Here is a 140,696-nt window from a genome sequence, read left to right as displayed (position 1 = left end):
TGCGGGGGGGGGGAGTGCGGGGGGGGGGAAGTGCGGGGGGGGAGAGTGCGGGGGGGGGGAGAGTGCGGGGGGGGAGAGTGCGGGGGGGGAGAGTGCGGGGGGGAGAGTGCGGGGGGGAGAGTGCGGGGGGGGGAGAGTGCGGGGGGGGGAGAGTGCGGGGGGGGAGAGTGCGGGGGGGGAGAGTGCGGGGGGGGGGAGAGTGCGGGGGGGGAGAGTGCGGGGGGGGGAGAGTGCGGGGGGGGGGGAGAGTGCGGGGGGGGGGAGAGTGCGGGGGGGGGAGAGTGCGGGGGGGGGAGAGTGCGGGGGGGGGGAGAGTGCGGGGGGGGGGAGAGTGCGGGGGGGGGGAGAGTGCGGGGGGGGGAGAGTGCGGGGGGGGGAAGTGCGGGGGGGGAGAGTGCGGGGGGGGGAAGTGGGGGGGGGAAGTGGGGGGGGAAGTGGGGGGGGGAAGTGGGGGGGGGAAGTGGGGGGGGGGAGAGTGCGGGGGGGGAGAGTGCGGGGGGGGAGAGTGCGGGGGGGGAGAGTGCGGGGGGGGAGAGTGCGGGGGGGGGGAGAGTGCGGGGGGGGGAGAGTGCGGGGGGGGGGAGAGTGCGGGGGGGGGGGAGAGTGCGGGGGGGGGGAGAGTGCGGGGGGGGAGAGAGTGCGGGGGGGGGGAGAGTGCGGGGGGGGGGAGAGTGCGGGGGGGGGGAGAGTGCGGGGGGGGGAGAGTGCGGGGGGGGGGAGAGTGCGGGGGGGGAGAGTGCGGGGGGGAGAGTGCGGGGGGGGAAGTGGGGAGGGGGGAAGTGGGGGGGGGGGAAGTGGGGGGGGGGGAAGTGGGGGGGGGGAAGTGGGGGGGGGAAGTGGGGGGGGGAGAGTGCGGGGGGGGAGAGTGCGGGGGGGGGAGAGTGCGGGGGGGGAGAGTGCGGGGGGGGGAGAGTGCGGGGGGGGAGAGTGCGGGGGGGGAAGTGGGGGGGGGGGAAGTGGGGGGGGGAGAAGTGGGGGGGGGGAAGTGGGGGGGGGGGGAAGTGGGGGGGGGAAGTGGGGGGGGGGGAAGTGGGGGGGGGGGGAGTGGGGAGGGAGAGTGGGGGGGGGGAGAGTGGGGGGGGGGGGAGAGTGGGGGGGGGAGAGAGTGGGGGGGGGAGAGTGGGGGAGAGAGTGGGGGGGGGATGGGGGGAGAGAGTGGGGGGGGGATGGGGGAGAGAGTGGGGGGGGGATGGGGGGAGAGAGTGGGGGGGGGATGGGGGGAGAGAGTGGGGGGGGGATGGGGGGGATGGGGGGAGAGTGGGGGGGGATGGGGGGAGAGTGGGGGGGGATGGGGGGAGAGTGGGGGGGGATGGGGGGAGAGTGGGGGGGGATGGGGGAGAGAGTGGGGGGGATGGGGAGAGAGTGGGGGGGATGGGGGAGGGAGAGTGGGGGGGATGGGGGGGGGAGAGTGGGGGGGAAGGGGGGGGAGAGTGGGGGGGAAGGGGGGGGATGGGGGGGAGAGTGGGGGGGATGGGGGGGAGAGTGGGGGGGAGAGTGGGGGGGAGAGTGGGGGGGAGAGTGGGGGGGAGAGTGGGGGGGAGAGTGGGGGGGAGAGTGGGGGGATGGGGGAGAGTGGGGGCAATGGCAGGGGGGGGATGGGGGAGGGTTGGGGGGGGGGAGAGGGGGGGGAGAGTGGGGGGGGAGAGTGGGGGGGGAGAGTGGGGGGGGAGAGTGGGGGGGGAGAGTGGGGGGGGAGAGTGGGGGGGAGAGTGGGGGGGAGAGAGTGGGGGGGAGAGAGTGGGGGGGAGAGAGTGGGGGGGGAGAGAGTGGGGGGGGGAGAGTGGGGGGGGAGAGTGGGGGGGGGAGAGTGGGGGGGGAGAGTGGGGGGGGGAGAGTGGGGGGGGGGAGAGTGGGGGGGGGGAGAGTGGGGGGGGGGAGAGTGGGGGGGGGGAGAGTGGGGGGGGGGGGAGAGTGGGGGGGGGGAGAGTGGGGGGGGGGAGAGTGGGGGGGGGGAGAGTGGGGGGGGGAGAGTGGGGGGGGAGAGTGGGGGGGGGAGAGTGGGGGGGGGGAGAGTGGGGGGGGGGAGAGTGGGGGGGGGTGGAGAGTGGGGGGGGGAGAGTGGGGGGGGGAGAGTGGGGGGGGAGAGTGGGGGGGAGAGTGGGGGGGGGAGAGTGGGGGGGGAGAGTGGGGGGGGGGAGAGTGGGGGGGAGAGGGGGATGGGGGAGAGGGGGATGGGGGAGAGGGGGATGGGGGTGAGGGGGATGGGGGAGAGGGGGATGGGGGAGAGGGGGATGGGGATGGGGGAGGGGGGAGGGGGATGGGGGAGGGGGGAGGGGGGAGGGGGAGCGGGGAGGGGGAGGGGGAGGGGGAGGGGGAGGGGGAGGGGGGAGGGGATGGGGAGAAAATCGGGGAGGGGATGGGGGGGAAAATCGGGGGGGGAAATCGGGGAGGGGATGGGGGGGAAAATCGGGGAGGGCATGGGGGGGAAAATCGGGGAGCGCATGGGGGGGGGAAATCGGGGGGGGGGAAATCGGGAGGGGATGGGGGGGAAAATCGGGGAGGGCATGGGGGGGAAAATCGGGGAGGGCATGGGGGGGGAAAATCGGGGAGGGCATGGGGGGGGAAAATCGGGGAGGGCATGGGGGGGGAAAATCGGGGAGGGCATGGGGGGGGGAAAAATCGGGGAGGGCATGGGGGGGGGGAAATCGGGAGGGCATGGGGGGTGAAATCGGGGAGGGCATGGGGGGGGAAAATCGGGGAGGGCATGGGGGGGGAAAATCGGGGAGGGCATGGGGGGGGGAAAATCGGGGAGGGCATGGGGGGGGGAAAATCGGGGAGGGCATGGGGGGGGAAAATCGGGGAGGGCATGGGGGGGGGAAATCGGGGAGGGCATGGGGGGGGGAAATCGGGAGGGCATGGGGGGGGAAATCGGGGAGGGCATGGGGGGGGGAAATCGGGGAGGGGATGGGGGGGGAAATCGGGGAGGGGATGGGGGGGGGAAATCGGGGAGGGGATGGGGGGGGAAATCGGGGAGGGGAGGGGGGGGAAATCGGGGAGGGATGGGGGGGGAATCGGGGAGGGGATGGGGGGGGGAATCGGGGAGGGGATGGGGGGGGAAATCGGGGAGGGGATGGGGGGGGAATCGGGGAGGGGATGGGGGGGAAATTGTGGGGGGGAAATCGGGGAGGGGATGGGGGGGAAATTGTGGGGGGGGAAATCGGGGAGGGGAGGGGGGAAATCGGGGAGGGGAGGGGGGGAAATCGGGGAGGGGAGGGGGGGAAATCGGGGAGGGGATGGGGGGGGAATCGGGGAGGGGATGGGGGGGGGAATCGGGAGGGGATGGGGGGGGAATCGGGGAGGGGATGGGGGGGAAATTGTGGGGGGGGAAATCGGGGAGGGGGTGGGGGGGGAAATCGGGGAGGGGGTGGGGGGGAAATCGGGGAGGGGATGGGGGGAAATTGTGGGGGGGGAAATCGGGGAGGGGAGGGGGGGAAATCGGGGAGGGGAGGGGGGGAAATCGGGGAGGGATGGGGGGGAAATTGTGGGGGGGAAATCGGGGAGGGAGGGGGGAAATCGGGGAGGGAGGGGGGGAAATCGGGGAGGGGAGGGGGGGAAATCGGGGAGGGGAGGGGGAAAGAAATCGGGGAGGGGATGGGGGGAGGGGATGGGGGGAGGGAAATCGGGGAGGGGATGGGGGGAGGGAAATCGGGGAGGGGATGGGGGAGGGGATGGGGGAGGGGATGGGGAGGGGATGGGGGAGGGGATGGGGGAGGGGATGGGGGAAATCGGGGAGGGATCGGGGAGGGGATCGGGGAGGGGATCGGGGAGGGGATCGGGGAGGGGATCGGGGAGGGGATCGGGGAGGGGAGGGATGGGGGGGGGAGGAGGGATGGGGGGGGGAGGAGGGATGGGGGGGGGAGGAGGATGGGGGGGGAGGAGGGATGGGGGGGGGGAGGAGGGATGGGGGGGGAGGAGGGATGGGGGGGGAGGAGGGATGGGGGGGGAGGAGGGATGGGTGGAGGGGTTGTTGGTGAATGGGGTGAGAGGGGTGTTGGTGAATGGGGGGGTTGGTGAATGGGGGGAGGGGGGGTTGGTGAATGGGGGGAGGGGGGGTTGGTGAATGGGGGGGGTTGGCGAGTGGGGGGGGTTGGCGAGTGGGGGGGGTTGGCGAGTGGGGGGGGGGTTGGCGAGTGGGGGGGGGGGTTGGCGAGGGGGGGGGGGTTGGCGAGTGGGGGGGGGGTTGGCGAGTGGGGGGGGGTGGTTGGCGAGTGGGGGGGGGTTGGTGAGTGGGGGGGGTTGGGTGAGTGGGGGGGGGGGGGTTGGTGAGTGGGGGGGGGGTTGGTGAGTGGGGGGGGGTGGTGAGTGGGGGGGGGATTGGTGAGTGGGGGGGGGTGGTGAGTGGGGGGGGGATTGGTGAGTGGGGGGGATTGGTGAGTGGGGGGGGGGTTGGTGAGTGGGGGGGTTGGTGAGTGGGGGGGTTGGTGAGTGGGGGGGGGGATTGGTGAGTGGGGGGGGTTGGTGAGTGGGGGGGGGGTTTGGTGAGTGGGGGGGGGGTTGGTGAGTGGGGGGGGATTGGTGAGTGGGGGGGGTTGGTGAGTGGGGGGGGGGGTTGGTGAGTGGGGGGGGGGTTGGTGAGTGGGGGGGTGGGATTGGTGAGTGGGGGGGGTTGGTGAGTGGGGGGGGGTTGGTGAGTGGGGGGGGGTTGGTGAGTGGGGGGGGATTGGTGAGTGGGGGGTTGGTGAGTGGGGGGGTTTGGTGAGTGGGGGGGGGGGTGCAGTATGTGAGAGGTCCCGCTCCCCCCGCACTCACTGTCCATTCCGGGGAACGGGAGAGGCTGCGCCCCCAGCTGCTGCTCCACCGCGATCTCCAGCTCGAACCTGATGTGCTCCACATTGAAATGAGCTCCTGCATCCTCCCGCCACCTGAGCCGGGCCCGAGGCTTCACAACAACTACTACTACAACCAGCGCCGGATTCCGGACGGGAGGCCCGAGCACCGGGTACGGTATCCGCTCAGCCCCCTGCTCCAAACAACGAGCCGGCCGCCGCATCAAGAGGCGACCCGTCGCCAGTCACAGCGCCCCCGACTGTACTGGAGGAGCGGGCAGCCGTTCCTATACTGAACAGCGAGCGTCTCCTCGTCTTCACTTTGTAGCCCCCGTGGATTGTCAGGGTTTGCATTTGCCTAGCACCTTTCACCACCTCAAGCGGTTCCAAATCCATCTACAGCTAATGAAGTGTGTTTGATGTGTAGGTCATGTTATCATCTTGGAAATATTTGGCCTTCAGACTCTAACACATTGCACTTTAATTCAGAAATAATGGGAACTGCAGATGCTGGAGAATCTAAGATAACAAAGTGTGAAGCTGGATGAACACAGCAGGCCAAGCAGCATCTCAGGAGCACAAAAGCTTTTGTGCTCTGAGATGCTGCTTGGCCTGCTGTGGTCATCCAGCTTCCCACTTTCATTCAGAGCGGGACTGCTGGGATCTGGAGTAAGAAGCCATTTGTTGTTAAGGGTGGAATAATGACACCCCCCCCCCCCCCGCTCACCTACTTCAGTGTCAACACACACAGTTTTCTTCTCACAGGCTCCTGGGCTGCTGCTACCTGAGTGATTTGCCAGAAATGCTTCCTTCTCCGTCACTCAGCTATTCTCTATCTCACATATACTTTTAAAAGTGTGATTCTCCTCTTTCTGCTTCGTGTGTCTCATCTTAATAGCAGGTCTACAATTATCGGTATCCCTTGCTTTATATTCAAGCACTTTACAGGTAATTCTGATTAATTTTCAATATATTTGTGCCTTACAATTGAAAGGTAGCCATCTCCCCTTCAGACTCTATTTGTTTAATGAAGGCAGTGTCATGCCTTCAGTCAGTTAACTACATGTAAGAAATGTCCAGTAACATAAGTAAGCACAGAACCCAGACTCTCAGAATAGTTGCATGTAGTTTAGAGTTAACATTTGTGATAACTGTGTTACATGTCCACCAAGGCATTATTGAATATATAGATATCATAATATATCTCTATGCATCCTTGTACATTCCATTAGAATCTTTGAAGTCGCCATTGAAGTGCCAAAGCATTTTATTCTTCTTATCCCTTCAGTGTCCAACGCAAGGAAAGATTTGGCGGCCTGTTGTTCTTTGTCAGTTATCCACTGATCCATAAAGTAAATATTTGATTCTTTACACAAGTGAATTTCTGACAAAGTCAGTGGATTGCTAGTCTATGGTGAAATTTTTGTATTTTCTTTTTGTAGCCTAATGCTCTCTAAAATGCCAGTATGAAGATCTGTAGTGCTGTTGTTAGCTTGTTTCCTCTTTTCTCTATTTTTAAATGTTACCCCCTTTTAAAGATGCAAGCTCGTGCTTGTAAGTGGCCTCTGCACAAAAAAATGTAGTAGTGATAATGGTTATTTGTTATTCTCATGCTGTTTCAGGAAAATAGTGGAACTGCCTGGTATTAGAACACAGGTCCTGTAACATTTTTCTGTACTTTGTTACAAAATTAATTTCTTCGATCAGGAAGGCTGTCCTTCCACATTTTTAAATTGCATATTTTTAAAAATCAGAGCTGTCCTGGGCTTCTGGTAAATTGATGTTTTGTTTTAAATATTGGAGTGTCGAGCACCTTATACCAGTTTGTTTTAAAGAGCAGAGTACTCACTACACTTCATTACAGGTTGTAGACATTAATTTTACACCTATTACTCTAGTCTTGATTGTAGTTGCAACTTCAGCTCTAATCTCAGTCAGATTGATGGAATACTGTCAGGTAAAAGACGTTTCAGAATTGTTACGTTACTATAATCTTTTCAGGCCTTTAGCATCCACTTAGTGCAACTAACTCACCTTCACCACTAGCTTTTAATACCCATTTACCACCATCATGATGTGCTTTGTGGGTTTCTTTATATATTCGCCCACATTACAATAGACTTAGGCTCCTTTTGAGATAGATATCTAAAGGTTATTTACAACACTAACCAGTTACACAGAGCTGACTAACTAAAGATATGATACTGAACCTTTTGTACAGACAGACTGAAGCTGGGACAGGTACCTTATATCAGAACGCCACATTTCCTCATAGGATACAGGCCTGTGTTTAGGTTCTATGCCATAACAAAATACCCTGTGTAAATATATGCTATTTGTTGCAGTGGGAATAATGTTGCCAAACAACTTAGCAATAAATTACATGTATATAACGCTTTTACCAACCAGATATGAGGCACATGCAACTGCAGAAGAAGCAATGGGGAACCCATAAACTTGGTCAAACAAAAGGGATTTGATGGGAATTCCAAGGAATAGAATGTGGGAAAGCTGCCTTCCTAATATGCAGTCTTACCTTTGCACACACTCCATGACATATGCTGTTGTGTTTTATAAATGGTATTTCTAAAGCAGACTCCAGGCATTGAAGTCTGTGGGGGGGGGGGGGGTTAGTTCGCTTGCTCGATACTCTATTGCACTGGTCTTGGAGCGAGCCTCCCACTGATTGACATTGATTACGACCAATCACATTGAGGCTTCTTGGCGAGAATGGCCCATTCGCGTCTCCAGTCTCTGTATTTTGGCCAATGGCGACATTTGTGGGCGGGGACTCTCCCGACCGGAAGCACATGGGGACAACTGGAAAGGTTCGGTTTCGAGGAGAAATGTTTATTAAAATTCTCAAGTGGGTTTAGGTTCTCTGCTCTAGGGATGATGTATGGTGGGTATCTCATCCTGTGCTATTATATTTAACCACTAGTTCTCTGCACATACTGACTATGTCAATGTAGAAAGTGCTGGAGAAGCTTAGCAGGTCTGGCAGTGTTTGGGAAATTGATTGATTTATTGTTGTCACATGTACTGAAATACAGTGAAAAGTGTTGCTTTGCGTGCTGTACAGACATATTGTACCATACAAGGTGCATCAGGATAGCAGAACAAAGTACACGATACAGTGTTACAGCTGCAGAGAAGGTGCACAAAGAGATCGGAATTAACCTTAAAGAGGTTTGTTCAAAAGCCTGATAATTGTGGGGAAGAAGCTTTTCTTGAATATATTTGTATGCATGTTTAAACTTCTTTGTCTTCTGGTTTGAGTGATGAATTGAGCAATGTTCACAACTCTCTGTAGTTTTTTGTGGTCTTGGGAAAAGCTGTTGCAATGCCATGCGGTGATACATCCAGATTGGATGCTTTGTATGATGCATCTGTCAAAATTGATAAGAGTCCTTATTAGCCACACTGAAATTCCTTAGCCTCCTGAGGAAGTAGCGATGGTGCTGTGCTTTCCTGACCGTCGTGTTGATGTGGATGAACTAGGAAATATTGTTGGTGATCGTCACTCCCAGGAGTCTGATGTTCTTGACCATCTACACCTCAGTACAATGATGCAGACAGCAGTGTGCCCTCCACTCCGCTTCCTGAAGTCAATGCTCAGCTCCTCTGTTTTGCTGACATTGATGGAGAGATTGCTGTACTTACACTGTGAGGCTAAGCACCCAATCTCTTTGCTGTATTCTGTGTCATGATTGTTTGAGACCTGACCTACAATGATGGTGTTGTCAGCAAACTTATAGTGTTGGGTTCCAATTTGGCCACACAGCTGTGAGTGTATGAGAAGAATAGTAGGGTACTGAGTACACAACCTTAAGGGGCTGGTGTTGAGGATTACGGTGGAGGAGGTGTCGTCACCTGTTCTTATTGATTGCAGTTTATGGGTCAGGACGTCAAGGATCCAGTTACAGCATGGGGAGCCGAGATTGAGGCGTGGAGTTAATATTGTGCAAAGAATCTTGTTTGGAACTGAGGGTGGCCATAAAAATGATGGCTTTATGCTACAGACAAAGGAGAGGATGAAACAGATGGTGAGATTGCCCACTCCAACGACAAAGGGCGTTTTCATAGTGGTGAAGGTGAGACGTTTGGGAACATGAAGGACTGAAGGCAGTAAAGGAAGGATCTAGATCCTTTTCTTTTAACATTTACACGCTTTGTTGCTATTTGCATCCTCACCATCGTTTCGCTCACTCTGCCTCCCCTTTGTCAAATAGCATTAAAACAAGTCACGGGCCAGCCCTCTTCGGTTACTCAATTACTCATGCCACATTTGTCTGTCAGATCTGCTGTATTCCTGCGGTACTTTGTTTTTATTTCAGATCTCCATCCTTAGGATATTGTTTTTGTTAAATTTCATCATCTGCCATGGTGGAATATGAACACACATGCCCAGAACATTCATTGGGAGTTTTAGATTACATAGTTCCATGACATTATCACACCAAAGAGTCACACAGCATGAAAACAGACCTGTCGGTCCAATCAGTCCATGCCAACCATGTTTTTACACTATAGCCTCACACTTGGCCCATATCCCTCTCAACCTTTCTGTACCTGCATCTCCTACTTTCTCTGGCAGTTCATTCCACACACAAACCACATTCTGCAAAAAAGAAAATTGCCCCCATATCCTTTTTAAATCTTTCTCCTCCCACCTTAAAAGTATGCCCCTAGTTTTGAACCCCTCCACCCTGGGGAAAAGACCTTTGTTATTCACCTTACCTATGCTCCTCATGATTTTATAAACCTCTGTAAGGTCATCCCTCAACCTCTTATGCTCCAGTGAAAAAAGTCTCATCCTTTCCAGTCTATATTTATATGTCAAACTCTCCAGTCCCAGCAACATCCTGGTAAATCTTTTCTGAACTGTCTCCAGTTTAATAATATCCTTCCTAGAGCACAGAGACCAGAACTTCATACAGTACTCCAGAAGAGGCCTATCCACTGCCCTGTATAACTTCAACATGATGTTCCAACTCCTCTAAGCAATGAAGGCAAGTCTGAACCACCCTGTCTACCTGTGACGCATATTTCAAAGAATTATGTACTTGAAACCCGACGTCTCTTTGTTCTACAACACTACCCGTGCCCTACCATTAATTGTATAAGTCCTGCCCAAATTTGTATTACCAAAATACAATACTTCACATTTATCCAAATTAAACTACATCTGCTCCTCACATTTGATCTTGATCTCTATGTAATCTTAGAAACTTTCTTCACAGCAAACTGCCTTCCTACCTCCTAAATGGCCTTCTCCTTTATATATTATATAGGGTTGTCTACTGCTTGCTGTTATCCTAAAGGTTAGATGATTGCAGACTTTATACGAACACAGCAAGAGCAATCCTAAAGCAAAGACCCACTGGAGACAGTGCAAAGAAGATTTATGGGAATCATACCAGAAATGTCTGGATGTATGTGTCAGAAAAAGTTTAAAAGGATAGATCTTACATGAAAATAAAAAGGTTGGGGGTGACATGTTTAAACATATGAGAGGTTTTGATAAGGGCGAACACGTAAAATGTTTACACTTTTTGTGAACGGTGTAACTATAGGCTATCAGTAAAGATAGTCTTTGAGAAATGCAGTGGGGAATTCAAAAGAAACTTCTTTGCCCAAAAAAGTGTTTGAAATGAATAGTATTTAAGGAGGGCCAGTAAAGTGTAAGAGGTGGAAAGGAGTAAATACCTTAGCCTCTGGAGACCTGAAATAAAAACAAAAATTGCTGGAAATACTCAGCAGGCCCAGAAGTATATGGAACAAGAAACCAGAAGTAACATTTTTGGTAAATGAAACTTTATCAAAATAGGACCATAGAATGCCTAGCATGCTGAAAGAGGCCATTTGGCCCATCGAGTCTGCACCACCTCTTGGAAGAGCATCCCACCCAGACCCATCCCATCGCTGTAACCCAGCGTGGGGTATTACCCCATGAATTAAGCCACCTAACTTGCATATCCCTGGACACTGTGGGCAATTTAGCATGGCCAGTCCACCCAACCTGAACATCTTTGGACTATGGGAGGAAATCAGAGCAGCCAGAGGAGGAAGGAAGCGTGAAGAATTTAGCAGAGGGAGGGCTGCTCTGGGTCAGGAATGTGGCATAAGAAAGCTTATCAGCCCTGAAGCAAAACTTTTAAAACCGAAATCAGTGCAGCAAAAAGGGCAAAAGGCACCTCATCTCCATAATCCTCATCATGCTGAAGTTACAGAGAGGTGTCTCCTGGCAGAGATCATCTCCATTTTTAAAATATTGCTATAAAGATATTTGTATATACAGGGGGAAATATCACCTCTGTGTTTTGCACTTCACAGATGCTGCATGAGTATTTTCAGCTTTAACTTGTGTATTCGTTGATCTCTGCTGCTGTGATCTGTGTTACCAAAATGTTTGATTATGTTATCCCTGATTTTTCACGCTGCACCTCAACATCTATGATTACAAGCAGCCTTCACACGGTGAATTCAATTTTATTAATCTTGTGTAAAAGTTCGTGTCTAACACAGATTTTCTTTTTAAACTTAGCACTCCGTTCTGCAGAACCTTGAGGGAAGCTAGAAAGACTTTGTAAAACATGGCCTGGCCTTGGTTTTTACCCCTTCAGCATTCCCGGCCATACCTTGCCATGAGATTTTGCTCTTCCCTGTGCTCACACCTGGCCCCATTCAGACGTTTGAGCGCTTTTATGAGGAGTAGCCCTGTGAGAGCTGTGTCTCCTCGAAATGTGACTCACCCCAGGAATTTGCTATTCTGGAATCATGGATGGACAGGTTTGCCCAGGATGGTCAGCGATGGCCAGAGCTGCGACACAGAAGACGGGCAGATTCCAGCCTCACCCGGCCAGGGCTCATCAGTTCCCTCACCTGGGAGTGAAACTGACTTGGAAGGATTTGGAGGGAAGGGCAGAATCTACTCTTCCAGGAGATTTTTCCGCAAAAGCTCTCCAGAGCTGCAGGATTCCAGACACCGTGACACCGAGGATCAGGATGAGGAGGAAACTGAACGCCTTGAAGTGAGACGCAAGCCACGGCGAAAGAACACGACGTACTGGTACTTTCTGCAGTGCAAGAAACTCATCAAGGAAGATAAGGTCTGGAGCTTAGTTAAACGGTCTTAGAAAATGTAAAGCTTTACAGCACAGAAGGGGATCATTTAGCCCATCTGATCTATGCCAGGTCTAAAGCAATACAGTCAGTCCCACTGCATCCCCCCATAGCTCTGTAGGATTATTTCCCTTAAGTGCTTGTCCGATTCCTTTCTGAAATCATCAATCAGCTGTGCGTCCACCACTCTTTTCAACAGTGTGTGCTAGGTCAGCACCACTCCCTGTGTAAACAAAAAACTTTCTCACCACCGCCCCCCCCCCTTCTCACCCCAAAAACCTCTTGTCCAAAACTTCATTTATGTTTTCTCTTTGACTTTGCATGATCAGCTAGTGGCAACAGCATTTTCCGTCAGTGTACCTATTCAACATAATGTCATCATTCCTCCCAAAACTCTCCCCAAGCTGTTTTTTCTCCCCAAGAAGAACAATCTCATCTTTTCTAACTTAATCTTGAATCTAAAATTCATAATTTCTGGGACCATTGTTGTACTTTATTTCTGCGTTCTCTCAACGACAAGGACCCTCACATCCTTGGGGTGACATAGTGGCTCAGTGGATAACACTGCTGTCTTACAGTACCAGGGACCTAGGTTCGGTTCCACTCTCAACTGTCTGTGTGGAGTTTATATATTCTTCCTGTGTCTGCGTGGGTTTCCTCTGGGTGCTCCAGTTTTCTCCCACAGTCCAAAGATGTGAAGATTAGCGTGGATTGGCCATTGGAAATGCAGGGTTACAGGGATAGAGTTGAGGGGAGGGCAGTGGATATGGGTGGGATGCTGTTTGGATGCTGACTCGATGAGCCAAATGGTGTGTTTCCACACTGTAGGGATTCTGTGATCCTTCCCAAAGTGTGGGACCAAAAGCAAATATGAAACAAGAGGGAACAATCTGTTTCAGTCAATTGCAGGCTCTGGTTTACACAGAACAGAGTGTGCTTAATAGTGACTGGAACAGACCCTTTTACACTCTTTCATCAGCACTGCCTCGAGTCTAGCTAATTTTCTCTAAACTGTCCACTCCCCTCCTGCAAAAGACATCTCAGTTTTGCATTCTCAACAGCACAACCACTTTGGATCGTTCTGTACTGATAAGAAAATCATTTGTGACTCCCAATAAAGACTATTGATATTCGCCCAAATTAATGTGCGTATGTGATATTGACCAAGGAAATAAGACCATAAAGTGAGATCAGAAGGAAGCTTTGGTTGATTTTTCTTTAAGGGACAGTTCCATAAATTAGAGGAACCTTTGATTTTTTTTTAAGAATTCTAGTTGAATATGTGCCAGGAGTGTAATGAATGGATTGGATTCTGATTAGTTGGAGGCTATGTGGGCGAACAGGTTATTGCAGACTCCACTGTCATTGGAATAGTGGTGGGCCTTCAGCAAAGGTCAATCCTTTCAGAACGTGGGGTTTTGCAATCTGCAGCACTGAGTAAAATAAACATTCAGCACTGAACCCCCAAACAGGTATAGGATTATCAGCCACTGTACAGTGTCTGGTTCAGCCTAGAGAGAGAACTTGAGCTCTCCAAATTGCGAATTAAGGAAACCAGAAATACTGGAATTAAAACTACTTTGCAGATGTAGGATTTATGACTCGTGTATAACATTTAGGAATAGAAATGCACTGATGCAGTTTAACATAGTCATCACTCCCACCCCACTTACCAACCGCATCCCTATATCCCTTCTTATCCGGTGGTTTATTCGTTACACTGTGTGCTTCATTGGATTCCCCAAATACTTTGGTCCAAAAGCTCATTATCCTTGTGTTTGAAGTGTTTGGTTTAAACTTCCTTTTCATTTTGTTTTACAAGTTTGAACAGTTAATCCAGGTCAATTCTGCCAGTCCGCTCTCTGATTGAACACTGCTGTTTGATCAGCTCAGTGTACATTCTATCCCTGAGCACATCCAATTTCTGCCATATTTTCTTATCAACAATACTCCCAAGATATGGTGCCATCCTTATTGGGCTATATTATGCCCTTTCAAGCAGAGAACTACCCTAGTCTTGTGACCAGAATTGCACACAGTAATCAGAATGTGGGGATGAGTCTAATAATTTACACATTATCAGAATCTCCTCAGCCAATGGGCCTGTATAGTTACTATTGCTGAGGTGTTGGATTGAATGCTGAATCGTTTTCATGGTTAGCACGTTGATGATTGTTCCAACACTTACTCCTTGTGTCTTTCTCACACCAGTGGCATTTTTCTTTCTAGTTAGCTGAGGCGCTGCACATGTTTGAGACTCAAATGGTGAAAGAGGAGCGGCTGATCCCAGAGGAGTATAATTACACAGTGCTAATAGGGGGCTGTGGACGAGTGGGCTACTTGAAAAAAGCCTTTCAGCTCTACAATGACGTGAGTACTGGAGACTGTATGTTGCTTTTCCGATCAGGGATTTGTGAAATCCATTTCTGGGTGAGAAGGGGATTTGATTCCAGATCAGACTGTGGCCTGTGAGTCTGAGCACAGGCAAGACAGCCGCCTGATGCTCAGGTTACTTCATCCTATTCACGCTTATTTACCATGACCTAGTGGTATTATTACTGGACTATTAATCCTGAGACCCTGCTAATGTCCTGGAGACCCAGGTTGGAATGCTGCCACGGCAGATGGTGGAATTTGAATTTAATTTTTAAAAAATCTGGAAATAAGAGTCTAATGATGACCATTGTCGCTTATTGGAAGAACCCATCTGGTTTACCAATGTCCTTCAGGGAAGGAAATTACCATCTTTACCTACATGTGACTCCAGATCCACAACAATGTGGTTGATTCTTAAACTACCCTCAGGGCCATTCGGGAAGGGCAGTAAATGGTGGCCTAGCCAAATCCCATGAACATTCTATGTTCTCTGAATTTAAAAAGAAGTGCTTTGGTGGAATTTTTCCACACCCAGTGGTTTGGACAGAGCTGTTCTTAAACTGCCAAATAGTTGGTGGAGAATCCTCCATTACATGAGGCTCTTGTGAAAAAGTGGCCTTGACACCATGTGCTATCACGCAAACTACTCAGTTTTAGAATTCTAGAACAATCTCTTCGTGTTTGTTTGGTTGTGCTGCTGCGAAAGACCTTGGACATTTTTTAGCAGCAGGATTAAAAGTGCCAGTCATTGTTAAAAAAATAATGAATCACGTTCTTCTCATTGCAGATGAAGAAGAGAGCTGTGACTCCTTCTGAAGCCACCTACACTGCTCTGTTCAATGCTTGTGCAGAAACACCATGGAAGGAGTCTGGTCTGCAGTTTGCTACAAAGCTCCGGGAAGAGTTAACCAGCAAGAATATCCACCTTAACCTGATTGCATACCATGCCATGTTGAAGGCATTCGCTGTCTGCTCGGATCTAAAGGCCTGTTTTGATGTACTTCGAGTAAGTACTTGCATGGGGAGCTGACACTTGAGGGGCTTCGGGATCTGCTGGATTCTCCTGATCTCTGTACGCTGAGATCCTGCACGTTGTCTGCTCACTGGCCTGGACAAGACAGCTCAGTGGAAGCAACCAATATAGACATTTTTTTAAATTCATTCACGGGATGAGGGTGTCAATGGCTGGGCCAGCATTTAGTGCCCATCCCTAATTGCCCAGAGGGCATTTAAGAGTCAACCACATTGCTGTGGGTCTGAAATCACATGTAGGCCGGACCAGGTAAGGATGGCAGTTTCCTTTCCTAAAGGACATAAGTGAACCAGGTGGGGTTTTTCCTGACAATTGAAAATGTATTCACGGTCATCATTAGACTCTTAATTCCAGGTTTATTTTTATTGAATTCAATTCAGATTCCATCAACTGCTGGAGCAGGATTCAAACATTATCTAACAGCGCAGTAATAATGCCACTAGACCATCACATCCCCACAGTGTGTTACACTCTTAGCCTCTATAGAGATGTTACCGAACCTGCTGAGTTTGTTTCTCCAGCTTCCACTCTCTCAGTTTAGATTTTTCTAGAATCCACAGATTTCTGACTTGTGATATAAAATCTTGAGGGGATTGACAGGGTAAATCTGTCTAGTGGGGCGTTTAGAATTTAGGATAAGGGATTTGCCATTAAAGACAGAGAGCTGAAACTTCTGCTCTCGGAGTGTGTTTTATCTTTGGCATTCTCTTTCCCAGTTAGAAATGGTGGGGGTTTAATACATTTAATACATTCAAGGCTTAATTATAATGATATCTGATCTCCAGTGATGTCATGAGTTATGGGGGACAGAGAAGAAAGTGGAGATAGACCACAGTCAGATTAGCAATGATGTTTTGGACTGGTGGAGCAGGTGTGAGAGGACATAAGTAAGAATAAAGGTAAAGTCGCTAGAGCCATACCAGGCCATAGGGTTGCTCCCTTAAGAGAGACTGGCATGTTTGTGTGTGTGTGTGACCTTACAAAGGTTTGTAAAATCATGATGGGCATGGATAGGATAAATGGCCAAGGTCTTTCCCTCAGGGTGGGGGAGTCCAAAACGAAAGGGCCTAAGTTTCAGATAAGAGGGGAAAGATTTAAAAGGGATCCAAGAGACAACTTTCTCATGCAGCATACGGTGCATGTATGGAATCAGCTGTCAGAGCAAGTGGTGGAGGCTGGTACAATTACAACATTTAAACGGCATTCAGATAGCTACATGAATAGGAAGGATTTAGAGGGATATGGGCCAAATGCTGTCAAATAGGACAAGATTAATTTAAGATATTTGGTTGACATGGACAAGTTGGACCAAAGCGTCTGTTTCCATACTGTACAAGCTTGTGACTGGTAGTGGATTAACTTGAGGGTCTCCACACCACAGGTGAGGGGACAGGTTGAGGAGGAATGTCATTCCAACCACCCACCCCCCCCCCCCCACCACATGCATAGGAATAAGGTAGAAAATAGGTGATATTAAGTTGCACAAGGTATCGGTTTGGCTGCGAATGGCATGCAGTTAGGAATCAGAGCCATGGAAAGAGTATCATGAAGCTTCAGTCGAGTGATATCAGGACAGAGTATTGAAATGAGAAAGAACAGTACATAAAACTGGGTTAGTAACAGATCTCACAGAGTTGTTGCCTTTCTTACAAAAGCTGCCTCTTCTCTTTATTTTTCAGGAAATAGTTCATAGTGGTCATAAGCTGAACGTGGAAACATTCAGCACTTTAATGATTGGTTGCATCAAGGACACGGAAAATGGTTTTAGATATTTGCTACAGGTAATCAAAGTGTCATTTCCTCTATGTTCTCTCCCACCCCACATCCTTCACGTTTCCTGGACAACTGGGTAGCCACCAGAGACAATGTTTACTCTGATTTCCTCTCCTCCACATCTGGGTTCCCTCTCTCTCACTGAACTCAGAAGAGTCAGAGCATAGCATTTTATAAGGAGGAGGGCAGAGCTTACTGACAATTGTCTTTGTGGGGAGCTGAGTTGTAATCTCTCCAGATAATATAATGATCGATGATATATTGACATTTCCTTCCTATTGCACAGCGATATACTGAGCTGGTGAGTCAGCATGTAGCAATGGGCTGTCACAGACCTCTGCTCACCTTCTTGTATTGAGGTGCTCTTTAAGGATACTTTTCTCATCTTGTATTTTTTTCTTGTTTTCAAAAGCTAACTTGTGTGAAGTAACGGCGACTGTACTTAATGTGCTGTGTAGACTCCTCAAAAGGTTAGAGAACGTAGGGAGCCAAAGTATGAGCATGTTTCCCGGAATGAGTACTAACGGAAAAAGACCAGGATTTTCAGATGGCAGAGAAGATGTCAGAGCTAGATAAAACGTAGCATGTAGGAGGAACAATTAAAAGAAATAATTGAAATGACGCGGTAACTTGCACAACCGGGACCCTGAAAGTGCTCTACAGTCAATTAGATACTTTTGAGGATAGGTTGATATTCTAAATGCATATGAACCTATGAACCAGGAGGAGGATAGGCCATTCAGCCCTTTGAACCTGTTCTGCCTTTCAAGCCTGATCTGATTGTAAGCTCAAATCCTACCCCACTAATCTTTAAGCCCCCGCTTAATCAGAATCTACCTGCCACTGTGTTAACAATATTAAAGGACTCTGCTTTCATCAGCTTTTCCAGAAAAAAAGTTTACTTGTAATTACATCAGGCAATTTACAATCAGCAAGGCTCCCCAGAGCAGATTGTCTGTTCTGGTGGAAGGTTTCCTGCGAATCAGGAATACTGGAAGAACCTCTGCTCTTGAAATAATGCCAAGGGATCATCTTAAGCCAACAGTAGAAGGGAGAAAGAGCATTATTACTGTTGCCGTGAAACAGAGCAGCTACAATAGTTCTGTGATCCTGCAGCACAAAACTGAAATGTCACGCTGGAATGTATGTTCAAATTGGGGTGGATTTCCATTCTTCACACTCTTGGCATTACCACACTGTCACAGGTGAAACCAAAACCAGTCATAACTTCTGAAACACTGAGGGTGAAACTTTGCTTAGTGGGTCAATCATGTAACTCAGCACATTTTTTTTGTTTGTTTGTTCGTTCATCGAATGTAGGTATTGCTGCTGGGCACCACTTACAGCCAAAACCTAATTGCTCAGAAGGTGGTTAAGAGACAACAACATTGCTTTGGGTCTGGAGTCATATGTAGGCCAGACTAGATAGGACAGCAATTTCCTTCCTGAAAAGGTGTGAGTTACTAGATTTTTTTTGTGGCCATCAACAATGGTTTCATTATTAGACTTTAAAATTCCAGATTTTTACTGAATTCAAATTTCACTGTCAGCTGTGGCGGAATGTGAATCCACGTCCCCTGAACATGACTTGAACCTCTGGATTATAAATCCACCCACAACACTCATCCATTACCTCCGCGAGGATCGGTTACTTAAGAGTCTTTGAGACGTACAGCATAGAAACAGATCCTTCAGCCTAACTCATCCGTGCTGAACAGATATCCTAAATTAATCTAATCTCATTTGCCAGCATTTGGCCCATACCCCTCTAAATCGTTCCTATTGATTTGTCCATCCACATGCCTTTTAAATGTTGTAATTGTACCAGACTGCACCACTTTCTCTGGCAGCTCATTCCATACGCGCACCACCCTCTGTGCGAAGAATTTGCCCTTTAGGTCCCTTTTATACATTTCCTCCTCACCTTAAAAAAAACACAAAGATTTTGCTGCATTTCTACTCTGTTCTCTGTTATTAGTTAGGTTGATGATTTTAGATATTGTGGACGTCACATGTTCAGAGAATCTCTTTAAATGTTGAATTGATTTTCTTTCTCTCTGCCTTCCTTGCAGATTTGGCGAGAGATGTTGAAACTGGGCATGAAGCCCGATGTCAAGAGCTACAACTTGCTGCTGCGAGCCACGAGGGACTGTGGTCTTGGGGACCCAGTGATGGCCTCACGATTGCTGTTGGCCGACGAGGGTGAAGTTTGGCAGCTGAACCAGCATCAAAGAGTTCGGAGAGTCAAAGGCCGAAAGGAGGCGAGAAGCAGCAAAAACACAATGACTCCGGTGGTTGGTTTATTGGAAGAGCAGCTGTTTGGACTGGCTTCTGACCAACCAGCCAGCTCTAGAGTCTCTGAACCAAAGGCTGAGCTCAGTGACGAAACTTTACCAAAACTGATGGAAACACAAAATCTACTGTCCAGTGACGGGCAAGAGAAAGAGCTAGTGTCACAAGGAGTGCACTCTGTGGAACTAGTTCCCAGAAACCAAATACTTCCAATTGATTCAGACTCCAGCGAGCTTCCTGAAACTGCGCATCTACCTAACCTACTCGATGTTCAGGTCGACAAGAAGAATATCGTTTCCTTAGGAGCGGTAACTACACCACCTGACAGACTGGCACTGATTGGCTATCTGAGTGGTTTTCTAAATAAGATGAAGAAAGATAGTGTGTCTCCAGACATTAAAACCTTCACACTTTTGGCTGAAGTGGTGGAACCAAACAGCCAATCTGAGACCTCCTTGCTAGCCCTCATGGAAGAGCAAGGTGTGAGGCCAGACATTTCATTTTTTAACACCTTCATTCGAAAAAAGAGCAAGCTGGGTGACCTGGAAGGAGCTAAGGTAAGTGACAGTGTCCAATGCCTCACTTGATCAGACTGTCTATATTTTACGTTCTCTGCATTAAAAAAAAGGCAAGTGACGTTTCATCGAATTTTCATACACACTGTCAGATTTTAATGCAATGATTAGTAAGGCCACTTTTAGATTACTGCTTACAGTTCTGGTCACCCTTCTGTAGGAAAGGTGGTGTTAAACTTGAAAGGGTTCAGAAAAGATTTACAAGGCCATTTCCAGGTTTGGAGGGTTTGAGCTATAGGGAGAGGCTGAATAGGCTGGGGCTATTATCTCTGGAGCGTTGGAGGCTGAGGGGTGACTTTATGGAGGTTTATAAAATCATGAAGGGCATGGAGAGGGTGAATAGTGAAGGTCTTTTTCCCAGGGTAGGGGAGTCCAAAACTATGTGGCATAGGTTTAAGGTGAGAGGGGAAAGATTTCAAAAGGACCTGAGGAGTAACTTTTTCATTCAGAGGGTGGTGTCTGTATGGAATGAGCTGCCAGAGGAAGTGATGAGGACTGGTACAATCACAACATTTAAAAGGCATCTGGATGGGTACATGAATAGGAAGGGTTTAGAGGGATTTGGGCCAAATGCTGGCAAATGGGACTAGGTCAGATTGGGATGTCTGGTTGGCCCAGATGAGTTGGACCAAAGCGTCTGTGTCCGTGCTGTATGACTCTAAAACATGGAGGGAAATTCCAGTAACTCCTAGTTTCTCTCATAAATGATTGAATCAGAAAAGCGTATCTGGGTGTTTCAGTAAATAATGCATATCACCATATGCTCCTTTCACTGCAGACAGAAAGCTCTGTGGAATCTGAACGTCAGTGAGACAGTAGATTAGCCCTGCCCAGAGGGCTGTTTTTTGGGTCCATTGAAATCCTCTTCTGGAAATTATTGTATGACCTATTTATTTTTAGAGACGATTAGCTGCATTATGTTGTACAGCCTTGCGATTTTTTTTTAAATTCTAAGAGGTAGAAAAGTGAAAGCAGTTTGGAGAAACGGGAGATTGTCCACAAATCTGGAGTAACTCATTCCTTTAAAGATTATGGGGTAAGGTTAATCTGATTTACAGAAACTAAACTTAAGATCCTGGCACCAACATTCACTGACTCACTGATCCACTGGGTTATTGATATTTGCTGTGGGATCTTCCTATTTGTACTGTTTTGAAAACACGTTATAACGTGTGGCTCTGGCTTTCACCACCTTCAGTAATACACAAACCTGGATGAAGTACTCAATTTTGTGCCATAGAGTCATTAGCACGAAAACAGACCCTTTGGTCCAACCAGCCCATGCCAAACATAATCCCAAATGCTAAGTATATCAAATGAGGGAGTGGCAGTTTCATCATCAAACATCTCCAGGGGAGTTACATTTTGTTATGGACACAGTCCAACTCCCTCTGCTCTATCCACCCAGTACATGTTTGCCCCATCTTGGAGGAGCAGCCTGTACTACATACACTCTTTGTTCATGCCCGTAGCCATTCCTGGATCCAAATTTAAAATCCCAATTAACACAGAAGTGGGCACAGTTCTATGTTGTGGAGTGGTTCCTGCCTGAAACAGAATTGAAAATGGTCAAAATCCATTTCACCCAAGACTGTTAGAGGAAGCAGGGTCAGGCTGGCCTTGTGCAAATCCAGATCCCAGTGCGCAGCTTCACTTAACCCAGTAACATTAGTCTCTCTCAGTTTCCAGTAGGTTGCTAACAGAGCAATGAAAGAAAGACTAATGTTTTTATAACATCTTTCGATCTCTCACAATCTCCGGACATCCTGAAGTGCAGCAGAGCCAAAACGCAGCTATGTTGTTGAAGTGTAGACACCACTTTACTGTGGGGAACCTGGCAACCAGTCTGTGTGCAGCAAGTTGCCGTGAACAGTATTATCTTTGATATCTGTTGACGAAGGGATAAGTATTGACTGAGATGAGTCCTTTGCATTTCCATTCATAACAGGATCTTTTATCAGAAAACAAATAATCAGAACGTCTCATCAAAAGACAGCACCTCCTACAGTGCAGCAATCCCCTTTACTGCAGGGGAGTGACATTTATTTTCTTTATTCATTAATGGGATGACGGTGTTGCTGGGCAGCATTTATCACCCATCCCTAATTGCCTAGACTCAACTTTGCTGTGGGTCCTTCCCTAAAGGACGTTAGTGAATCAGATAGGTTTTTCCCCAACAATCAATAATGGGTTCGTGGTCAATATTAGACACTTAAATCCAGATACCTATTGAATTCAAATCCTACCATCTGCCATGGCGGGATTCGAACCCAGGTCCCCAGAACATTATCTGGGTCTCTGGATTAACTGTGCAGCGATAATTCCACTAGGCCATCACGTCCCCTCGTCATTCTTTGTGTTCAGCTCTCTGGAGTGAGATGTTTGACTCAGCAGTGAGACTTTTACAAGTTAGCTACATGGAGCAAGTTCGTCCCTGAACCTAGTCCACTGACAATGCTATTTATTTCTTCTGCTTAAGGCACTACTGCCAGTACTTGTCAAACAAGGCTTATCACCAACCCTGCACACCTTCTGTAACCTGGCTATAGCCTGCAGAAAAGAGAGAGACGGACTGAAGCTTCTCCATGACATGAAGGTAATTTCTGACCCTTTGTGTTGATTGTAAAGCATTTTCTGTAGAAAATAATATTCAAGAGAACTTCTAGTAATCATGGAGAACCTTGGCGACTTCCCCACCTTGTTCAGATTAGATTCTTTAATTTTACACAGCTGATTTGTGTATGATGATGTAGTCAGAAACACATGCAGAAAGTAGATTTCCAACTGGCTGAGCCAGGTTCGGGAGTGAATCTTGGAGGAGGGGGGTTGGGTGAGGAAAACAGGAAGGTGTCCTAAAGAATCACCCAAACAATCACAGTCCTCCAACCTGATCCTGAGCGCCTCCTGGTGGCTGATTTCAAGAGTATCAATGGCATTGTCAGTTTCACTTAATTGGGGGTGCAATATGTATTCAGGGAAAATTATTTAAGAATATAAAAGAGCTGTCATTTCTTTCAAATTGGACAAGGTTGATGTGATTAAACAGTTTTGAGCTTCCAAACTCAGGTTAGTAAACTTCTAATAAAACTTTGAAATGATAGAAGCCAGAATTGTGGAGTTTTTATAGCATCAGGAACTCTTTCAGCCTGTTGAGACCATGCAAGCTCTCTGTCGAGCAACCCAGACAGTTCTGCGTCCCTGCCTGATCCCTGATGTCCTGCAAGTGCCTTCTCAATTTCCTTCTGAAATCTTTCATTTTCTCTGCTTCTCCGCCATTCTCGGCCAGAACGGTAAGTGCCTTGGAGGGGGGCTTGCAGGTGATGGTGTTCCCATGTATCTGCTGCCCCTGTCCTTCTAGATGGAAGTGGTCTTGGTTTTGCAAGGTGCTGTCTCAGCATCTTTGGCAAATTTCTGCAGTACATCTTATGGATAGTACCCACTGCTACTACTTGGCATCGATGGGAGTGAATGCTTGTGGATGTGGTGCCAGTCAAGCGGGCTGCTTTGTCCTGGATGGTGTCAAGCTTCTTGAGTGTTGTTGGAGCTGCACCTATCCAGGAAAGTGGGGAGTATTCCATCATGGTCCTGACTTGTGTCTTGTAGATGGTGGATACACTTTGGTGAGTTAGAAGGTGAGTCACTACCATAGCATTCCTGGCCTCTGATGTGCTCTTGTAACCCGTGACTTCATGTGGCACTTTCAGCTGAACTTCTACATCTGTGATGCTGGAGATCACTGGAGGAGGCGGAGATGGATCATCCACTGGGTCCTTCTGGCTGAAGGTAGCTGTGAAAGCTTCAGACTTAGCTTTTGCACAAATGTGTTGGGCTCTTCCATCATTGAGGATGGGGATATTTGTGGATCCTCCTGCTCCAGTAGGTTGTTATTTGTCCACCATTTACAACTGAGTTTGGCAAGACTGCAGAGTTTAAATCTGATCTGTTGGTTTTGGAATAGCTTAGCCCTGTCTTTTACTTGATGCTTATGTTGTTTGGCATGCAGGTAGTCCTGTTTGGTAGTCCACGCAGGCCCTCCTGCTCGTTCATTTGAACCAGGATTGATCCATGGATTTATTGTAATGACAGAATAGGGGATATGCCAGGCAAGGTTACAGATTGTACTGGAGTACAATTCTATTTCTGTTAATGGCCCAGAGTGCCTTGTGGATGCCCAGTCTTGAGTTGCTAGATCTTCTTGAAGTCTGTCCCATTTAGTACGACGTTAGTTCCACACAGCATGATGGAGGGTACTCTCAGTGTGAAGGAGGGACTTTATCTCCAAAAGGACTGTGTGGTGGTTGCTCTTATAGATACCATAATGGAGAGATACATCTGCAGCTGGCAGATTGATAAGGATGAGGTCAAGTATGTTTCTCTGTCATGTTGGTCCCCTCACTACCAGCCACAGACCCAATTTAGCAGCTGTGTCCTGTACGACCTGACCAGCTCAGGCAATCGTGCTGTTCCTGAACCACTCCTAGTGATGGATATTGAAATCCCCCACCCAGTGTGCATTTTGCACTCTTGCCACCCTCAAAACCTCCTCCAAGTATTGTTCAACATGGTGGAGTACCAACTCGTCAGCTGAGGGAGGATGGTACGTGATAATCAGCGGAGGTTTCCCATATTTAATCTGAAGCCATCAGACTTCATGAGGTCTGGAGTCAATGTTGAGGACTCGCAGGCAACTCCCTCCCAAATGTATACCACTGTGTTTCCACCTCTGCTGGGGGGATAGAACATATCCAGAGATGGTGATGGAGATGTCTGGGACAATGTAATTTTGGATTCTGTGAGCATGATTATATCAAGCTATTGCTTGACTAGTCTATGAGACAGCTCTCCCAATTTTGGCATGAGCCCCCAGATGTTAGTAAGGAGGAGTTGCATGGTCAACAGATTCCACTGCTTAAGTAGTCCATCTGCTTTCACTTCTTTCCTGAGCGTTTGCAGTTATTGCTTGCTAGCCGATTTCAGAGGCCAGATGAGAGTCAACCATATTGCTGTGAATTCAAATTCCACCATCGGATTTGAACCCAGGATATTAGGTGAGTTTCTGGCTTAACAGTCTAGTTACAATACCACTAGGTCATCCCTCCCAACTAGGGATACCAGGAAGTATAAATTAGATTTTAATCATGACCAAAGAATGAAATAAAGATTGGGAAAGCAGATGGGATTATGAGAGACAAAAGGGATGCACAGAAATGTTTTGTTTTATTTTCCTAAACTTCAGTAAAAATTTGCTCTCTGGAGTGTTTTTTGATGCTCCCCTTGCCTGCCTATCCTAATTACATCAGAGCCTCCTGTGTCCAATTAGCTATTGTTTCATTAACAGACCATTTGAGTTGGATATACACATCTACGCAGCTCCCCCCAGTTTTCCTGTCTGTCCTTATAACTTCAGTTAGCAGAGAACTTAGTAAAATGGTTTCCTGCCTAATAAATGGCATAAAGCAGGATATATCTGTATGGTGGTCTTGCAGCTGAACTGACCGCAGTCATGGCCCAAGATCATGGAGAGGTTTCGGTCAGTTTGCTATCTTTCCCACAAAGTTGAATGTTACCAGGAATGCTTAAAAGTTAGTGTGCTTAAACAACTACTAATTGATTAACCATTTTGTCTTCAATGATTTTCTTTCCAGATTGGTGTTTCATCTAGGTTCTTGATAAGTATTTATATGACTGTGGGATTACTGAAATTTTCCCATTATTTCAGATGTCTGGATTAACCCCCAATGTCAACGTGTATAGCACCTTGATCAACAATGCAACAAAGCAGTTGGACTATACGTATCTCACAAAGATCCTACAAGATATGGCAAGAAATCAAGTTCGACCCAACAAAGTTGTCCTTAGGCAACTGGAATTTGCAGTCAAGTATCCTCCAAAATTTGACAAGGTACATTAATCCCTATACTTTAGTGAAAGAGGTTTTTTTTGGAGCAGCAGTGTTGCTAAGGAAATAAGGTGGGTATCAGCCAACACGCATCCATCTCCTTGACATGTAGCATTCTCTGGCCACTCCTTGAGGGATGTGATTTTAACTGCCAGAACTTTCTTTCATTCCCTCAGTGCCTAATGTTAGAAACTGGCTGTATGCCAGTGCCATTACAACAATTTTAAACTGTCAAAGCAAGGCAGAGTGACGTGTTGGGCACATACTGGAATATTATTTCCAGTGGGGACTTGCTGTTTTCAGTCGTCCTGATGCAGTGTTTTAATTTGTGTAGTGCTTCAAGCAGCGATTAGAGCCAGAATGGGAATGGTATAAGTTACCGACAGATCACTCCCAGTTATGTCGCACATAACATGTGACATGTTGCAGTGATAAACTGCTTTTACGGTGCCTTCGTGTATGTTATTTATCAAAAGTTGGTATATTTTCCAATGTGATTATTGATGGTGTTGAACCGGAAAGGAATGTCAACCAGAATTATAAAAACTGTTTTTTAACACCTAACGGCAACATGCAGATAGGATCTCACCAAATATCTCACCCAAACCACAAGGACTGCAGATGAAAATTCTTTGTACAGTATGTGCAAATACATGAAAAGGTTAAAAAATAACAAGTAAGAAAAAAAGAATATTGGGGAATATTTTCAGCATTGCACCAGACTGATTGTGTGAGGATGTGAACTGACCTTTTCTGTACCCTATAATTGCTATAGCTGATCATTATTGTGCTTCTTTCAGCTGCAGTAAAGTTATAATTAAGTGTGAGGGACAGTAATTGGTCAATTCAATGCATTATTAATCTTCCTTCCAAAATACTAAATCACCCATTACATCTGACCATCTGTGATATAGGATGTAACCAATCTGTTAGACTTTTACATATTACAAGAACAATATGCGGTATATATCATAACTCTGTTACTTTTACAATAGTCATGGAAAGGAATAGGTACATACAGCAGGGTAAGGTTTATAGTTGGGGGAAGGGTAATTACAATTCTCTTAAGCAAGAACTAGGTAACATAAAATGGGAACAGATACTGTCAGGGAAGAGCACTATAGAAATGTGGAGATTCTTTAAGGAATGCATACTGCGTGTGCTCGATATGTTTGTCCCGAGCAGGCAGGGAAGATGCGGTCGAGTGAGGGAGCCTTGGTTCTCAAGAGAGGTCGAACAAGTGGTTAAGAGGAAGAAGGAGGCTTATGTAAGGTTTAGGAAACAAGGAATGGAAAAGGCTCCAGAGGGATACAAGGAAGGAGCTGAAGAAAGGGCTTAGGAGACCTATAAGGGGGCATGAGCAAACCTTGGCAGATAGGATCAAGAAAATCTCCACAGCTTTTTACACATACATGAGGAATAAGAGAAAGAGTAGGGCCGATCGAGGATTGTCAAGGGAATTTGTGCACAGAGTCTAAAGAGATAGGAGAGGTCCTTAATGAATACTTTTCTTCAGCATTAACAACTGAGAGGGACCTAGTTGTAGAGGAGGACAGTGTGAAACATGCTGGTGGGATAGAGGAGGCGATGTTAGTAAGGAAGATGTACTAGGAATTTTGAGGAATTTGAAGATAGGTAAGTCCCCCGGGCCTGATGGGATTTATCCAAGGATTCTATGGGAAGCGAGGGAAGAGATCGCAGGGCTGTTGGCAATGATCTTTTCATCCTCACTTACAGTTGTCCTCCACGGGTTTAGTGCCGCAAGATTGGAGAGAGACAAATGCCATTCCCTTGCTCAAAAGAGGGAATAGGGATAACCCCGGAAATCACAGGCCAGTTAGTTTTACGTCAGTGGTGGGCAAGGTATTGGAAAGGGCTCTGACAGATAGAATTTATGATCACTTGGAAAGGCACTGTTTGATTTGTGATAGTCAGCATGGATTTGTGAGGGGTAGATCATGCCTCACAAACCTTATTGAATTCTTTGAAGAGGTGACCAAACACTTGGATGAAGAGAGAACAGTGGAGGTGGTATACATGGACTTAAATAAGGCGTTTAATAAGGTTCCCCATGGTAGCTCATGCAAAAGGTAACGAGGCATGGGATAGGGAGAAATGTGGCAGAGTGGATTTAGAATTGGCTGACCCTTAGAAGATAAAGGGTGATAGTGGATGGGAAATATTCAACATGGTGCTCAGTAACGAGTGGTGTACCACGAGGGTCTGTTCTGAGTCCTCTTCTATTTGTGATTTTTGTAAATGATTTGGATGAAGGAGTGGAAGGGTGGATTAGTAAGTTTGTGGACGATACGTTGTGAACAGTGCAGAGGGCTGTTCTAGGTTACAAAGGGATATTGATAGGATACAGAGCTGGGCTGAGAAGTGGCAGATGGAGTTTAACCCTGAAAAATGTGAGGTGATTCATTTTGGAAGGACAAACTTGAAAGCAGAATACAGAGTTAACAGAAAGATTCTTGGCAGTGTAGAGGAGCAGAGGGATCTTGGGGTTCATGTCTACGCTTCCCTGAAAGATGCCACCCATTTGGATCAAGTTGTTACAAAGGCATATGGTGTGTTAGCTTTCATTAATAGAGGAATTGAGCTCAAGAGCCAGTTTTCAGCCCAAGAAGTTTTGCTCCAGCTAAACGAAAGCCTGGTTTGGCCCTATCTGGAGTAGTGTGTCCAGTTCTGGTCACCTCATTACAGGAAAGATGTGGAAGTGTTGGTAAAGGTGGCAGAGGAGATTTACTAGGATATTGCCTGTAACGGAGGAAAGGATGAGAGAGCTAGGGCTTTTCTCTTTAGAATGACAAAGGATGAGAGGTGACTTGATAGAAGTGTACAAGATGATCAGAGGTATAGATAAAGTGGACAGCCTGAGACGTTTTCCTAGGGTGGAGGTAGCTATTACGAGGGGGCATAGTTTTAAAGTGAGTGGAGATGGATATAGGGGAGATGGCAGAGGTAGGTTCTTTACTCAGAGAGTAGTAGGGGTGTGGAATACATTGCCGGAGAGGGTGATGGAGTCAGCCTCATTAGGGCCATTTAGGTGGCAATTAGATAGGCATATGGATGATAGTATAAGGTAGGGGTGGAGGTTAGATAGACCTTAGGATTAGGGTAAGAGTGCGGCACGATATCATGGGCCGAAGGGTCTGTACTGTACTGTTCTATGTTCTAATATGAGAACATTATTACTATCTGTTATTAGCAATTTTACAAGCTTTTATAAAGTACTTGCAGTATTCATCAGCTGATTTATTTTCCCTTTCTTCCCAGTACAAGTCAAAAAATGTCTATCTGGAAAAAATTGATGGCTTTCGTGGATATTACTATCGCTGGTTAAACTTTATGCCTGCAGCAGAAACACCACATCCATGGGAAAAGTACAGGATTAAGGGCCATGTCCCAGCAACAGAATAAACATAAGTATCCAGAATGGTGAAACAGTATAGAATTGAAGACTGATACCTCACTAAACCTTGCAGCATCAACTTTTCTGTCTTTCATTTCCACTGAGTTCATTCACTGTGATTCGGCCATTCATAGTTCTGAAAGTCAATGGAACTGTACACTCAGTGTCACAATAGAAATATATAGAGCAAAATTAATTCTGTAAATTTGTTCGAGTTATTGAATTTATTTACTATGTTTGTGCAGTGGAATAAAGAGATCTCACTTCAACAAATTCTAAAATGGTGGACTAAGGGCAATGTGGATCTCGCAGCTGCTCCTGACATTCCAGCTTATTTCTAGATTTACTTCAAGATTTGTTGTGGTTATTACATTTCAATGGTATAAAATTTTTATTTTGACTCGTTTTTAGTTCTTTTATTGTACAAGAATAAGAAACATTTGTAGGGATAATGGACCCAAGCGCAGGCAGGTGGGAATAGCATAGTTTGGGATTATGGTCAGCATGGACTGGTTGGACTGCAGGGTCTGTTTTCATGCTGTATGACTCAAATAGAAAACCATATGGGCTTTAAACAGGACAAGCAGAATTGACACCCAGGACCACTGAACAGTAACTCGTGACCTCAAAAACGTCCAGCTTCTGAGGAAGTTTAGTGATAGTCCTGCTCAGCAAGAGGACAGGAAATAGAAAATTCACTTTGATTTTTGAATGTAATCAATTCTGTTTTTGTGACATATACTCTGCACATCATCTATGTCAGGGATAGCTTTGATTTTTGTTCCATGGCCCATACATGAAGCTTCTTTTCCAACCTCATTAAATTTATACAGGATAACACAGTAAGAAACAGGACTGCCTATTTAGAAATTTGACCTTTGAATTACTTACCACACCACATAAGTAAGGAAGCAATAAGACAGGTGAACACTTGGCTGGAGTATGGTTTCAGAAGGGAGGGCTTCAGATTCCTGGAGCCCTCAGACTCATAAACAGTGAACAGATTGCACCTGACCAGGATTGCAATTAATGCTTGGAAGGGGGGGTGGCTTAGTGTTGTAAAGCAATGTTTAAACTAATTTGACATGAGCAGCAACACCAGGATAAATAGTGAAAATAATTAAGATACAGATGGGACTGGGAAAAACAAGTAGCATAAGGAAAAGGTAGCTCAGATATAGGGGACATTGGACCGTAAAAAATTGGCCAGAGATGGACTTGGTGCACACAGCATGCTGAGATAAGATTGGTGAGTTGCAAGGACAAGTAGGTATATAAGATTACAACACAGCAGCTGTAATGGAGAGTCAGTTTAAACTAGGAAAGAAGTGGACCTCATATTTATAGTTAGCAGTGTATTTGAACACGACAGAGAAGGAAAGAAAGGAGGCAGTGGTAACAACATGAGCGAGGCTGTGGTTACAGCACCAGTAAGGGCTAAATGTCCTGAGTGTTCAAACATTGAATCTATTTTGTTCTAAAGAATCAACAGAGAAGCTACTCTCGTTACTGGATATATTATAGGCTGCCAAGTAATGGGATGGAGATAGAGGAGCCAATTTGTACAAAGATTGCAGTAATGCATAAGAACTGATAATGGGGATGTTTAAATATCCTTATACTAATGTAGAGTAGGAAAATAACAGTGTAAAGACAAAGAGAAGGAAGAATCCCTGAAATGTGCACAAAGACAATCCTAATCAAAAGTTTTCAGCCTGTTCAGAAAGGTGCTAGACTACTTCTGGGGAATCAAGGGGCAGGTAAAATAGTAAATGAGCATTCCGAGATGTTCAAAGAAGAGACCTAGAATAGACATAATCCTACTAGGGAGAAGTTGAACATCTCAAACTAGAATGGCAAGTGATAGAAAATAAAATGTAACCAGAAGGATTTATGATGTTGTTACGATGTAATTCAGCAGAAAACTAAACAGAAAACGTGGGAAGAACTGAGAAAGATATGAGGAGTAAATAAAGTGTCATAACAAAGGTAATATAAAAGGGAAGTCAGAAGTCTTATAAACATATGATTAGTCAGAGGTAAGTGGGGCCTGGGGTGAGATTTTTGTAAGTGGTACATTAATTTTGTAGTAAATGATGTAGTAAATGAGTATTCTGCCTTCATGACGACGAGGATGTTGCTAATATCACAGTGGAGATTGTAGAGAAATAGGATTAAAAAATACTTGAAAGGTTTGCAGCATTCAAAGCACAAGAGTCAGCTGGTCCAGATTGGATTCAAGAGGCTCTGGCTGCAGTCTTCCAAACTTCTTTGATGTGGCACTGTCGCCGTAGAGCAAGGGATTTCAACTGTTTCACCGGTGTTCAGGAACGAAGAGGGTTCATTCTAATAATAGGCCAGTCAGCCTATAATTGGTGGAGAGGTGGATTTTGGAGACAAATCAATCATCACTTTTAAATTAGGAAATGAAAGCTAGCATGGAACTATTTAATGAAAATACGGTGATGAAGTAAGAGTTGCTGAGGTTAGATTGGTTGATGTGGCTATGAATGTTTGAAACAATTTCAATAAGACACCAGGTGATAAAATTCCGAGCAAGATTTACACTAATTTGCTTGAAGGGGTAGTGACTGTCTATGCAGAATTAGTCACAGTTCAGAAACCATCATCTTAAACTGAGGTCTTTCCATGATATCATGCAATAGTCAGCATTGGTTCATCATTTGTTACTGCAGAGCAAAATTTCAAAGTCCAAAGATGACAAAACTGTGTTAACAGTGAGGTATGTGCAAGAGGACACGGACAAACAAAATGGGCAGACACATGCCTGTTAAAGTTTAAGCTAGAACTGTGAATTGGTTTCAGGGACAATATGAAGTAAACTGAACAATCTGAGGGTGAATGCAGGAACAGAGAGATGTGTGAACATAGGTACCCAATCCTTCTAAACCTGTCCTGTCACCTTCAAAGTTGTTAAAAAGATGTGGGAACCTTTATTTTACATTCTGTGCTTCTATTTATAAAAACAAGGAAATTATGCCACATTTTCATAGAGGTTGGTTACGTTCAGCTGGAATATTGTGATGATTCCAGGTGCCACACTTCATCAAGGATTTCAGAGCCTTAGAGAGGGTGCACAGATTTATGAGAATGATACTAGACTTTAGTTACGTGAGTATAAAAGTTGTGGTTGTTCTCCATTCAAGCAAATGTTCAGAGATTTGTTAGATACTCAAAAATCACAAACAGCAGAATAGTACATGCAGCCAGGTTAGCATCCATAAGAATGTGGATTGAAGAAAACTTGCCAAAGTTATGACTGGTGAACTGGATGTTATTGAACCTGCTTCAAACAAACATCTTTCAAAAGGAATTGGATAGTTTTTTAAAACTTGATGACAGGATGCGGCCATTACTGAAAAGCAACATTGATTACTCATACTTAATTATTCAGGGGCACTTATTGTCAACTTCATTTCCGAAAGTCTGACATTGTAGGTAGGCAAGACAAGGTAAGGATGACAGATCTCCTTCCCTAAAAGGACCACTAAGTTGCAAAAATTGCAGGACTGTAGGTAAAGAACAGAGCAGTGAATGCAGTTGGATATCTCTTTCACAGAGCCAGTGACGGCACAATGAGCGAAAGGGTGTCCTCCTCTGGTGAGTCATTCTACAATTGCCAGCTCTCAGGTCAATCCTGATCTGGAAAGCACTGGTCTTTCATTTCCAGCTCTACTACTGCAGGGCCAAGACAACTACTTTGGCTTTCTGATCTCTTTAGGACAAGCCTTATCTAGTTTTTCAAAAGATGTTTTATTTTCTATCCATTTACTAACATGGGGTTTCAGGGTTATTTTGAATTTTTAAAAAAATTGGGGACGGTGTCTGAAAAAACAGGAATTGTAGAGAAATGAAGGAAAACCACTTTCTAAACATGAGCTATGTGATACATTTCTTTGTAGTTTATAGATGACATAATAGACAATAGGTGCTGGAGTAGGCCATTCGGCCCTTCGAGCCAGCACCACAAGTGCCTCAGATTTACAGAAACTCTGGATAACGCAGTTTAATATTTACTTTGAAAATATATTTCATGGTTTTACCCACTTAGTCCTCTGAGGGGTGGAATATAAAACATTATTGGGAAACAATATATAGAGGAACAGTATCAATCTTGTTACTTTTACATAACAGTAACCTGAACCCTAAATCAGCATATTAACAAATAAAACCTTGCTTTTAATACAAAAGGTATTGGTATGATTGGATTCAAGATTTGACTGATAAGCTCAGTGTGGCAACTGTATGATTAGACTACTACCCTTGTACTACGTGCACTTGGAAGTACAAGCCTGACATTTGCTGCAGTGAAGAACATACTTCTCACACTGGCAACCCTTTAAAAAAATTACAGAAATGATCTACGTTCCTGATGTTAAAAAAAGTACATCTATCACATCAGGACCAAGCTGATATTGGTAGATAAGCTCAGTGAAAACCAAACTTAAATATCCCTGCACATACCTGCTCTTAGAAAAAGAAAGTAAAGGATGCAGTAATAGTTAGGAAAATAAATTCCAAGAGACAGTATGCATGAAGTCAGAGCGTGTTGTCAAATGAGGAATAATTTCCCAGTACCTTGAATATGTAACGTGAACCAACTGTCTCACCATAAGATTTGATCTAATGCACTCACTTGAAGGGAAGAAAAGGAACTCATCTTTCAAATGGTTTTATTGCAAAAAACATCTGCCATATTCTTCATTTTAATTAAGTACAAGAGCTAAACTTGGACACATAAATGCTTCTGAATACAAGGTATTAGATACGTATTGATCTTTATTATTACTGATCTTGATAACAAAGGAGCCTTATGCAGTAAAGAGTTTACTTTGTATGGGTGACAATGCAGGCTAATGAGCGAAACAAAATTTATCTACCTCTGTACCCGGAAACAGACCTGGAAATTGGCACTCAGTTTTTTTTGTAGAAAGTTTAAGCAAAACAAACAGTACAGGAAAATGAACATTAACTTTATTTCACAGTAACTTTTAAGTGCAGATCAAATCAACAGAAAAGGATAACCAACGATATAGAACAGGATGACTTTCAATAATAGTTTAGTATTGATTAATTAGTTTGAAAGAACGAGCCAGCCCAGAGCAGCCACAGTCATCTTTTATAGGCTGTCTGCAGTAACCCAAGGTTTAATTACCCAAAGTCAAATTACCTGCCTTTATAACATGGTGATTCAGAGTGGACATGAATGCCATCCAGGTCAACTTGTGCATTTTATTGGTTCTAAAACTGTTTGTTATTTTATAAAGACTACAGTGCTCTGAAACTTCACTTTTAAAATACATTTTAATTCATTATATTCCATTTTGAGGAAAAGAAAAGCTAGTTAGAAGACAGCCAAAGTGTACAGAATACATCTTGTCCTAATTATGGTCCAAATATTGACTCAAAATAAAAATGATTATACATAAACTAAAACCCCTTACATCCAATACGGACAAATTCAACCAGAGCAGCCTCTGCATCCACAGTGTGTGCACTCAATAATCCTGCCCTGCGGGGGTAAAAGAGAAATGGTTATAAAGCAGTCTCAAGCTGAATTTTGATGATCACAAGGACTCTGAACTACTCAGACCTCTGCAACGCTCAACAGTTGATCCCTGGGTCATCTCTTCCTTCTTTCTATCCTGAACCTTGACAATATCACCTGAACACATGGGGTTCGCATTTCCCCCACCACCACCCACCAATTTCTACTACAATTTCTACTAATTCTATATAGACCACTTGTCCCAACTTCCAATCTTGAATGAGTTGGTATTTCTTGACTGGCAAAACCAACACTATCATCTTCAAGTGCTACAAGAAGTTCCATATCCATGTCACACCCTCCCCTAATCATTACCTGAAACTGCATCAACCATTCCAGACTTACACATTCTATTTGATAATGCAAAGCTGATTCCTGATTGCTCACATCCTTTCCATCGCAAAAACAACCTACTTCATTTCTGTTTTACTGTCCACCCCTAATATACCTTAGTAAATCTGCTGTTGAAATTAGCTAGTTTTATCTTCCTTTCAGTGTTACTTATTCAGTGCTCTCCTGATCAAATTCTTCAACCTCTTGCTCATATTCTAATCAAGCCTTGCTTAGCTACCACCAACATTGTGGAATTGGGGAAATCAGGAAATAAAAATAAAATCCTCATCCTTGTGCTTAAATTTGTTCATGGCCTTGTCTATTGCTATCTCCACAACATCATCCAACTTTACAACTCTCAAGACTCTTCCCTCCTGTTCCTCTGATCTTGTACTTTCCTCCGATCCATTTGTTCCAGCAGTTATACTCATGCTTTCAGCCCACTTGGTTCACTGTTGCAGCTAAGCTGCATGCAGGTAACCAGGAGCCTTAAAAGGTATCACACAGATTCTGTGCTATGCTAAATGCCAGGCAAAATAAAGTATTTAATTACTATTATCCATTAAAATATACAATGGGTGCATTATGGGAAGTGCTTCACACCGAAGATACTTGCGTATTGAAATAGTGAAGCATATTCTATCTTTAATTATTGTAAACTTTTTTAGGATTCAGACAAGGGTGAATTATTAATTTGTCACGAGCATAACTAAAATGTAAAGGAGTCTGTATTATTTCACAGTGGTCTACTTAAACAAATAGATGTCAACCTGAATGTTGTGGTCAACTCATTTAGTTTGTGGGTTCTGAACAGATTCCCTGTAGAGAGGAAATCTCAGTTTAGAAACAAACAGAAAGACTCACCACTTCAAGCTTGCTCTTGGGGACCCTGCAGATGCAGTTTGTTCCAAAATTGGTATCTCTGGTTTGGATGCAGCGAAGACAGCACAGATTCTCATAGCCCTGTTTCTTCCACTTCGCAATGAGATTCTTGTCAGCATAACCTTCCCTTATGCAATAATCATAGAGCTCTACAAAACAAGATTGTAAAACGGCCCACTTAATTATAGTGAATTAGTGAAGGATCTCCAAATTTGTAGAACAAATCAGACAAGCACAATTGTGCACTGTGAAAAGGTCCTGGACACTGGACAGACAAATAAAGCAGATTAGTTGTTCCTCCCAGGATTTAAACACCAGTTACATAGCACCTCCAATCTTTCGCCACTGCAACAAATCCAGGTGCACAAGTTATCACACTGTCAATACTGCAATTACTGAATCACTGACAGAGAGCACCAATTATCGGTTTCCTGCCTGGCTGCCGGAACTTAATTTCAGTTACACTGTGCACACTTACAGGAGTTTCGTTCCCTCTAAAACATACTAAAACAGGGGAAAATGTCAAAAATTCCAATAATAATGCACAAACAACAAATGGCCACATAAAGACTGACTCTTTTAATCAATTTTTTGTGTTAGTATGAAAGGAGCTGGTTGCATCAGTTCATTACTACTCTGGAAGGCAATGCATGAGAAAGAGAATATCTTTCAAAAATAATAAGAAAAAAATTGTAACATAATTTTTAGTACAGTAGCTTAGGCAGGTTCCAATCCTACAGTAGAACAGATTACCATGAAGTCCAGCTCTTCTCAAATTTGCCCTTTACTTGAAGCATGTTGACCCACAGGTTAAACCACCATCAACCATCTCTCGAATGAGAGCGCAGCTCTACGGTCCTCTGGAACTACGGCAACTTCTCAGAAGCTTGGTGTTAGCAAACCCATGAAAAGTTGGACTATTCAATTCCACTTAACACCAGATATTTGAGCATTTGCAAAACTTCTAAAGCCTGACAAGATTCAAGATGTTTAACTAAACCAAAGTTAGCTGCTTACCCCTGTAGAGATGATACTGGAATTTACCTGACAACTGGAAAGGTAACCAGCCCTGATTGAACTAAAAAAGCAAATGCAGAATGGTTACTGATCAGGTAAGACTTGTCTGATCAGTCTCCTCTGAAGGATTGGTAATCAAAGTCAACAAACAAAACCCACTTACTCACCCTTTGGAATTGACGGGATCCACTTGTTATAGTTTTGTTCTAGATATGGATGTGAAAGCAGATGCTAGAGAGTAGATGAGTGTAGATGCTTTATCCAAGATATTCAATCAAGTATGACACACAAACAAAACTCAAAACATATTACTTGGAGTCAAAGGGAAACCACTTCCAGTGGAAGAAATGATACACAATGCAAAGCCGATTGTCATTGTTGGATATCATCAATCATAGCCCAAGGATACTACTGCAAGAGATCTTTGGGTAAGGATCCTCAGTTCACCTTTTTACAATTGTTTCATCAATGATGATCTCCACATTATATAGTCAGAAATGGGGACTTTTGCTTATGACTTCAATATTCAGCTTAATTCTCATTTCCACCAATAATGAAGCAGCCAATACAAGCTGAGAGACAGACCTTGGTTAATGATAATGGGAACTGCAGATGCTAGAGAATCCAAGATAATGAAACGTGAGGCTGGATGAACACAGCAGGCCCAGCAGCATCTCAGGAGCACAAAAGCTGACGTTTCGGGCCTAGACCCTTCATCAGAGAGGGGGATGGGGTGAGGGTTCTGGAATAAATAGGGAGAGAGGGGGAGGCGGACCGAAGATGGAGAGTAAAGAAGATAAGTGGAGAGGAGAGTATAGGTGGGGAGGTAGGGAGGGAATAGGTCAGTCCAGGGAAGATGGACAGGTCAAGGAGGTCGGATGAGGTTAGTAGGTAGGAGATGGAGGTGCGGCTTGGGGTGGGAGGAAGGGATGGGTGAGAGGAAGAACAGGTTAGGGAGGCAGAGACAGGTTGGACTGGTTTTGGGATGCAGTGGGTGGAGTGGAAGAGCTGGGCTGGTTGTGTGGTGCAGTGGGGGGAGGGGACGAACTGGGCTGGTTTTGGGATGCGGTGGGGAAGGGAAGATTTTGAAGCTGGTGAAATCCACATTGATACCATTGGGCTGCAGGGTTCCCAAGCGGAATATGAGTTGCTGTTCCTGCAACCTTCGGGTGGCATCATTGTGGCACTGCAGGAGGCCCATGATGGACATGTCATCTAAAGAATGGGAGGGGGAGTGGAAATGGTTTGCGACTGGGAGGTGCAGTTGTTTATTGCGAACCGAGCGGAGGTGTTCTGCAAAGCGGTCCCCAAGCCTCCGCTTGGTTTCCCCAATGTAGAGGAAGCCACACCTTGGTTAATGCCCAGTCTTGTCTGACAAGCAGTGGATAAAATTTGTAGCACACATAAGAATCAGGTAAAGATTAAGAAACAAAATGAAGCCATCATCCCTGTATCTTGTCACGAACACACAGTAGGCCTGTATCAACGCTCCAAGAGTCTCCATTAGCTGGAAGCGGAACTGTTCCAATTACAATAGTGTGACTGCGATGGCTGGGCACAGGCTGTGTAATCTGCAAGGAACGGTTTACATCCTGACCATTCAAAACCTTTCTACCACCTAGAAATTTCAAATCAGAACTGCAGTGGAATATTTAACTACTTGCCATAAGTCACCAACAAAAAGCAGATCATAGTGCCTTGTTTAGCCAATATCACACCTACTGCACTAATGTATTCATCTCGCCCACACCTGTACACAGTGGCTGCACACACAATACAGCAGCTCAACAAGGTTACCATAACAAGTCTTACCTCTGCTAATTGCCTTTCTTTTATAGAACAGATCAAATATGTAACGTGTTCGCTGGTGGTGGAGTCTGAAGATAGGCCACAGTGATTCTACTTTCCTCTTCCCTTCATGAGGTTCAGTTTCAGCTACAAGAAAAAGAATCAGCAATAATACAGCAGAATCTCAAAATATGAAACTGTGTTGCAATTAAATACCTCCATAATAGCAATGATGATTCATTGAAACCTTCCTTTGGGTACAATGAGCAAGGACTCAGATTATAAGTCAGTATTAACCTAAGGAATTGTCAAATCAATTCCTAATATCAATGAATAGCCATACTGTCTTCTAGTAACATTGGTAAACTTTATAAACAGTGACATCTAATCTAACAAACACTTCTTTCAGATGACTGCAGGGCAAATGTAGGAGCTTCTCCCTCTGGATGATCTTTGATTATTAGTTACCAGCTTTCCACGATGCAAGTATTCTTCACTCTACGTATTCACAATAAATTTTTTACCCTTCTCATTGTTGATGAAGGAACTAAAATTAGTAATTTCACCTTTCTTAAAATGTTGGTAATGCTTAGGGTTGATGACAGGTTGTATTGGCTGTATGTGAGCAAAGAACACAGTAAAGGTTCAGAATACTGCAACATTTTAAAACATGTCTCACTTTTAAAATGACTTTTTTCATAGATCCTCCAGTTCCATATCATACAATGTGAACATTCTTGAGGGCAAGTAGGCAAGCTGATTCCAGCAATATGCTAATGCTACTTTACTCCTAAGTACAAGGCTTTGCTCCAGAAATCTATGATATCTCAATTCACTGTTTCTGCAGCATCTCTGGTACAAACTGAATTCCCTTGCCACTGATTGTATTTAAAGTTTTAGCAAAGATTTGTAGCTCGGTTGAGGGTCACGCTGTTGACTTGTTTGCTGAGCTGGCTTGTTTTCATTCAGATGTTTCATCACCATGCTCGGTGAGGCCTCCGTGACGCGGTGTTATTCTACTCCGCTTGGAATTTATACTGTCCGGTCTGTTATGGTGAGCACTGTCATTTCCAGTTTAGATCTGAATGCATTTGTATATGGGTCAAATTCTACATGTTTGTTGATAGCATTACGGGTTGAGAACCATGCCTCTAGGAATTCCCGTGCGTGTCTGTGTTTGGCTTGGACTACTAGAGTCTCGTTGTCCCAGCTAAAGTGACGGCCTTCACTGTCCAAGTGTACTGATACTAAGGAAAGTTCATCGTGTCATTTTGAACATCAGCTAACAGCAAAACCGCATCCTCCCTCTCCAGCTACAGTCTAAGGTTGAACCCAGGCTACGTGCAACTTGACTTTTTTTCTGACCCCGAGGGAAGTCATTCTCAGGATCCACGTAGGTCAATGTACATCCCTCGAAAAACATTATCATTTAAATGAGACGGAAAACACAGTGGATTCTGGAAATCTGCAACAGGCACAGTTCATGCTGGAGAAACTCAACAGGTCTGGGAGCACCTGTGAAAAGGAAACTGAGTTAACATTCCAAGTCCGGCATAACGAGTGTCATACCGGACTCGAAGCGTTAACTCTGCCCCTCTTGTCCAGGGATCGTCCAGAGGCAGTTTGTGCTCATGGTATTATCACGCACGAGTTGCAATTTGTGGGATCTTGCTATGCACAAACCCGCTGCCGCGTTTCCCCGTTTTACAGCGGCGACTACACCTCGAAAACCGTTTCGGCAGCTACAAAACACTTCACGGAGTCGTCGGGCCGCGAAGGGCGCTACATAAATGCAAGTCCTCCCTGGATGACTATTGATGGCTTTCTCTCCCCTGCAACCCCGGAGCAGATAACATTCCCCGTTGCCCCCGTGCCCAGCGCCCTCTCTGGGCTCACCCTCCCGCATTTTCTGGTCCAGTTCATCCAGGGTGGGTTCAATCAGCTCCCAGCCATCAGGAGGCGGCTTTCGGCTTCGCTTCACTTTCGGCATCGCGGTACATCCGGGGACCGGCGCCGTCCCACAAATAACACGTCACCGCCCGCCGGGTCCTCCTGAAGCCCTCGGCCTCTCGGCAAGCGCGTCACTAGCCGGCCTGGAGGCAAAAGTTGGGCCAACGTTCAGACTTGAGCAGAGATGTAGCGAGTGTGGTGTGGGAGGGTGGCCTACTGTGAGGATTGTTCATACAACACTTTTCTTTCTTAAAAACAACGATACTCATAAACAAAAATAAACGAAGCAAGTATGAAAGATGAAGAACTTCAATGAGGATTTAAATACAAATGCTACAATTAGCCATGGCTGAGCTAGGATGAAGGGAATCAGTCATTGCTCCATCTTTAAAAGAATGTGTCACAACACAATCTTCAGAAGGATTCTGTTGAGCAGATGAAAATGCATTTCCTAAGTTAACAGTACCTGCATCAATCTGAGTGCAAAGGATAAAATAATTTAAATAGAACAAAGAACTGTCCACGCTGAAGATGTCAAACAAGACACAGCGGGCTGAAAGGCCTGTTACTATTCTCTATTTAAAAGCAGAAATTACTGGAGAAACTCAGTAGCCCTGACAGCATCGGTTGGGAGAGAAACAGAGTTAATGTTTCAAGTGCAGATAAGATGACTTCTTCCCAGACATTAGAATGGAATGTGTTTAATGAAACAAACCACAAGACGCGGGGAAAGTGAGACACAATCCAGAGCTATAATCTGTTTCCAGAAATTTGCATTTGAGTGTAAGATAAAGAAATTAGCACAATAAGCCAATTCCTTTGTCAGAGACAGTATCAGAGTTTCACAGAAGGAGGCTATTGTATCTGCAGGTCCTTTGCTCAAGTAGTGTGAAACAACACCTTGTCTCCTCCAGTGGTCTCCAGTAGACCAGATAATGGTCTTTAGCCAATGCACTTCACTCCACAAGATATCAAGAAATGATTGGAGGCATTGAATACTACAAAGAATATGGACCCTGACAACATTCAACAATAGTACTGAATACTTGTGCTCCAGAATATACCACACTCCTAGCCAAACTGGTCACTTATAACACTGGCATCCACTCAACAATGTGGAAAATTGCCCAGGTATGTCTTGCACACAAGAAGCGGGACAAATCCAACCCAACCAATTACTGTCCCATCAGTCTACTCTCGATTATCAGTAAAAGCAAGGCAATCAACAATACCATGAAGCAGCAACCACTCAGCAATACCTGCTCTTCGGTGCCTTATTTGGGTTCTGCCAGGACCACTCAGCTCCTGACTTCATTACAGCCTTGGTTCAAACATGGATAAAAGAGCTGAATTCCCGAGATGCGGTGAGAGTGTCAGCCCCTGATATCAAGCCTGTACTTAACCAAGTGTGGCATCAAGAAGCCCTAGCAAACTGGAATCAGGGGGCAAACTCTCTGCTGTTCGGAGTCATTCCTAGCCCATAGGAAGATGGTTGTAGTTGTTGAAGGTCAGTCAACTCAGCTCCTTGTTCAAATGCATCAAGACCTGTACAATATGCAGGCTTAGGCTGATAAGTGGGATGTGACATTTGTGCCACACAAATGCCAGGGAACGACCATCTCCATTAAGTGACAATCTAAACTTCACCCCTTGGCATTCAATGAATCCCCCACTATCAACATCCTGGAGGCTACCACTGACAAGTAACACAACTAGACTTGCTACACAAATGCAGTGACTACCAGCGCAGGTCAGAGGCTAGGAATACTGCAACGTGTAACTCACCTTACGACTTCTGAAAGCCTGTACATCATCTACAAGGAGCAAGTCAGGAGTGTGATGGAATACTTCCTACTTGCCTGGATGGGTGTAGCTCCAACAACACTCAAGAAGCTTGACATCATCGAGGACAAAGCAGCAGGCCTGATTGGCAACACATTCACAAGCGTTTGAGGCTGTATAAGGCAGTAGTCAGACTTCATTTGGAATATTGTGTGCAGTTTTGGAGGGGGTCCAGAAAAGGTGTACAAGAATGATCCTGAGATGAAGAGCTTGTCATATGAGGAGTGGTTGAGGACTCTGGAACTCTGGGTTTTCAATGGAGTTTGGAAGGATGAGCAGGGATTCTCATCAAAATTTACAGAATACTGAGAGTCCTGGATACAGTGGGCATGGAGAAGATATTTCCATTAGTAGGAGAGATGAGTACCTAAGGACACAGCCTCTGAGTGAAGAGACAACCCTACGGATCTGGGATGAGGAATTTCTTCAGCCAGAGGTGGTTAATCTGTGGAATTTATTGCTACAGAAGTCTGTGGAGGCCAAGTCCTTAAGTGCATTTAAGACAAAGATAGATAGGTTCTTGATTAGTAAAGAAGACCAAGGGTTATGGCAAAGAAGGCAGACCATTGGATTGGGAAACATATCAGCCTTGATCAAATGGTGGAGCAGATTCAATGGGCCAAATGGCCTAATTCTGGTCCTGTGTAGAATCACAGAACCATACAACAGGGAAACAGACTCTTCGGTCCAACTCATCCATGCGACCTGCTATCATAAATTAATCTAGTCCCATTTGTCAACATTTGGCCCATATCCTTCTCAACCCTTCCTATTCATACAGCCATCCAAATGTCTTTTAAATGTTGCAATTGTACCAGCCTCTATCACTTCCTCTGGCTGCTCATTCCATAGAGGCACCACCTTCTGTATGGAAATTTGCTCCTTAGCTTCCTTTTCGATCTTTCCCCTCTCACCATAAACCTATGTCCTGTAGTTTTGGACTAATGACAAAGACAACCTTGGGACAAAGACCTTGGCTATTCACCCTATTCATGCTCCTCATGATTTTATAAACTTCTATAAGGTCACCCCTCAGTCTCTAACACTCCAGAGAAAATAGACCCAGCCTCTCCCCATAGCTCAAGCCTTCTAGCCCTGGCAACATCCTTGTAAATCTTTTCGGAACCGTTTCAAGATTTACAACATCCTTCCTATAGCAGAGAGACCAGAATTTTAGGTAGTATTCCAAAAGTAGCCAAACCAATGCCCTGTACAGCCACAACGTGACCTCCCAACTCCTGTTCTCAATGCACTGATCAATAAAGGTAAGCTCATCGCTGCCATCCCAACAGCAATTAGGGCCCATACTTTGTGGACAAATAAGAAATAGACTTCGATAGTACCAATTCGAAAAAAGATTCTTGAACTAAGTTGTAGGACTGTCTGCCTGACACACTCATCTTTGATGTCTGAAGCTTTTGCTGTTTGAGACCTTTGTAAATTCATTGTGTTTTTAAAAAAAGAACAATTAAATATAATTTGATTTCGAAATGCCTTTGGTCAAGGGAAGTAAATAGCTAATTATTTTCGAATGCTAAGTGTGGAAACTTGTTACAAAGCGGACCCCTTACACTTTGCTTTTTATGATCATTAATGATCCAACTTCTTATTCGACCAGGAATTTGGCTGCAATGAGAAGGAAATATCAGCTCATTGATGTCTAACAGACATGGATCTTTGCTAATATCCAACCGGGGTAAGTGAGAACTAAACACACATCCAATCATGAGAAATGTGTGCAGCCTGGAGGTACATTATTTGATGTTGTAAACTTTTAAACGCCAGTGCAGAGAAATTACTTAAACTATAAATATCTTATGCTAATTGTCTGATATAGCAAAGTCACTAGCAAGGTGGGGATTTTTCAGCACTGTCATTTTGAATGTGGAGAGAAATGGAATTTCATTCACTCAGCCAGGCCCAATGACTTCTGTTTAGCCAAAAAATACTGTCTGTTTTAATTTCATGTTCTGACAATAGGTGGTGACATTGCATTATCGATAATGATTTGGAAATGTTCCACAATTCTACCAGTGGACTGCCTGTGATATTCTAACCTTTCAAAATGATGATCACAAAAAATTCATTTAAAATAACAGCGGACTTCCTTTCGTTTATTTTCTCAGTTTCAGTTCCAGCAACAACGGTTTAAGGGCAATCTGAAAGATAGTTTTCTCTTAATTTATAATATAGTAATATAAGGGAGATTTCTTAGCCAACATTTCTACACTGCTTAATCAGTAAATTAACTGTTACTTTTTATACGTAATAGGACCCTCAAAATGAAAGATTTCCTCAAGTGTATATTCAGTAACAAGTTAATTCTGAAACATTGCCAATTAATAATTGATGACGAAGACATCACCCAAAAGTAATTTCTTTGTCACGTTTTGGAAGTGGGTGGCTTCTTTCTGGCTTATTCAGAACTCTTTACCACAGGCATTGTACCCTGGTGAAATGAAAGGGAGGGCACCTGACTTCAGTCCATGCTTATGCCCCATGTTCTGCTAGGTTTACATATTGCAGAATAGAATGCTGATATGTCATTAAACTCCCAACTCGTAAAAATTTCATCATTTATGTCAATGATTTGGATGTGAATATAAGTGGTCTGGTTAGTATGTTTGCAGATGGCACCAACATTGATGGTATAGTGGATAGTGAAGGGGATTATCTCAGAGTACAATGGGACCTTGATCAGATGGGCCAATTGGCTGAGGAGTGCCAGATGGAATTTAGTTTAGATAAATGCGAGGTGCTGCATATTAGTAAAGCAAATCAGGGCAGGACATATATAGTTAATGGTAAGGTCCTGGGAGTGTTGCCAAACAAAGACACCTGGAGGTGCAGGTGCGTAGTTCCTTGAAAGTGGAGTCACAGTTAGACAGGACAGTGAAGAAGTCATTTGATACACTTGCCTTTATTGGTCAATGCGTTGAATATAGGAGTTGGGAGGTCATGTTACGGCTGTACAAGACATTGGTGAGGCCATTTTTAGAACACTGTGTTCAGTTCTAGTTGCCCTGCTAAAGGAAAGATGGTGTTAAAGTTGAAAGGCTTTGTAAAAAATCTACAAGGATGCTGCCATGACTGGAGAGTTTGAGTTATCGAGAGAGACTGAATAGGCTGGACATTTTTCCCTGGAGTATTGGAGGCTGAGGAGTGATCATACGGAAGTTTATAACATCATGAAGGGCTTGGATAAGGTTAACATTCAAGATCTTTTTCCCAGTGTGTGGAAGTCCAAAACTAGAGGGCATAGGTTTAAAGTGAGAGGGGAAAGATTTAAAAGGGATCTAAGGGGCAACTTTTTCAAGTGGAGGGTGGTGCATGTATGGAACGAGCTGCCAGATGAGGTATTGGAGGCTGGTGCAATTACAACATTTAAAAGGCACCTGGATGGTTACATGAAAAGGAAGGGTTTGGAGGGATATGAGCCAAATGCTAGCAAATGGGACTAGATTAATTTATCTGGTCAGCAGCAGGAGTTGGATAATTCTATGACTCTACTTGGTCTGTAAGACAAGCCCAGTAATATGCTTAATGGTTAACATAGACATGCACATGCTTTCTAGCTAAAGGCATTGCTTGGTGATAAAACAGCAGAATCTCAGGACCCTCTGTTTTCACGGTGCCAGGACCTCTGACTAAAGGCTGCCTCCCTGATTTGACTGAAGACTGTTCTCCATAGGCTTCAACATATGGTTGTTTGGTTGAAGTGTAAGCAACATGTTTGCCACGTACATGGCTGGCACATGGTGCAGATGCAGGTGTTAAATTCATGTAGCTTGCTGCAGTACAGCGACATGTGCACTCCCTTGACTGATGGTTGCTGATAACCATGATAAGATGCCTGGCATTGTATCTGTGCTGAAAGACAAGTCAAGGCAGAAGTATTGTGAACCTTTGAACATTGCCTCTGCAAAGCACAAAAAGGCAAGGCATAGCAAAGGAGAGATGCTTTGAGCATCCAAGTAGGCACAAAGTGAGTGAGCACTAAGGCAACAAGTAAGGATTCCTGAGACCCACCCTGGTCCAATGTCTGAGTTGGATGCCTGTCCCTAAACACAAGTGTCCTGACAGCAGGATTGTAATTAAAGATGCCAGTTCATTTTGGAATGCACCATTGCAATGTAAAATTGTTTTGTACGTGCATTGGAAGTGTGCGCTATTGATGCGGCAAAGTGATACATGTTTGATGTCAATGCGAATAGCTAGGGGGTGCATGCAGTCGCTCTGCCAGGAGCATTTTGTGAAGTATGAGTAAGTGGTGTCCATGATAGGAGACCAGAGGAGCGGGTGGCAAGCTGCAAGTGCCAAGTTACTGCTTGACTTTGATGTTGGGAATTGTTGCCATGTAATTTATATCCAGTGGTTCGGAGAATGGGAAATAAGGCGAGATTAACATAATGAGATGTTAAGGCAGGCTGATACATACAAACATGCCTCTCGTTGCCTCAATACAGAGGAACTAACAAACCTACACTTCATACTCATACACCTACCCGCCAAATGGTGAGCAGACTTAACAAACCTGCTTACTACATTCAGTGGCTTGTGCAAGATCCCTAGATTTACATGATGTAGATGTGAAAGAGGATCTTCCCATAAGGCAACATCCCTTTTGCCTAAGCCTTGAAAAGCTGGCCCAGGTTCTGGAGGAGATTAACTATGAGCTGGAGCACCACTTCATAGATCCTAGCAACAGTAGCTGGAGATCCTCAGTTATGCTCATGTCCCAACAGGACAGCTCCACAAGGTTCTACACTGACTGGTGAAAAGTTAATGCAGTGACCAGAGCCATGATACTATGGCTGGAAGACAGGTAGATTGGGTGGATAAGGCAGCCTACATCACACATCGATTTACTGAGGAGGTACTGGAAGGTTTCTTTGATTGCCACTGCGAAGGAGGTATCCTCCTTTGTAACACCAGATGGATTCTAGTGTTGAGTCTTGCTGTTTGGACTCAACATGACCCCAGCCACATTTCAAAAGCTGATGAATCAGGTAATGACATGTCACCTAAATGCATGGTATAAAGTGTTACCCAGGAAATGCACTTGGATCAACTGGGAGCTCTCTTCCAGAATGTCCAGTCGGCTGACCCAGTGGTCAACCTCACGATGCATGAGTGCATTCAAGATAAAATGACCAATCTAGGACACATAGTAGGCCAACAGCAAGTAATGCCCAGAGTTGCAAAGGTACAAGGAGTACCACAGTTCCCCATTCCTGCACCAACATGGGAAATCAGGAGGCTCTTGGGCATGTGTGGATTCCCCCAAACTTCTACATTGTAGTCACGCTGCCCTACAATCTTAATAGAGTATAGAAAGGAAAGATAGCATGGACTGAGAAATGCCAGACAGCTTTTGAAGTGTTGAAAGGCATTATAACAAGTGACCCAGTGCTTGCATCCCCAAATTTTAATCATGATGTGGAGGTGCCGGTGTTGGACTGGAGTGGACAAGGTCAGAAATCACGCAGCACCAGGTTATAGTCTTACGGGTTTATTTCAAAACACAAATTTTCTGACTTACTGGGAGTAAGACTCCGAAAGCTTGTGTTTTCAAATAAACCTGTCAAATAAACCGTAACCTGGTGTTGTGTGATTTCAAATTTTAATTAAGTATATAAAGTAGCCGTTGATGTGAATGACATCCATTATGAGCTGTCTTTCTCCAGGAAGATGAATGCGGGATGGAGGCACCTATCAGTAGATTCTTCAAAAAAACTAAACATTCATCAGAATTGATATGCCACATTAAAGACAGAACTTTCTGTTTATTGTAGTACTCAAAACATTAAGACATATGTCCAAAATGGGGACAGAGAGACTGCAGTTAATACTTAACTATAACACATTTTGAGAGGAAGATTTGAGACCCAAAATGTCAGATTATTTCATCAGAGTTTGTTCCTTCAACAATATAATCTAAAAATCACCCACAATGCTGGAAATTTAAATATAGTTAAAGGTGCAGTGCGGTATGGGAAGAATATAAGTATACAGCTAGAGTGGAAAGGATTAACAAGGAGACAGTGGAAAAGTGCTGGGCAATTAGAAATAAGGGCAAAGGAACCTTTTGATGACTGCAAGGGATTTCCACATAAATCACACAGCAGGCACTCACATAAAATAAGGATAATGGGAGAGACAGAGCTCGTAAAGAACAAATATGTTGTAACCTCCAGATAACGGGTATGTTAATCTGATACCACAGATACACATTACATGCGATTGGTAAAGGCAGTTACTATACTTTTTAATTTGGCTGGTGAATGAACATGTGGCATGATGTAATATGATATGATTGGCGTACGACAGAAGGAGATAACATGAACAAAAGGTATACAAAACATTTGTATCCTTTGTGGTCATAGGAGAAATCTTCTTGTGTCCCAGCTGAGATTAGCTCCCCATTGGTATAATAAAATTTGCTTGACATATGATCTGAACCTTGTGACGAGTGTTGGTTTAATATACTCCACATCATCCTGTCAAAGCAGAGTCCTGAGCTGAAAACCTAATATTGACTAAGCCCAGGAGAATAAATGTTCATGACTGTATTTAGTGTTCATATTTGATCATTTACTGTCATTTGTTATGAAATGATAGAGCATCACATTTAATTTGTCATGTGGGGATGACAGAGGGGGTTAAAAACCAACAGTAACAACTAGTTTCTGAACATTAGAGAATTGGTGTGCAAGTTTGGGGTTTGAGTTCCACAGGGCTAAAGTGTGTTGTGTAGATGCTCAGCTGAGAACTTCCACTAGATGTTCCTGTAAGTCCAGGTAAAGAGACAATGTTTTCTCTCTGATTGCTGCAAACAAATAACTAGTTAAGTCACTGTTGAAGGAAACTGGACAAACTCCTCAGCTAATTGCAGGACCAAGAATCTCCAAACAATATTCAATTGTCAAGGTCAACATTATCAGAATCACCCACCTTAATGGCTGCATGTTTTACAATCTATGTATGATGGTCAAGCCAAAGGGGCGTCACGGTGGCTCAGTGGTTAGCACTGCAGCCTCACAGCGCCAGGGACCCGGGTTCAATTCCAGCCTCAGGCCACTGTCTGTGCAGAGTTTGCACATTCTCCCTGTGTCTGCGTGGGTTTCCTCCGGCAGTCCAAAGATGTGGGAGGTAGGTGGATCGGCCATGCTAAATTGCCCGTAGTGTTCAGGGGTATGTGGGTTATAGGGGGATGGGTCTGGGTGGGATGCTTCAAGGGGCGGTGTGGACTTGTTGGGCTGAAGGGCCTGTTTCCTCACTGTAGGGAATCTAATCTAATCAAAGACTGATTAATCTGTTTTTGTTTGACTTTTACATTTTCGAATCATCTGCCATTTGTAATCTGTGTGTATACATGTAACATTTTATTATATTTCCTTGTGTTTCAGTAGTGAAGAAAGTCACTTTCTCTTTAACTCAAAAAAATCCAACTAAATTGACTTCTTTTGAAACTCCAGTAGGAGCTGAAATTTACCAGAAATCAATTGAGTCAGTTTTGGCGAGTTTGATGCAGAGTTTCACTTAGTGATCGCGGGCAAGTTATCTCACAAAAACCTGTGCTATTCACCTGATTATGTAAGCACCACACACCTAGCATGCCGTGTTTGCACTATCATGCACTCACCAGCAGGGGAAATACCACTGTCGGGTTTTTCTGTGATTCACACTGCCCCCACCATTCTTAAAGCCGGACTGTGCAACAGCTCAACAATTCACTACCAATCACGAACAACCATTCACAGTACATGGAGGGACCCAAGCAAGTACAGCTTGTGAGGGTGTATAGGCGGCATGGTTGACATTGTGATGTAAATTGTGTCATTTATATGCATATTTCAATACCATTTATTTTGGAATTTAGATCTAAACTAGTGCCATGTGGGTTTTGGTCTGTGTGCATTAAGGGGTTAAACGAACAGATTCTCATTTCTAGTGCCATGGTTTTATTTTAGAAGACAGCATGAGAGAGAAACTTCCTGGAGTACTAATGGGAATTTTGTTTGCATTTATAAAATTTTATTAGCAAACAATGTAAGCACTGAAGAACATTACAGATTTACAGGAAGGGCTCCAGGAATGGGTAACTTAAGTTATTATGATAGATTGAAGACGTTGGGACTGTTCTCCTTGGAGAGAAGGCTGAGAGGAGATTTGTTAGAGGTTTTCAAAATCATGAGTGGGCTGGATAGAGTAGATAGGGAGAAGTTGTTGCCTCTCATAAAGGAAAAAATGAGAGGGCACAGATTTAAAGTGATGTGTAAATGAAACAAGGTGATGTGAGAAAAAACTTTTTCACACAGTGAAACAATAGGGTATGGAATCCACTGCCTGGAAATGTGGTGGAGGCAGGCTCTGTTGAGGAATTAAAGGGTGTGTTGGATGATCATTTTGGATAGAAATGGTATGCAAGCATATGGGGAGATTGGCATTATGTAATAGAACTGCTTAAAACACGATATGCCAAATGGTCTCCTGTACCATTATGATTTGACAGCTTCCATCAGAATGATCAGTAATTTTTGTTTTACTTAAGGGAAACTTGAAATGCTTGGGAAGTTTTTTGGTTTCAGTTCATAGATGTTCTGGCTGAAGCTAGATGAAAAGTTTCTCCTTGAGAAAGGAGTTAGTTTAGAGAAAAAATAGGGAAACAGGTTACCCCTATTACCCAGGTTACAGGTGCAAAGATTTTAGTTTGAATGTTCCAGAGCAGATGTGTTTGTTTAGAACTCTGAATGGGTTAATCAGGGCTGAGAAAATCTAAGCTCTATTGTGTGGATTCTAAAGGAAGATACTGCCAGACTCTAAAGACCAGGAATGGAAAGCATCAGTCAAATTACACTTAAAGTTGTAACAGAGAACCTATTGTCTGTGCTTTGGGCACTTTGATCAGTTTATGTATTAAAAACACTTTACTCGAGTGGTCTTGTTGATGAGGCAGACAAAGAGACACAGAATTCGGTTTTATTCACAAAATATTTCTCATAAAAATCACCATGTGAGCATTTCCCAAATTCCCACAATGTTTACTGTTTATCTAACTCTATCCATCTGAGGAAGAGTTTACCCAAAACAATCCACGTGTTTGAGCCAGGCTGTCGGGATCTCCTCAGTGATGAAGGGCTGGCTCTCTTCCATGAAGGTGGATGTCACAGTTCAGGGTAGATCTTCGATCTCTCTCCCCCAATAAGTGGTCAAAGTTCTGCTGATTGACCATGTTGAGTCTTCATTGAGGGGGTGTGTCCATGTGTGTTCTTATCCTCATTCACCCCGACCTTCCTGGAGGCACTGTGGTCTTTAGCAAATGGGGCCATGAGCTGGGTGCAAAGCATCCCATGGGGTTGAACGAAGTCCTTTCAAGAATCCCCCAATACACAACCTGGAGCTAGATGTAACAGCTTCTCCCTGAACTTTTGTGAGCTCTTTGACTTTGGTTTCCACTGTTCTCTGCCACTCAAAGTTGCTGGCAGCTGTTTAATTTCATTTGGCCAATTTTCTGTCAGGCTTGATTTCGCTGGCTTTAGGTCAAGTTAGAATGTCCAATTTTGCCGCCCAAACCCTCCTACCACAGAGGGAATTCTCCCTGGTGTTTGAGTGTTGTAAATGGATGCTCTTGTGATAGACTGTATATTGTATTTTTTCTATTCTATTTCATCTTCTGCATCAATAATAAACTTCTGCTTTATTGGTAAAACCATCTGTACAGCATTGTGTGCTTGTGTTTCACTGAAAGGCCACCACATTACATAAAAAAAGTCTATCAAGCCAGATTTCAGTCTGTGATCTGACTTGTCCAGTAAAAATAAACAACCAAGATCATAGCAATTGGGGTACTTTGTAGGATTGGAATTGATTGACCTGAAAAGGATTTGTGACTGTCCCTCCATGTGGTACAGCCTGACAGCAGCATTGCAATATAAGGTAATGTTATGCTTCAAACTGCAACATTGAAAGAGAGATCGCAGATTTGGAGACTGGGAAAATTCAGCCCTTGAGCTGATATTGCACACATGGGAAGGGAATGTTAACCTTACTGTAACAAGCCCTCCTCACCTTGGGGCATAATCAGTTGAAGATCCTTGTCCAGCGACCTGCTGTAACAGATAGTCACCCTGACAATGAAAACCTTTATATGGAAATAATCTGAAACTGGGCCTTAAATATTTCAGTTGATGGGGCTGTTCCATTGTGAGATTTTTGTTGGCTAGAAAGATCATTGATACACTGTCATGGAAACAAATGGTCTCTGTAGTTTGTGTGTGTGTTTAAGTAGTGTCTTGTCATTGCCAAGAGCCAACTAATTACAGGGATGAAATAAATCACGAACTCGTCACTATGAAATGCCACAATAGGGCATTGAAACCCCTTTGGACCTTGGCAAGACCAAAGACCAAGGACATTGAGAAATTCCATAGTTCTGAGTTGCTGGGAAAGAATGATTGAACTGTGCAGTCAATTTAAATTTCAACAAGTGGAGGAGGGAACTCCTAGCTGATTTAGCATTAGATAGAACAAAGTTTAAGACTGTAATTGTGTGGCACTAACAAAATAGTGAGTTTAAGAGGTGTATGTAAATACAGTAACAGCTAAATTGAGTATTGTTGCTTTTAACTCTGATGTTTACAGTTTACTGGTTAAATTATTGTCTTATTCAATTTTCCGTGTTGTGCAAAATTCTCCCAGACATTTTGCAGTCATTAGGCATAATATAGACTGGGCATCAGTTAAAATGAGTGATTCTGAATCAGCAGCACATTCTACATCAGTATCAATTTTCATTCCCATTGACTTCAATGACTGCATTGCCTTGACTCTTTGAGATATATGTGATTGAGCTGATTATTTAAGTCTCAATCTAACTCAACAGCTCTAGTTAAAATTCAGCAGGAATTTATGAAGATTGCCCTCTCACATTGCTCCTTTTAAAGCAAACTGTACTATTGGAGAATAGTAACAGGTACACATTGACCTAAATATGAGGGTGAGAGGAATACAAAACTTCGAATGTTTTTGACGAATGATACAGAAAATTAACAAGTGTCATTCAGGTAAGAATGTTACTTTGGAAATTTCACTAAAAAGATGAACATCTGTGTGTAACTTAACCAAATCGGTATATGCCTTCTCTCCCTCTGCACCTTTGGTTTTCTATTTTTCAACAGCGTTTCAATATGTCCCAGTCTTTTTTTCAATTTATTATGATCTTTAATAAATATAATGTCTGCAACATTTTTTTTTAAACTTTACTTCTCTAAGCTCTGTTAAATATTTATAGGTTTGTAAAAATGAGGTGAGCAGCATGATGTCCTCTCCACTGTAGTAGCTGTGCCTGAAAATAGTGATATTCCAAACTTAAATTCACTTCATCCAGAAATATTTTCTATCAAAATACCAGGATTCCCTTTTACCAGAGCTAGAATATGGCTGTTTTCTGCACTGAAGTTCTCCCTCACAATAATTCAAACTCCAGTCTAGCTCTCTTAATTAATAGCAGTTGTCATGGATACCCAAACATTGCTGCATCAAATGCAGAGGCAACCTTTTCCTTGAACCATTTCTCAACAGCTGAAGAAGGGAAACACAGTGAGCGAAGCAACTGGGCACTTGTGGTAAGTATCTGGCGATTAGGGCAGGAACAAAAGAAATAATGCTGTCAAAATGAAGTGGATCTATAAAATAGATTAAGTTGATCATGATTCTTGTAAAAACCAAATACTGCCATCATTGCAACTGATCTGAAAACTGCTAGTCAAAACCTTCTGTAATGCTGCTTATTTCAACCAAGAGATCAGCCAGGTTTCACGTAGATTTTACACAGCCATATCAATCATCGTGTCTATAACGTTGGTAAAGGTCAGCAGGAATAAGTGGATTGGAAGTGGGCAAGAAAGCAAAGACATCAAACATGGCCCCACTGATCTACCTGGGGAATTGAGAATCTTTGATTTATTACTATAATAATATAGTAAAGTGTCATGAGGTATCACAAGGAGAGGCTGTAAAGGTTAATTTAGATGTGATTGTTTAAAACAAATGCAAAAGATTTGCTAAGCAGCTTTACATAAAGACAGCCTTCAATACTGATAGCAATTATTTTTGAGTTGTCCTTTCTCCGCAATATGTCTGACCTTTCTTTCTAATTTTGTCAGACTTTTCTTTTTCAAATTTCAGGTTGTTGAAAATGTCTAAGAAAATTTCCTTCCAGCAAGACCCAGTTACTTTGTTTCTGGCACTTGAAATTACTCTTTGTGGTAAGTTGTAGAAAACAATCCAGAACACTGAACACTGCTGAATTTTAGTCTGTGCTTGTTTTCTTGAAAAGAAATAGCTACAAAATCAATAACTTCACACAAAGGGTATTGGGAATCTGGAACTGTCCCTGCCAATGGGCTATATGCGCAGGGTTATTTGAAGTTCAAGACTGAGATCAATAAGTTCTTTATTAGGTGAGGGTGTTAGGTATCAAAAGATTATGGAGTTAAACTAAGTGGAATTAATCTGACTTAGAAGAGTTAAATATAGGAGCAGAAGTAGGCCATTCAGCCAAATGACCGAATGATGAAACATTCTCAAAAGTTGAATGGCCTATTCCAGTTTCTAAAGAAAATACTGCTGATGCTAAAAATCTGAAATAAAAACAGAATGTTCTGGAAACACTCAGTAGATTTTGCAGCACTTACAGAGAAAGAAACTTTAAAGTTTTCAGTGGAAACTGCCCTTCAGAACTGCAAACGCACTTGACTTGAAGCGTTGGGCTTCATGTTACGTAACCCTCCCCCCACCACGCCCCCACCCCCACCAACATGAATGTTTGAAGATGGGGTGAACTCACAAAATGCAGTGAATGAACTTTCCATTGGACCCAACCACCCCCTGACCTGTCTCCCATTTTACACAAGTAGGGGAATCTAATTACTTGGCTGCATTCATAAATGCCACATTCTGCCTGTTTTACCAAAAGCAGCAGGAGGCTCAGACTGGATAGCCTTGATGGAGTTTGGCAAAGTAACATGACCTCATTGGAGGCAACCCCCAATGGTCACACCCCACTGTAACCCTGGCCCTAACCTCTCAAGTCCAGTCTCCACCCCCCCCCGCTTATTTCCTTTGCTATGGTCTGACGGTTTGGTCTGCATCAATGCACTGAACCTAACTAGAAGTCTGGGCTCCTTAACATCCTCTTCCTCAGTCCCGGCAGAAACACTTCCTCTATATCAATTCTATCAAGATCCTTAAAATGTTGAAATACTAATATTAGGTCAGCCCTCAACATTTTCTATCATGGACCCATGAAGCAGGAACAGGAGTAGATCATTCAGCCCTTCAAGCCTGCTTACCATTCAATAAGACCATGATTGTAACCTCAAATCCACATTCCCACATAACCTGATAACCTTTCAATCCCTTGCTGAACAAGAATCTAACTACCTCTGCCTTCAATATATTCAAGTTCTCTGCTTCCATCATCTTTTCACAGAGAGAGATCCAAAAACTCTCAATACTCTAAGAGAAAAGAATTTGCCTAATCTCTATATGAAATGGGCAACTCTTGATAATAAGACAAACTATTGAGTAATGCCTAGGGATAAATTCCTCACAGATCCTTTTAGATGCTCTGAGAAGGACTGGTTCAAGATATGAATGTGGCTTTCCTCTCTCTCCATTAACTCAAAGGAGAGATAGTTGCTCTTTCAGTGTACCAGCACCAACACTGTTCCTGTTTACATATTTGCTCCCATCACGTTGTCATAAAGAGCCTGCACGTGAAGGGCCCGTGCTTGTTTGAAACGTGCCAGCTGCAGTTAGGATGTAAGAATAAGTTGTGAATTGCATTATCTGCAGGAGATTTGCAGCCAGGTGCTCAAGTTTCTATTCATTTTGATAACCAGCAGAAAGTATTCAAAGAACAAGCTTATGGATACGTTTGGTGCAATTTTGAATAAAATGTACTAACACATTGCTAACAGGTACACATTTGATCATAACTATGTTTTTTTTATTTTACATTTTTAGGATTCTGCAGTTCCCAAAACCGTAAGCTACATTTCCTCCTAAATGAGTGTATAACTGCATGTAATCAGTATATTTCTCATACTTTAACCAAAGCTACTTAATCATTTGATAATCCTAAGTATTGCTGAAAAAAGACAATTTTATCAAAATTTCTCATTATGCACTCACCAGGATAACTCACAAGAAATATTAAATTAAGAGGATAGCCAACATTGTACTAGATGAGAAGTGGATTTTGACTGGTGATGGTTTTTCTACGGAGACTGCGCCAGTTATTGATGAATGGCAGTTAACTTCCAGGCATTGTTTACCCTTTAAACCCAGCATTTCTGATTCTGATAGGTGAGGGCATCACACTGACAGTTGAGCCAGAAAATGGCTGTCACCTAATTTGTTGACTTGAAATAGGTACAGATTATATAAATGTTCTTTCTGACTGCAAATAACATGCCCTGTGTATTAAAATATAAAACCTCCTGTACACATAAGTGCACCACAGTGTAAACCCAACCCTAAATTGAGGTCAGTGTAATTCTTCATACATTCCATCTATCAAATGTTTCCCAATTGCACTATCACATTTAATGCTGCACACTATGTTATGTGTATTATAAGTGTGAGCTGATTTTATTTGGTGAGTGCCATGATTGTTATGAACAACCAAACAAGAATATGCTGTTGGATTTGTTCAGCCAGTCCTCAGAACTTGTGGCCCATATATCAGGCATCCCACTAGCACTGAAATTCATATACACTCTCATTCCCTGAGCCCTTTTGCAATAGCTCTTGGAGTTTAGGATTTTTATAAAGAACAAAATGACACACACACAGACTTTGTTGTTTATTGAAATAAATCTCCTGATGACCTGATACAAAAGCTCAAAGTTGGTACCATCAATCATTCAGTAGAGTCCACCTTATTTCACAGATCACCAACTACACTGCCCTACAAACCACTAACATCCCCCCAGAGACTGATTTGGATCTATTGTCCCCTTCCCTTGTCTTGGACAGTATGTACCGCAACAGGACACCTCCCCACCCCGCTTGCCCACCCTTCACTTGTTTCCTACTTTTCCTATTCCAGGCCCAGTGTCCCCTTACCCCACTCTCAATCCAATCTGCCTACCCAACCCTGCCAGGGACCTGCCATCCCACACTTCCACTGCTGTAGACCAATCCCTTCTGTTCTTCAGACCTGTACAGCCTGTTGCCCCTCTCCAGACTTTCAGCTGCCCCTTATTATGCTCTGGAATCAATTTGCCTCACCCCACAACAGCATCCCCTTCTTCCACTCTGTCCTGATCTGCCTCCCCCTCTCCAGGACTTGCCCCAAGTGCCCTGACCACAAACTCTTGACTCTTGCCAACTTGCCATCCATTTACTGGTCACGCTCTTGGATTGAACCAGACTTAGCATCTTACAAAATCCTAAGCTGAACATCTAACTATGTAACTTTTTAATTGAAAAAGACAAAGACAATCTCTATCCACTTCCAGAAGATTTCTTATGTCCACCCCTTCATGAGCTCATCTGCTGTTGAAACACGCAAATGTGCAATTGTCTCTTCCAAACTTAACAATCAGAAATGTGGAAAATAGTAAATCAATAACAGTATATTTTTAAAAAGTAGAAATTCTAATACTCACATATTTGTCCCACATCAGGCCTCATTCATCCATCACTCCCTGACTGTCAATCCGTGACTGGCTGCTGGACCCCCACAACTTCACTTTAAAATTCTCACTTTCATATTTAATTTTCCAATAGCTGTATCATTCACTATCTCTCAAAGCTCCTGTAGCCCACAAACCTCCTAGAGTTCAGTGTTCTTCTGCTTTTGGCGCCTCATGCCTTGCCCCTCACTTCATACCATTGTAATGCTTCACATGCTTTCAGCTGCACACTCTGTACTCAATACTGAAATTCCCTCTATAAATCTCTCCATCCAAAATACTACACACAATTTTAGGGACATCAACTCAGGAAGGATATACGTGTTGGAAAGAAGTGTCATACAGGTTCATCAGGATGAAATCCTTACTATACAGTGACAGGTCTCTGAAACTCAGCTTGAATCATCTTGAATTTAGGAATGATTTAATTGAATGATTAAAAACAATAAAGAAATTAATGACGTAAATAGGGACAAACTAGTTTAAACATGAAGAGACAGGTTAAAATCAGAACTAGATCATTTAAAAAGTGAATATGGGAAGCATATATACAATTTCACTGTAAAATTCCTTGCCCAAAATCCTGAGGATGTTGGATTATCAAAACTTTCAAGATGACAATTAAAACATGTTTTAATTGATAACCAAATCAAGGAGATATGAAACAAACAACGTGAGATAGAGATTATCTATTTATTGTAATTTTGTGCACTTTACTACATCTATCTTTGTAGAAATAATTTCTGCATTCTCTTTCTTTTCAGCATCTGGCACAGATATTGATCTCATACCTACAGATTATAGATTTACAGTAAGAATCCTCAAGTACCTCTTCTCCTTTTGCTCAGGCCAAGTAACGCTAAGTGAAATAAAAGGATATCAAGTTTGTTTAGTCCACATCACCTTGAAATGCATCATTATAATTTCACATGGGGAAAAGATAATCTTAATGAAAAATATCTGAAAGAAGGAATGTGCACCACCTCAGGATGTCTCAAGCCATTTTTTTTGTTGAAACGCAACCAGTTGCTGTTGTAACATGGGGAAGCATTACAGTCAATTTGAATACAGAACAGTCTTCTAAGCAGAAAGGAGATAAGTAATTGGATAATTGGTTTCAGTGATGTTGTTTCAGGAATACATACTGGTTGGGACAACAAGAAAATGCTTAAATGAATAATGATTGGGAAAATGGAGTCAAAAACCTAAGAGTTATTCATGAATCAGTTGAATGAGGGTAGTCTAAGTATTTGTAACAGATGGCTGTATCCATACGGTATACTTAAAATCCAAGGTTGCCATCACTAACATACTGTGCTTCCTTTACCTTTAATTTCTAGCACTTCCAATAAAAACAGTCACATTGTTTACTCTTTAGCTCTCAGGAGCTAGGACTGACATAATCAGTCCAAGGTGAGGAACTACATCTTATAAAAATTCTAGATAGGATGCCCCAAACTGTCAAACTCCTGGTGAGGAGGGATGAACAGGGTCCTTTTTTTATTCACCCACTCCCTCAGTTGGCCACAACAATGTTAATTTTTAAGGATTCTTTCTTTGTGGATGCTTGTCTCACAAAGTGAACTTATACTTTAAAAGGAGCCAATTTTATAGTGCTTTCTTGAGATAATGAGTGACTTAATTATTTATTAAACATAAGAAGAATAAAGAAAGAAACATATACACACAACAGAAATGAGAAATGTGTTCAAAAAAGTAAAAAAACTTTAACAGACTTATGAATCAGTCTCTGAGTTTCACAATGAGAAGACAATGAGATGTCACAGCCATTACATTGGGTGATACAAATAGCGCTGATATTGCTGGGTGAGCGGGTGATTTTGAACTGCTTGGCTTTGCAGGTCAGCTGGAAGGCCTTCGTCCTGTTTCCTTTTGAATGCAGTCTCACTTGCTTTCTGGCTTCAAGCAGAGATAGACACTTACTCACTTTTTCCTTGCAGTGCAAGGAAGACTAGTGGTTTTCTCAGCTGTGAGTCTCAAGCAGACATCTTCATAAACTTGAAACTGCAGACAAGGGTTGAAATTGACTTTTAACCACGCTTCTGGTGTATACTTGGAAAGAAGAATATAAAAACATGCATGACACCCAGACTGCTCTTTTCTCATGTCATGGTCACTACCTGTCAGATTACAGGAGACTACCAATTTCAGTTTAGTTTACAGTCTGTTTCTCCTGGTGAAGTCCTTCTTTTCCTCGAAGCTTCCTTGACACCCAACAGGTGACACACCACTGTCTTTCTCAAACAAAAACAGAACTTATTGGAGATGCACAGCAGGTCTGGCAGCATCTGAGAAGAGAAATCAGAGTTAATGTTTCGGGCCCAGTGACCCTTCCTTGGAACTCAGTTAGTAGACACAGGCATAAGATATGGTTTATGGAGGGAAATCATATTAGGATCCAGGTCAATGAGGAGAGGGATTAAGACTAACAGTGGGGAGATCAATGGTTACACTTGTTGAGTCAAAACGTATAGGTGATGCAACTGGGTGACGATAGAAGGCACAGAATTGGGTTTTGCAACAGACACACACAATTCTCCATGGCTCACTGAAAACACACATCTGGTTACAAGTATGTTCGATCAAAGTGGGAGGAGGGTCACTTTGGGTGGAGTTCATGTTATGTATAATTGATCAATTAAAAGATTCCCTACTAATAGGCTGTGTGGATTTGGTGACAACCCTATGCTAAGAGCCTCCCAAGATTATAGCAGCCTTCAATTTCTACACCAGTGGTAGTTTCAAATAACAGCCAACAGACTATCACACAAGGGAGTATAAGACCTAAATTACCCTATTTCATCATGTAGATGAGGTTATCACCATCAATGAAGACAGCAGTCTGCCAGTTCAGTCCACATTCAGTGTCACACTGGGTTTCCACAAGTTCAAAGATCATTCACTCTACTCATGTTCCTATAAACGTTCTCTGGTAACACTGAGCTGTATTTGTAAATCGTAAAGGATTTCATTCCATCGATGTACAACTGGTGTGCCACAGGAAAAGAATAGGTCTGTGCTCATTTCACAGGGACTTGTCAATGACACAAGCACCTTGTGCAACTCATTGTTCTTAAGGCTTTTTGAAGCCCCAGCCCAAATTGCTGGATGGATCTTCAGTGACAAAGCTCATGTCCTGCATACATAGCTTTATCACCAATGAGGCATCTCCAGGGCGACACATCTCCGAAGCATTGGAATCAAGCTTATGCCTGCAACAGAGCCATCGTAGAACATGAGAAAGTTTGTCATGCAACTGAATGAGCTTTACATGGGCCAACCTGCTCCACACAAGATTTGCAGAAAGATAAATCATCTGCATGACCATTGCTCCATCACCTTCCTGGGGTGTAAAACCAGCCCTGCTATCCACCCAAATTAAACTAAACCTGCTTCCTCTACCACCTACAATAGTATGGAGAACAGAGCTTGTCATAGACAAGTGCAAGTAAGTGTTTACACAACAATACCTTAGGATCATGCAAGTCTCCATGTTACATGCCTGCCTTTTCCAGACTACCATTGTTCAATTGCTTTCAAGATATTTTCTAAATCAGCCTGTTTCGACATGTTAATACACACCTCTAGAGCAGGTGGTACTTGAACATGGGCTTACTGCCTCAGAGATATGGACATTACCAATGCCCACATCCCACGAATGAATAAAGCAGAACTAAACTTTGCAGACCCATAGCTACTAGCCAAATTTCTTTAGCTGCTGGAAGGATAATGGAGATTAAATTGTATTTAACTGAATTAATTTTGAAGGATAATTTCCTCATTATTTGTTCAATTAGACTGTAATGAATAATCATTTTACAAATTGTAGTCACTACAACACAATGCCTATGTTTGCTTGTGCTTCAGTTGGATTTGTTCTCTGTATTCTTAACTCCTTATCCTGTCCCTGTGTTAGTTAAGTCTTTATTTTCAAATAATGATGTAATTCCCTATTTGTCAAATATTCAATCTGAAACATGATGAGGAGCAAATGTCGTACTGACGATATCGTGAAGGCACTTCAATTTCTCCACTTGCAGGGAACTACAACCTCTGTACTAAGGAGTGCAACCTCCTGCTACACATGCAATGACAATGAGGACTGTGCTGAGTATCAGCTTGCCAACTACACAACAGAAAAATGTGAAGATCCCAATGCTGGCTGCTGGGTATGTCTGTGATTATATTCACCCTGTTTTTATCCCAAATGCCAAATATCTATCTTCTGTGTAATAAAGTCTAATGCCTTAGACCTGTTGCTGCAAACCAAATTCAACCGAACTCAAGATGGTGAATTAGTATAGCTTTTTTCCCCACACCAATGGTCTACTCCACAATACTTCATTAGCATGTTAATTTAAGTAATAGCAATGGCAGACCATTTGCAGTATGGTAACAATGCAGATGTTTGCTAACTGTGATGAGTTCACAATCTCATGCAGTTAGAAAAATCTGCAGGGATGACAGATGGAAATAACTGACACATTGGGATAGTTTGGGATGCTCATCCCTGAAAGATTAAATTCAAATTCATCTGCTCACTGAAGATTAATTAATAGAGAAAGCAAAGATACAAATTCTAAACCTAATTGACCGGATAGAAATCATACTCAGCAACTTACTGTGCTGAGGTCAAAAGTAATTAAACACAACATGTTTCCAACTGAGGTCATTCGAAATTTGAAGTTTTTTTTCACTTCCTTTGGCTGCTGTGTAACTGTTCAGATCATGTTTAATTATGCTGGTGGTATGCCAGATCCTCAGCTTTTGAACCCTTACCTTCTTCACCCTGATGAAGACTATAGTATTATTTAAAGAGGAATAAGCTGTGTAGTCCATTAGACCTATTCTGCCAACATCCAATGAAACATGCACAACTTGATATAACCAGATTTTCCCTATGTCCCTTGAGTGGCGTGAAGGGAAACTTGCACCAGGTGGAATAGCCATGTCTTTCTAGATGATATTGGTCATAGGTTTGGAATGTGCTATCTAAGGAGCCATGGTGAATTTCTGCATCATCTTGTAGATGGTACACACTGTTGCTAGTGATTAGCAATGATGGAGGTAGTGATTGTGGATGTGGTGCCAGCAATCAGGCTGTTTGTCCTAGATGGTGTCAAGCATCTTGCATGCTGTTGAAGCTACACACATCCAGGAGGCAAGTGGGGAGTATTCCATCACATTTCTGACTTGTGTCTTGGGGAAGCAGGAGGTGAGTTATTCACCGCAGGATTCCTAAACTCTGAACAGCTCTTGTAGCCACAGTTTTTAATAGGCTAGTTCAGTTCGGTTTCTGGTCAATGGTAATGAACAGGGTTTTACAGCAAGGAATTCAGCAATGGTAATGCCATAAATGTAACTTACCATTTGTCAGCCATTGTTAGATATTGTCCAGGTCTTGCTGCATGTGGATACAGATGCTTTAGTATTGAAGGAGTTGTGAATGGTGCTGAACATTGTTCAGTGATGATTGTGCCTTCCCAACTTCTGACCTTATAATGGAAGAAAGGTTCTTAATGAAGCAGTTGGAATTATTTGGGCCAGTAACACTTCCCTCAGGAACTCCTGCAAAGATGTTGTCGAGTTTAGATGACTGACCTCCATCAAGAACAATCATCTTCCTTTGTGCCAGGTATGACTCCAACCAGTAGAGCTTTCCCTTGATTCTAAGTGACTTAAATTTTTCTAAGGCTTCCGATGACACACTTAGTCAAATGCAATCTTGATGTCAAGGGCCGTTACTCTCATCTCACCTCACAAATTCAGTTCTTTTGTTCATGTTTGACCAAAGGCTGTAAGGAGTTCTGGAGCTGAGTATACCTGGCAGAACACAAACTGGGTATCACTGAGCGGGTTACTGCTAAGCAAGTGCTGCTTGATGACAAACATCTTGTCATGACATCTTCTGTTCCTTTACCGATGATCAACATTACACTATTGAGCTTGTAACTGGTTGGGTTGAATTTGTCGTGCTGTTTGTGTATGGGACATACCTGGGCAATTTTCCACATTGTTGGGTAGATACCAGTGTTGTAACTGTACTAGAACAGCTTGGCTCACTGTGCACTCATCTTCAATATTATTGCCAGAATGTTGTCAGGGTTCATAGTCTCTGCTGTATACAGTGCCTCCGGATGTTTCTTGATAGCACATAGATTGAATCACACTGGGTAAACACTGGCATCTGTGATGCTGGGGATCCATGGAGATCCAATTAAAATTATCCTAAGTACGAAAAGAACATTTCTTCCTTCATTTTATTAACTAAAGTGCAATTCTAAATTTTATTGTTTTGCAGATATGGATGACTATCTTAGGAAATGAAACTACTGTAGCCCGTGGCTGCAGGGAAAGTTGTACAAATTCCAACACAGAGGAGAGTTGCAGTGAAGTGATGGACATGACATATTGCATCAAGTGTTGCCCAGATTCTAAGTGCAATGTGGAGGTACTGTTCAATCGTGGCACCAGGATAAGACAAGACACATGTAAAATGCTTGCCATTCTTTCACTTTTCATTTCAATGAAATCAATGGTATAAGAGGAAGATGTTAAAATTTCGAAGTCCAGACATTTTTAAATCCTCACTCCACATAATCCTGTTTGATGTCATTTTGCATGATTCCAATTGACAGCCCAACCACCAGAATCTATAGTATTTCTGCCTCACATAGTTGCAGCTCTCAATGTGACTCAGATTTAATAGCACATCATTACACGCTAAACAAATTAACAGCAGTTGTGAAGATATTCAATCTTGTCATTTCCATCTCATGCTTATTGACCCCAATGAATTGTCAAAGGAATACAAACAAGAACTAATATGGTGGATGACTGGTTCAGCTATTCACCATTAAACCTGGCTGAATCATTAGGCCTAGCTCTTCACTTCTAAAAGATGCTCACTGATTCAGGATTAATCTGGAAAGCAAAGGTAACTCCCATTTTGTTTATGTTCTTGCAAACTTTTTTCTTAAATCCCTTCTCCTCCCCAATCTCACCTCCATAGTTCACAGATATTTTTGTCACAAAGTTTGAGGCCGTTTAAAACACATGCCTTGCCAATTCTATCCCTTACCCAAACCCACCATGCCAAACTTCCTCCAAGTTTCCCATGTGCCCTAGCCCTAAACTTGCACCTTTATCTAGTTTCTCTCCTGTCTCTGAACTCACCTATCCACAATCTTACTCCTACTAAACTACTGACCACCCAACTTCCCTTTCCAGCTTATGTTAGTGGATAACGGTGACAGTTCTTTCCCTCAGGTACACTCCATCATTCTTCACATCTAACACAACTCTTCTTCTCCAAAAAACTCCCACCCCGCTTCATCCTTATACAATGCCTTACAGTAACCTCCCTTCTCTGCTGTAAGTGTGGTTAGAGATGAATGTGGAGCAGGTATTAGTAACCAGAACTATTTATTGAACAATATGCAATACATTATACACAGAACAAGAAGAGATCCCTGCATAACTATCATGGAGTCAGTCCTTCTATCGTATTGATAGCTCTACATTATGCCACACCTCCTTCCACGTGTTCATCCTGCGTCTAAATGTCTACCCTTTCCAGGCATTAATATGTCCACATTTTCCCATCATTTACATATCTATTCAGTATGAACCTGCAACCAGCTCACTTTCCCACCGAGTTTCAAGTCTTCACTTCCAAGTCAACCACTTGACTGGCTAAAACTATTGAATTCTTATTGGTTGTGACTGCATGGACAGACTCAGAATGCAAGGGTACATTCCAGATATTCTTGGGCTGTTTGGAAAACCCTATTGCTGCATCATGTTATTCCCACTTCTGTAGTGTCTTGGCAGTTACCCCCTCCACTGTCAACTCAAAAAGCTGTGTGATATCTGGAGTTCCCTGCTCTGGCTGTGGTTAGTGATGTTCCTGTTGGTTCTTTTGTCTATTTATTCCCAGAAGGATGGCATACAGTGTGGAACACATAGGGGTTGGCTCGAAGCAGTCTGGATATGGTATGGATGTTTTATGCTACAGTGAGGAAATGAGCTGTTGGGCCATGAATGCTTCTTTGCTCAGCGATAGTCGATTCAGAATGGCATGAAGGGTCTGTAAAATTTCTCACCCTGTGTGCTATTTTCCTTGCTGTCATGCTACATGAGATCTTTAATGATGTGCTCCCAGGTCATGGAGGCAAACTGTGGAGGATGAGAGTGGTTCTCATTCTGCACTGCACAGCATCTGACACTGACGATGGAGACAGCATCTCCAGTATCAAGCTTAAATATTATGTTCATTAAGAGATCTGTGCTCCAGAAATCCTCTGTCACCTGGGTTACTTCTTCTAGGTAACTGGGGGGAATCTTTTACTTCCTGTATGCCGATGGATCTTTGTGGCTTCGATGGGATCCATATCTCAGAATATGGAAGTTTCTTGCTGCAGCATCACTTTGATATCTCTGCAGGCACAACAGTTTGTTTTAGTGGTGGGCAGTCTTAATTCTGGTAGGATGTTTTAGCACCACATATGGAACAAGAGACAGTAGTGGTTGGGGTGCCCTCTTCTGGCCATGGATGAGTATTAGTGAATAAGTTGAACCATTTTTGATTAGCAATCCACGCTGAATCCAAAAACCATTTAAACGTATCTGGTTCCCTTCTCGTCAGGTGCATCATCTGTTTTAGTTGTGACCAGATCTCAGATTAAGTGTCCCAATTCATTCAGGTCTAAGTGGGATACCTCAAATGGGATACCTTTCCTGGTGTGAAAGGATGAAATGTCTCCCCTTATAAGTGTGGAGCTGGATGAACACAGCAGGCCAAGCAGCATCTCAGGAGCACAAAAGCTCCCCTTCTCCATTTGACCACTGCCTTGTTCGATCACAAGATTAATGTAGAAGGAATCCCTTCCTTATGCATACTTTTCTCCCAGACCCAAATGAGCTTAAGTTTACGAAGGAGACAATTTAACCAGATTTTCTTGAATTAACAAAAATAGTGAGGTTATTAATTTTTTTCTTTAATTGACAAAAATAGTGAGATTATTAATTACTGCACCCAAGAATACTGTCACAACACACGTACACAGACATTAGAAAAGGTGAGACAAAAAAGTTCAATGTTAAGACAAGTTTATATGGATCAGCCTCTGAACTTTTTGTGAAGTGCAGAAAAAACAACGTGGTTGTTAGTGAGTTGTTGCAGTAACACTGAAATTGGCAGCTAAACAGACAATTTTTAAAACTTCTAGTTTTGTAGGCTGATGACAGTCCTTTGTCCTACTTCCCATTTTGACTGGTTTACAGCATTCAGAGTGAGAGAGAGTATTTAGTACAGAACTTGAGTATTGATGAATAAAGACCCATTTTGTTAAATATTTTTGTCTTGCACCCACTAGGATAGTTCACAAGAATTCAAATTTGCCTGCTGCAACCTACCTTTACCGGTCAGTATAGACATTTGGATTCCCACAGTTAAACACACCATGAGATTGTCTTTATCAGCAACCTCATAAATAGAACCAGATCCATTTGTTCACCATTCAAATGTGTCGCTAAATAGGACACATCAAAGACATCCTACAGGAATATAGCTGCCCTGATCAGATCATGTCTTCCTACATATTGCACAAACTCACGGAAGGCCCAAAGGCAGTCACTGAAAAGTATCAATTCGACCTCAGTGTATCCTGGGGGAGCATTTCTCAAAGGTTTCAACAATAGATGAAGCTAGCTGTTTCATGCTCCTACTATGCATTAGCAGCACAAATAATGGTCACCACCAACAGGATGCTGCCATGAAAGCAAAAAGGTATTGTGACTATTACCCAATTGAGTAATGTGATATATGAATTTCAGTGCCTGTGTGGTGCCAGTTAAGTGGGCTATACCAAAGACTGAATGATCATTACAACAGCATGTCTCTTCAGCTGTTTGCAACAAGCTGTGTCCAACTAGCCCACCCTTGCAAAGTTTGCAACACCAATGTATAACACAAGATGCAATTGTGCAACTTTTGCTGGATAATTCTGAATATGGATTGAATTATGCTGACACCTAATTTAGTATTGTTGATCAGGCTTGCAGTGTAGTTTACTTGCATGAAAATTCCCTTATCAATAAGAGTTAATCTGCTGGCTTAAAATTTACTTGAAGCGTGACTGTTGATTGTCAATTATCATTCTGGTATGGTGTCCATGACAATACCTCCACGTACCATAGTCCACTTGCCACCAATCAACACACATGCAGTTTAAATGTTGGTTTTCCCATGAATTAGTATTCTTGTGAAATATCCTGATAAATGCAAGATGAAAAGCTTTGACAAAATGTGCGTATTTTTTCAGTAATAATCCTGATTCTCTTTAATCCAGCATTGGCAGCACACCGTCAGCTGCCTAGGTTCTAACCTGTAATGGCAAGTTTCTTTTGCAACATGTGTATATTTTACGATGGCAAATGTTATGTCAAAATTGGAAATTAGGAAAAACCTGTCATAATATAGTGTCATATTGCTCCAATTTCTTCATAGGCCTGTTCATGTTCCTCCAATCCCTTTAATTACATAGTAAAAGAATAACAACTTGCATTTATGTAGCACCTCAGGCAGAAGAAGCTACTTTTGAACTAAAGTCATCACAGTCATGTTGGGAACTGTAGCCACTGATTTGCAATCGGCAAGGTGCCATTTTAAAGTGAATGGCAAACTCCCGGTCTTTTTAAAATGATGCCATGGATTTTTTCATGTGCCTTGATAGCCAGAGAGGGCCTCAGTTTAAAATCTCCATTGATATTGTTTCAAATCTTGAATAGGGTTTGTGGCTCAGAAGAAAAGGTGTACTATCAACTGAGCCAAGCCCATGTATGTTGCAGGATGAAGAATTCAAGTCTTCCACCATAGGGGAGTACTTGGAAACTGACAAAGCAGGAATAAGCATGGAAGGACAACACTGGTTCAGCCAACCGGAGCAAGGGAACAGTAAATTCTAATTTTCTGTTCCTTTATCTCATTACAGAACTTCAATGCACAAACTGCTAACTCAGAACAGAGCATTGACGACTGAGCTGAGGCTGACTCCATATTTCCCTGTTGCTATGGTTTGCATTTTCTGTAGCATTCTGATCCACTTATTTACTTGAAGTTTACTCTGATTCTATCACTTGTTAAAAATGAAATTCTCTTCTCGTGCTGCCACCTTGTGCTATATTTTAACGAAATTCCCACAATGTCCTTCTGCTTCAAAAAGAATCCCCATTCTTTTCAATTGCTATAGGTTATTTCCCTAATCCTCCCCATTCCTGTTGCCATGTTGCATCTCTTAGCCTGTTGATCTAAGGAAATACTGGAATCCAATTCAAGAGGATGAGGTGAACAGGAGATACAGTGTCATCAGAAACCATGGTACAAGCAGCTAAATGGCACTAAAACAATCAAGGAACTTAACAACACACATAAAGGGCTTCCAAACATTATCAGCAACACATCTCACCACTGGGAGAACATACATGCAGTTTACAGAGCATAAACTGCAAATTCCCATAGCAAAAAATGCCATATAAAATGCTTCAGTGTTAAAACAATAAATTACAGACAAGTGATAATGGGAACTGCAGATGCTGGAGAATCCAAGATAATAAACTGTGAGGCTGGATGAACACAGCAGGCCCAGCAGCATCTCAGAAGCACAAAAGCTGACGTTTCGGGCCTAGACCCTTCATCAGAGAGGGGGATGGGGTGAGGGTTCTGGCATAAATAGGGAAAGAGGGGGAGGCGGACTGAAGATGGAGAGAAAAGAAGATAGGTGGAGAGGAGAGTATAGGTCAGTCCAGGGAAGACGGACAGGTCGAGGAGGTGGGATGAGGTTAGTAGGTAGGAGATGCAGGTGCGGCTTGGGGTGGGGGGAAGGGATGGGTGAGAGGAAGAACAGGTTAGGGAGGCAGAGACAGGTTGGACTGTTTTTGGGATGCAGTGGGTGGAGGGGAAGAGCTGGGCTGGTTGTGTGGTGCAGTGGGGGGAGGGGACGAACTGGGCTGGTTTTGGGATGCCGGTGGAGGAAGGGGAGATGAGGAAACTTTTTTTCTCAGAGTGCAGTTAGTCTTTGGAATTCCATTCCTCAAAAGGTAGTGAATGCAGAATCACTAAAGATTTTCATGGCAGAGGTAGATAGATTCCAGATAGATTTCTATTTTTGGTTTATTAAGTTTTGTATTAACTCACATTTGTCAAGCTTCAGATATTTTGCTTAAAATAGTATTCTGTTTCAAAGTAAAATTAAACATGATGTACATCAATAAGCCTGTATTGCCCTTTAATCACAAATCTCAATCCAAACTTTTCCATCCCTAACGTGGCATGAGTATGGTGAGAAAAATAGAAAAAAAAATGAGAAAATGAATTAAATCCGATTTTAAAAATTGATTAAAAATTTTCCCAATTCTTCCTCTCAAGCTGTAAGTGCTAAGTACAGATTTTGCCATTTTTGGTTTGAAATAGAATACTGTTTTGAACAAATACCTGAAGCATGACAGATGTAAGTTAAGAAGTGTTTAACTGTAATAATGAATTTTCTTTATAGCTTTTAAAATATATACAGTAACTTGAATACAAAACTTAATAAACCAAAGATAGAAAACTATCTGGGACAACAGAATATTTCCTAATTTATATTATCCAATGATTAAATTAAAAATAATGTAAATTTGTTAACGAATAATGAGCAAAAATAATACTTCGCATGTGTGCTGGGGACATTTTGGCATTATGGATGATCACTCAATTTTTTGTGATTGAAGACAGGTGTGAAAGGATAAAATGTTTATTCTGTTGAGATTTTGACAGGCACATTAAACATATTAAGTTCGTTGGTTTTGTTTTGGATCAGAACAGAAAATTCAAAGTGTTAGTTCAGAAGAAAACATAGAACTATTTCTCCTAGTGGTTCAGTTCAAGGGAACCAGTCACCTGGTTTTTATTATGTGAAGCTTCCAAGCGAGAAAAGTTTGGATAGAAATCTTCAAATAGCTAGAATGAAAAAATTTAAGGCCAACAAAATTATGAAAGATTCATGCCACCATTAAGTTGTCTCCAAAGTTCAAGAAAAAGAAAACGGAGAAAATCAGTAAAGGATTTAAAAACCTGAAACAGAAGTGATATCTCTGTGGGATTAAGTCTCTGTAATGGATGATGTTAGGAAACATGTTGAAACTTTGTTTTATGTTTGTTTTAAAATTTTTCTACCTGTCTTCTTTATAAATAGCTTTCTTTGCTTTTTTGTGTAATAAACTTTCATTCTTTTGTGAAAGAACATCTGCAGCTTTGTGTGAATAGGTTTCAGTGACTAAGCACGACTGCAAAAATTAAAGGCCATGTTTCATTCTGAAATATGACATCTCCAGTATGACTATCAGAGGGGATCATAACAGCTTATTTTCTTAATGCCTCCTCACTTTAACCACATACTTGAAGTTTGCCAGTCTCTATAAATTTCACATTACTTCTAATGCACTTACTGTCTTCAGCATTGTCTTACAGGCTGCCAGCCTCTATGTGCGCACTAAGGTTTTGGAGTAGGTTTGTAGCTCAGGTTGTAGGTGTTGAGGCTGATTGTCTTGCCGAGCTGGTTTCTCGTTTCGCAGACATTTCATTACGATGCTTAATAACATCCTCAGTGCAACCTCCAATGAAGCATCGGTGTGTTTTCCCGCCGGGTTTTTAAACTCTGGGGTCCATTGGGATGGATTGCCTCACTTCCGGTTTTCCTTCGTAGTGGAGAGTATGTGGGGTCGAGTTCAATGTGATTATTAATAGCATGCTTCATGGAGTGCTATGCTTCCAGGAATTCTTGTGCCAGTCTCTGCCGAGCCTGTGCCAGGATCTTGGTGTTGTCCCAGTCGAAGTGGTGGTTTTCTTTATTCATGTGGATTGAGATGAGTGAGTATTGGTCATGTCATTTTGTAGCCAGTTGGTGCTCATGTTCTCTTGTTGTTAGTTTCTTTCCTTTTTGTCCGATGTAGTGTTTCTCGCAGTCTCTGCAGGGAATCTTGTAGATGACATTGGTCCTGTCCATGGCGGGGAGTGGGTCTTTAGTTCGGGTGAGCAGTTGTCGTAGGGTTGACGTGGGCATTTGTGCCATTCTGGTGCCCAGCAGTCGTAGGAGTCTTGTGGTGAGTTCTGACGTGTTTCTGATGTAGGGTAGTGTGATGAGTGTGTCGGGGCGTGTAAATCTCTTTCTGATGCTGTTCGTGTAGGCATCTTCTGTCCCAATTCTTTGGATATCCATTATCCTTGAAAACATGGAAGAGGTATTCTTCTTCATGGCATAGTTCCATGTTGCTGTAGTGTGTTGTTGCACATTTTTAGTAGTTCCATGTTGCTGCAGTGTGTAGTTGCCCTTCTTTTATGCGCAAGATGAAGAAGAAAAGTACCTCTTCCAGGTTTTCAAGGATAATGGATATTCAAAGAATTGGGACAGAAGACGCCTACACGAACAGCATCAGAAAGAGACCGACACATTCATCACACTACCCTATATCAGAAACACGTCAGAACTCACCACAAGACTCCTACGACTGCTGGGCACCAGAATGGCACAAATGCCCACGTCAACCCTACGACAACTGCTCACCCGAACTAAAGACCCATTTCCCGCCATGGACAGGACCAATGTCATTGACAAGATTCCCTGCAGAGACTGCGAGAAACACTACATCGGACAAAAAGGAAAGAAACTAACAACAAGAGTACATGCAGACCAACTGGCTACAAAAAGACACGACCAATACTCACTCATCTCAATCCACATGGACAAGGAGAATCACCACTTCGACTGGGACAACACCAAGATCCTGGGACAGGCGAGGCAGAGACAGACACAAGAATTCCTGGAAGTACAGCACTCCACAAAGCAGGCTATTAATAAACACATTGAACTCGACCCCATATACATTCCACTATGAAGGAAAACCGGAAGTGAGGCAATCCAGCTCAACAGACCCCAGAGTTTAAAAATCAGGCGGGAAAACACACCAACGCTTCATCAGAGGCTGTACTGAGGATGTTATCAAGCATTGTAATGTCTGCCAAACAAGAGAGCAGCTTGGTGAGCCAACCAACCTCAACAACCTCCATGTGCACAGTTAAACACTGCCAGCTTTATGACTTGCATCATTCTTTTAGTGCAAAGGGAAAGGCAGGCAATTTGTGGTGGGGGGCACCAAACTGTCATTCTATCAGTCACTTAAGGGTGAACATAAAGGAGGACCAAGAAACTGATAAAGAAAGGGCAAATATGAAAGTAAACTGGCAAGAAACACAAAAACAGCTGGAAGAAACTTTGATAGACACTGGACATAGGGAGGAAATATTAGCAAAGGCAAATATGGACCCATACAGGCAGAAACAGGAGGAGAATTATAATTATATAAAGAGAGAAAAAAAAGGCTAAATAGATAGTTTGTGTCTATTCTAGGACCATAGAAAGATTGAACCCAGAAAAAGGCCATTCAGCCCACCATGCCTGCATTAGCTGAATAAACTAGCTGCCTACACTAATCCCACTTTCCAGCATCTGATCCATTGTCTTACTGGTTACAGTTCTTCAAGTGCAGATCCAGATTCCTTTTAAATGAGTCGAGGATTTTTATGTCAACAACCAAACGGAGCAACAAATTCGACAATAACACCATGTTGTGAATGAAAACTCTCTAATCCTTCTGTTGATCACCTTTTAAACTGTGCTGTCTGGTGAATGACAGCTCAGCTAGTGCAAACAAGTCTTTCCTGTCCATTCTATCTAAGTCCTGCATAATTTTGAACACCCCAGATAAGTCACCCAACAGTGTCCTCTGTTCTTAGGAAACCAACCAGGGTCTGTCCAACTTTCCTCATAGCCGCAATTTTCAAGCCCTAGAAACACTCTCATAAATCTCCTCTGTACTCCCTCAAGAACAATAATATTCTTCTTGTTAACATGGTGACCAAAACTGCTCACAAAATTTCATTTTTTGGCCTAACCAACATCTTACATAGTTCCAGCATTACATCCTTTCTTTCATATGTAACCCTTCACCTAATTAAGAAAAGCAGCCCATAAGCCTACTTTACCATCTTACTTATCCATCCTGCTGTTTTCAGTGACAAGTGGGCATGTACTCCAAAGTCTCTCTGTCCCTCTGCCCCTCTCAATACCCTCCTGTTTATTGTTTATGGGGTATTATTCTTCACTTAAAGGGTCATGAATCTTTTAAATTTTCTATCTCACACAGCTGTGGAGGTTCAGTCATTACGTTCAAAACAGAAATCAATAGATTCCTAAATATTAAAGGGATACGGGCATAACGCAGGAAAATGACAGTGAGGTAAAAGATCAGTCATATCTTTTTGAATGACAGTATAGGCTTGATGGGCCAAATGACTGATTCCTGCTCCTATTCCCCCTGTTTTTCTATAAAACTACACAGTTTAGTCAAAGTGTGCCTGTCAATGATTATATCATGCATCACAAAGTTTTATGAGGCAAACTGCACATAATTTCTACAGATAATAAACCCAAGTCCCATCTGAGAATGTTACATTATGATCTGTAAGTCTTCTTCAGTGTGGGTAGCAACACTATAGTAATGAGCAAACAACAGGATCCAAACTGTCCAAACTATAATTTGTCATTAACTTTGAAGCAAAGACAAATTCTTTATTCCAATTCATGTTGACATAAATAGCAACCAAACAATGGCAGCAGCTAAAACACAAGGCAGTTTTACAACATGAGAGACAGAGCAGGAGGTAGAAATTTCACTAATCTATGACTTTGGCCATCATGGAAATCAAACAGCATCTGAATAAACATTTCAAGAAAACCAATTTTGGCCAGTAGCATCCAGAGACCCACTCTGCTGACAGTGTCAAAAGTCCTTTGTGAGATCAACAAAGGCACATTAAAAGTCATGTATGTTCTCAACACGTTTCCTGAAGCTGTGTAGCAGTGAAGACCTCCAAAGTACCACCAGCTTTTCTGAATCCACACGCGCTATCAGGCAAGACCTTTTCAGCGACATGCACAATATAATGTTTGAAGATAATCCTAGCAAGGACATTCCTTATAATAGGAAATTTCCCCTATCTTTGTCACACACTTCTGATTGATGAATGTATCTCCTATACTCTAGTATGGATTAATTAGCAGCCAGAAGAACTTGAAGACTAAGCTACTCAGTGCTGTCAACAGACCTTACAGTGATAGCATCACAGCTTGTACTTTCAACAATGGACAGAGATTTGATAGCCTAAGTGTCAAATGAAAATTCTTCAGACAGACACTACTTTCACACTTTGTGCAGGTTGATTTGTGACCTAATTTCCTGTACCGGATTTGATCTGTCCAAGTCCAAGGTTCATCAGTCAACAGACAAGCACCACCAATACTACTGACAGGAGTGCTGCCTATGGAAGACCATACATGGTTTGTAGAACTTTATCATGCGTACTGCCCTCTACGCTAAAACTGCTTTGTACTATCTTATCTACAAGAACAGGCCTAATTGATAGTGAATGTGTTTCGTTGCTTTCCATAGAGCTATTGACTCACATCTACAGTTGTCTTGTGCTACTTCTAAATCTGCAGAAAAAGTGGTATAAATTCAAAATTCATTTTGACTCCAGCACAAAAATTATATCCCACATTCAGATCTTAAAAACTTTACTCCTAAAATTTTCATCAACTCTCTAAGTTGAAAAATTTCCACCCCTTCCTCAGTATGTTTCTTTCTCCATTCAGAGTTAATGCATACAATATTGGGGTGATGCAATATGAAAGAGATGATGGATCAGTTGTGTGATTCATAAATACTGTTGAGTCAGGATGTAACAGTTTAAATAAGCATGCATGGACAAATTTTCTTCCACTAATTCCAACATGAGGAGGAGTGAAATTCTATCTAAACATGTCTAATGAACATTATTTGATCAAATTAGGATTTTTGGTGAAATTTATGAAGAAGGGTTCTGAAAAGATTTACAAGGATGTGAGTGACACCTTATAGAGGTTTATAAAATCATGAGGGGCAACGGATACAGTAAAAAGACATGGTCATTTCCCAGGGTGGGGGAGTCCAAAACAGCTTAGGTTTAAGGTGAGAGGGGTAAGACTTAAAAGGGACCTATAAGGGGCAGCTTTTCACACAGAGGGTGGTGCTTGTGTGGAAGTGGGGGTGGCTGGTGCAATTACAACAACATTTAAAAGTCATCTGGATGAGTATATGAATAGGAAGGGTTTAGAGGGATATGAGCCAAATGCTGGCAAATGGGACGAGGATATCTGGTTGGCATGGACAAGTTGGATCGAAGGGTCTGTTTCCATGATGTATATCTCTATGACTCTATAACAAAGAACAATACTGCACTGAAACAGGTCCTCTGGCTCTCCAAGCCTGTGTTGACTCATTCTACCCTTCCATACTAAAACTGCCTTCACTTACAGGATCTGTATCCCTCTATTCCCTTCCTGTTCTTGTATTCACACAGGTGTTTCTTCAATGCTGCTAACTCTCAGGACTGAACCTAATACTGGGAACACAGAAAGATTTTTACAAATGCTAAAACTTGTAAATGACACAAACTAGTCCAATTCTTCTCATAATTGAGTTCCAGTACAACCGGTACATTAATTTACAAGAACTGTACTTGCTTTTCCCTCTGCTTTTATCAGAACGGATCATGGTACCTACAGCCTGAAGCATGATTGTAATCTCTGGTAATTCTAAGCTTCTGTATAATGAAGAGCTTCAAACTATGACAACGTTATTAGAGAACTTTCCACATCATAAGGGAACTGAGTAGCTACCTGACTGACAATCAACACGAACATTTTGAGCGCATTTTAACTAATGTCACGCAGCAGAAGTCTTGTTGCTGCATAAACCCTAATGCATGACTAGAATGAAAACAAAGAGATATTGGAAGCAGGTTCATAGTTCCTTGAATGTGGAATCACAGTTAGAAATGGTAGGGAAAAAGACATTTGGTACATTTGCCTTTACTGGTCAGTGCATTGAGTACAGGAGTTGGGATGTCATTTTGCAGCTGGCTAGGGCACTTTTGGAATACTACATTCAGTTCTGGTCTCTCTGCTATAGCAAAAATATTGTTAAACCTAAACACGTTCAGAAAAGATTTACAAGGATGTTGCCAGAGTTGGAATTTCTGAGCAATAGGGAGATGCTAAATAGGCAAGGGCTAATTTCCTGGAGTTAAAGGCTGAGAGGGGAACCTTGTACATCTTTATAAAATCATTAAGGGCATGGATAGGGTGATTACTCAAGGTCTTTTTCCAGGCTAGGGAAATCTAAAATTGGTGGGCATAGATTTAAAGTGAGCAGGAAAAGATTTATAAGGCACTTAAGAGACAACTTTTACATGCAGAGAGTGATGCGTGTATGAAATGAGCTGTCAGAGGAAGTGGTGGAGGCTGGTACAATGTAAAAGGCATCTGGATGGTTACATGAATAGAAAGGTTTAGAGGGATATATGCCAGGCAAATGGGACTAAAATAATTTACAATATCTGGTCAGCATAGACAAGTTGGACTGAAGAGTCTGTTTCCATGCTGTATATCTCTGTGCCTCTATAACTGAAGATGGCAGGAATCATAAAGAAAAACAGAAAGTGCTGATGAAACTCTGTGGGTCTGGCAGTATAAATAAGAGAAGAGTTGCCAGACCAACTGAGTTTCTCCAGAATATTTCTGGTTTTTTTTGGGGAAAAAAACTAGACTCTGCAGGTTAGACAGCATCAGATGACCAGGAAAATCAAGGTTTCAGGGTGAAACCCTTGTTAGGACTAGGGAGAAAGACGAGAGCCTAGGGAAAAAAAGAGGGTGGAAGGTGGCTAAGGGAAGGGAAGGAAAGGTGGTCATAGGTAGATGCAGGTCGGGGATTACTGTGATTGGTTTGTGGGAAGGGTGGAGCAGATAGTTGAGTAGAAAGTTAGACTGGTTAGGTGAGGAGGAGGAGGGAGAGCTGGACATGGAGAGATTCTGAAGTTGGTGAAGTCAATTTTAATTTTCCCTCCCACTCACCTGACGACATGTCCACCCTTGGCCTCCTCCACTGTCAGAGTGAGGCCAAACATAAAATGGAGGAACAGCACCTGATATTTCACCTTGGGACCTTACAGCCCAATGGTGTCAACACTGACTGAGGAAGGGTCTCGGCCGAAATGTTGACTTATCTGCTCCTCTGATGTTGTCTGACTTGCTGTGCTTTTCCAGCCTCGCACCTATAGACTCTAGTTTCCAGCATCTGCAGTCCAAAAACAAAACTAGGCTCTCCGCTTTTCTTCTGCATGTTGCGCGGTGGCATTGACTGTGGACCAGGACAAACCGAAGCTTAATTTCTCTTAATATATGCAAGCACAAAAGGTATTTTTTTTCTCTCCTCAACCATCTCTCACACCTGCATGCAGCGGTGGGTGTCACAACAAAGTATGGTGGCTCAGTCTAAAATTTCGTCCATCAGCTCCATTATTTTGTGACTTCGGTAGAATATACCAAAAAAAGTTAAATTTGCTGTAGGTTTTTGGATTGTGCTAAAGCTGACACTGAGGTCTATTGTGCAAAAACCAGCGACATCAAGCCTTAATTAACACCAATCCCCTAAATCTCAATGCAGGTCATCAAATCAAACTTAGGTAACACAGCGTGAAGCTGATGAACACAGCGGGCCAAGCAGCATCAGAGGAGCAGGAAAGCTTGACGTTTCGGGTCGAAACTCTTCTTCAGAAATGGGGGAGGCGAAGGGGATTCTGAAATAAATAGGGAGACGTGGCAGGCGAATAAAGATAGATAAAGGAGAAGATAGGACACGAAGAGACAGACAGGTCAAAGAGACAGGGTTAGAGCCAGTGAAGGTGAATGTAGGTGGGGAGTTAGGGAGGGGATAGGTCAGTCCAGGGAGGACGGACTGGTCAAGGAGGCGAGATGAGGTTAGTGGGTAGGAGATGGGGGTGGGGCTTGAGGTGGGAGGAATGGTTAGGGGGGCAGGGACTAGCTGGGCTGGTTTTGGGATGCCGTAGGGAATGGGGAGATTTTGAAGCTTGTGAAGTCCACATTGATACCCTTGGGCCGCAGGATTCCCAAGCGAAATATGAGATACTGTTCATGCATCTTTCGGGTGGCATCATTGTGGCAATGCAGGAGGCCCAGGATGGACATGTCGTCTGAGGAGTGAGGGTGGGGGAATTGAAATGGTTCATGACTAGGTGATGCAGTTGTTTGTTGTGAACTGACGTAGGTGTTCTGCAAAGTGGTCCCCAAGCCTCTGCTTGGTTTCCCCGATGTAGAGGAGGCCACAATGGGAACAGCGGATACAGTATATCACATTAACAGATGTGCAGGTGAAAAATCTGTTTGATGTGAAATTTCTTGTTAGGGCCTGGTTTGCGGGTGAGGGGGTGGTATAGGGGCAGGCGTAGCACTTGGTCCCAGCACATCTGTTAATGTGATATACTGTGTCCGCTGTTCCAGTTGTGGCCTGCTCTACATCGAGGAAAGCAAGCAGAGGCTTGGGGACTGCTTTGCGGAACATCTACGCTCAGTTTGCAACAAACAATTACATCTCCTAGTCGCGAACCATTTCACCTTACTCCCCCCCCCCCCCCCCCCAGACAACATGTTCATCTTGAACCTCCTGCATTGCCAAAATGATGCCACCCGAAGGTTGCAGGAACAAAATCTCATATTCCACTTGGGAACCCTGTAGCCCAATGGTATCAATGTGGACTTCACAAGCTTCAAAATCTCCCCTGCCCCTACTGCATCCCAAAACCAGCCCAGCTTGTTCCTGCCTCCCTAACCTGTCCTTCCTCCCACCTCAAGCCACACCCCATTTCCTACTGACTAACTTCATCCCGCCCACTTGACCTGTCCATCCTCCCTGGACTGACCCCCCAAGCACCAAACCATCATCTCCCAAACCATCCATGACCCCCCAACACCAAACCATCATCTCCCAAACCATCCATGACCTCATCACCTCAGGTGACCTCCCACCCCCAGCCTCCAACCTCATTGTTCCCCAACCCCGCACCGTCCACTTCTATCTCCTTCCCAAAATCCACAAACCCGCCTGCCCTGGTCAACTCATTGTCTCCGCCCGCTCCTGCCCCACCGAACTCATCTCCACCTATCTGGATTCCATTTTCTCCCCACTGGTCCAAGAACTCCCTACCTACATCCGTGACACCACCCACGCCCTCCACCTCTTCCAGGACTTCCAATTCCCCGGTCCCCAACACCTCTTTCACCACAGACATCCTGTCCCTATACACCTGCATTGCCCATGCAGATGGCCTAAAGGCCCTCCGCTTCTTCCTGTCCCGCAGACCCGACCAGTCCCCCTCCACTGACACCCCTCATCTGCCTAGCCAAACTCGTCCTCACCCTCAACAACTTCTCTGTTGATTCCTCCCACTTCCTACAGACAAAGGGGGTGGCCATGGGTACCCACATGGGCCCAAGCTATGCCTGCCTCTTTGTAGGTTATGTGGAACAGTCCCTCTTTCACACCTACACTGGCCCTAAGCCCCAGCTCTTCCTCCATTACGTTGATGACTGTATCGACGCCACCTCATGCTCCCAAGAGGAGCTCAAACAGTTCATCCACTTCACCAACACCTTCCACCTCAACCTCAAGTTCACCTGGACTATGTCCAACACATCCCTCACCTTCCTGGACTATTCTGTCTCCATCTCCGGCAACCACCTAGAAACCGATGTCCATTTCAAGCGCACCGACTCCCACAGCTACATGGAATACACCTCCTCCCACCCACCTTCCTGCAAAAATTCCATCCCCTATTCCCAATTCCTTTGCCTCCATCTGCTCCCAGGATGAGGCATTGCACTCCCGTACTTCCCAGATGTCCTTGTTCTTCAAGGACCGCAACTCCACCACCTCTCCCCACCACCCCCCCCCCCCTCCCCGCCACCACAGTGGTCGAGAACGCCCTCAACTGTGCCTCCTGCATTTCCCGCACCTCATCCCTCACACCGCGCCCCTGCAATAACTGCCGGAAAAGAATCCCCCTAGTCCTCACATACCACCCCATCAATCTACGGATACAACGCATCATCCTCCGACACTTCTGCCAGCTACAATCCAACCCCACCACCAATGACATTTTTCCAACCCCACCCTTGTCTGCCTTCCGGAGAGACCACTCTCTCCGCGACTCCCTTGTGCGCTCCACACTCCCCACTCCCCCCCCACCACCAAACCCACCACACCCAGCACTTTCCTTTGCAACTGCAGGAAGTGCTACACCTGCCCTCATACCTCCTCCTCCCTCACCCCCATCCCAGGCCCCAAGATGACTTTCCACATCAAGCAAATGTTCACCTGACCATCCGCCACTGTGGTATACTGCATCCGCTGTGGCTTCCTTTACACTGGGGAAACCAGGCGGAGGCTTGAGGACCGCTTTGCAGAACACCTACGCTCGGTAATAAACAGCTGCACCTCCCAGTCGTGAACCATTTCAACTCCCCCTCCCATAGACGACATGTCCATCCTGGGCCTCCTGCAGTGCCACAATGATGCCACCCGAAGGTTGCAGGAACAGCAACTCATATTCCGCTTGGGAACCCTGCAGCCCAACGGTATCAATGTGGATTTCACCAGCTTCAAAATCTCCCCTTCCCCCACTGCATCCCAAAACCAGCCCAGCTCGTCCCCACCTCCCTAACCTGTTCCTCCTCTCACCCATCCCTTCCTCCCACCCCAAGCCGCACCCCCATCTACCTACTAACCTCATCCCACCTCCTTGTCCTGCCCATCCTCCCTGGACTGACCTATCCCCTCCCTACCTCCCCACCTATACCCTCCCTACCTCCCCACCTATACTCTCCTCTCCAGCTATCTTCTTTTCTCTCCATCTTCGGTCCGCCTCCCCCTCTCTCCCTATTTATTCCAGACCTTCACCCCATCCCCCTCTCTGATGAAGGGTCTAGGCCCGAAACGTCAGCTTTTGTGCTCCTGAGATGCTGCTTGGCCTGCTGTGTTCATCCAGCTCCACACTTTGTTATTCTCCCTCCACGCCACTTTGACCGGTCTGTCTCCTCTCCACCTATCTTCTCCTGTATCCGTCTTCTATCCGCCTTCCCCCTCCCTTTTTATTTCAGAATCCTCTTCCCCTCCCTCATTTCTGTTATCTGAGTCTCCAGCATCTGCAGTTCCTACTATCTCCAAATCAAACTTTAAGACCGCTTTTAGTAAAAGTTCATAAAGTTTACACTCCGATGAATATAAATCTCCAACATAAGCAATAACCTAATCCGTTTACGACTGTGTGCTAATTTTAAACACGCACCATTATAAATAAATAAATGTGCCAAGGGGCAAGGCTCGTCACTTTACCCTGGAGGAGCAATGCGCCGTCTCCGTGGCAACATGCCCCGGAAATGGTCACTCGGCGACCCCGGAAGCGTTGCAGGCGGTGGCTGCGCGGTAAATGCAAAGGGAGGACGAGGCAGTGAGAAAGGGCAGCGGGCGAGATTGAGAAAGAGGGAAGAGGCTGGGTACCTGGAGTTTAACTGGGCCCTTCCCCAACCCCGCTCAGTTGGGCACGTACCCCCGGGAACTGGCTGGTGCACTCCAGCCGAGGCCTAGCCCCTGCCCCGGGATTCCCTTCTGATACTGTCCCCGGGGAGGGGCAGGGCACCACTGAGGAGAAACCCCCGGGGGGACAAACTGACTGCCGCCATCTTCTGCTTCTGGGTAACAGCTCTTTAATGTCTCTATTGTGCCTCGCGATTGTGTTCCCCCCTTTTAATCTCCGGGTAGGATCTTGTTTGTTCTCTTATTACGTTCGTCTTTTCGGATTAAAGTTGCTCGGCAGCTTTCATTGTGCGCCAAGACTTGCCCAACCTGAATTTTCTTAATATGTGTGAGCACAGAAATGTCGTTCTCGACCTGATCTCGCTGCTGGATGTCGCGTAGCTGCCGCAACGAGCTGTTGCAGTTCAGTTTTAAGAATACTTTTATCAAATGTTCTCAAAACTCGCTAATACTTTTATCAGTTTTATGATGTTATCAATTACCTTTGTAGCTTTTAAGTCAAAAATATAAAAGTGAAGTTGTTCTTGCTGCTTTGCGTACAGTCACAAAATATGAATAGACGTTTGTTGAATGTTGTAGAACGGGGCGAGAATTGTTTTGCAACGATTGCATGAAGACTGTCTTTAGTAAAGGAATATCGTAAGTTGAAAGGTGACGTTGACTTTAGGGATACTATTACTGCGTCATAAGAACTTACTGAGTTTGGGTATATGAGAAGTTTGAGTGGAGAAATCCAAGATCTGCCAATTAAAATGCCAATTAAGTGCAAGGAAACAAGGCTTCAATTTTCTTAACTTTCCCAAGATGGTCTGTATATTTCCACTGGTTTCTGCTATTGGATCAGTTGCAGAGCTAGCCTTGGTCACAGTATGGAATGTTGATGGAGAAAATAAGTGGGCTTGCACAAACACTACACACTCTGTTTAAAACAAAACAAAAATACTCAGTTTTGTGACCTTTTATCATGTTGCATATAAACATGTTTTGAATTTTTAGTTGCCAAGCCTGGATTGGCATGTTCAAGGGATTGTTAGATGGTTTTTTTAATTTGTTCTGTCCAATCCTGGAAACTGTCTTTTGGACAACTCAGCCTGGTGCTTCAGTACTTTCAATTTAATGTACTTCTGTTTAAGTTTGTACTGTGTTGACAGATTAGTGCAAATTAGTGGTTCTGGGCTTTGTATGCAATATCATACGCTCACGCTTCTCTCGGCTTCCTGACTGAGCATTTAAAACCATCTTGAAGAATTTGGTTCCAGTAGTTCTGTTGTTGTTTTGAGTATATCCTCCAGAGTGTTGTGTGGCATTACTACAGTTAAATCAGATTTCAAACTGGTCTAGCAATTCAAGACTGGGCATTCATGAGGAGCAATGGACAATCAGCAACGGAATTGATCTCCAGCTCTATCTACAACTTTTGTAGCCTGGCATATCCCCACTCCACTATTACCATCAAGCCTAGCTTAATGAAGAGTCCAGTGGGGTATGCCAGAACCAGCATTCGGCATCCCTAAAAATTAGCTATCAACCTAATGAAATCATAACACAATCATTTGTATGAGGATCAGGTTATGATTCCACAACTGACGAGTCATCTCTAAGCTCTGAGGTCCTGCCGCATCCACTCATGAATCATTTTTGGACAGTTAAACAAGTCACAGGAGGAGGCGGCTCCACAAATATCTCCAGGCTTAGTGAGGAAGCCTGCTGTATCAGTACAGAAAATAAGATTGAAGTATTACTCTCAGTCCTCATTATTATGATTGGAGTGTTGATACCACCGTAAATCAAGCAGAATCTCCTTAATAAAAGTCTGCTCGCTGACTTTCACTTTGAGTTCCACCATGCTGACTTGCTCCTGACCCCTCTGCTGCTTTGTTCTAATATGGATGCAAGGTCTGAATCTTAGTCATGAAGGAAGGTTTTTTTTTCATTTTCTAATCACCCTGTTCACACGTTATTATGCATTTGTGGAGCAGGTGGGACTTGAACCAAGGAACTATGAGACAGCAACAGGAACACTGCCATTAAGCCACTATAGTTCTCCAGTTCTTCAGCTGCTTCAGCAATAACCTTTCCTTATCGTAAGGTCAGTCGTGGGGATTTTGCTGATGACTGCACAATGTTTAGCTCCATCGCATCTCCTCCAGTACTGAAGCAGTGCATGGCTAAATGCAGCAAAACCTGGTCAACATTTGGGCTATCAAACAGGTAACATTGCCTGGCACCTGCGTGGCATAAATGACCATCTGCAACAATAGTGAATCTAACCATCATTCCTTGACATTAAGTGGCAGTACCGTTGCTGCTGAATCAAAGATTCATAGATGTTTACTGCACAGGGGGTCCATAAGAAATAGGAACAGGAGACGATAACTCGGTATGGAGCTGGAAGAACACAGCAGACCAGGCAGCATCAGAAGAAAGGAAAGTTGACGTTTCAGGGCAGTAAAGAACAGGAGAAGGCTGCTCGGCCCCTTGAGCATGCAATGCTATTCAATAGGATCATGGTTGATCTGATGTTCCTCAGATTCCCTTCTTTGCCCTTTTCCTCAACCCTCAATTTTCCCCTACTAGTCTAAAAATGTATCTCAGGCTTAATATCCACAAGGAGTCTGCCCCTACAGCTATCTGTGTCAAGGATTTTCAACAATTTTCAACCACTGAAGGAAGAAATTCCTCCTCATTTCAGTCTTAAATTGCTATCCCATTGTTCTGAGACTACGCCCTCTGGTCCTCGACTCATCAGGAAAGTATCCCCTCAGCGTTTTACCATGTCAAAGCCCTTTTATGTTTTTAGAAGATCACTTTTTTATTCTTCTAAACTCCAGTAAATAGAGTGCCAACCTGTTTAGCCTTGCTCAAAGACGATCCTTCCGTTCCTAGGATCATCGTCATGAGCCTTCTCTGAACTACCTGTAATGAAATGATATCTTTCCTCAAATGACGGAACCAGAATTCTTCATAGTATTGCAGATGAGGCCTCACTAGCATCTTGTACAGTTGCAGTGAGACTTGCCTGCTCTGATTCTCCAACCTTCTTGAAATAAGGATCATTAGCTTTCCTGATTACCTGCTGCACCTGTGTGCTAGCTTTCTGGATTTCGTGCACAAGTACCCCCATGTCCCTTTTGTATTTTAGCTTTCTGCAGTTGTTAATAAAAATTAGAATGTGATAGGGACAGAATACATCTATACTTGTAGAGAAAAGGATAGCAGATGTGGTTTCGCTGAGGAAGTGTAGTGTTTGACAAATTTGATCAAATCTTTTGGTAGTAACCAGGAGTGTTGATGAGACTAGGGCATTTGATGTGGTCTACGTGAACTTCAGCAAGACTTCTGATCAGATCCATCATAGAAGACTAGTCAAGTAAGAAAGAGCCTACGGGGTCAGAGGAAAGTGGCACATTGGATCCAAAATTGGCTGAGAGGCAGGATGCTGTGTGTGATAGTGGGATTTATCTGTGACTGAAAGTCTATTCCCAGTCTTGGTTCTGGAGTCCTTGCTGTTTATGGCATGCTTTAATGATCTAGACTTGAATGTGGAGGGTCTGATCAAGAAGTTTGAAGATAACAGAAAAAAATTGTTAAGGTGGTAGATAGTGGAAGGTGTCAATAGATTAATCAGTTGGGCAGTTGACTGTCAAATAGAATTCAATCCAGAAAACTTTGAACTAATACACTTAGGGCTAACAAGGCAAAAGCCTATTGCCATGAATGGTAAAACCCTGCAAAGTATTGTAAATCAGAGACCCTCCTCTCTGATTTACACAGATCCCTGAAATAGTAGGACAGATCGGTGGTTTGGTTAAGAAGGCGTGTGGGATACTTGCCTTTATTAGCTGAGGGACAATACAAGAGTAAGGAGGTCATGCTGAAATTCTGAATAATTGCACTGGATTTGAAATAGAAATTTAATATCTCAGCAGATACCATTAGACCTGCTGAGTTTCTCCAGCACTTTGTTATATTTCAGTTTTCTGCCTTTGCAGTGTTTTTGCTTTTTATTTTAGGTTATACTACAAGTTTAAAATATACGTTGGAGTACAGTATGCAGTCTGGTCACGTATTATTGGAAGGAGGTGATTGCAGTAGAGGGGATGCTGCCTGGGCTGGAAGATCTAAGATCTGAGGCAAAATTGGATAGGCTAGGGTTGCTTTCCTCTGGGCAATGAAACTTGAGGGGAACTTATTGAGGTGTATAAGACTGAGAGGCATAGATAGTCTTGATAGGAAGGCACTTTTTCCACTAGTAGAAGGGAAATAATTGGAGAGATTGGGACATACCTTCCACTTGAGAGGTAGAAGGCCAAGTGGAGCATTGAAGAACATGTTTTTGCACTGAGGGTTGTGGGAATCTGGTACCCATAATGAAAGGGTCACTGAGTCAGAAACTCTTGTGATGTGAGGAATGTTTAGGCATTTGCTTGTTTTATCATCACCTCCAGGGCTATTGGTTAAAAGTTATAAAATGTGACTAATGTAGTCAGGTCAGGTTCGGTGAAGAAAGCCAGGGCATGCCAAGAACATCAGGCATTCTTCACCTCAGACTTTGTTTACAGGCACCTAAACAGGACTACTTGCATGTTAAACAGCACTAACAAAAAGTCATGATCGTCCTACCAGACCGTATGTCTGCTCTCTGTATATGGAGAGAGAAGAGAATGTGTGGTTTAATCTCACCAACCCTCCAGTGAGGGGAGAGGTTGAGAAGGAGAGTCTTTCATGAAAACATCAGCCAATTTGGGAATTCAACCCATGTGATTATCATCACAATCCAATAAACTAGGCTGACTATATATTTTCTTTTCTTTCCCCACAAACAGCAAATGATAGATCGACAGGATTTCCCCAACCAATGGATCAGATCTAAGCTCTGTAGTCCTGTGACATCCAGTTATGCATGATGGTGGACAATTAAACAACTGACTGGAGGAAGGGGTATCACAAACATCCCTATCTTCCAAGATGGGGAACCTAGTATATCAGTGCAAAAGATGAGGTTGAAGCAATCACAGCAATCTTCAGCCAGAAGTACCGAGTGGATGATCCATCCTGGCCGCCTCCTGCGGTCCCCAGCATCACAGGTGCCAGGCTTCAGCCAATTTGCTTCACTCCACGTGATATCAAGTAACAGCTGAAGGCACTAGATATTGCAGAGGCTTTAAGCACTAATAACAGTCTGGCAATGGTACTGAAGATGTGCTCAGAACTTGCTAGAGTCCAACCAAGCTGTTCCAGTATAGCTGCAACACTGGCATCCATGCAATGATGTGGATAATTGCCAAATAAGCCGTGTGCGCGCACAGCAGGACAAACCCAACCCAGCAAACTATTGCCCAATCAGTCTAGTTTTGATCAGTAAAGTGGTGGTAGGTGTCATCAGTAGTGCCATCAAGGAATACTTGCTTAGCAACAACCTGCTCATTGCTCAGTTTACATTCCACTATGGTTATTTCAGCCTTGGTTCAAACATGGGGGAGAAAACAGAATTGAATTCAAGAGGTGAGGTTTTGTGATGTCCAACGGTATTTATGTTTTCTCAGATACTGCAATAGACCAAGTGCAAATGTAGCAAAACCTGGACAGTATCCAGGTTTGGGCTGTAAAATGGAAAGTAAGTTTTCAGACATTTCGTCACCATTCTAGGTAACATCATCAGTGAGCCTCCGACAAAGCGCTGGTGTTATGTCCCGCTTTCTATTTATCTGGTTGGGTTTCCTTGGGTTGGTGATGTCATTTCCTGTTCTTTTTCTCAGGGGATGGTAGATTGGCTCCAAATCAATGTGTTTGTTGATGGAATTCCGGTTGGAATGCCACGCTTCTAGGAATTCTCGTGCGTGTCTCTGTTTGGCTTGTTCTAGGATGGATGTGTTGTCCCAATCAAAGTGGTGTCCTTCCTCATCTGTGTGTAAGGATACGAGTGATAGTGGGTCATGTCGTTTTGTGGCTAGTTGATGTTCATGTATTCTGGTGGCTAGCTTCCTGCCAGTTTGTCCAATGTACAAAAACACTACATTGGACAAACTGGCAGGAAGCTAGCCACCAGAATACATGAACATCGACTAGCCACAAAACGGCATGACCATGTATTCTGGTGGCTAGCTTTCTGCCAGTTTGTCCAATGTAGTGTTTTTGTACATTGGACAAACTGGCAGGAAGCTAGCCACCAGAATACATGAACATCAACTAGCCACAAAATGACATGACCCACTATCACTCGTATCCTTACACACAGATGAGGAAGGACACCACTTTGATTGGGACAACACATCCATCCTAGAACAAGCCAAACAGAGACACGCACGAGAATTCCTAGAAGCGTGGCATTCCAACCGGAACTCCATCAACAAACACATTGATTTGGAGCCAATCTACCATCCCCTGAGAAAAAGAACAGGAAATGACATCACCAACCCAAGGAAACCCAACCAGATAAATAGAAAGCGGGACATAACACCAGCGCTTTGTCGGAGGCTCGCTGATGATGTTACCTAGAATGGTGACGAAATGTCTGAAAAATAACCTTCCAGCTCAGCGAGCAAACTCACATCCAGAACCTCAACCTGAGCTACAAATCTTCTCAACTTGCTAATGGAAAGTAACATTCATGCCACGTAAATACCAGGCAAGGACCGTCTCCAACAAGAGAGAATCTAACGATTCAGTCCTTGACTTTCAATGGAGTTATTGTCTGTAGAAACCCTGACTATTAACATCCTGGGGTCACAATTAACCAGAAACTGAACTGGACTTGCCATTAATCATAGTGGGGCTACAAGAGCAATGCTGAAGCTGGAACCCTGCAGTGAGCAATTCATGTTGACTGCCCAAAGCTTGTCCACCATCAGCAAGGCATACTTGAAGAGTAAGATGGAATATTCTCCACTTGCCTGGATGAGTGCAGCTTCAACCACATCAAAAAGCTTGACACTCTCCATGACAAAGCAGTCCGTTTGATTGACACCATATCATCTGCACCCGCCACCAATGTTTAGTAGCAGTAGTGTGTACCATCTGCAGGTTAGACTGCAGAAATTCACCTAAGCTTTTTTAAACAGCACTTTCCAAACCCACATCAAGAAGGAAAAGGGCAGCAGACACATGGGACAGTACTGTCTGCAAGTTCCCCTCCAAAGCACTCCTAATCCTGCCCATAGAAATGTCACTGTTATTTCAGAGCCTACAGCTGTAAATGAAGGTAACTTGCTGCCAGCTTCTCAAAGACAACTAAGGACAGGCATTAAATTGACCCAGCCAGTGATGCCCACAGCCCATAAGTGTTTTTTTTTGTTTTAAGTTAGCTCTTCCCCATTTAAACTTTTATTCCTGCCCCATCCTCACCCTTTTCCTTAATAATCATAAATCTAACTGAGTTCTAGACAATAAATACAAAAGGTAACCCTAATTTTACACTTGCTACCTGTCCAGGCCTAATTCTGAATATTAGATTCAAAACTGCCTCCTCCCTTTTGTTTCGGGCTTTCTGTGTACTGGCTATGAAAGTTCTCCTAAATGCAATTTTTTTTTTAGAATGTTGTTACCTCCCTACCTTGCACATTTAAAAGTATGTCAAATAATGTTTAGGTAGATAACGACCACTGTTTTCACTGCTCGATATTCCTGAAACTTGGTATTTTACATATCTGATCCTTTACCTCTCCCTGTTTTTGTTTTTGGGGGCCTATAGTACGGTACCAACAGCATGTTTGCTCCTTTTGTGTTGTTACTTTTATCTGTATAGCCTCATTTGATTATCCTACCAGGATTTCATGCCTACCCGCTAATATAATTGATTCCTTGATAAATATTGTGACGTTTCCACACCCCCATCCATCTTTCATTCAAGTCTTGATCGTGTCTATGACGTCATGTGCCCACATGCCTGTTTGTGTCCTAGCTCCTCTTATCATCTTTCCAAACAACATGTTTTATTTTCCTCATTGCAGTACAGTTTTTGCTAAAGGTGTGATGTGAATGAAGTTGTCAGAGTTAAGTTCAGTAAAGAATTTTAACAAACGCACTGAAGTTATAGACCCAGAAACAGATCATTTGGTCCAACTCATCTATGCCGATATGATATCCTAGATTAATCTAAGCCCGTTTGTCAGCATTTGGGCCATACCCCTTTAAATGCTTCCTGTTCATGTACCCATCCAGATGCCTTGTTAAATGTTGTTGTTTTTTGTACCAGGCTCAACCACTTCCTCTGGCAGCTCATTCCATACATTCTTTCCCCCCCCCGGATGTTCAGGGGTTGGCGGGGGAATACCCAAGTCTATTCAGCATCTTCCTGTAGCTCAAACTCTCCAACCCTGTCAACATTCTTGCAAGTTTTGCAACATCCTTCCTAACGCAAGGTGACCACAATTGCACACAGTATTCCAAAAGTGGCTTAACCAATGTTGTAGCCGTACAGGATATGACCTCCTGACCCCTCAAAGCACTGACCACTAAAAGTAAGTGTACCAAACACCACCTTCACTATCCTATCTGCCTGCAACTCCACTTTTGTGAAACTATGAACCTACACTACAAGGTCTCTTTGTTCAGCAACACGCCCCAGGACCTAACCATTAAGTGTATCAGTCCTTCCCTGATTTGCCTTTCCAAAATGTAGTACCTCAGGTTTAGCTAAATTAAACTCCAGCCTCCGCTCCTTGGCCCAAGATCCAGTTGTACTCTGAGGTAACCTTTGCTGTCCTCTGCAGTTCGAACTTTGGCATCATCTGTGAACTTAATAATTCTACTTGTTATGTTCACTTCCAAATCATTTATAGAAATGTTGAAAAACAGTGGACTTAGCACTGATCCTTGTGGCATGTTGCTGGTCACAGGCCTCCAGTCTGAAAAGCAGCTCCCCCTCCTCCACCATCCTCTGTCTTCTATTTTTGAGCCAGTTCTGGATCCACATAGCTACTTCTCCCTCTATTCCATCTGATCTAACCTTGCTGACAAGTTTAGCATGTGGAACCGTGACATGAATAAAAATGTTATGTGGTAAACCAGCATCTTGTATGTGTCAAACAGCAGAATATCAAATGAGAAGCAAGCAGGAAAAAAGGGAGGAAATCCAGTTTGCTGTTTTTACTACGCATCTTGGAGACTAATTAAAAGCTGTGTTGGCTTTGAAACTTGCACTTGCATACCAAGTAGACAGGGTGGTTAAGAAGGAATTTAGCATACTTCCCCTTATTGCTCAGACCTTTTGAATGTGGGAGTTGGGGCACCATGTCAAGGTTGTTGGAGTAATGTGTACAGTTCTGGCCACCTGTTATAGGAAGGATATTATTAAACTGGAGCGGGTTTGGAAAGATTTACTGGGACTGGAGCGATTGAGATATAAAAATAGACTGGGACTTCATATCACTGGAGTGGAGAAAGTTGATTGGTGACTTTTATAGAGGTTTAAAAAAAATCATGAGTATAGATATGGTGAATGACAAGGGTCCGTGTCCGTGTCCCCCCCCCCCCCCCCCCCCCCTCCCCTGTGTGGGGCAGATCAAAATGAGGGTGCATATTTTTAAGATAAGAGGATAAAAATCTCAAAAGGACACAAGGGGCTACTTTTTAATGTTGAGAGTGGTTCGTGTTTGGCATGAACTGCCAGAGGAAATGGTGGATGCAGGTACACTTATTTAAAAGACATTTGGATAAATTCATGAGTAGGAAAAGTTAGGAGGAATGTGTGACTTGTTTAGTTTGGGAATGTGGTCAGCATGGACTCGTTGGACTAAAGAGTCTGTTTCTGTGCTGTATGACTCCATGGCTGAACATAAAGAACAAACCATTTGCTGTTTCTCTTTTTTGAAATAGTGTTCCAAGTCAATAACATTTAAAATGATGCAATATAAAACAGCAAGTATAGACAGTAACTCTCAAAGGAAATAAATTATTTCCATATCAGCAGAGACCTGCAAAACATGTGGTGTAATTTAATGTCTTTGTTGCAACAATACTACTTTGAATCCTTATCCCAATCTGTTTGCCTCATGCCATACCCATCCTATTCCTTTGTTCCTTTTGCACTTCATTCCCAGCTATCTTCAGTGCCATCCTTGTCCCTTTATCCTATAGTACTCATGCTGTCTCTAAATTGTCCCCTTGTCTGCTGTATGACTTCTGCTGCCCCTCCCCCCCCCCAAGATGCTCCAGCAAGGTAACTTTGGATTACCATTACCTCCCCTCTATTTTCCATCTATCTTTTGCATTACACCTTTTTAAAATTTGTAAATGGCCAATTTGAGTTATATTCATTGCCAATAACTGGCAATTGCTGGCACATAATTTGAAAAGAAATTTACCTGATTGCAAATTGTTCTGTATCTTGGTTTAGTTTTAAACTTTCTTTTAAATCAGCCTGTTGAGACGTAACACCTCCACTTGTCAGGTTGGGTTTGAACCCAGATCCTTCTGGCCAAAACTTACAGGCCACAAGACTCCGGGAGGAGAAATAGATCATTTGTCCTACTGTGTCTCCTCTACCATTCAATGAGATTTTATTGATCTGATAATCCTCAATGCCACTTTCCTGCCCTTACCCATAATCCTTGATTCGCAGTCTGTCTGTCTCTCGGCTTTGAATATACTTAACTGAAGATAATCGGGAAATAGTAGAATTTTATGTTGATGACCGAATGGGGAAAGAATACGGGAAGAGAAAATAGAGTACATGGAGATGGTGCCCAGAGAGTGGAGAAAGCAAAGATCTTGCTGGGGAGTCAGGCTCACTGCAAGCTGGAGAAACAAACGTCATCTTCCAGTGAGGCATAATGGCATTAAGCCTCAACGTTGCATTTAACGATTTCCGAATAGGAGCACCCTGTCCCTTGGTTCTTTGTGTCTTCTCCAACCAAAAACTCCTCCACCACCCTAGGCCGTGTCCTATATGGGCTGCTCCTAACACAGCCAACCCATTTTCAAACATTAGACTTCCTGTTAGGACCCTACCCATCTCTGTCTCTTAGCTTATCATCAGCAATTTTTGTTTGTTTCCCCTCCTGTCTGCTCCGCTTGCGCCTGCTGCTCGCCTTGCCTCTCTTCTTGTCTCACCCCACCCATATTCCACCTTTCCCCAGCTATCTTCACATGGGATGAAGGGTCACGGGATTGAATGTTAAAACCATTTTCCAAGACTTTTTTTTGTGTTTGTGCGTTACCAAGGTGACTGTGGGAAGTGTCACAGGTTTCTGTGTGCAATCGGACTTGAGAGCTTGTGACTCATCTGCATTATTGATACCATGTCAGCTTCTCTCTTTACAGTGGTGAGTGGGACTGCAGATGGAGCACGAGGAGAGTGTTATTGTAATCAGTGATACTGAAGGAGAGAATGATGGTGAAACGTCAGTGTTTATTGTAGAAAATTCTTCAGGTATGACTTCAATAATTTAAAATTGAATAGTTTAGACACTAATTTTGCATTCTTTAAAGACAATGCTTGTACTTCCAGCAATTTTGGTTTGACTTCAGCCTTTGCGATTGATATAACTGAAATTCATAGTAGGATTGAAGACAGTTATGTAACTTTCAGACTTTTATATTGCGTGTCCCGATAGCCAGACTGCGTGGTTGTTGTGGTTTGGAAGAATGCAATACTTAAGAACAGGGATTTTTATTTGGAGTTTGAAATGCAATTGAAGCAACAAAGTATTAAAATGAGTTTGGGATAGATGTCAGAACTTGTCTTGTGAGCCATTCATTTAGCTAATCTCAGAATTCTTACAGATAAGAAGGTATTTCTGCCCATCTTGGCTGCACTGGCAATGAAACTGTAATATTGTCTATGTACACGTTTTCTCTTAATTAGAACGGGAAGCTATGATTCATGACAAAACTGTGCCTTGTGGAAGGTATAAATGAATTTCTTGCCTTTTGATCTGCAGCAAAAATTGACAAATGTTCTTGGGCAGACCCACTTACAAATTGTTTTGGTCCCAAATTAGATTTCTTTAACTAGGAAAAAAATTCAAGACGTTTCTGAAAATATTCTTTTATGGCATGTTATTTGAGATTTTTTTAAAGTAGACGTAGTGGTGAATCATATATTGGAGTAATCCATTAGCAAGGTGATGCTTCATGGACTCAAGTGCTACTGTTATTTTTCTCCAATTTCTTTTGTTTTCCTCTCTCAGCCCCTGTATTTGTACTAACTATTCTCATTTCCTTTATAATGTCTAAGTGACTAGTGAGATGGTTGCATCAGTTTTAATTTTGCAAAATTACCTCGTTGTGGGAATACTCCAATTAGATTGGAAGATACCTGATGTAATTCCTTTATTCAAAAATGGAAGGAGACAGAAAGCAGAAAACTACAGCCCAATTAGCCTAACAGCTGTCAAAAGCAAGATGTTTGAAGCCGTTGGTGAAGAAGTTACAGCATGATACTGTGTGTGATTATTGTGAACCTTGCTATAAATCTTGCTGAGTCACTGGTTTTGTGAGAGATAAATCATGTTTGACCAATCTATTGGAGTTGTTTGAGATGGTAACACGTTCTGTAGATCAAGGGAAACTAGTGGATGTACTGTTTCCAGATTTCCAAAAAGGTGCCACATCAAAGGATATGAAAAATAAGAGCTCCTGTTGTTAAGCAAAGCACATTTTATATGGATGCAAGATTGCCTGGCTAACAGGAAATCACATTGGCATAAATTGATCTTTGTTGCATTTGTAAGTTGCAACAAATGGTGTACCTCAGGGGTTAGTGCTGAGACAAATGACTTGGATGAAAGGACAGAAGGAATGGTTGCCAAAATGGATGAGACCAAGACAGGGAGGAGAATAGGTTGTCAAAAGTACAAAAGATTACAAATGGGTGTAGATGGGTTGTGTGCGGGTAGAAGCGAGGGAAATGGTGTATAATATAGAAAAACATGTAATTGTCCATTTTGAAACGAGTAATAAACACTGAGCAGTCTATCTTAAATAAGGAAAAATTTCAGAGGGATCTGGGTGGCCTTCTGTGTGAATCACAAGCTTAATATGGAAGTGCAGCAAGTAATTTGGAAAGCCTAATAGAATGTTGTTGCTTATTATGTGGGGAGGTAACTACAAAAGTGAGAAGATTATGTTTTGGTCATACAACCAAAGACAATATGGCCACATACAAAATACTGTGCACTTATTGTTCACCTTTTACTTAAGGAAAGGTGTAAATGTGTTGGAGGCAGTTCCCAAAAGATTTATTGGACAAATATCTGGAAAGGGAGTGGTAACTTGGATAGTCTGTTTGTTTCTAGTGTTGAGTAAGATTTAATTGAAACATGTAATGTTCTGAGGGATCTTGACAAGGTTGATGTGGATGGTAAACTGAAGCTCTCATACCTTTTGAAAGAAAAATTGGATATGCTTTGAAGATATTGTACCCTACAGGGTTCCGGATCAACCGTGAGTAAGTAAGATCAGACCAGCTAGCTCTTTCAGCTGGCATGGACACATTTGGTCGACTGTCCTGAGCTGTAAGTTTTCTGTTTCTCTTTCATCGTGGTCAACTGTTTTTACTTGCCTGCAATTATCTTTTACTTACTGCTCCATAAGTGGGGTTGTTGTTGTTGGTGGGTTTTTTTTTGTAAATAGTTGCAGCTAATCTTAACCTGGAGGAACCTTCATTAACTTTTCGTACTTGTGTAGAATTTATGGCACAGAAGCAGGCCATTCAATTGATCTATTTTTTGCCACGGTTTATGCTTCACATGAGCTGCTGCCCATTCTCTTAACTGACCCTGTAAACATATCTTTTGATTCCTTTTCTCTCATTTACTTCTGTGATGTCTCCTTTAAATATGACAACCACAACACAGTTCACTCAAGCAGCCAGCTGCTTTCAGAGCCACACTAATGTAGTTGCGTGGGTATCAGTAGTATCATGGGGCCTGCTGTGTTCATCCAGCCTCACATTTTATTATCTTGGATTCTCCAGCATCTGCAGTTCCCATTATCGGTAGCACTAATTGGGAGGTTACCAAACTGAATGCTGACTCGTAATCCAAATCTTACTTTTTCAGCCATAAAAGATTTTATGGAAGATATTTCACTGAGACCCAGCAAGTTTTCTTGCCAATCTTGCATAATCCACCTCATTGGCTACCTGCCCTTCCCCTAGGAGAGGATCCTCGTGCTGACTGCAACAAGTAGCCAACAGATAATGTCCTAGATCCCAGACTGGTATCAGAGGCTGCCATTGAGTTACCATGCCATTAGCTCCCTCCCTTGACTGAGGACTGCTGATAATGTTGCAAGCTTACTGGCTTTGTGTCAGCAGTTAACAGCAAGGCAGGACAGAAGCAATTTGAATCTGGTATATCTAGCTGAGAGAAAAGTACAAAGAGCAACGCAATGCACAGCTGGGATGTTGTGAGCACCCAAGAGGGATGAGTGAGTGAGTGAGCAGTGTAGTGTCCTCGCGGTGCCTGTGCAGATTTAAAATGCAGAAGTGTACTGTCTTTGGATTGGAGATATATTTTGAGGGTTCTGAGACACTGCAGTATGTGAGATGCCAATTTTTGTGGAGATGGCCTTTGTTTAATTTAGGTATACGTTGGCATTCGTACTCTGTTTATCAAGAATATTTGATTGTTTAAGTCAGCAAATAATTTAGTGAGTTAGTGAATAGTTCAGTTTGATTTTTTTTTAAAAATCTGTTCAATTTCTTTGCAGACGTTGCTGATGCATCCAAGGAAAAAAGCACTGAAGTAATTGATGAAGAATGTGGGCTTGCCATTACATACAGTAAAAAGGGCAATGTGATGCCACATGCGCGTTATGATTGTGTGGAGCAAGACTTTACGTATGTAGCAATGAGAGTTATTTGGTGTGAAAGCCTTTTTTAAGTTGATATCCCCTATTGTTAATCATTCGTGAAGATGTGACTTGAATGTGTTGCGATAATTAGAATGTTATGCAACAAATTATTGTACCAGTAGGTTAACTGGTGAAGTAGATAGCTGATATTAAAGAATGGTGTTTGTATGTTTTAAGCTAAGTATATTCTCTACAGTTGGTATATTTTTGTTTTGAGACCAAAATTCTTATTTCTAATTTGAATCATTATTTCCATGAGATGTGTTTCATTTGGTCTTATAGCTGCAACGCTTAATCTGTGGCCTTTGGAATACGTAAAATTCATGTGCTTCTGCAAAATTGGGAATTATAACACCTCATAAACTTAAGTTTAAGTACGACTGATTATCGGTCATTGACTAGAGATGCAATAACTTCTCTTTGTTGCCTGACCTGCTGATTCTTTCCAGTATTTTCAGTTTTTGGAAAAAAGTCTTCATTCTGGTTTCACATAGCTGCAGCATTTTGCTTTCTGATTTACCATTTGTACTTATTTCCTGTTTTTCGAGTTTGCTGGTTGAGCCTAGAAGTTTCATTTTTTTAAAAAATATTGTTTCTTCTTTGGCAGAGAAGTCTTAAACTGGAATACCTGTTTAGCATGAGCAATTTGAAACTGATGAAAATTATTAGAATAATTGATTTAAACTGAGTGGGCTACAAGTCCCTGATCGGTATGGACCACAGTCTTGTTTATGGTATCATCTTTGTCCATATTTATTGGGGAAAATGTTAAATCTCTGGCAACAATAATCTAATTAAATCTTGGGACAAGCTCAAAGCCAAGCTTTGGGTGCAAGGATGCATGCATGAATTTCAATGCCTGTAACAAAGTAGGATGTGTATCTTTAGTAATATATTAATGAATGAGAGAGACATTTTTTGAAATTTTAGTACCGTGTCATGTACTTGCATAATAATGGTAGAATTTATTCTCTGCTTCTTCAGATTAAATGTCAAATGTGCACCCTTTTAGTGACTGGCTTTTTCCCCTGCTATGTTTACAAAAAAAAATCCTTTCTGTCCATCAGATAACTAATACTTTTGAATCACATTTTGGCAGTTTTGCATACCTACCCATGGGGAAATGGATGAGATTTTTGCTGCGTTCCCCATAGAGACCTCTCTTTTAAAAAGAGATGAATTTCTCAGTGACCTATGCAAAGGATCTCACTATTTTGCTTTAAAGATTTTTACTGTTGTGTAAACTAAAATCAATATTGATTAACCATTACTTGATAGATAAGTTTACATACTCAACTACAGTAAACTCCATAGCATGACTAAAATCCCCACACTTTGTGCATTTTACAATGTGCGCAACAGCAATAGAATATTGTAGTCTCAAGTCCAAAACATCCAGCATTTAACAGGTTGTATTCTCCATGTCACCTTTGAATGAACCTTTTGTTATCCCTTTCGAGCAAACTCCTTCAATCGTAATCAAAGGGACTCTCAGCTGCAGAATCCACTTGGATTTTTTATTCACAAGATTCCAAAAGTTCCACATGTTCCAGTATCAAACATAACAAACAGAAAGCAACAGTCCCCAAGCATTTTGCGCTCACAGTTGCAGCTTCCCTGCATTTATGTAGCACACCTCACCACTACCACTGTGCCCCCTCCTCAAAAAAAAACCTGATCCCCTTTAACTGGCACTGTAATAAATTCTTCTGCTTTAGCTCAGTATAATTGCTGCTGAAACCTGTGCCTCAAGAATTTGCTACTGTATCCTGTTGCTATTCTACACAAAGACCTCTTTGCTCATCTTCCTGTTTCAGTGTCCTAAAATAATGATTAGCCACTTCCCATGTCTGTCCTGCAAGTTCGAATTTGAGGAATGTGTCGTAGACTGTATCCTTCCTTTTAAAATAAACTGTCTTCTCCATTTTAGGCGCACAGAAAATGAAATATCTGAGCCAGCAGGCAGCAATGCATTTTTCTGTGAGCAGTGCTATTGTTACATCTGTGACAAGCCTGCCTCTGAGGTGGGTAAATGTTTATAAACTGCAATCTTCACAGAAATCATACTGTCTCCTTTTTTTAATGGATTAAAAACCTGATAGTAAAAGATATTATGTCCTGAGAGAAAAGAATTCAAAAGTAACAACCAGGGGAGCAAGAGAAAGTCGGAAGTAAAATATTTTACCAGTCATAATATGTACCATATTTTTTATGACGTCTGAGTGAAAATTTAATGCTTTTAACTTTGACTGCATTTTAAGTTGGATATCATCATGCAGTGAGGTCAGCAAGCATTCTCATTGCTTAGTGTTTTTAAATTTTTGCTATCTCCTTTTTCCCCATCCTCTGTATTAGTGTCAGTACTGGAAACTTCCTTCAGTTTGTCATTGCAATGCTCACAATAAGAGTACGTACTGGAAAGCACATCGGGATGTTGCACTAACTGGTGCTCTTTCAATATTCAATTTCAACCTGGTTGATATTGATTCAGAACTTCGACATGGAGGTAAGCATAATCACTTGGCCTGATTACAGAGTTCATTAGCAACCTCAATATTCTAAGTGTCCATTCCTTGCTGTATAATCAGGTAGTGCAGCTTGGAATTCTGCTTTACCTCCCCATTGTAATGACCTCCGTGGCAGTATCGCTGGACTGCTAATCCTGAGACACACACAATGTTCTGGGGGCAGAGGTTTGAAATCCACCAAAGCAGTTGGTGGAATTTGAATTTAGTAAAATATTTGGAATTAAGAATCTAATGATGACCATGCATCGATTGTCGACTGTCAGGAAATTACCCCCCCTCCTCGCCCCGGTATATTAATGCCCTTTTAGGGAACAAAATGGCCACCCTTACCTGGTCTGGCCTACATGTAACCCCAAACCCACTGCAATGTGGTTGACTCTGAACTGCCTTAGGGATGAGAAATAAATGCTACTGAGCTCATGACCTCATCCTGTTAATAAATTTTTTAAAAAACTATCCATTATATTAAAATCCAACTCCTGGCAAAATGATTTCAGAATACTGATCCAAGCATTTTTGTCTATTCTGTATTTTTTTTATACCAGCACTTTTCAAAGCTGGATGACTGTGTAACTTTGTAATTTCAGCTCTGAAAGCCAGAACATTGACACAATGATACTATATTAAGCATAATGTTTCATGTGTATTAGTTATGCGTTCATCCAGATTCATCTGCATTGACAGTGATGTAAGATAGTCAGCAGTTAATTACACAAGGGCATTAGGATGAAGCAGCTGCGGTGTCATAAGCTGCTGAGAATGTGTAATGTCTATGAGCATTAACCGCTGAGATTGAATTACTGCTTCAAATTGACTGCCATTTAATCTTTTTGCAGTGTTGCTTTTTTTTCTGTTCTTTTAAATATGTGAAGAATATGCCTGATATGATGATAAGTGATAGAATGAAAGAGTACAAATGAGGATAGTAATACATTACAGATTCAGCTCCAGGGATTTTCCAGAACTAAGTGGATAAATGTACTACCTAGCATACGATACAAACTAGGAAAGTTCAGATTTGCCATATTGAGCAACTGTATTTTTCTGTGAATAAGTAGACAGAAAATTACAGTAGAAGTATCAGGTACGTGGTGCTTCTAACTTTGTACCTCAGCATAGTGAAAGTGAATAATAGCCTGTATCTCACAACTAGAGTTAATTTGCATTTATCAAACTTGCATGCCTATCTATCTCTCTTTCCTGTTATCCATACAAGCTCTCTTGTTCTGTCATGTATGCTGTCCCTAATACAGTGTTAAGCAGCAAGGTGGCTTAGTAAACTTCTAGGATGTAGTCAGGTGTTTTTATGCTGTCCTATCAGTACTCCTTTTTTAGCTACAGTATTAACTAGACATTCAGTCGTTTTTGGGGTCTTGCTGTGTGGATAATGGAATACAAAACATTGATGTTCTAGTGCGATATGCTGTGGCCACATTCCTAAGAGATGTAATGAAGTCTTATTGACCAGCTTTCAGCTGAGTCAATTGGTGTTCTTTATGCTTGGAGTAATAGACAAAGTTATGAGGGTCCAGACACTAGCACAAGACCTACCTTCATTACAAACTTTGTTCAGATATGAAAAGCAGACATCTGTTTATCATGGAGTGTATGTGTAATTCAATTCATGTTTATCTACATTTTTAGGCGGATTGGAGACTGGAATGGTTAAATCTTTCTTTGTTTCAACTCATTTATTGATGTTCATGAATTAAGTAATGACTTTGAAACTGTTAGTAATTTCTATTTGACTCTAATGTGGAGTTCTGAAGAAAACTATCTAAATTGAATGCATTCTCCTAATTGATATTTCAGGTGCCTTATTGCAGAAATTTTGGCTAGAACTTGCTATGGAATATAACAAGTATTTAATGGGGATAATAACCACTCGGAATTGCCTGATCCCATGTAACTGTATTTGTCATAAACAAGTTAAAATATTCTGTGAAATGTGCCATTTGAACCATGTTGAGATCCGACTGTACAGGTAGGACACTGGCATGCCTGTGTTTTGTCGTCTTTAATGTATTTTTTTAAATGCCTTTTGGCGGTTAGAAAAATAACAATTAAACTTGAGACTGAGCATGTTATCCAGACATACACCTAAGCACTGAGTCGTACTGTAATGTTGGATGACTGGCTTCACCTGCTATAGACTGTAAATTATGCTATGGCCCTATTTGCCACCTCTGTGTGGTATACCACTCCAAACCCGCCCATGTCCTTTTTTGCCAGGCTGATTCTTTTCTTGCCTTGTAATGCTTGTTCCTGCTTTCCAGAATGAAACTAGTAGCACAGTTGTGAGTTTATCTTCCTGAAACAAGCTACAGTTGGAAATTGACAATTCCTTGATTAAGAATCACTTGTGATTTATGTATAATAAATCAGCTTTTTGGTCTGGCAGCATCTGTGGGAAGAAAGCAGAGTCAATGTTTCAAGTCTGGTGACTTTTTATTGGTTCTGAGTATCTCCAGTAATTTCTGTTTTTGTCTGAGATCTCCATCTGCAGTTCTTTGTTTTATTTTGCAATTCATAGATCCTTAGCAAATAGCAATTAAAACATAGTTGGGTTTAAATACAATTCTTTAAATGTCTAAATTCCTGTATTGTTAAACAAAATGCGTTTAACATGAAATAAAATTTAAAACATCTATATGATAGAAAAATGTGGTATTTTGTCTGCATCACCTCCTGTATTAGACCCTCTAATGCCCAATGCCTGGGGTTTGCACCAGGGACCCAGGCTTGGGCCCCTTGATTATTCCTGGCCATATGCTGGCTAGTGGTGCTTTTTTTTTTGGAGGGGCTACAGCAGCCTTTTCTTGCTGGAGTCTGCCCCTTCCCAGAATTTGCAGAGGCTGCTGCCGCCCCTGGCTAGGTGGGGTTCCAGTTGAGGTTTAGTGTCTCCCCTCTGGTGTTCCATTTGACTTCGGGAATGTGGTCTGTCGCAGGAGCCCCACCATTCTCGCTCCCAGTTTTGGAGCAGCAGAGCTGGTTGTGGCTAGTCCCCCTTGAGCCAGTGGTAGAAGTGGGGTGGTGGGTTATTTTCTGTAATAAGCAACACTTTTTACAGCTAAAATCTTGCAACTCTGAGTAAGGTTTCATATCCTAATTCCCTTTTTTTTTCCCCCCTGTTTAAATTAGATTCCCTACAGTGTGGAAACAGGCCCTCCGGCCCAACAAGTCCACACTGCCCTTTGGAGCATCCCACCCAGACGCATCCCCCTGTAACACACACCCCTGAACACTACGGGCAATTTAGCATGGCCAATACACCTAGCCTGCACATCTTCGGTTTTTCTCCCACAGTCCAGAGCACCCGGAGGAAACCCACGCAGACACGGGGAGAATGTGCAAACTCTGCACAGACAGTTACCCAAGGCTGGAATCGAACCCGTTTCCCTGGCACTGTGAGGCTGCAGTGCTAACCACTGAGCCACCGTGCCGCTTTAATGTAGGGTTAAAGCAAACAACGCTGACCCGAGCCACATCAAACAACCGCTCCTCAGAAATAGAAAGGATGGGTTCAGGTAGAAAAGAACGTGATTACCAAGTAGCGTTTGTGTCTAAGACCACAAATTGGTTTGTACAGGGCAAGGGCTTAGTTATGGGAGTTGTCGCTGACACTGAACACAAGGCTATATGCCCTGTTTCATTACCTAATCCTAGAGTTAGTAAATTGTGAAATTTTATGAAAAGACTTTATAAGCTATTATAACCAATATCTCATTCATTTGGAAGGTTTTTTTTAAAAAAGGTCAAATAGGGGGCACAGCGCTACACGTCTGCTCTCTTGGGTGACATTTTGACACATTTCTGCTTTAACTTTATTTATATTACTACCTACCTCAGGATCCATTGGTCTCAACAGCGTGTTTTATTAGGAAAATTGGCTTGTATGGTTTGCCTAGAAACTAAAATGTGGGCTTCTTTTGTGTTGCTCACTTACATATGGGGAAGGTGATGGCATAGTGGTTTTATTTCTGGATGTCAGTCCAGAGTCACAGGTAATGTATTGGGGACCCAGGTTCATATCTTACCACGGCAGATGGTAGAATTTTAATTCAGCAAAAATCTGAATTAAGAGTCCAGTGATGACCATGGATCCATTTTCACTTAGTGAAAAAAATCCATCTGGTTCACTAATGTTCTTAGGGAAGGAAATGTCCATCCTTACCTGTTCGGGCCTACATGTGACTCCAGGCCCACAGCAATGTGGTTGACTTTTAACTTTCCTCTGGGATGAGCATTAAGTGCTGGCAAAGCTGGTGATGACATTATCCCATGAATGAATATTTTTTAAAAAATTAAGTAGACAGTTAACTGAACCACACAGTCAAACTTGCAGCCCTCTCTCTCTGTTTGGTAGTTTCTCATACTCTTGAGCATCATTTCTCTCTTTTGAAAATTGCCTTTTTTATAATGCACCAGCTGTGAATAAACCATCTTAGTGTACAGTACTCCAAAACACTAACAAAACAGACTAAAGTGTTCAAGCTCACATTCGAATTTGATTTCTGCATGTAAACACTCCTTTATATTTTTGGGTTTTTAAAAAATTGTTGCGTGTTATTTTCCACATATCAGGTGACCCACCAGCAATGTTTCTAAATCTTGAATTATACAGCACAAAAAGGAGACCATTTTGTCCATGTCTGCCCCAGTTAATCCCACTCCCTGGCTCTCTTTCCATTATCCTGCGTTTTTTTTTCTCCCCAGTATGTGTGAAACACCACAACCTCCCAAGTTGCCCTCCAGGCCCCCCACAATCCTGAGTTGGAAATACATTATCAAACCCAGTGATGCTGGGTAAAAATCCTGAAACTCCCTGATGGCGTTGAGTCTGTCTGCAGTACCTGGACTGCAGCAATCCAGGAAGGCAACACCACTAGAAATGGGTAATAAGCTCTGGCCAGCTAGTGATGCCGTGTCCTGTGAATTTTTAAAATAACTTAATCCAATTCCATTTTTCAATTTTGTCCATCCTATTAGTCAGTGACTGAGTCATTTATCGTGTGGGGGGGAAAAAAAACTTTTTCGCATGTCACCTTTTGATTAGTTGCCAATCGCTGTAAATCTATGCTTTCTATTTAGTTACAGATCCTTCAGTTACAGAAAGCTGCTTCTCTTCTAACTGTACCTTGACACTTTAATTTTAACACTTTCACCTCATCTCCTTGACCTTGTGTGCCCTAAAGAGCATAATCACAGCTTCTCCGATCCATCTATATAATTTTTTTTAATCTCTGAAAGCATTCAATTAAACTTCATCTGTGCTTTCTTTTGAGGCTTTCTCAACTGCCTAGGGGTAATGACCAAAATCTTTCCCAATTGTTTCCAAAGGAATTAAAAGCAATACATTATATCTTTAGAGCTGGCAGGCCATGTGAGCCCAAGCTACATGGATGGCATAGAGAGAATGAAACAGCAGTGAAGTTAGTACAATGCAAAATGCTACCTGACCACATAATAAACTACAGAAAGAGTGCATTTTAGTCTCTGTTTAGTGTAAATGACTACTTTTTAGTAGAAACTGAATCTTTCAAAGATTTGCGTAGGTAGCTTTTCTGTTGATTGAGCTGAGTAACTTTATCCATTCGACCAGGAAAGACCCCAGGTTTGATCTCTAGATTAACGTCAAGTTACTGCTCCTGCTGTTTGCTCAACACTGACCTCTGCTGGTGATCCTGACCTCCCAGTTACTTGTTATTTCAGTGGACCACCTTGCTCTAATGGTAACTTCTTGTCCAGGGCCTGCTTCAACATTCAGTCAGGGAAGGACACCTCATTTTCTGCTTCGTCACTTCAAAGCCTCCATCTCAATGTTGGATTCCATAATTTTAGGCACTGACTGCATTGAATGTTCTCCTCCATTTCTTTTTCACTCTCCACCCTCCCCACAATGCTGTCGGATGGCTTTGTCTTTGTCTTTGTTTTTCTTGGTAGAGAGGACCCATTCACATCTTCCTTTTACACCCATTTTATATTTTTGTTTCACCATTAAAAATGTCTGTCTTTTACATTTGAGCCTCTACCCTTTGTGAGGGACCTCTTCTGCCCCTATCAAAACTGCTATCTTAAAAATCATTAAGATAGTCATGAGAGCCTTGAAGTGTTAATTCTGTTTCTGTCCACAGATGCTCCCAGGCCTGCTAAGTTTCTCCTGCATTTCCTGTTTGATTCAGATTTCCAGCATCTGCAGTATTTTACTTTTATTCAAATGTTGGCCTTGCATTCAATGCCCATATGGCATGGAAAAAGCAATTTAGAGTGTCATTAATGGTTTTTTTGATAACCGTACTGTAGTTCTGTTGAGCAAACCGCTATAAATATAAAATCTAACTCTTAATAAACCTGTTCTTTCCAATGTACATGACATTCTATTGACTGGCATGATGTCCTGCTGCAGTGAGTTGTTACTTGAATAGTTTGACTGTCTTCTAATGGTAATCCTTTCTCCTCACAGTTACACTGCAGTGTTTAATGTTGTGAACAACTTTCTGAATCGAGCAGAAAATGAAAAGCCGAAAGCAGCTGCCATTATGATGATCGGAGTGGCGAAGGAAATTCTCCTCCATAAACAGCCCCCGCAGTTAGTTCATGTGTTTTCTTTTCCTTTTAAAAATTTGAACCTGGTAGCTATTGGTAAAGTAGTTCATTAATAAGCTTTGTGAATCAGAAAGCTTTGGTTTTGGTTCTTGTATTAGATGATCCTAATCAAGAGTTAGATCTTTAAGTTACCCTTAGTTCCACTGACTTGTAGGAGAAAGAGCAGAGCTCTGACTGTTCTTTACTGTGCCACTGCTCCTGCTGTAATGTACAGAAATACAAGTGAAAAGCATTAGTTTATGCTTACACTCGTAAAGGATATTCTAGCTATGCCCTGCTCTCTGTCTGTGCTCACGTTTGAAAAATGCCATTTTGAAGGAAGTTCCAAAGGGTTGCTGCTGCACTTGGAACTGGTGACTGAACCAGTGTCCAGAAGCATTAGTGAGGGTGCGCGTAAGTCTTCCCCACCCCCAAAGATTTTTAAGTTGTTTTGAATTATCCCCGTCTTCTAAGCTCACTCACTAACCTGTGTTGAAAGGACCTTGGAATCTTTGAAGCCCCTAGTGTTCTCTATCAATCAATCCAAGATAAGACACAGCTGTAATGTCCAGTGAGCCATCTGCACCACCCTCCTTCACCAATACTCTAGTGCACGCGAATCTTCAGCAGACTTGAGCTGTTTACCGTGTTCATCTGCAAGTGCCACATAAGGTACACTGTAACCAAATTATCCCAACAAAGTATAGAAACCTTGCCTTGGGAAGGACCTTTTTATTAACGAGAAGCTTTATTTTTCATGTAAATTTGTTGATTTTATGTAACCATCCAGTTCCATTAGCTCAGGTTGTTTCAGCCCCCTCTCCCTGTTGTGGAATTGGGAAAACTGACTTCTAGGACTTTGACAGTGTCAGTCAATCCACTGTTAGTGAGCGTTTTATCTCAGCCGCACCTCACTAATTGCTGGCTCCTCAAAGTTACACAACCAATTTAAGCCCAGTTAAGTCTGAAGTCATATATCCTTCACCTGTTCCTTCTTTGCATTAGGTCCTTTCAGACCATATTAAATAACAGCAGATAAAAGTTGAGTGCGAGGGAATGTGACTTGCCCAATGCATGATTTCTACTGTTTTTCCTCAATTTGTCTCCCCATCTACTGCCTCATTCCCCAATTGCAGGACTGCAAATAAAGAATGGAACAAGTCAGATATTTCTTCTCCCTGCCACCCCACCTCACCTCACCCTCATCCCCTTCACTCTGGCTCTGGAAAGTGTCCACTTCCATTCCATCTGATGTATATAGTTGAGCATTTGTTCCTTCTCCAATTTATAAAACCAAAATGTTTCCAAAACATAAATTGCAGCAAACAACTTTGAGGTTCCAAACTGTGAGCTGCGAATAATAATTCAAGAGCTGGAGCAGAGTCCAAAGAAAGTGCTATTGTTTGGAGCACAGAATAGATAATGTGCTCACATTTGTACCAAAACAATCAGAACAGCATAATTTTTAACAAGCAAATATGTGTTTATCATGTTGTTAACTGCAGCAGCTAATGTATTTCCAAATCTGTCTTTAGGCTGGTTTTTAGATTCTTCCTAAGGCTACTTGCTGAACAATTTCCTTTCATCTTTTGGCTGTTCTTAAGCTAAATAGTCTGATATATAGTAACTAGCTGTAAGCCCCCATTCATACAACAGGCCACATCCAGACAAGGTCACTTGAGACATCCCGATCTAGAAAGAATGGTTGCTTGATCTGTTTTATCATTTTGTAAGACAGAAGATTTTTGCCCATTTCATCTCCTGTGTTTTTTAACAGGGAATCTTTCAACAAAGATGACCAGACATCATCTCCAAGGCAGGCAGTTCCGATTTTTATGCACAGGTATGACGTCCGTTTGTTGTATATAAAATGTTGATCTTGGAGTGTGTTACACTTTTAAGATGGGATTTTGCAATTCCATCAGAACTGGGGCTTCTACAAAATATGTCCTCAACTGACCATATTCTAGTTTGGGAACTGACTGACTGGCACTGCATTTCTGTTTTTTTTTTTGGATGCTCAGTACTTTTTTCTCCTTGCTATTCAGTGTATGGAATATCATCGTTTATAATGAAACTATTGTCAGTAAACTCTCTACATTACAAAGTCTATGTTAATCCACACTGGGATGCCCTAGAACCTTTGTAATCTTCACCTGGTGCATGTTTCTGTCCTTGCAGCTGCTAGTTTGAGAAAATGCACTTCAAGAAATGAAGATTTTAAAAGTGCTAAATAAATTCAGTGGTTGTTAACTTTGTTTTGATTTTGCTGTACTCTACCATGTAACAAATCTGAAGGTGCAAAATCTCATGAGATATGCCTTGGTCTCCGAAATTACTTGCCTGAATTTGTGCTGAGTGCTGATTTGATGATTTGCACACTTAACACCAAGTGGAAAAACAGCCTGAATGACTAGATTGTGCACTTTCACACATTTTATGGCTTTTGATAATGGTGGTTGTTGAACGCTTACTTCCAGCTAGTAGAATTTTATAGTTCTGGGGAGGCCATTTAGCCAGGTTTGCCCATCTCGGCTCTTTGGAAAAAATCATCCATTTAGTTCCACTCTCTCCTGTCTGTCCACCACCTGGAAATTCTTTCCCTTTTAAATGTTGCAATCGAATGTGCTTCTGCCATTCTTTCAAGCAGATACTGAATCATAGCAGCTCACTTTTTAAAAAGAAAATCTTACCTGGGATCTTTTAATTTTACTCAAGTTGTTGCCTTTGGCTATTGGCCCTATCACCTGAAAAACAGTTTTACTTTATTCATCCTTTTTAGAACTCCTTGTCATTTTTGAAGACCTTTTTTAAATTTTAGTTTCAATTGTTTGCCAATGGAATTGTCTTGCATCTCTCTCCCTAGTAGTGCCATTAACAGGGATTGACGCAACAGCCTTCTGCTTCTATTGTAGAGGACTAAATTAGACGTGCTTTACAATACCAAATTCAAACATAAAAGTAAAGAAGTACATGGCCTCAAAGTTAGAAATAGTAAAGGAGGAATAAAAGAAATCTCTTTGGAGCTGGGCTTGAATGCAAATTTCAGAGCAAGAAATCTGAATCAACTCTCAATATCTTCTCTTATTGCATTAATTGATCATTGTTCTTCAGGTATGTCAAAGAACAAAGAAAATTAGAGCACAGGAATAGGCCCTTTGGCCCTCCAAGCCTGCACCAATCCAGATCCTCTATCTAAACCTGTCACCTATTTTTCAAGGATCTGTATCCCTCTGCTCCCTGCCCATTCACGTATCTGTCTAGATACATCTTAAAGGACGCTACCGTGCCTGCCTCTACCACCTCTGCCAGCAACGCGTTCTAGACACCCACCACCCTCTGTGTAAAGAACTTTCCACGCATATCTCCCTTAAACTTTTCCCCCCTCACCTTGAAATCGTGACCCCTAGTAATGGGGTGGTGGGGGGTAGGCGGGGAAAGCTTCTTGCTATCCACCCTGTCCATACCTGTCACGATTTTGTAGACCTCGATCAGGTCTCCCCTCAACCTGTCTTTCTAAAGTAAATAATCCGAATCTACTTAACCTCTCTTCATAGCTAGCACCCTCCGTACCAGGCAACATCCTGGTGAGCCTCCTCTGCACCCTCTCCAAAGCATCCACATCCTTTTGGTAATGTGGCGATCAGAATTGTAAGCAGTATTCCAAATGTGGTCGAACCAAAGCCCTATACAACTGTAATATGACCTGCCAACTCTACCCCGTCCAATGAATGAAAGCATGCCATATGCTGCCTTGATGATTCTATCCACCTGCATTGCCACCTTCAGGGTATAATGGACCTGAACACCCAGATCTCTCTGTGCAGCAATTTTCCCCAGGGCTTTTACATTTACCGTATAGTTTGCTCTTGAATTGGATCTTTCAAAATGCATCACCGCACATTTGCTTGGATTGCACTCCATCTGCCATTTCTCTGCCTAACGCTCCAATCTATCTATATTCTGCTGCATTCTCCGACAGGCCCCTTCACTATCTGTTGGCAGATCATCTTGCTCAACATAATCTTATTTTTGTTTTACAGAATCACCAATGCATTGCAGAGAATGCTGGTATTGAGTGATTTCCCACCTCATCTATTTAACAAGTTAAAGGCCTTTTATAAAACCCTTCCGCTTCCTTCCTACTGCTATGCATTTACGAGTAGGTGAGTATTTTTCTTATCAAATGAAATCAGGTGTGTCTGGAAATGTTTGTGTTTAAATAGGAAAAGAGGATGGTGAGCTGTTGCCGCCTCAAAGTTTTCATGGCATGACTGTTGCAGGTTACACATGGTGGTCTTTTCTGCATTCCTTCTTCAGCCTTAGCAGATTTTACACTTAACTAAATCCACTTTCCTTCCATGCAACTGCAGTGTGGTTGAGAGGTGGGAATGAAGATAAACTGAGAAGCAAACAGAATAACTATTCAATAAAACTGATGTCCACTTCAGTCAACTGCATGAGAAATGGTTATTTTATGCAACAAGTGCATTAAAGTGAAAATTCGTTGCTTTTTTTTGGTTAGAACTTCTCACTAATGTTTCTGTTACATCTGTTAAATTCTTTTGAGCTGGTTGAGTTAGGTACCCGATCGGAATCTCTTCCAGAGTAAAGTTTGGTTGGTTCTGTACATAAATCAGCAATTCTATACAATTAATAATGTTGTTCTTCTAAATTCACAGTCTTAATGTGTTGTCCTGGGAGGACCCTTTTCTGACCTCCATCCTAAGGGGTCAAAATATCACCGGGCACCGACAGAAGAAAGGCAAGAAAGAAGTGTTGTGGGAGGATGTCACTGTTTTGCAGGCACGAGTGGAAAGAATGGAGGCAAGAAAAGAGTATGTTTCTTTTAATTGAAGTTAATTCTGTTTTGCAGCAACCAATAACAGCATGTAGCTTTACAGCTCTTTTTCTGGAAGTATAATTTGACATTTGCTATGTTCATATACATTTTCTTGTTCTTGATACGAAGCTTTTATGAAAAGAGATGTGACAGGAGAGATTAGCATTTCATTCTATAACCGCTTCTAGAGTTTAAAGATATGATTTTTTTAAAAAGTCTGTATTTGGTGTTAAGTCATCTAGAACAATCAGACAGAGTTATATTAAATTTAAGCAATTTAGCACAGTGAGCAGGAAAAACCTTCAGTCTCAGTCCTCTGCACTGTCAGATACACTGCCAAACTTTGCGTTTGAAATTGAGACCTCATAGTTATGAATAGGTATGATACATGGCTAAAAGAGAGGAGGTGTAAGATGTACAGTAAAAGAGATGTAGGAATAGAGTGGACTTGAGCAATTTAGGCTGTTTGTGGGAAGGACAAATACCAGCAGGTATGGGCCAAGCAGCCTATTGTCACCTTGTAATGTGCGTGTACAAGTCACCGGCTCCCATGGAATAGAATCCTGCCAAAGAGTTGACCTTGAGGGTAAAGGGAAAAAAGGTGAGGCACATAAATGAAATTGTTTTGTGGTGCAAGTTGATCAACAAATCCAAAGTTTATATTCATTGATAAGTGTTCTCATGAAATAAAAATTACCATTGGAATTCCATAGCTAATCAGTCACTTAACTACTTAATCTCCTAATGTTCGTGCCTTAGTGACGTTACATTTGGCGGAAGATTGCCTTAACATGTAGTCATTTGTTACAAACGATAATGTTATGGAACAAATCTGTTGTACAAGTTTGACATGAAAGTTAGTTTCAGTTTACCAGCTCTTTATAGTTATTTTTAATCAACTTTTATAGACATTTATGACAAAACTGTGGAGTAGATGGGACTTGAACCCAGGTAATAAAATGTGAGGCTGGATGAACACAGCAGGCCAAGCAGCATCTCAGGAGCACAAAAGCTGACGTTTCGGGCCTAGACCCTTCATCAGAGAGGGGGATGGGGAGAGGGAACTGGAATAAATAGGGAGAGGGGGAGGCGGACCGAAGATGGAGAGTAAAGAAGATCGGTGGAGAGAGTATAGGTGGGGAGGTAGGGGATAGGTCAGTCCAGGGAAGACGGACAGGTCAAGGAGGTGGGATGAGGTTAGTAGGTAGATGGGGGTGCGGCTTGGGGTGGGAGGAAGGGATGGGTGAGAGGAAGAACCGGTTAGGGAGGCAGAGACAGGTTGGACTGGTTTTGGGATGCAGTGGTTGGGGGGGGAAGAGCTGGGCTGGTTGTGTGGTGCAGTGGGGGGAGGGGACGAACTGGGCTGGTTTAGGGATGCAGTAGGGGAAGGGGCGATTTTGAAACTGGTGAAGTCCACATTAATACCATTAGGCTGCAGGGTTCCCAGGCGGAATATGAGTTGCTGTTCCTGCAACCTTCGGGTGGCATCATTGTGGCAGTGCAGGAGGCCCATGATGGACATGTCATCTGGAGAATGGGAGGGGGAGTGGAAATGGTTTGCGACTGGGAGGTGCAGTTGTTTGTTGCGAACTGAGCGGAGGTGTTCTGCAAAGCGGTCTCCAAGCCTCCGCTTGGTTTCCCCAATGTAGAGGAAGCCACACCGGATACAGTGGATGCAGTATACCACATTGGCAGATGTGCAGGTGAACCTCTGCTTAATGTGGAATGTCATCTTGGGGCCTGGGATAGGGGTGAGGGAGGAGGTGTGGGGGCAAGTGTAGCATTTCCTGCGGTTGCAGGGGAAGGTGCCGGGTGTGGTGGGGTTGGAGGGCAGTGTGGAGCGAACAAGGGAGTCACAGAGAGAGTGGTCTCTCCGGAAAGCAGACAGGGGTGGGGATTGAAAAATGTCTTGGGTGGTGGGGTCGGATTGTAAATGGCGGAAGTGTCGGAGGATGATGCGTTGTATCCGGAGGTTGGTAGGGTGGTGTGAGAGAACGAGGGGGATCCTCTTTGGGCGGTTGTGGCGGGGGCGGGGTGTGAGGGATGTGTTGTGGGAAATACGGGAGACGCCCAGGTGTCTGGTTCAGAGTTGGGGGGACACTGTTCCACATGAGCCCTCAAACTCAGTTTTCTATAAGCCATGAAGGATTTCTCCTCCTCTGAAGGTCCTGGGACTTCTGACATGTTTATCTTGGAGCGCATCCAGGTTCAGATCAGGTCCTGCTTTAACCAAGTGGCACAAATAAACTCAATCCTTATTATCCACTAACTTGCTCCACACAGATTCCTTCACTTGAGGCCGAACCCCGTCTTTTATCCCTCCCTGTTGTCTCATCTAGTCTGCTTTAGTAGACTGATAGCAGGCCTTCACAATAGAAAGGGATACACAGGATTAGTATTTTTGTTATCTACAGTGTGTGCCCTTTTCTCTGACCGATTACAAGGACTGAGTGTACTGCATTAATTCAACTGAGTCCACAACCTGACTTAGTTCCTTTAAGCCCATGTGAGACTGTCTCAGATGTAGGGCCATGCTGTCTGGCATTGTGCCACTTCAGTTGATGCAAAGTAAAGTTTGAAAATGCACAGTTCTTAAAATATTTACTGTTGGCAAAGAATGTACTTGGTATTTATCCACTTGTAACCAAAGATTCACCAGCCTGAGCTGTCAATGTAACAGTCTGTGCACCTGTTCACTTTGAGACATTTCTGATAGTTGTGCTATAATTCAAAGTCTGTACAGCAGAAATAGAGCATAAATTGTACACAGAAACAGAAGTTGCTGAGAAAGGTCAGCAGGTCTGGTGGCATCTCCTGAGAAGAAATCATCAAAGTAAATGCTGAAGCTGGTGACCCTTGCTCAACACAAATTGATACAGCTTGCCTTGATTGAAATGTTGAATGGAGACTTTGAGTGGATTGTGCCATGAATGAGCCACTTTTGGTAATTATCAGCAGTCATGTATATCTGGATTCAGACACTTGAATTTCTGCTGTAGGGTTTCAAAAATGGATTTGTTTTAATTGTGTTGTTCTGTTACTGGGTTCAAACAGGGGTGACAGTTTTTCAGTGGTGGGCTGTTAAGTAACTTTGCCCAAACTGTCTCCCAATTTAGTGCACAGATGAATTTGAGTAGCCTTGCAGTGTGCAGAGTTCTGTTATGGAGAACCGAGCATCACACCTATATGGTAATGGACCATGCCTTTGATAAAACGGTGCCTTTTAAAGAAATGCGTTCTGTCCTGTCTGTCTCGCAGGGAGGTGTTGTCACAGTGGTGCCGAAATGTCTCCTTCAGACAGGCAGTTGCTAAACAGCTTTGAATTCCCCTGGGATAACAAGGTGTGGAGCTGGATGAACACAGCAAGTCAAGCAGCATCAGAGGAGCAGGAAGGTTGATGTTTCGGGCCTAGACCCTTCCTCAGAATGGGCCTGAAACGTAAGCCTTCCTGCTTCTGATTCCTGCTCATCTGATGCTGCTTGGCCAGCTTGTTCATCCAGCTCTATACCTTGTTATCTCAGATTCTCCAGCATCTGCAGTTCCTACTATCTCTTGAATTCCCCTGGGGCTTTTGTTTTAAAAGAAGACAAAAGATGCATTTGTGGCTAGGGATAGGCTCAAAGACCCAGAGGATTTTGGTTTGGCATTGTTAGTTGGCTTTTGCTGGCTGCTGGAGCTTGAAGCTTGAAGCTCGAAGCTCGAGCTATCTGCTGCTAGAGTGAAGCCTTAGGCAGAGAGGCTTCCTCTTAAAAATTCAAGAAGGGCAAATTGTTTCTTTCTACAGAACTGGAAAGAGAGGGTACATGAGAATAATAGTTTTGCTGAATTGCCTTTGCCAAGGTTGTGCTTATGGGGTACTGCCTTTAGTGGTTAAATAATATTATCTTGTTATGTATTTCAGTAGAGTAAAGTTATGCCAATTCATCTTTTGGTAGTATTTTAACTGTGTTGTAAGAATAAAGTGTACTTTGGCCCACCACTAAATTTTAATCAGTCAAATCATATCCGGACCACAGCGCCTTAAACTTGCCTTTTAAACAAATATAGAAAATTTAGTCCAGACTGTCTCCATAAAATACTTTGGAGGTTGTCTGGCTTGGCCTCTAGTACCTTGTGCAGTATTTTACTGACTAATATGCCCCCTGTTTAAGAGCTTTATGTGCAGAGCTGCTTATAGTTACTTGATGCCTGGAGCTGCTTAAGTGCTGCAATTTGCCATTAAGAATCCACTGAGTTTTAAATACTTTTTTCTTTCAGGTACAGGGAATTGATCCGATATCTACGAGTGGTAAAATGCAGTGATACGTTAAAGTTAGTATGCGGTTTTCCAAGTGACCTTTTTTTAAAAATGATTAATTTTATGAATTAAAGCACACTGAAAATTTCAGTTTTATTGTGCAATTCTTAGAACCGTGCATTTTTTTTTCGGATCAGGTTACGAGCCCTACAAGATAAAATTCCATTCTACTTTTGCAAGTGTGGAGATTTTCACGCCGCCACGCAATCATTTCATTCTAATTCCAGCCTTTCTTGCTGCACAGCCTGCCGTTTAACACCTTACCAATACATGATATACTTAAAAATTCTCAAGACTGGAACTGTACCCACTGGTTGTGAACTTTCAGAGGAAGGAAACTGGATATTTGTGAAAGGTCAGTATCTAGATTTTAAACCAGTAAATCAATTTATGTTTAAATTGATGAGCTCTGATATAATTGTTTTCTATCTTTTTGATCCACCTAGTCTTCCAATCTTTCCATTCTGTCGTCTCCAGTTTTCTCCTATGTCATCTCAAAGTTGCTGGAGGTATTATTTTTTAAGTGAATGTCAAATTAAGCAAAGGTGAGGGAATTCATATTGTTTTCATTCTGACTGTCCAGAAATCCACAACTGAATTTTCCTCAACATGCAAATTAGGAAGGTGTTCTTTCAATCAAGTGCTTTTTTTATACAAGGAAAGTCAGAAGTAAAACTAGCCATTGCTAATAGGGATAATTTAATGCACTGCTGTGATTGAAAGAACAGAGCTGCTTCTCTGAACCAAATTACTGTCTGCCCAGGCTTGGCTGCTGAATCTTGTCAAATGATACCTGGGGAAGTAAATCAGCAGCTGGGAGACAAATAATTGTTCAGTTCAAGGGATTGGAGCGGCAAGGTCCTTGAGCAGCCAGGCATAGCAAAATGGTTCTTGACCAACCAGTAGAAGTTGGAGAATGGGAGAAACATCCAGGAGGACAAGGAAAATGGAATTCGGAGAATAATGAGTGTGCAGAATTTTGAGGAGAGAAACTAAGAGAATCAATGAAGTCTGGGACAGTGAGGAATATCTAAGAGATTCTGAACTCCAAGGCAGGGCTGATCGGGTGAGGATATTTGAAAGTGCCAGTTTGGAAAAGTTGTGGAACAGCGTAGGCAAGGATCATGAGGAAAGGAGCTAGCGAGGCTCAACACAACTTGGAAAAACAGTGCTTTATTTTCCAGTTAGGCATTTTACACCTTCAGGATTCATCAACCTCCAAGTATGCAAGCTGTCTTCCATTCTGATCTCTGATTCTTGCCTGCATGTCCCTGCTGTCAGGAGAGCTGGCGATTGTACATCACAGTCTCTCCTTTTACCACCATTAGCTTTTCCTTTTGTCTTTTTGCTCTGGGCATTTCACCATCTGTTCCAATCACTGCTCCTATGCCCTTTTGTCAAGAGCAAAATAACACAATTTTCTAGTTGTCTTTAGTACCAGACAGTTGTTGGATTCTAAATGTTAGCTGTTTCTCTCTCCTCAGTTTTTGCCAGATCTGTAGATGTTCCAGTAGTTTGCTTTTAGAGTTTAGATTTCCAACATCTGCAGTATTTTGTTTTTATTATCCCATTTCTGCTTCTCTAAGACTCCAACCTACTGTATGGTTGCTATTAGGGGAGCTGTACAACACTCCCACAAGTGACTTCTTGCCTTGGCCACTTTTGATTTCTATCCAAACCTTGCCTGTATCCTGATTGCCTGAACTTGGGTCATCATGCTCTCTGGTGCTGTAACCGTTATTAATAATGAAAAATGAAAGGCTCTGCCTACTATCAGGTCTACTGTTAAGCAGTAAACTGTTGTAATTTGCAGAGAGCCATAGTTGGAGCATTTTGTGTTATTTTATGTTTGTTTTTTGTTTGCTTCCATTGATTTTATCCACATTTTGTTCTATTTGAAGGTGCTAGTTTGGTAAACGATTGTTTACTACTAAAATGCGCACTCAGGATCCTATTTGTGAATGAAGTACTCTACGGAGCTGTAAGTACAATTTTGACTTGTACTTTATCATATTTATCCATTTTCTAGTTGTCAACAACCGACTTTTTTTTTAACTTCTCAGGCTTTCAATATTTCATCATCATAGCTGTCGTGTTGAAGGAAAGCAATATTCTGGATCAATTTCCATCAGAGAATTATTTGTCGTAGATATGGCTGACTGTTGCTAACACACTGACTCATCTGTGTGACACCTTTCTCCCGTGCCAGAAAAAGCTTTTTAAAAACTATGCAAATGTATTAAACTGCAAGGCTCTCCTAAAATGTATATTTTGTTAATAGATGTTGTATGTAAGCCCATGTGCGGACTATGGCTAAAGTTGTTGCTATTGGTTTTCTGTACCTAGAAGAAATTCCTGTCCTGATCTGACTAATATTTACTGCTTGGGGCAAGGGTAGGTCTGGACCCTTCTGGTATGCAGATTGACTCTTCCTGTTGTCACTGTGTGCAAATGCATTGAGGTGCCTGCATGGATATTAGTAAATGTTTGTGTATCTGTAATTTTTCAAACACTGACTTCATTTCTTGCCAGCGAAGTAGGGGGATTATAATGAAAAATAAGGGTTGGGATCACATCATGGTGTTGGGGGGGCATTCCCAGTTATTTATAGGTTAGCCATTTTAACAGTAGTAAGGAAGATAAATAGTAGAAGGTGAGATTAAAGGAAGTAACAATGAAATAGTTGGCTTCGAGTTTAAACAGGAAGACCTTACTTGATTAGTCTTATTGAATTTTCTAAGTAGGGGGTGGGGGGCATGGCGGCAAGACCAGACAGTGATAACACAGTACTTGTGACTTGTCCAGACTTTCTGCTTTATCTTGCTTTTACTGTAGCCTTTTAAGTGTCAGTCATTCAGATCTTTTGAAAGTACCAACCACAGAAACTACAGGCACTTGAACCCTCTTCATCTGGTCTAAGTAAAGATTGTGCAACTGACAATAGATTACAGAGCAAGAGCTGCCATTCCAGGAATGCTTCCCCTTTCAATAGACAAATGGATGGCTAGACTGTCAGCCAAAAATGAATCTCAGGGTTGTAGCAAAAGCAGTAAGTAAGTAGAAATTTGTGATTTTTGTTTTTATTTCTACACGTCATGCAGTTATCTCCTGGGTTCTTTTGGTTCTGTGGAGCGTACGTTGGGTGGATGGTTCTGAAATTATCATAACTTGGCATGGTGAGTAGGAGCCAACAGTGTAGTGAGGTCTGAAGGGTATGAATAGGGCACAGAAAGTAAGCAGAAGAGTGCTGGAATGCTCTGCTTTGCTTTACTTTCAATGTCACAATTGAGGTAAAGTCTTAGAGCACCAAGGCAGGCCTTTTAAACAGCCTGCCTCCAAACTTCCAGAGATGATGTGCCCAACTCTTGTTTTCACTTCCTCACCTGGAGAGTTGTGAGCTCATCGCTACCGGGAGCAGAAGTGAAAAGCATATAGATGCGTTTGAGGCAAAGCTAGAGGAAGATATGAGGGAGAAGAGAGTAGATGGTTATAAATAATGGATTTAGATGAAGATAAGCAGGAAGTGGGGGTTGAGTGGATGATTAAAGCTGGTATGGGCTGGTTGAGCCGAATGGTGCATTTCTGCATGCTGTGTACCCGATGTTCAGACGAACCACTAAATGAACAAGTAACAGGTTCTGCTTTTGCATAAGGCTTGTTTACTGAACAAAATTCCATTTCAAGAAAGGGAATAGGGAAATCCTTGGAAATTACAGACCGGTCAGTCTTACGTCTGTGGTCACCAAGGTTTTGGAAAGAATTCCGAGGGATAGGATTTATGACTATTTGGAAAAGCATAGCGTGATTAAAGGGAGTCAGCATGGCTTTGAGGGGGGCAGGTCATGCCTTACAAATCTTATTGAGCTCTTTGAGGAAGTCATGAGACAGGCTGATGAGGGTCAAGCAGTGGATGTGGTGTACATGGACTTCAGCAAGGCATTTGACAAGGTTCCCCACAGCAGGCTCATTCATTAAAGTCAGGAGGTATGGGATACAGGGTGATTTGGCTGTCTGGATTCAGAATTGGTTGGCTGACAGGAGGCAGAGAGTGGTTGTAGATGGCATTAAGTATTCTGCCTGGAGGTCAATGCTGAGTGGTGTCCCGCAGGGCTCTGTTTTTGGGCCTTTGCTCTTTGTAGTTTTTATAAATGACTTGGATGAGGAGGTTGAGGGGTGGGTTAGTATGTTTGCTGATGACACAGGTTGGAGGTGCTGTTGATAGTATCGAGGGCTATTGCAGGCTTCACCGAGACATTGACAGAATGCAGAGCTGGGCTGAGAAATGGCAGATGGAGTTCAACTTGGATAAATGCGAAGTGATACATTTTGGAAGGTCGAACTTAAATGCTGAATATAGGATTAAAGGCAGGATTCTCGGCAGTGTGGAGGAACAGCGGGATCTTAGGTTCAAGTGCCTAGCTCCCTCAAAGTTGCCACCCAGGTGGATAAGGTTGTTAAGAAAGCATATGGTGTTTTGGCTTTCATTAACAGGGGGATTGAGTTTAAGAGCCGCGAGGTTATGCTGCAGCTGTACAAAATCCTGGTGAGACCACACTTGGAATATTGTGTCCAGTTCTGGCCGCCCTATTATAGAAAAGATGTGGAGGCTTTGGAGAGGGTGCAAAGGAGGTTTACCAGGATGCTGCCTGGACTGGAGGGCTTGTCTTACGAGGAGAGGTTGACTGAGCTCAGACTTTTCTCTCTGGAGAGAAGAAGGAAGAGAGGTGACCTGATCGAGGTGTACAAGGTAATGAGAGGCATGGATAGAGTCGATGGCCAGAGACTTTTCCCCAGGGCAGGATTGACTGCCACGAGGGGTCATAGTTTTAAGGTGTTAGGAGGAAGGTATGGAGGAGACGTCGGAGGGAGGTTCTTCACCCAGAGAGTTGTGAGCGCATGGAATAGTTTACCAGTGGTAGTCGTGGAAGCGGAGTCATTAGTGATATTTAAGCGACTGCTGGACATGCACATGGACAGTGGTGAATCGAGGGGAATGTAGGTTAGGTTATTTTATTTTTTGATTCGGAATATTCCATGGCACAACATCGTGGACAGAAGGGCCTGTAGTGTGCTGTACTTTTCTATGCTCTATGTTCTAAAATTGGAGTCCTATTGTTAGGGGAAGAGAAAATTGTATCCATAAAATCTGCTCTGCTACTTCAGAAACCTAACTGACTCTTGGGATACATTCTCTGACTGACTGAATTGAATTGATCTGGAGTTGAATCAGGGAAGGGGGGGGGAAGGGAATTCTGAAATAGAGATATGGGGAGGCGGATGGATGATGGATAAAAGAGAAAGGAGACAGACAGGTCAAAGAGGCGGGGATGGATCCAGCAAAGGTGAGTCTAGCTGGGCAGTTAGGGTGAGGATAGATCAGTCCAGGGAGATCAAGGAGGCGGGATGAGGTGGATAGGAGATGTGGGGTGGGGCTTGAGGTGGGAGGAGTGGATATGTGGGAGGCAGGGAGGAGCTGGGTTGGTGTTTGGATGTGGTCGGGGGGGGGGGGGGGGAAGGAGATTTTGAAGCTTGTGAAGTCCACATTGATACCATTGGGCTGCAGGGCTTCCAAGCGGGAGATGAGGTGCTGTTCCTGCAACCTTCGTGGCACTGCAGGAGGTCCAGGATGGACATGTCGTCCATGGAGTGGGAGGGGGCGTTGAACTGGTTTGCGACTGGGAAGTGCAATCCTTTGTCGCAAACCAAGTGTAGATGTTCCACAAAGCAGTCTCCAAGCCTCCGCATGGTATCCCTGATGTAGAGTATGTCACATCGGGAACAGCGGATACAGTATACTCGTTAGCAGATGAACATCTGCTTGATGTGGAAGATCTTTGGGCTTGGGATGGGGGTGAAGGAGGAGGTGTAGGGGCAGGTGTAAGTGCCGGGCATGGTGAGGAGTGTGGAGCGGACAAGGGAGTCACGGAGAGAGTTCTCCCTCCGGAAAGCAGATAAGGGTGTGGAGGGAAAAATGTCTTTGGGGTCGGATTGCAGATGGCAGAAGTTTCAGAGAATGATGCCTTGGATCCGGAAGTTGATGGGGTGGTACATAAGGATGAGGGGGATTCTGTTTTGGTTGTGGTGGGTAGGGAGTGAGGGATGAGTTGCAGGAAATGTGAGAGACATAGTTGAGGGTGTTTTCGACCACTGTGCAGGGGAAGTTGTGGTCCTTGAGAGTATTCTTTTTACCAAGTTGTTGATTGGTAGAACTACAACAATGATGTCAGTCATTAACAGGTTTGAGGAATTAAGTGGCCCATTCCTTAAATGAAATCAATGCCTTTGGCACCTACTGCCTGAAATTTTGAATGATACCGGTCAGGCTTTTTTTTCCAGTTGATCTGGTGTGATGGAATATGATGTGTATTTATGTATTTCGTCTATGTTCAGGTTCACTGCTGGAGCAGACTGATTCAAATTCAGTGCAATTCGTTCAAATTGACAGAAGATGTGCTACAAGTGCCACCTCCTATATTTGTGAACGTAAGTCACTTGTAGGACCTACAATTTGCCAGCCTGTAGTGAAGTGGTATGATTTAATCTGCATTTCTTTATTCTTTCATATTATGAGGGTGTCAAACCCAACATTTGTTGCCTGTCCTCTAGAAATGGTTTCCTCTGTTTATTTCTTAGACCACAGCTGTCCATGCTACAGCAATCATTGAAGATCTGAAGAATGGAATAGTGGGCATACCTAAGGCCTTTTCCTCTGCGGTAGGTGAAAGATCTTTTGTCTGAATTCTGTGCAAGGTCCTATGGAATAAAAGCAGGTCATCTCAGTTCTGGGTATTTTGTCATCTAATGTATGTAAATACTGAAAAATATTACAATAATTCAGTTGCTTTTGTAAAGCTATTTGTGAACTTTAAATGCCCTCTTATCAGTGTAGACTTGCAGAAACTTGAAAATTTTCCCTTCTGTCAGCTGTTTTTTTTTTTTCCTGTTTTAAGCAGACTACTTTCCATTACACTACTCCTGTTTATATATCAAACCCACATTGCTTTTTAACTGTCTCTTCTTAATGCTAAATGAGTAGCTATAATTTAAGGGGTAAGTGACATGGTGTGTGGGCTGGAGGATATTAACAGTGTCAGCACTTTTCAAAATAAAAACTAAAACTACCAGCATGAGTAAAATGTATGATTTAAGCGGTTGTTTATTCTGTACATTAATTGTGGAACATTGATCATTAATTCTTAGAATAACATCCAGTGCATGACTACTAGCACTCCATACTTTTGGATCTGTGCACAGCTCAGCTCTACAATGAGTGCAATTGTGCACTTGTTGATCACAACAAAACTAAATAGAGAATACTAGACATTCTCGCCATCTAACTTGAAGATCTAAAAGAGAAGAGAGATTAATGTTACCACTTCTTTTTGTTTTTGAAACTTCATGAGATGGCACTATAAAATTCCTACAGTGTGGAAGCAGGCCATTCAGCCATTTGAGTTCACAGCAACCCTCTGAAGAATGTCCCTTCCAGACCCATTCCCCTGCCCTATTCCTGTAACCTTGTATTTCTCATGGCTAATCCACCTAACCTACGCATCTTTGGACTGTAGGAGGAAGGTGGAGCACCCAGAGGAAACCCATACAGACACTGGGAGAGCGTGCAAACTCACGCACGTAGTGACCAGAGGGTGGAATGATGCTTTGAGGCAGCAGTGCTAACCACTGAGCCATCATGCTCCCCCATTAATTCTTTTAAAAGGAACAGAAATTGCTGGGAGAAACTCAACAGATCTGGCAGCATCTGTGTATAGAAAGCACAGTTAACATTTTTGATTCCATTGGCTCTCCAGAACAAATTTCTGAAGTGGGTTCACTGGACTTGAAACAGTAATTGTGCTTTCTATGCACAGGTGCTGCCACCCCTGCTGAGTTTCTCCAGCAATTTGTTTTTGAAGATTTCCAGTATCCACAAATTTTGTGTATATATTTGAAGATTTTTTAATTCTAATTCATAAAAGTCATACAGTTTTTTCTTCCAAAAATTCTAGGCAAATTAATTGTGTTGATCATTTAAAAACAGAAAATACTAGAAACACTTGGCAGGTAAGGCTGCACCTGGAGACAGGAGGAGTTGATACTTGGCTTGATGGCCTAGTATCAGAACTGAAGCATTGTCTTTGTTTCTCTTGCCTCAGTGCCTTATGACTATTGAGTATTCCCAGCAATTTCTGTTTTTATTTCAGACTTGGAGCATCTGCAGTATTTGACTTTTGTTTCAGTGATGCTTAGCATTTCTGTTTGCACCAGTGCTAAATTTTCAGTGTGACCCTTGCAGTCAGGGTGTTTTCTAGCTCTGGAGCTTAGGATATTGAAGGTTCCTGCTTGTGCTTCAACTTGCAGAGCAGTTGAATTCTGCCTGTTGACAGAGGAATTCAGGATGTTTGTGCAAGTACAGATGCAGCAAACTCCATTCTGGACAGCTGTATGGCATATGTTAAACTTGGAAATGTCAACAGTATAGTACCTGATTGAAAACAAAACTGCATTCATCTGCTGCTGACCAGTAATTGCAGCTTCAGTGAAATATTTAGTTACCGTATAACATTTTAAAAAGACCTGGTTAGCCATCTAAAATCAATTTTACTTTAAATAGTGAACTTCGAATTTTGCCTAATGTGCTGTTTTCATTAAAGTTAAATGTGGTGTTTAATTTGATCTTTGTAACCAATTTCAATGGTTTACATGCAGCTTACATTCCATAAAGTACGCTAACAGTCTTTTAGCGTGAACTGCCTATTATGTGTGCACTGTGCATATACATTCTATTCTCTGATACTCTGAATATTTGTTTTGTGTGGTAACTTGATTTGACAGTGAATAACATTGAGTTCTATCGTGCAACCTTCAATATTTGTTGAGTTGCTGGAACTTGATTAGGAGCAGCGTCTTTAGGCCCTCTCCAATTCCGAAGTTGAAGTGAATGGGATCTGAAAGTGGCACTACCAAGCAGGTGTTGGCTCACTGGTTCCAGCCAATGAGAGGTGATTTCAGGGGCTGTCAAACGGCTCCTCAAAAGATGGGTAACTAATTAGACACCTTATCTGCCTTTAACAAGGTCCTTAATGTCAGTGACCAGGGGACAGTAGGACAACATGGGACTGTTCAGATGCTCCAAAGTAGCCAACCTGTGAAAAGCAGGTTTGCAATAACTATTGCAATCTGATCATGCTTCCAACGTTATTCCTTCCACTACTTGAGATCCTAATGTCCCAAAAGTGACTTGAATGCTCATTAATGGCCAAGTTTTCAGGGTGTTTGATTTGGTCTATTTTCCCTTTGCTGGACCCCATGAGCTAAGTTGCTAAATTTTCACTTTGTGGGTGATAAACAGGAGTTGGAACTATATCCAAGTTCTTGGATCCCCTTCCCAGGGAGACTTGGAGGTGAAAATGGTCAGTCTTAAGGATTTTGGCCAGGATATGCCCTTAATTTGCATGGAAACCCATTCCTTTACTCCAGGCTGGATGTTGTAATTACAGTACCACTTTATAATGTTTTGGTTTAAAAACTATTATCCTAAGTATGGCATTTCATTTTTGTGTGGTTCTAGATATTCAGAGTTCTCCACTATCTGCCTTTGTTGTTGCATAGACTTGAGTGTTGGTTAGTTATTTCATTGGGGGAAACATACATCCTGGTCTATTGTTGTCCTCCAACAGCAGCTACACCTACACACACTTGATCAATGTAGAACTCTCGCAAAAGCGGCAGTCAATTTGTCTGCTAAAGCCTGGTACTAAAATAAATTGTAGATATTAAGGTCCTATATCACTTCTAACTGTTAGTTCTGAAAGTGCTGACTTTTTATAGTGATGTGAGTATGTCTTCTGTTTCACAATCATTCAAAAGGTTTAACTGCACTTAAACTTTGTATTGATTTCCGTGGCTTATTAGATGAATGACAGTTGATCTGGAATATCCTTCCTTACAGTTTCACAGAGAATCTGCATTGATTCTTGTAACGGTGGCTACTGCTCAGATGCTACATCAGAATCTCTCTATGATCAACATTGTTCTGCCTTTAGTTGTAGCTTATGGGGTAAGAACAGTAAAATTTACTGTAACAAGTTTATTCCACTTTTGAAACTTGGTTTTTCTCTTCTTATAACTCGTCTTGGTCTAGTAGGTGATTGTGATTCCATTGCTGATGTCTATCTTCATTGCTTCTTTTTTTTAACTGAACTAATTTTAGTTATTTAGAAGTCCTTTGTATGTTTACACTAATTTTAGCTTTGTGCTTCCCAGTTAATTTATTCCATTATTTGATTTTTATATCCCTTTTTTAATCCTGAATTTTCCTTCCCCTATCCCTTCTATTCCTTGAAAGGCGTCTATCTACTCGGTGGATTTCACATTTTCCTGGTCTTTAGCTCCTTATTATAAACTGAGAGCTGGCATTCAGGAGAGGGAGGTGGCAACTATGTTTCCTAAACATAAAAGTTTTTAAAATGGAAATACCAAAATGAGTTTTTCCAAAGTGGTCTCAGGACTGTGGCTTTTCACAGAACATATGTACTTGGTATAGCATAATAGAGTTAGCCTGATTCCATCTTCTCCTGTTCCATGATTCACGATCTTGAGTGAAACCAGCAACTTTCTCTTTCAAAGAAAAAATTCAAACTCCTAGTTGGTAGCTGTAAGATTTTGCATTTTTAACAAAAAGATATTTACTGGTGTTAAACAAAGCAAATAGTACTAAATCCACACTATACTTCAGAAGTATTCTTAAGCCCAAAAATCTCCCCATTTTATTGTCACTTCCATCCAAGAGTTCCTTATACACTTGCAGGATCTTGATAGATTCTTTTATGTCTGGCACCGAGCCAAGGTATGCCACAGGTCTCGGGAATTCACTTTGATTCTTCTTCATGTACCTGCTATTATTTTAAGCTGTCTTGCAGGCTTTTCAGCAGCTTCTGGTTAAATGACCCTCTAACTCTCCTTAATTGTGTACATCCTAGCTCCCTTGATTTCTAATTGCCATTTTATTTGCTGATCCATGTTTTCTGGTGGATTTCTCTTTGCCTCCAAGCTGTTTCTAGTTTTTAAAGCAACCCTCTTTTTCTGAGAGAGGAAGAAATGAATAAACCAAACCCCAAAAAATTGATAGTGATATATATAATGAAACGGTGATATAGTTCCAAATTGGTGTGATGAGTGGCTTGAAAGGGAACCTCTAGGTAACGGTGTACTCATGTATCTGCTGCCCTATCCTTCTCACTGGTAGAGATTTGGGAGGTGCTGTCTGAGGAGAATTGGTGAGTTGCTGTAGTGCATCTTGCCAATGGTACACTCTGCTGCTGTGCACACCTGGTATCAACCTAGTTAACCTTTTCTGAACCTCCAACACCAGTATTTCTTCCTTTAGACTAGGAGTCCAAAACTCTTCGGTATTCTAGCTGTTGTTTGACTACTGCCATGTGTAGTTTTGGCAAAATGTCCCTATTTTTATGCTCCATTCCCTTTGAAATAAAGGCCAACTTTCCATTTGCTTCCCCTATTACCCACTGAACTTGGATGATAAATTAGTTCAATAATTTTGTTGGTTGTGCCACATGTTAATTTCGAGGGTTGTCTTTTTGTCCCATATTTGTAAAGCCAATTCTGTGAATTTTGGAGTAAAGTTCTATACGTCTCTGCTATTTTCTTTTGCATTGCAATCCTGCTGTTGGCCACAGGATGGCATCAAAGCCCTCAGTGTTTACACACTGGATGTTGGCAGGTTTGAACCTTTTTGATTCTGTGTCCAACAAAACTCAGTTTAAAGGGAAGGGAGCTGTAAATGCATGATATGTTACAGAGAAACACACCCTCTGGGGGAAAAAGTGCTCTTAAATATTAGAGCATATGGTAGAATTAGAGTAAACCAGATGCTGCACGCTCAGAAAGACGACTAGCATGAAATTGTTCATGCTGAAACTGCTTTTTTAACCAATGAATATGTTTAGGATGGAAGAGTGTGGATGGATTGGAGGTTAAGATAAGGGAAATGAATGCTAGCAGGATTGGCTCGATTCTTTATTCTTTGCTCATTATTCATTCATGGGATGAGGATGTCACTGGCTGGGCAGCATTTATTGTCCATCCCTAATTGCCCAGAGGGCAGTTAGGAGCCAACCAGATTGCTGCGGGTCTGGATTCCCATGTAAGTCAGACCCCACATTGTATATAATTGTATGTAAAGGGCTAACAGGGTGTTATGTAGCCAGGTGCATCTGTTGGACAGAAATGCTTGGAAGTATCTGGAAATCATATTTTAGTATTAACATATGATCTAGATGCTGTCTTCTGTCATTGCGGGTGAAGATCTGATTGGACATGGGAGGAGGATGAGTAAACACTCTCTAAGTGGCTTTGGTTCACTTGGAAAAGTGAACCTCTTGTAGTGTCTTACCCTTGAAATAGGTGTAAATGTTGCCTGTCCAATTTTCTGTCAACCTGCAATATTTCAAACCCCCACCATTGAGATGCAGTGTAATTCAGGAATTGGAACTTGGAACAAAGTGTGACTTCTGATCTCAAGCCTTTCAAACAATGTTTTATCCCCCACTATGTCACTTAAAATTATGGAATTATAACTCTAAGAATAGACAACCTTTCTGATACATCATTACTATCCGTTTCCACTACATCCTTTACCCCCACCATCTTCACTAAATCAATATTGTCAGTGTTTTCTCCCTTTGAATACTTTGTACCAATGTTTATCATTCAGTATTCTGGCCTTGTCCTATATCTCTAATCATTTCACACTCTCTATCCTTAACGAAATCTACCTTGTATCAAAATATTTATATGGTTGCAGTGATTTTTATGAATTCCTTTTTGTTGATTGCTGTTCGGTTTTCACATACTCTTTTTGTTAATGTTTTCTCTTCACTTTTCCCCCATCATCTTATTCTATTTGCCTTGGTTCTCGCTTAAGAATTCATTTGACTTGCACTGTATTGCCTCCGTTTATTTCAGTGTATTCTCTGCCTCCCTCATCAGATGAGGACTGTGGCTTTGATTTCCATGCTTTGCCCCTTTGACCTGTGTCTAATCTAAACCTTATGATTTGATGGCCGTTCTTACCCAGATATTCTTCCATTGGCAGTTTGTCTACTCGGCCCATCTAAAACCTCAGCACCAGATTGCATATTGACCGTTGCGGTTCACGGATGTGTAATGCACCAAGTCAGGATTGAATTGCTTAATGCAGATTTAATGTTGTTTGTTATACTACTAGAAAAATTTCTGGGCCCTGAAACTCCTGTTCGACAGTCTGAGCATGAAAGAGGACATCTTGCACCATTTCTGTGGCAAGCTGTGCAGTAATATTTATGTATATAAAAACATATTGATTGACGCGTAAGTACAATTTCATTGCTGCTGTTAGATCTGTATAGTTTGTAATTCCTCCAGCCCTTTGTTCAGATGGTTATCTTGAAGTTAATTAAAAGCCGTGTAACCAGTGCACCATGTGTGAAAATGCATTGTGAAACATTGTGTGGTATCTATTCCATAACAATCATAAATTGTCACAATGTTATACTAAATGCATCGAAAAATATATCATTATACAATCTCAATGGTAAAATGCACCTAAGGGAGTCAGCATGTAGTTACATTAAATAGGCACATTATGATTGACCATTGATTTAAAGTGTTTGCTGAGTTGCATTGAGCGGAAACTGCTCTGTACCGGTGCTTAACAAAGTATAGAACATAGAACAGTACAGCACAGAACAGGCCCTTCAGCCCACAATGTTGTGCCGACCATTGATCCTCATGTATGCACCCTCAAATTTCTGTGACCATATACATGTCCAGCAGTCTCTTAAATGACCCCAATGACCTTGCTTCCACAACTGCTGGCAACGCATTCCATGCTCTCACAACTCTGCGTAAAGAACCTGCCTCTGACATCCCCTCTATACTTTCCACCAACCAGCTTGAAACTATGACCCCTCGTGCTAGCCATTTCTGCCCTGGGAAATAGTCTCTGGCTATCAACTCTATCTATGCCTCTCATTATCTTGTATACCTCAATTAGGTCCCCTCTCCTCCTCCTTTTCTCCAATGAAAAGAGACCGAGTTCAGTCAACCTCTCTTCATAAGATAAGCCCTCCAGTCCAGGCAGCATCCTGGTAAACCTCCTCTGAACCCTCTCCAAAGCATCCACATCTTTCCTATAATAGGGCGCCCAGAACTGGACGCAGTATTCCAAGTGCGGTCTAACCAAAGTTTTATAGAGCTGCAACAAGATCTCACGACTCTTAAACTCAATCCCCCTGTTAATGAAAGCCAAAACACCATATGCTTTCTTAACAACCCTGTCCACTTGGGTGGCCATTTTAAGGGATCTATGTATCTGCACACCAAGATCCCTCTGTTCCTCCACGCTGCCAAGAATCCTATCCTTAATCCTGTACTCAGCTTTCAAATTCGACCTTCCAAAATGCATCACCTCGCATTTATCCAGGTTGAACTCCATCTGCCACCTCTCAGCCCATCTCTGCATCCTATCAAATGTCCCGCTGCAGCCTACAACAGCCCTCTACACTGTCAACGACACCTCCGACCTTTGTGTCGTCTGCAAACTTGCTGACCCATCCTTAAATCCCCTCGTCCAAGTCATTAATAAAAATTACAAACAGTAGAGGCCCAAGGACAGAGCCCTGTGGAACTCCACTCACCACTGACTTCCAGGCAGAATATTTTCCTTCTACTACCACTCGCTGTCTTCTGTTGGCCAGCCAATTCTGTATCCAAGCAGCTAAGTTCCCCTGTATCCCATTCCTCCTGACCTTCTGAATGAGCCTACCATGGGGAACCTTATCAAATGCCTTACTGAAGTCCATATACACCACATCCACAGCTCGACCCTCATCAACTTTTCTAGTCACATCCTCAAAAAACTCGATAAGGTTTGTAAGGCATGACCTACCCCTCACAAAGCCGTGTTGACTGTATTTGATCAAGCCATGCTCTTCCAGATGGTCATAAATCTTATCCCTCAGAATCCTTTCTAACACCTTGCAGACGACAGACGTGAGACTTAGCGGTCTATAATTGCTGGGGATTTCCCTATTTCCTTTCTTGAAGAGAGGAATTACATTTGCCTCTCTCCAGTCCTCAGGTACGACTCCAGTGGAGAGCGAGGATGCAAAGATCTTCGCAAGTGGCGAAGCAATTGCATTTCTCGCTTCCCAAAGCAGCCGAGGACAAATCTGATCCGGGCCTGGCGACTTGTCAATCTTAATGTTTGACAAAATTTTCAGCACATCAGCTTCCTCTATCTCTATCCATTCCAGCATGCACACCTGCTCTTCAAAGGTTTCATTCACTACAAAGTTGGTTTCTTTCGTAAAGACAGAAGCAAAAAACTCATTTAGGGCTTCCCCTACCTCCTCAGGCTCCACACACAAGTTCCCTATGCTATCCCTGATTGGCCCTACTCTTTCTTTGACCATTCTCTTATTCCTCACGTAAGTGTAAAATGCCTTTGTGTTTTCCCGGATTCCTTCTGCCAAGCCTTTCTCGTGCCCCCTCCTGGCTCTCCTCAGACCATTTTTGAGCTCCTTCCTTGCCTGCATGTAATCCTCTCTAGCTGAACTTGACCCTAGCTTTCTCCACCTTATGTAAGCTACCTTCTTCCTTTTCGTATGATCAACAATTTGTAGATGTTGTGTGGCTTCCGCTGCTTAAGCCCAGCAGCAGTAATGAGATTGCTACTGCGACCCATTAGTATAAGAACCTGATGTAAATGGCCACAACAGTGTTTGCCTCATCAGCCTGGCTGTTAGCAACAATGCTATATCTCCTAATTTTAAGAAAACAACTTTGTCACAACTGAAATAATGCAAAACAAATAAATTGCTCATCAATTCTAGATTCACACTTGTTCGATTGAACTCAGTGAGTGCAAGCCAATTCTTATCCATCCAGTCAACCCAAGTTCAAGTCTGACATGTGCAGATTCATGAGTTCCAGTTTTCCCTGCCTTGGATGACAATTCAAATGAGCTCTTTGATATCCGTTATTGAGGAAATATGAACTGCATTTTTCTCATTAACTCCTTTGTCCCTCATCTAATAACTTGCTAATAGACCTGTTAGAGTGAAGACTGTTTGTTTGGTTTATTCCCCCCTATTCATTTGTAGGACGTGGGCCAGGATTTATTGCTCATCCTTAGTTGTCCTTAAGGTGGTGGCGGTGATCTGCCGCCTTGAACCTCTGCAGTCCAGCTACTGTGGGTTGATCCAAAATGCCATTCGGGAGGGAATTCTAAGATAATTGTTGCATGTTCTTCACCAGATCCAACCCTGACCAAGTAGAGCAGTAGTTGGAGACTTGGGATTAGGAAAGAGCTGGGAGCTATTTCCCCTTTTCACTTTCCCCCTCATTCTTTTCCAGTTCTTCAGTCTGCTTCCTCCTCCATCACATTACCGTCACCTAGCTCTATTTATAAATGCTTGGCTTTACATTTGCAAGAAATAATTTTGCACATTTATTCAAACACTTCACATGATGGCCTGTATTTTAAACGTTTCTCAAGATTTCTACTATAATTACGACCTAACAATCCAATTATGCAATAGCACATCTTTTGTCAGAGAACCTGATTCTTTGTATGACCACTACACTTTGTGCGGATTGTCTGGTGACGAGCTTTTCAATTTATCACGTAATGGCTCATGGGTACCAGTGATGACAGTCTGTGTCTGCAAACAGAATACCATTGTAATTAAGGTTACTAGGGGCTTGGCTAGCTCAGTTGGCTGGATGGTCGACCTGTAATGCAGAGTGATTTCAAACCCCACACCAGCTGAGATTCCCACGAAGGACTGTCTGCTTCAACTTCTCTTCCCCTCACCTGAGGTGTGGTGACCCTCGGGTTAAATCACCACCAGTCATCTTTCTCTCATGAGACAGCAGCCCTCTTGTCTGGTCAGACTAACTTTGCCTTAACTTTACTAAAAATTTCATTCAAGATAGTATCTTCCTGAGCAAATTGTTCTGTCAGCTAAGTAGAGCTCAATTTGGAGAGACTGATCATTTCACTGCTCACTCCAAATGTTTCAGAAGTTCTGCCGTATTGAATCCCCACAATGTGGAAGTGGGCCATTCTGCCCATCGAGTATGTCGACTCTCCAGAGAGCATTCCACCCAGACCCAGCCCACTATCCCTCGCTGTGACTGTTTCCCATGCCTAATCCACCTAACCTGCACATATTTGGACTGTAGGAGGCAAGTGGAGCACTCAGGAAACCCATGCAGACACAGGGAGAATGTGTCAAGTTTGCATGGTCATCCGAGGCTGGACTCGAACCTGGGTCCCTGGTATTCTGAGGCAGCAGTGCTGACCACCGTGCCATCCCTTGTCCCCTTTAATTCCTTTTTCAAGGGCGTTTTAAAGCAGTGCACACAGGCTCAGTTTCAGTTTTTTTGGAGTTTTCTTCAAAATACGCCTCTGTGGCTTGTATTAAATTTACTTTTGCATGCCTTGTGTTAAAAATGCTATTTCATTTAGAGTCCATTTCTTCTAAATTTATTTAGGTTTAAGTGTCATGATGCTGACTATATCTCTGATCTGGTGACCCTCTTCCTGTCTTTTAAACAAGCGACCATCCAATCTGTTAGCATTCCTGTGCTCAACGTCCTTGTGGAATCATGGCACGAGTGAGTATTTCTGGCATCTGTAAAGATCTAACTTGAATATTGAATGTAATGTCAGAAGTCTCAAGTTGTGTTGTGAGGAGTTTTTTTAATGTATTTGTCCTATAGATTTTAAATTTGTTGGCTTTTTAATGACATTTCTTCAAAAGTATGAAGAGATGTGTGCCCACACTTGTACAACCAGGTTAGTAATCCCACTCCCTTTTGCGTTTCGGCTTTCCCAGTTGGTTGCACCAAACATTTGAGTTTTTGTTTTGGCTTTAAGCTGTACCTTCTGCAAATTTTAAATGTAGTTAACTGCTTTCATTGTAAGTGACAAGGAGCTAACACAGGATTTCTTTGAGTCAAAAGAAAAGGCATTTTTATTTTCTAATGCAAAAGATAGTGATGTCAAACATACAGCCTTTGTGCCAGTCGCTTGAGACCTCCACATCCAATCACAGGTTAAAAAGTTAAAAGGTGATGGTGCCCAGTACAAAGGAAGATAGGAGTTTAAAGTGAAGAGTTCTTGCGTCCTTGACCTGAGCCCATGGCTAGTTTGGTTTTCTCGGACTGTCGTCAGCAGCAGCAGTAATTATCTTTTTAAATTTTCTGTTCCAAGGTACCTCCTCCCAGTCAGTGCGCTCCCTCTATGTCCCCACCACTTCTCCCCAAACTCCCCACCACCACTCAGCTTTACTGGCTCCATCCCCGCCTCTTTGGCCTGCCTGTGTCCTCTCCACCTATCAGCTCCTTTATCCATTTTCCATCTGCCTCCCCCCATTTATTTCAGAATTCTCTTCCCGTCCCCCACTTCTAAAGAAGAGTCCAGACCCAAAACGTCAGCTTTCTTCTCCTCTGCTGCCTGGCCTGCTGTGTTCATCCAGCTCTCTACACCTTGTTATCCTTGAAGTAACATTTTCTTTGACAACAGCATGTCTGTTGGGGTTATGTTTTCAGGCTTGATAATTGCAGCTGGGGTTTCATCTCTAATGTGTGAAGATTCCCATAATGGTGTAAATCAAATAGGAGATGAGGATCTTTGTATACTTCATATGTGGCCAATCTGACAGGTTTTATTACCCTTGGCTGGGCAAATGTTAATATCAGAACGCCCTGTCTTTGACTTAAAATGGCTGCAGCGGTCACACGACCCACAGTTGGCCAGGTTTCATGAAACTAATGTGAATTAGATCAGTATGTTGGTCCCTTTCTCAGTCCATGGAAGGCCAGCCATTAAATTAGCTGATGGAGTTCAGAAATCTATAACTTATTATTGTAACATGCCATTCAAAGGTAGGTGCTAATAGACAATTGAATCGCTGAAAAATATTTCTCTTGTAACCTGATGTGGTGTAAAATTTGTTACCTCTGTTTGATTTATATATCAAACAAAATACTACAGAACTTTGGTTACATTGTAGGTTTTCTGTCTTTAACTTCGTAATTGGAACGCTCCTCTGTGCCAAGGGAGTTGCATACCCTCTCTTCCTGGGTGATATTAAAGCTGGAGAATTCAATCCTGTGTGTTTTTAAAATATTTTTCCTTCTGTCTGTCTCTAACTTTTAAGAAATCAGCGTTCTGTTCTTCTTCCTCTCTCCCTGCTAGGGCACACCTAGAGTTGTTTTTTAAAACCCTGCCAGCTTGCTGAAATGTCGTCTTTAATTGCTACTTAACCTTTAGGATCTTCAATAGAAGCTTGATCCTGTTTATTTCTCTACCTCCCCTCCAGTTGCCCCTAGCTGAGGGGTTTCCTGAGACTAACAGTGACCTTGGTTGAAATCAGCCTACGCAGTACAAACTTTAATGTGTTGGTGTAGATTTAATAATTATGAGCGCAAGCTCAAAACTAATCAGAGCAATTTCAGAATTTGGATTTTTTCTTTAAACTTATTACCAGTAAATGAACGATCATGCTGCTCTAAAAAGCTAAGAGACAGACTTTTAATCAGTAAAGGAATTGAGGGTTACGGTTAAGGGAGGAAAGTGGAGTTGAGAATTATCAGATGATCCATGATCTTATTGAATAATGCAGCAGACGTCATGGGCTATATGTCCTACTTCTGCTCCAATATCTTACAGTCCAAAATTTTAAGGTCTTATAACTGGTTCACGAATGTCTTTTTTGGATTGAAGCCTGTTGTTGCCCAGTCGGAGAAGAATCAAGTGATTTGGCAACATCTGATGGCTTTGTGAGTGCTCTCAGGTGTGAGACAGAGCCTAGAATCATACTTCCTACATTTTAGAAAAGTCTCAACAAACTCTGTCAAATTACTCCTTGTTATTTGCCTCAATTTTGACCAAGTAAGGTTTTGACCAAGAGAGGAAAAGCCTTCTAATTACATACTAAGTAATGGATATCCAAGAGAGGTAGAGTAAAACTTTAACAAAACAGGAAGATCTGAGTTTGTTGAATCCCATAATGGCAAAACTTAAAACAGGTTAAAAACTTATTCAGATCCAGACAATAATTTTAGATTAGCTTCTGCCCAGGTATTGATGCTTTAAACAATTCTAGTCCCTTGTTTCCCTATGAATTAGTCAATAATTTAATTGGGCACTTTTTGTTGCAAAACATCTATCACTGTTCTATTATTATGTTCATCACTGTGGTGTGTGCTCTGCCTGAATGCAGATCTTTGGCTTGTGATTTCCTCCACGTTTCTGTGCAAAATTTTTCATTTCCCAATCACTATTTCAATTTTCAAACTATCTATCACTCCCAGTTCTCTTCAGTCTTCCGTTTATTCCTGGAAGTTTTCCCTCCATAAGAGTCTCGGTCTCAAACTCCGCTTCTCTCTTATCCAAAATAAGTTCGGCTAACTTGTTCATTCATGCTCCGTCCAATTTAATTTGTTACACTTCTGTACTGCTGTTCCTTTCCATTCTCCTGCAAGCGTGAACCATTGTTTAAATTGACTGGATGTTTTGCATATTTGCCAATAACTTGCACATATTTAATAACAGAAGAAACGACAATTCAGTTAAAATGTTAGTGGCCATGTTTGTTTCACACAAGCCACCTTCCACTCCAATTCATCTCCCAAAAACACCATATCCTTCTGTCAGTTTCTTGTTCGTGTACTTACCTAGCTTTTTCCTTAAATGACATCCAGTTCCACATAATAGTGAATTCTAATCATTCTGAGGTAAAGAATTTTTTTTAGTATCATTAGTTCTGCCGTATATTTATGGGCTCTGATTTTGGAATCCTGTAAGTGGAAAACCTATCACTACATCCAGGTTGCAGAATTCCTTCAATTTTTTAAAAAAGATTATCAGGTTCCACAACAGGCTGAAAATGAGAAACTCCTGTTCCAAATTATCAGCATGCACTTTTTGCACTCATGAAGAATTCTTTCCTTTCATATAAAACGTTTTAATGACCTGAGTTCATTTGGTTTACATTGCGCTGACACATTTTTCTGAATTTTAAATGTGGACAGAATTTGGAGCAAAGCAGTCAGTGGTTTCACACTCAAATTAATTCATAAGAACTTAAAACATTCTCCCAATATGGCAAATACTTCCGTAGTCCTGCTATCTTCTTCCAAAACTTGCCACATCTTTGCTACACTTCGTTGTTGGCAAAATCTTTTTGTATCCTTTCCTTCATGTCATACTGTTCTGTGCAGATACTTCACAATAATACTTGTTCCGGATATGAGCTGAAATTATTCCATCCTTTTGAACAGTTCACTCTCCTTTCTCTGATAGCACATTACTGCTCTTGACATTTCTTTTGCATTTTTTCAAGTCTGTCTTTGCTTGCCAAAAATCTGTTCGTATTTTTGTAACATTTCACAAGGAGATGTAGTGCCTTGTTAATTCTTTTATCTTCATGAAGTTAGTCACAGTGATATAAGTGCCAGCCTTCAACTGTAGGTACCGTGACTGAAGACTGGCCAAACTCATTAGATATACAATCTTGCAGCCAGCAGGCAGAGAAAATTTACATGTTATTAATCTTGTTTAGGTATGGTTTGGGTCACAGATGTCAAACTTAATTCCCTGGAGTGATTGGAAGTGATAAATAAACCTATTCATTGTGATCACTTTCTTCCACAGAATCAAAAACAAGGGACTTCATTGGACACAAACTCTTCACAGCTTTCTACAAAATAAGGTCTGTTTACACTTGGAATTTGACAACATGGATTAATTTCGGATACACATTGCGGTTTTGGGAGGCTATTAAATTTGAGTAATGATATAATTGTTCCTCATAATGTGCATCTGTGTACATTTTCTCTTACAAGTGTCCCTCAGTTATTTTTATTTCATTACCTCACTTGCTGTTGATTTCCTCTGTCACACGCCATTTGTAGTCATTTTGGTAGCCATGGAGCCTTGCCCCGTTATGTTACATGAAGTGACTTGCTAGCGCGTACCCTAGTGACATATGCCTGACTTCAAGCCTGTGTCTTACATGATCCATGTTTGTGTTGTTCTATCTTCCTTAGTCCTCTCACTTCCACTGGGAGTTAAAAATTGTTTCATATTGAATTTTGTATAGCAGTTGAACTATTTTTAAGAATCTCTCAATCCCTACAGTGAGAAAGCAGGCCATTTGGCCCATCAAGTCCACACTGACCCTCCAAACAGCAATCCACCCAGCCTGCACATCGCTGGACACAGTGGGCAATTCAGCATGGCCCATCCCCCTAACCTGCATATTCTTGATTTTGAGAGTCCTGGAATATTTATCGTACTTTTTTTTTCATTCTCCTTTTGCAGGTTATTCCAGCCATGGAAATGTTGAACACTGCCCAGTTTGTAGAGTTACGGAATAAATTGAGCCAGCTAATCTAGGAGAGGTGATAATGGACTTATCCTGGAGCATGTCCGACTTGATGACCCACTGAGGGCAGAGAAAGTGGATTACAAGGAGCATGTATAATTTGATACCAATGACTCTGACATTTGTTCCTCAAATAATTTTATTACAATGATCAAATGTCTCAGTTTTAATTACCATACAACCATGAATATTCAGCACAAATGGAAACTCTACAGCTTTTTTTAAAACATCTGTCACCTTTGACGATTTTTCCAATGTTCGTAGGTAGAGTATCCTGAAGGATATCAATACTTCATCTGAAAGCAACTAAAATGTCGATGTTAAGATGTCTAGTATGTAAATATTTTTTGTTACCAAGTTAAATATATGGTGTTTCAGTGTAGTCAAGTACTTGACAAAACATGACCAAGAACTAAGGGAAGGGAATGTTCAGTTAGTCCAATAAGCAATTGTCATATTTATTTAGTATTTTAGACAGATGACCAAAACATACAGTATACTTATACCTGGTTGCATAGAATTAAATTGTACAAGCAAGTGCTACAAAGCAAAGAACAAATCTGCCATTTCCAATGTAAATGAAGATAAATCTGTTTTTCCGATCACTGTTAATTAACATTCTAGGTGGAAATTGTCCGTTGCTGTTATTGTCTCATTGTCAGAAGGCCAGATCAGCCAGAATACCCAACACATTCTAGTTTCAGTACAAAACCCAGCCTGTTTTATACAGTGGTGACTGATGCCTGGCCCATGAAAATAAAATCTTGCATATGAAATTTTTTAGAATCCTTTCAAGGGTGCTGTCTTTGCTTGAGAGTTAATACTTCTTAAAAAAAAAAAAAAAAAAATTGCATTGAATGGAATTGTAGCACCGAACACTATTTTGATTTTGATCTTCCGTTCTGCTACACTATTTGCAAATCAGCAGAGCAGTGTTGCAACTGCACTGTTTTGACACTGCTATCTCCTGGTCTTGGTTTTTTGCCTTTTCCGTTTTAAATTTTGAAGAAGTGATTTATTTGCAATATGGAATTTTCTTTCTGAAAAACTTCTGAAATGTTGTACTGAGATTTCTCCAAACTCAGTTTTATTCTTGCATTTCTGTATGTGCTTCCTCGCAAATTTGAGTCCTTTTTGTAAATTTGGATCATTCAGCTTGGAATTTACATTTTCTTTTGTCACTGTCTTCAGAATGCATCTACAAATTTTGGTGCCTTTCTAATTAAGGGTTATTCCATGATGAGGTTTCAAAAAAAGACAATGACCTCTTTAACTTTTGGAAAAAATAACATGCAGTAGACTATCACTTTATACCTCTCTTTTATGGTTGCTAGCAGCCTCTGCATATTGAGTGTGTGGTTCTGGCTGTTGGTAGCAGTTTATATTTCCCATTTTTCAAGAAATAAAACCTTGGCCTGCTCACAGACTAAAACATTTTGGTTACAGGAGGTCAAACTTGCAATAGGTATGAAATTTCCTTTCTTGTTTTTAAGAAGAACTTATATTTTTCTACAGGTTCTATGATGTTTGTCTTTGTAAAATCTCGTTTTCAATGTATTAATTCAATAAAGTTTTCAATTTAAAGAAGCTGCGCGTCGTTTGTACATGAAGTAATGTTTGACTTTAGAGTCCATTGTGTATGGTAAGGAATTGGTCGTGTCCTAAGCTACTTGGAATGTTTGTTGAATTTGAAAAGAGTACAGCTGGACTCTTCTTTTATTGTAGAACAGAATGTTAATTTTTCTTGGGTAAAGGTGAGCTGTCATGGAGTTCACATAATCACATTCTAAACATAGAAGTTTTCAATTCTTCTATGTGCCCAAACATGAAAATGGAATTCAGCATTTTTTGTCAATGTAACAGGGTCAGTCAACAGAGGAATTAAGTTTCTTTTTAAGCTGTCTTTTTGATTTATGCTCCTTTTGAATTTTCCCTTCTCGTTTCTTCCATGCTCTAAATACGCTCAGCAGCCTGCTGTTCTTTGTGTTCAAATTGATTAATTACATTGTTAACTCATTGAACAAATTCTTTCAAAAGCCTTCCAACATTAGAATTCTCTACTTCCTTTGTTGCTTCTTTACTTACAACCTTCAAGTTTTACTTAGAAGAATTGAGAAGTGTAGGTCAAAAACTGGGGTTTAATGTGCAAAGCATTGTCTGGGTGAAAAAGAATTCTTCAGTTGGGAGCTTTGATTTAATGAAACTAATTGTTTTAACTTGTAGATTTATAAGAAAT

At 42.5% G+C, this 140,696-nt stretch overlaps 4 protein-coding genes and 1 long non-coding RNA gene across 9 annotated transcripts in view; 2 read left to right on the top strand and 3 right to left on the bottom strand.

Annotated features, from left to right (window-relative positions):
• The window catches only part of cpsf4 (cleavage and polyadenylation specific factor 4), a 22,538-nt gene extending 17,525 nt beyond the window's left edge, over nt 1–5,013 (bottom strand). The window contains exon 1 of one of the 3 annotated variants that reach the window (XM_048552782.2): nt 4,750–5,013. In XM_048552782.2, coding sequence (XP_048408739.2) covers nt 4,750–4,990 — 241 coding nt within the window. In that variant the 5' untranslated portion in view covers nt 4,991–5,013. The remainder of the gene's footprint in view (nt 1–4,749) is intronic. The other 2 variants (XM_048552780.2, XM_048552783.2) reach the window with 2 other exon arrangements.
• Nucleotides 5,014–7,551: 2,538 nt separating this feature from the next.
• ptcd1 (pentatricopeptide repeat domain 1) lies at nt 7,552–29,656 on the top strand. Its single transcript, XM_048552812.2, has 9 exons — nt 7,552–7,668; nt 11,314–11,878; nt 14,121–14,261; nt 15,055–15,273; nt 16,980–17,081; nt 19,146–19,922; nt 22,420–22,536; nt 25,660–25,842; nt 29,119–29,656. Exons 2-9 carry the CDS (start codon nt 11,363–11,365, stop codon nt 29,260–29,262), a joined length of 2,199 nt encoding a protein of 732 aa, XP_048408769.1. The 5' UTR covers nt 7,552–7,668; nt 11,314–11,362; the 3' UTR covers nt 29,263–29,656.
• A 4,275-nt stretch (nt 29,657–33,931) lies between these two features.
• On the bottom strand, nt 33,932–40,872 carry bud31 (BUD31 homolog). Its single transcript, XM_048552754.1, has 4 exons — nt 40,740–40,872; nt 38,868–38,990; nt 36,021–36,187; nt 33,932–34,787 (listed from the first exon to the last, which is right to left on the bottom strand). The coding sequence occupies exons 1-4, from the start codon at nt 40,831–40,833 to the stop codon at nt 34,737–34,739; spliced, it is 435 nt and encodes a 144-aa protein (XP_048408711.1). The 5' UTR covers nt 40,834–40,872; the 3' UTR covers nt 33,932–34,736.
• A 16,868-nt stretch (nt 40,873–57,740) lies between these two features.
• Nucleotides 57,741–82,829, bottom strand: LOC125462194 (uncharacterized). Of its 2 annotated transcripts, none has more exons than XR_007249619.2 (3): nt 82,701–82,829; nt 63,731–64,591; nt 57,741–60,651 (listed from the first exon to the last, which is right to left on the bottom strand). It is a non-coding gene; the product is annotated as an uncharacterized LOC125462194 (long non-coding RNA). The 2 variants fall into 2 exon arrangements; XR_009447113.1 differs by having other exon boundaries at nt 63,731–63,858.
• zgc:112980 (uncharacterized protein LOC503706 homolog) lies at nt 64,798–140,008 on the top strand. 2 transcript variants are annotated; one of them, XM_059653911.1, is made up of 20 exons: nt 64,798–64,814; nt 94,211–94,319; nt 97,604–97,733; nt 99,678–99,771; nt 100,103–100,253; nt 102,088–102,259; nt 106,739–106,864; nt 108,638–108,703; nt 110,904–111,026; nt 111,543–111,698; nt 115,961–116,014; nt 116,138–116,355; nt 117,902–117,981; nt 122,391–122,483; nt 122,634–122,714; nt 125,950–126,057; nt 129,247–129,368; nt 133,560–133,682; nt 137,728–137,785; nt 138,397–140,008. In XM_059653911.1, exons 2-20 carry the CDS (start codon nt 94,229–94,231, stop codon nt 138,469–138,471), a joined length of 2,121 nt encoding a protein of 706 aa, XP_059509894.1. In that variant the 5' UTR covers nt 64,798–64,814; nt 94,211–94,228; the 3' UTR covers nt 138,472–140,008. The 2 variants fall into 2 exon arrangements, with proteins under 2 accessions (XP_059509894.1, XP_048407845.1); XM_048551888.2 differs by lacking the exon at nt 64,798–64,814 and adding an exon at nt 82,814–83,107.
• Nucleotides 140,009–140,696: the final 688 nt, after the last annotated feature.

This window comes from Stegostoma tigrinum, chromosome 23 (genome assembly GCF_030684315.1).
Source record: "Stegostoma tigrinum isolate sSteTig4 chromosome 23, sSteTig4.hap1, whole genome shotgun sequence".
In the NCBI taxonomy this organism is placed as follows: domain Eukaryota; kingdom Metazoa; phylum Chordata; class Chondrichthyes; order Orectolobiformes; family Stegostomatidae; genus Stegostoma; species Stegostoma tigrinum.
The sequence above is the reverse complement of the archived record's forward strand: the minus strand, read 5'-3'. Positions and strand labels throughout refer to the sequence as shown.

Excerpts from the sequence above, each read along its gene's own strand:
- ptcd1 (XM_048552812.2), top strand. The coding sequence starts at position 11,363 with ATGGCCTGGCCTTGGTTTTTACCCCTTCAGCATTCCCGGCCATACCTT. Across the intron at positions 11,879-14,120 it reads AACTCATCAAGGAAGATAAG|TTAGCTGAGGCGCTGCACAT; the intron begins GTCTGGAGCTTA and ends TTTTCTTTCTAG. Across the intron at positions 17,082-19,145 it reads GTTTTAGATATTTGCTACAG|ATTTGGCGAGAGATGTTGAA; the intron begins GTAATCAAAGTG and ends CCTTCCTTGCAG.
- bud31 (XM_048552754.1), bottom strand. The coding sequence starts at position 40,833 with ATGCCGAAAGTGAAGCGAAGCCGAAAGCCGCCTCCTGATGGCTGGGAG. Across the intron at positions 38,991-40,739 it reads GGACCAGAAAATGCGGGAGG|CTGAAACTGAACCTCATGAA; the intron begins GTGAGCCCAGAG and ends TTTTTCTTGTAG. Across the intron at positions 36,188-38,867 it reads AAGAAAGGCAATTAGCAGAG|AGCTCTATGATTATTGCATA; the intron begins GTAAGACTTGTT and ends CTTGTTTTGTAG.
- zgc:112980 (XM_059653911.1), top strand. The coding sequence starts at position 94,229 with ATGGAGCACGAGGAGAGTGTTATTGTAATCAGTGATACTGAAGGAGAG. Across the intron at positions 99,772-100,102 it reads GTGACAAGCCTGCCTCTGAG|TGTCAGTACTGGAAACTTCC; the intron begins GTGGGTAAATGT and ends CCTCTGTATTAG. Across the intron at positions 117,982-122,390 it reads ATGAAGTACTCTACGGAGCT|GTTCACTGCTGGAGCAGACT; the intron begins GTAAGTACAATT and ends GTCTATGTTCAG.